This window comes from Moschus berezovskii, chromosome 5 (assembly GCF_049115385.1).
Source record: "Moschus berezovskii isolate FMDL1 chromosome 5, NW_MosBer_1.0, whole genome shotgun sequence".
Classification (NCBI taxonomy): domain Eukaryota; kingdom Metazoa; phylum Chordata; class Mammalia; order Artiodactyla; family Moschidae; genus Moschus; species Moschus berezovskii.
The window spans coordinates 22711047-22855225 of NC_142464.1; the positions used below are offsets into that span (position 1 = coordinate 22711047).

At 39.2% G+C, this 144179-nt stretch overlaps 1 protein-coding gene across 1 annotated transcript; it reads left to right on the forward strand.

Annotated features, from left to right (window-relative positions):
* Positions 1 to 4437: 4437 nt before the first annotated feature.
* On the forward strand, positions 4438 to 106009 carry LOC148777800 (collagen alpha-1(XXV) chain-like). Its single transcript, XM_088836117.1, has 4 exons — positions 4438 to 5397; positions 6443 to 6512; positions 105621 to 105681; positions 105829 to 106009. Exons 1-4 carry the CDS (start codon positions 5101 to 5103, stop codon positions 106007 to 106009), a joined length of 609 nt encoding a protein of 202 aa, XP_088692243.1. The 5' UTR covers positions 4438 to 5100.
* The last annotated feature ends 38170 nt before the right edge of the window (positions 106010 to 144179 follow it).

Here is a 144179-nt window from a genome sequence, read left to right on the forward strand (position 1 = left end):
ATGAAATGATGGGATCAGATCCCATGATCTTTGTTTTCTGAATGTTGAGCTTCAAGCCAACTTTTTCACTCTCCTCTTTCATCAAGAGGCTTTTTAGTTCCTCTTCCCTTTCTGCCATGAGGGTGGTGTCATCTGCCTATCTGAGGTTATTGATATTTCTCCCGGCAATCTTGATTCCAGCTTGTGCTTCTTCCAGCCCAGCGTTCCTTATGATGTACTCTGCATATAAGTTAAATAAGCAGGGTGACAATATACAACCTTGACGTACTCCTTTTCCTATTTGGAACCAGTCTGTTGTTCTATGTCCAATTCTAACTGTTGCTTCCTGACCTGCATACAGGTTTCTCAAGAGGCAGGTCAGGTGGTCTGGTATTCCCATCTCTTTCAGAATGTTCCACAGTTTATTGTGATCCACACAGTCAAAGGCTTTGGCATAGTCAATAAAGCAGAAATAAATGTTTTCCTGGAGGTCTCTTGCTTTTTTGATGACCCAGCAAACGCTGGCAATTTGATCTCTGGTGCCTCTGCCTTTCCTAAAACCAGCTTGAACATCTGGAAGTTCACAGTTCACATATTGCTGAAGCCTGGCTTGGAGAATTTTGAGAATGACTTTACTAGCATGTGAGATGAGTGTAATTGTGCGGTAGTTTGAACATTCTTTGGCATTGCCTTTCTTTGGGACTGGAATGAAAACTAATCTTTTCCAGTCCTGTGGCCACTGCTGAGTTTTCCAAATTTGCTGGCATTTTGAGTGCAGCACTTTCACAGCATCATCTTCTAGGATTTGAAATAGCTCAACTGGAATTCCATCACCTCTATTAGCTTTGTTCATAGTGATGATTCATAAGGCCCACTTGACTTCACATTCCAGGATCTGGCTCTAGGTGAATGATCACACCATCATGATTTCTGGGTCATGAAGATCTTTTTTGTACAGTTCTTCTGTGTATTCTTGCCACCTCTTCTTAATATCTTCTGCTTCTGTTAGGTTCATACCACTTCTGTCCTTTATTGAGCCCATCTTGCATGAAATGTTCCCTTGGAATCTCTAATTTTCTTGAAGAGATCTCTAGTCTTTCCCATTCTATTGTTTCCCTCTGTTTCTTTTCATTGATCATTGAGGAAGGCTTTCTTATCTCACCTTGCTATTTGGAACTCTGCATTCAGATGCGTATATCTTTCCTTTTCTCCTTTGCCTTTCACTTCTCTTCTTTTCAGAGCTATTTGTAAGGCCTCTTCAGACAACCATTTTGCCTTTTTGGATTTCTTTATCTTGGGGATGGTCTTGATCACTGCTTCCTGTGCAGTGTCAGGAACCTCCGTACGTAGTTCTTCACGTTCTTTGTCTATCTGATCTAATCCTTTGAATCTATTTGTCACTTCCACTGTATAATCGCAAGGGATTTGATTTAGTTCATACCTGAATGGTCTGGTTTTCCCTACTTTCTTCAATTTAAGTCTGAATTTGGCAATAAGGAATTCATGATCTGAGTCACATTCAGCTCCTGGTCTTGTTTTTGCTGACTGTATAGAGTTCTCCATCTTTGGCTGCAAAGAATATAATCAATCTGATTTCAGTATTGACCATCTGGTGATGTTCATGTGTAGAGTCTTCTCTTGTGTTGTTGGAAGAGGGTGTTTGCTATGACCAGTGCATTCTCTTGGCAAAACTCTATTAGCCATTGCTCTGCTTCATTCTGTACTCCAAGGCCAAATTTGGCTGTTACTTCAGGTGTTTCTTGACTTGCTACTTTTGCATCCCAGTCCCCTATAATGAAAAGGACATATTTTGGGGTGTTAGTTCTAGAAGGTCTTGTAGGTCTTCATAGAACCATTAATCTTCAGCTTCTTCAGCATTACTGGTTGGGGCATAGACTTCGATTACTGTGATATTGAATGGTTTGCTTTGGAAATAAAACAGAGATCATTCTGTCATTTTTGAGACTGCATTCAAGTACTACATTTCAGACTCTTTTGTTGACTATGATGGCTACTCCATTTTTTCTAAGGGATTCCTGCCCACAGTAGTAGATATAATGGTCATCTGAGTTAAATTCACCCATTCCAGTCCATTTTAGTTCACGGATTCCTAGAATATCGACGTTCACTCTTGACATCTCCTGTTTGACCACTTCCTATTTGCCTTGATTCATGGACCTAACATTTAGGTTCCTATGCAATATTGCTCTTTACAGCATCAGACCTTGCTTTCATCACCAGTCACATCCACAACTGGGTGCTGTTTTTGCTCGGATCTGTCTCTTCATTCTTTCTGGAGTTATTTCTCCTCTGATCTACAGTAGCATATTGGGCACCTACCGACCTGGCGAGTTCATCTTTCAGTGTCTTATCTTTTTCCCTTTTCATACTGTTCATGAAGGTTCTAAGGCAAGAATACAGAAGCACGTTTAATCACAGCAAAATGTGACTTGAAAATTGTTTCCTTATACCTAAAATGGAGCAAGTAATTTCTTCCTTGCATCACGGGATTATGTGTTTTAAATGAAAAAGTGTTTTTGAAAATATTTTGCAGTGTTACTCCAGCGGTCTCAAATTTTAGTGTGCCTCAAAATCATTAGGAATCCGTGTTGAAATACAGATTGCAGTGTTTCTGATTATTAGTAATAGTAGTAGGTTTTCAGTCAGTAGATGCTGGGTGCATAAGTCACTTCAGGTGTGTTCGACTCTTTGCGACCCCATGGACTGTAGCCCACGAAGCTCCTCCTGTCCATGGGATTCTCCAAGCAAGAATACTGGAGTGGGTTGCCATTTTCTCCTCCAGGGGATCTTCCCCATCCAGGGATGGAACCCTCATCTCTTAGATCTCCTGCATTGCAGGCAGGTTCCTTACCACTAGCACCTCTAGATGGTGGGTGAAGGCCTAGAACCTGAATTTTGCATAAGATCTCAGAAGATGCTGATGTTTCAAGTCTGGAGCCCCTCTATGAGAACTACTGTGTAATCCGTTGTATAATGCAAATGTAAGGAATTAGGCTTTTGATTTTATAGCAGAATTCACTGTTTTCCTCTGATTTGGGTTTTATACCCTAATTTTTTCAAAGTTGTGTCCTCCATCAGCAAGGTTGTTGAAATATCTCTACCCTGCTTCACACCTAGTAATGCTGTTGTTCAGTCATTCAGTCCCGTCCAACTCTTTGCCATCCCATGGGCTGGAACCCACCAGGCTCCTCTGTCCATGGGATTTCCCAGGCAAGAATATTGGAGTGTGTTGCCATTTCCTTTTCCAAGGGATCTTCCCCACCCAGGGATGGAAACTTCGACTCCTGCATTGGCAGGCAGATTCTCTAGCCACCTGGGAAGCCATTGTACCTAGCAATACCTGTTTACATTTATGAAATATCAGTTTACTATTTTGTTGATTGTTTACATGAGGGAGCAACAACTTGCCTGTTAAGCTTGATTAAGAAGGATATGAAAAACACTATATTATATTTCTCGTGGGGAGGAGATAAGAGGAACTCTGGAGTAAGAGGTAGAATTGTTTTTTTCTTTGAAGTCGATTAGATATAGAATGCTACTTTTACCTACTTTCAAAAAGCCCCCTGGAGAACTTGTAATTTGATCCAGAGGGCTCAGCAGGAGGAGAGACAGGTAAAAGGAAAAGTTGACCTCATCCTTCAGTCCTTTCAGAAATTCTGAGAAATGTGCGTACCTCAACACCCCCTTCTTCAGTCCCACAAAACAAGCAATCAGGAAAATGCATTAGCACCCTAGTACAGATTAGGAACACGGGGCGGAGAGGAGACTCAAGCGCATCAGACAGAAGGAAATTGGCGGGGGTGGCGGGGAGAAAACCTCCCTAGTCGGAGACAGCAGTGCGGCCGTGGGAAGAGAGGGAAGTGGGGAAATGTACTTCAGGCGTCAGCCAGACACTCGGCCTCCAGGCATGTGGGAAGGTGAGGGAGGAGGGAAGAAGGCTCTGCACCAAGACGGGTCGCCGCAGCTCCCACCACTGCTTGCGAGTGAAGACATAGAGCGTAGGGCTTTCTGCTTCCCTCTCTTCCCTCCTGGAGGCCATTTCTCCACATTTAACCGGGATAAAGCGAGGGCACCGCGCCGAGTCAGAGCAAGCCAGGATCGCCATCCCCCAACTGCCGACCCCGCTTCGGCCCCCGGCCCAGGCGGGGCGGAAGGGCCTTCGGGGACGCTGAAGTTACTCGGAGAAAGAGGGCGGGCTCGCCAAGCTGCTCTCCAATCGCCTCGGCGGCTCCAGTTATTTGCATCTCTTATGCTAATGAGAGACCCCCGGCTCCGCTCCCGCCCGGGCGGCCGGCCCCGCCCACGGGCTGGGCGAAGGTGAATACATTATGCTAACGAGGCGGGCTCGGGCCGGCCTTGGGAAGGGGGCGCACTGCCGCCGCGGCCGCGCGCTGGAGGCCGCTCGCCGGGAGAGGGTCGGGGGAGGGACGCCGCCCGTCGGAGCGCGCGCGCTCACACGCGAGCATCCCGAGGGGTATTTAAGGCTCGCACACGCCGGGCTGCGGAGGCACTTCGGGCGGCCGCGACTCGGCCGCGCGACTCGCGTTTTCTGGGTATTTCTTTCTCCTCTCTGCTCTTCCCCACTTGGCCACCCTTTTTGCACTGCGCTCTCGCAGCCTTTTTGCCTGGAACTGAATCTAGGTGAGAAACGGAGATAAAACACCGAATAGGTAGAAATAAGGCAAACTAACAGAGGCGCAACAGGTCCGGTGCTCTGTGCAAGGGTCAGCGGCGGCCCCTCGCAGCCCTCCGCCGCTGTCCCCCGGACCCCGCGCGGCCGCTCCCTTCAGAGGAGGTCCCGGTCCTCGGAGGGGCCAGGAGGGACACCGGGGGTGGGTTTCATTCTGGATTTTACCTTATCGCCACCGGTCCGCGGACTGAGGGTGCTTTTCCCTCGCAGCTGGGAGGGGAGAAGAAAGCGGAGGATGGTCCAGGTCTGCGGTTCTCGGCGCTGATCCATCCTTGCGCTCCGGCTCCGACTCCGCCAACTAGTTGTGCAGCTATCGGGACGGAACTTTGCAGGAATCATCCTTTTTCTTTAAAGATTATTGGAAGTGCTAGAGGGTGGGAGGCGAAGCCGAGACAGCCGACCCCGCCACAATGCTGGTGAAGAAGCAAGCAGTGAAAGGAGGGGGGCGGGAGCCGGGCTCAGAGGACCGGAGCCCAGCCGGGCAGCGTTGTGCCCGCACCGTGTCCCCGTGCGCGGCCCTGGCGACCCTCCTGTCGGTGGTGGCCGTGATGTCTTGTCTGTACCTGGGGGTGAAAACCAACGACCTCCAGGCGAGGATCGCTGCCCTCGAGTCTGCCAAAGGAGACCCTTCCATCCGTCTGCTGCCTGATTGTGTGGATCAGCTCAAAGCAATGGTGCAAGAGAAAGTGGAGCGACTTCTGGCTCAGGTGTGAAAGGCTGGGGTATTTTGTACGTGGATAACATCTTACAGTCGCGATTCTGTGTACATGACCAACCTCTACCTTACTGTGTGCAGATGTGGCATGGCTTGTGTACACATATGTGTTAGGCCACCATCCCTGCTTACTGTAGCGTGTATTTGTATATGCACATCCTCTCATACCACCCTCTCTGTATCATCTTCCCTTAGTCTTCTTAATGTTTGCATGCTAAACATATATGGAAGTCTAAAAGGGGGGAAAGGTGGCTAGATTGGCACCTAGGCTGGCATTTTAGCTCTTTTTAGTTTCTGAAGCTGTGTGTGGATCTTTCCCAATGTTGTGGAGAATATTCCTTGCAGAGAGAACATCTGTTAGATCCTTCATACAGTATAAGAAGGTTAGGGTCATTTGTGTTATTAACAGCGATACGGTTGGAAATCACTCTTAAAAGTGAAATAACTACATGCGATTTTATTACTTCACACATTGAATGTTTTCATGTTAAATGTTTAAAAAGAAAAAAATAGTCTCCTTATTTATTTTTTGTAAAGGATGCAGTGCCACGGGTGTTTGTGAATGCAGAGCCATTGGAGTTGAGAGTTGAGTGCTTTAGACTACAGTTAGGGGATTTTCTGGGACTTGCTCTTCCAACAGAGAGGTTGTTTGGCAGTAGTGGCAGCACCGCATGATAAGTAGTTGGCATTTATGTGTAAAATATTGGTTGTTATAAAACTCTTAGCTTACCTAAAACTGCAGCATGTTAATACTGATTCTGTACAATGACTGCATATGCCTGAGCTGAGAGGGAGGGTGATGGTAGTTGAAGAATGAAGGACGATGTTATACAAGTCCCACAGTCTTAATACCATCTCAATGGTCGTTTTCTTTTTTTTAGGGCTTGGGTACTGTTACCTTTTGACTGGAGTCCAAGTACATATGTAAACGTTAGTTATGCAGGCTGGTAAATCAGGCATGTAGCCAGAAAGTCCCTAAAGAATCCATTTCTCTACAATGCTACTGATGATTGTTAATACCTCTTCTTTTCCTCCAGAAGTCCTATGAACATATGGCTAAAATAAGAATCGCGAGAGAAGCACCTTCAGAATGCAATTGCCCGGCAGGTAAAATGGAACTTATTTCACAAGGTTTCCTCCATAGTAGAGCATTTTAAGACAAAGGTCCTATGTCTGTCAAGTCTACCTGTAATAATAGTAAAGAATGCAGACCCAACTTACTTTAATAAAATCAACATGTCTGGGTAAAAGAATGGCAGATAAAGCCACAAATATTATTTTAAGCAACATACCAAGGTCTGCTAAGGGAAAGCAAAGAAGATAGAGCTCTTCATCAAAGAAAATACCTGTAAGATGATGTCCAAAGACAAAGTTCTTAGTTTCACAGATTGAAAATTATTCTTTGGTTTTACTTGCTTTTGTTGTCTATAGTGAGAAGGATTGCAGGACACATTAAACCTGAACTCCTTAGTGGCTGATACTGCATTAGTACAGATTTCTGGTTGTTCCCTTTGATGGACGATTATGTTAGCAAACCACCTTCACTTCTTTGCCTGCTTTTATTTTCTATAAGAAAGGTTCTCTGTCCTATTCTATAGCAATGAGGACTGAAAAGAAATTAGTTTTTTATATTGAGCTTCTCATTACAAACTACTGTGTTCTCAATGATTCTCAGAAAAGGCTGTTACATTTTTACCATTTTTCTGAGTGGCTTTAAGGAACTATATTAATGACCTCTTTCTATATTAGTAGAAGGATGGAGAAGAAAGACATCAGTGAATCAAAATCTCTGGGTAATCATTAAATCTTCCTTCACAGACCTCTGAGGCCTGGTGGTCAGTCTTCTGTAGACCTACAATTTAGAAGCCTTTGGAATATGTCCATTGGAAAGTATCTAGTGGCTTCAGCTGAAAGAAGTCATGAAAAACTCCCATAAGTCTTGAGATTTTTGTTTCAGATAACTGTTGTTAATGTATTTCTGAGCAAATCACTTTCTTTTATCATCATGTATAGGAAAGTGAGTCTCTTACATTTTCTTTCCTGTTCAGGAATGTGATACTTAGTTACTTACACTGAATGCAAAGACTAGTTCCTCTATTTTTTCCACATTCTGAGGTTTTTTCCTCATGATAATTTGTTTTGACACAGCTAAACCAGGTACCATGTTTAGAAATTTCAAATGTCAACTCCTGATTGTATGTCATAAAATTTTCACTGTTTATATTTTGCTATATTATCGACCATAATGGAGCTGTATTTTTTGAAAATGAAGCCCTTTCAATTGAGAAGGCATATAAATTAGGTAATAGGAAAACAAAGAATTAATGTTTACATTGTATGTTTCATTCTTAGTTGTTTAAAGTTGGGAGAGATCTCAGAAGTCAGAAATTCAAGGAAGGCACTTTTCTAGTGCAGGAATTAGCCCACAACAACCTCATCAGCCTGTAGGGATTATTTAAATTCCCAAGACAGTTGGTACAGGACTTCACTGATCATACCACTCAGAATGCAGCATTTTCTGTATAGAATATTCTCTCTAGCTGTGTGAAAAATGCTTAGTATTTAATTAATGAGATTCTTAGTGAACTTGGTAAAAAGTACAAAAGTGGTAACCACAGCCCCGAGTTCTGTTTTTTTAGGTATTTTAACTGCTTCATGATGTTTGATGTGAGTTGGTTGTTGAGGTCTAATTTGCAATCTGAAAGAAAGTCATTACATTTAGAATTTACCTGAGATTATCTTGGATGATCATTTGGAACCGTTTTTCTTCTAAACATAATTTAACAGCAAACGGCCATTTCAGCATAATAACAATTAAGTAAGTGATTGGAAGGACTGACGCTAAAGCTGAAACTCCAATACTTTGGCCACCTCATGTGATGAGTTGACTCATTGGAAAAGACTCTGATGCTGAGAGGGATTGGGGGCGGGAAGAAAAGGGGATGACAGAGAATGAGATGGCTGGATGGCACCACCGACTCTATGGACATGAGTTTGAGTGAACTCCGGGAGTTGGTGATGGACAGGAAGGCCTGGCATGCTGTGATTCATGGGGTCGCGGAGAGTCGGACACGACTGAGCGACTGAACTGAACTGAACTGAAGTGATTTCCTTGGCATTTCTGTTGGCTCTTGGGATGGCTGCTTTACTTTCTTGCCACCACTAGAGCTCCACATTACACCAGTTTTCACCAGGTTACTTCAGAGGTAAACTTTTGAAGGTGCATATTCCAATACACAGAATTAGACAGGTTTCTTGCTGACAAATCACTGTAATAGAAAACACTGTCTTCTGCTTGTGGAAGAATTAGACATCATCAAAATAAAGGCAACATGTTGAAAATAGTATCCTGGGGGAAAACCAGCTATTTTGAGTTATGGTCAGCAAGGTATTGTTTTAGGGACTGGGCAGGCCAAGAGGATTAGAAAGGAGATACAGCACTTCCCACCTGGTTTGGCTTTCCCCTTTGTTTGCAGTGACTAAGAGTTGTCACCCAGACATCTGTTTGCAGGGCAGAGTGAGACAAGTCTGTGACCTCAGCTCAGTTCCTGTGGAGAGATGCCCACCCCTTGAAGTTGACACTCTTGTTGACAGTCTCCATCACGGAGCCAAGGACTGATCGCAAAGGGCTGCTGTGTTATTTGTGTTCACTTTTTGATAGAATTCAATACCAGTGAGGTTTATCTAGGCAGGCTACAAACGATCATAGAATTGAAAGCTTTTTTTTTTTCCTTTAAATTGGAGTATAATCGCTTTACAACGTGTGTTCGTTTCTACTGTGTAACAACGTGAACCAGCTATATGTATACACATATCCCCTCCTTCTTGAGCCTTTTCCCACCAGCTCTCTCATCCCACCCCTTAGGTCATCACAGAGCACCAGGCTGAGCCCCCTGTGCTAGACAGCGCTTCCTACCAGCTATCTGTTTTGTACCTGGTAGTGTCTATATGTCAGTGCTGCTCTCACTGTTCACCCCCCTTCTCCTCCCAGACTCCCCCCATTCCCCGCCCTGTGTCCCTTCTCTATGTCTGCATGTCTACTGAAAGCTTTTTTTTTTTTTTTTAACAGAAGAAGGAAATTTTGTGGGAGAGTTTATTTGATAATAAACTGTTGTCAAATAGTTTTTCATTGTAGGGAAAGCATTCTTGCATTTAATCTTCACAACAACCCTAAGAGTTAAATATTAGTAATCTCATTTTACAGGTGGAGAAACTGGACTCAGAGAAGGTGACTAACTTAACATGGTAAAGGCAAGGTCAGGATTCATGCCCACATCTGACTGAGTCAAATGCAGAGTCTAATGGGGAATTGAGGATGCGTACAGGTTTTGGATTGGAATTTGGATTGGAATTCTGGATTGGAATCCTAAGTCTGCTACTAAATAACTGTATTACCTTGATCAGACTAATGAACCTCCCTGTGTTCCAGTTTCCATCTGTAAAAAAAGTGACTAATATTACTTTCCTCGTAAGTTGATAGTTTGCCTAAGTTCTGGCATATTAGTGGTTATTCATTAGATGATGTCAGTTACTATTCTTTTTAATATGTTGTGTGTGACTTGACTCTGATCTGGTCTGTGGGGACACGTGATATAGGTGGGAAAACTGAGACCTGAAGATGTATAAGGTACTCAAAACCCCATGGCGAGTTAATGACAGGTTTTGGATGAGAACACTGTGCTTAATTAAGGCCATTTATGCAGGTAATCAAATGAGTCAGTGTCTCTTGGTGCTTCATCAGTGAAGATGTTACAGATACTATATTAGTCTACTAAATAATTTTTACCTAAATTCTAGGAAAAGCTTTTGACCTTGTAGGTAAATCATGATTGTAGTGGATAGAACCATGGCTTAAAAGAATATGGGAATAAAGAATGTCTTTGCAGTTTTGATACCAGATGTTTACAAAAAGAAGTACTTTAACTAATTTTCATGCTTATTTTTTAACATCTTTATTGAAGTATATTTTATAGTATTTAAGAATATGATTTAAAAACAATTTATGGAGCTGGGAAGCCATCACCACAACCCAGTTTTAGATCACTTCATCATTCCCCAAAATTCACATTTACTATTTTCAGGTGCTCAGGGGAAGGTCTATTTTTTGAATATTTGCTTTAAAGAAACCTCAAAATAAAAAGTTAAAACCCATACAAGTTAGAGTTCTGTTTAGCAGAATATTTGATTTAGCAGTAGCAGAGCCATGGAAATTCAGCTGACTTCTGTGGCTTGGCCTCTGTAAAGCTTGACCCTCATAGGAGAGAATAAATCGGCTCTTTCCTATGGCGGTAGAATTCCATCTGGGGTTCTGTTCTTAGAGTCCTACGTGAAGTATGTACAGATCAGGCATACTTATGGGAAGGCGTCTATGTTCCAACTTGTAAAGAGCACTGGGAACCAGGCAGATAAACAAATGGTGTTCAGATAACAGAGGTTTCTGTGCCTTCCTCATCAGTTGTGTTGCTGCCCAGTCTTAGAGAAAGGAACCTCTGTGGCGAAACGGGCGGACGGTGAACGGGCAATAAAGAATCCAGAGTTCTAATTGTGATGACTGAGAGTGAGCTTTCTTCCATGACAGCATTTCTGGAGGAGCAATCAGGATCTACCAGTAGGATTGCTTTAATGATAGACCCTGGTATATTCAGATAGAGAGCCTATCCTGATCAAGGGGTTGCTTATTTGTCACTGGGGTCATGGACTGTAGATCTGTAAATTAGTTCAACAAAAAATCCTGAAGCTATTATGTCTGACAAGTGAGAGAACTTTGAGGGAGTCCCAAAGAGTTGTTCAGTTGCTCAGTCATGTCCGACTCTTTGTGACCCCATGGACTACAGCACACCAGGCTTCCCTGTCCTTCACCATCTTCCAGAGCCTGCTCAGACTCATGTCCATTGAGTCAGTGATGCCATCCAATCATCTCATCCTCTATCATCCCCTTCTCCTCCTGCGTTATATCTTTCCCAGCATCAGAGTCTTTTCCAGAGTCAGCTCTTTGCATCAGGTGGCCAAAGTATTGGACCTTCAGCTTCAGCATCAATCATTCCAATGAATATTCAGGGCTGATTTCCTTTAGGATTGAGTATATATAGGTTATTCTTAAATCTTATTTTTGAATAAGATATATTGATTTTCTTACAACAAAATTTTGATAAAAATATAGTGGAAAAAAAAGAACCCAGCGTTCTAACCCTGGTTTTGCCATTAATGTGTTATACAATCTCAGGGAAATCACTTTCAAGAATGACTTTTACAGACTCTATTTTCATATCTCCCAGATAACAGTGTTGGACTAGAATGATTTCGAAGGGCATTTGTCAGTTCGCCAGGTATGAAGAGCCTGTTGTGTGCTGAATATCTTGACACAGGGAAAAGGCTGATGAACAAGGCAGACTTGATATCTGCCCTCATGGCACTTACATTTCAATGAGGATGACAGACATTTTTAAAATGACTTGAATTCACCAGCCTGACAAGTACAACCCAGAAAAAGTACAATGTGCTTTGGAGCACATGACCAAAATTTCATCCATACTGTTAATACTATGGATTTTCTTTCCTTTTCGTGCGGAAAGAGACTTTCATAGTAGGAGAAACTCATGAGAAAATCTGGCTTCTGATTACAAGTAAGAACTTTAGCAATGGATAAAAATACACCTGGCTTTTGTCTTTCCAAGAATTTATGGCCAGATGAAGGTACACTGATAGCTGGTTTACACTGATATCCAACTGAAACAAAAAGTGCCTTTAGTATATAAAAGGCTGCGGTGGATAGCACGGTGATCTGTTTTTCTACGTTTCTTCGGAAAACAGTGAGACTTGGGCTGAATAATAGTTGAAACTTCCTACCTGGTGGTACTGAAAAGTTTCACTGCATCTGGCTCCTCTGCATCCACAGGTTTTGATGAAGTAGTGTAGCGCATCTAGTCATCTACTCAGAGTCTAGCCAGAAATAAAAAAGGTTTATCCCATGATTTCTGAGGTCCTTCCACACCCTTCAAGTCCATGAAAATGGTTGGATACAAAGTCATATTAAATGTCAGTAAGTAGAAATACCTCTGATTCAGAAATATGAATGCTACAACCTCTGGTGACTCCTTTTGTGGCAACTTTTCGATTTGGGGTGGAAAATGTTAACTGTAACTTTAAGGTTGTGCATCTTTTCCCATCATTTGAAAAGACCTTTAAATTACCTTGCTAACATAAATCTACTTTATCATATAAAACTGTATTTCCTACTAACATGGTTTTTCACTTATGCTGTACATTTTTCTTTACCGGCTACAAAAATGAATGGAAAGAGTGAATCAAGTAAGGACATAATAATATATAGATTTTCAATTATGTTAGGCAAAGAATAGTCAGAAGCAGTTTGCAGAAAGAAAGCAAATTAAAATGCCATAAATGTTATTTAAATGAGACTAGCAGGCATTCCCCTCCTCTACTCAGGCCAAACAATACAATGTGACATCTGAGTGCCTCCAAGCCTCCATGTTAAATGGTTTCAGTCCTAATGAGTACAGCAGTTTGCGTGTAACACTTTTAGTTGGTCCAGCAGTGACAGCTGACAAGATGCCCTGTCACCTGAAGAATGGAGGACACATTGCCTCTTGGAGCAGGTTCTCTTCTTTTTCAGTGTCTCTTCTGTTTCTCTTGTCTAAAAGTCATTAAGAAGCAAACCCTTCAAATACTCTTTTCTCTTTCTTACTTTAGTAATTCTGTTTTTTCCCCCACAAGCTGGGAGTTATTTAAGAGAAGGGTGTACATTCTGTGCAGGGGTTTGTTGTTTCCAGCTCAGCTGAAGAATGTATAGGTATAAGTATCCTCTCAGGACCTCAATAACCTCTGTGCTTCTGATGGTTTGTAAAAACTACCTGGCATGTTTGAATGTCAAGATTAGGTTTAGGGATGGAGAAGGAGGGCATTCTTTCATTGACAAGATTAGGTGAATGGAGGGCTAGTGGGGAACACGCCAGAGTCAGGACCCTTTTACAGTTCAAGGGGACACTGTTTTCTGCAGGGGGCGCCTCACTAGACACTCATCAAAATGACATCAATCTATGTTATCTTGAGTGGATACCATCTAAAACCTATTATGAAAAAGTGTTTTTAGTTCCTCCTTCCATTTTATAATGGAGTAGGAAATGGCAACCCACTCTAGTATTCTTGCCTGGAAAATTCCATGGACAGAGGAGCCTGGCAGGCTACAATCTGTAGGGTCACAGAGTTGGACATGATGGAGCAACTGAGGATGAACCACGTTATAAAGGCTACTTGGTGGTTTGTTGGGAGCTGAGAATATGAAAACCATGTTATGAGTCAGTCTGGGCTGACGCAGTAGCCCAGCTAAACCCAGAATCATTCCCATCCTCCCTGGTTTGCCAATACAGGTCAAGTTCCATGCCGTGATTTAATGCACCATGATATTTAACACTTTTTTTTAAAGAATTTGTATTAAAAATGATTGCAGCGCACCCAAATACGGTTTAGATATGCATAGTTACTGTTTCATTTGGATTGTGTTCAGCAACCTTGCAATTTAAAAATGTTTTATGGTCAAATTTTAAAAAGGAGGAGATGCTTTAAGTGGGAGTAATTGGAAATTCACTTTTGACTTAAAATTGAGCACTTTTCACTGGTATCATATATTTCTTCATAGGAATATTCTGTGTTGTTTAAGTAACAGGATTCCTTGAAGAAATGCCACCAGATGGCAGGCACCTTCCCTTTGTGACCACTAGGAGGAGAAACTGAGCTGAACCAGTGGGACTATTCTGTCACCTGCTTCTCACTTAAATTCCTAGTAGACTTCTACCTCTCAAAGTGTTTGCTATGGAAAAGTTTAATGGATTCAATATAATTATTAATAATGATGAAATTTAAATCTATCACTTTGCTTGTTGTTTTGCTATTTATCCCATTAGATCTTTGTTTCATTTCCCCATTTTTCTGCCAATAACCCATGGATTTTTTAATAAATGCTTTGTCTAATTAAAAAAAAAAGTTTAATGGAAGGAAAAAGTAATCTCTTCCATCTGTATTTGAAGACTAGGCTATCTTATCAGCTTTAAGATATTTAAAATAACCTAATAAATTGCACTTTTGTATTAGTCAAAAATTTAGTTATTTAGTAGATAAATTCACATATATGAACTTGAGGCTGGTATTCCAATAACTAGAATAAATGAACTAAATGTATTTGAGCTTATCAGTTGAAGATTTTGTGCTTCTGTTTTGTACTTTCTCAGAATCAAGAGTTGTTTGGAACTGCTATCATGCTTTTGACACAATTTCATTTGGAGGCTCCATTTCAACTTCAGTCATCACATAATACGTTAGTTGGAATGTGTTCTTAATTTTTGTCATATTGTGCCTCTTAGTCTGGTTGGTTCGTCTGATTTGCCAGAAATGCCAAAAACTATGTGTTCATTTGGATAATCATAATTTTGATTTTGGGCTTTTTTCCCACGTGACTGAGTGGTAAAGAATCTGCCTGCCAATGCAGGAGTTGAGGGTTCGATTCCTGGGTCAGGAGGATCCCTGGGGAAGGAAATGTTACCCCACTCCAGTATTCTTGCCTAGGAATTCTAACAGATAAAGGAGTCTGGTGGGCTATATAGTCCATGGAGTTGCAGAAGAGTTGGACAGTACTTAGTGTCTAAACAACAAGAACAATTTTGATTTTAAGAGCTCTAGGCTTCTGGATTATGTACACAAAGTTTTTATTTTCTATTTTAAATGTAATCAGCACATATTTAAATATAGTTTTCACATTTAGTCTAAGTGGATGAATTATAGCCAGCCCTAGCTTGTGCATTATGGTAATATAGTCAGAATATGTCTAACTAGAAATACTTCCACTCCAGTATTCTTGCCTGGAGAATCCCAGGGACAGAGGAGCCTGGAGGGCTGCTGTCTATGGGGTCACACAGAGTCGGACACGACTGAAGTGACTTACAGCAGCAACAGCAGAAATAGGTCTGGTTGTGGCAAAGGTAAAATTATTTTTCTTTTCTCAAATATTTCAGATGTAAGGAGAGTGAAAAGAGAGAGAAAAAAACCACCTATATCCTGTAATCTCTTGGAACCTTATCTCTTTACCATCATGTAGCAAGCTTGGTACTTTAGAGTTCCTGTTATAAATCTGGACAATGGTTAAGAGAGTAAGAGCGATTCTTTCTGTCTCCAACATCCTCCTTTACTCTTGCAGCAGCTAATGGGAGAGAAAAATCTTGTAGGATTCTCTCCATCCAGTCAATTACAGAGCCAGAATGGTGGTATTATTTTTGATCCTTTATATACTAAAGTCAAATGTGCCTGAACTTTGACACAGTTCTTTCTCAACATTCCTGTATCTTTAGGTCAGTTCTGACAGCTATTAAAGGTAAGTTGTTTGTATTACCTTTCTAGGAATTGTGAAACTCCAATTTGTGTCTTCGGTTCAGTTTAGTTGCTCAGTCGTGTCCGACTCTTTGCGACCCCATGGACTGCAGCACGCCAGGCCTCCCTGCCCATCACCAACTCCCTGAGTCCATCCAAACTCATGTCCATTGAGTCAGTGATGCCATCCAATCATCTCATCCTCTGTCATCCCCTTCTCCGCCTGCCCTCAATCTTGCCCAGCAGCAGGGTCTTTTCAAATGAGCCAGCTCTTCACATCAGATGGCCAAAGTATTGGAGTTTCAGCTTCCACATCAGTCCTTCCATTGGACACCAAGACTGATTTGTGTTTTAAGGGCTACAAAATCCAGCTGGCATTTTAAAAATGTGCATGACACGATTATAAGATAACACATTTCCATAAACCATGGAAAAAACCAACCTTTTGACCTGAAAGTCATACTAGAATTGCTGGCAAATTCTAGGGCTTTGCCAGTGAACTTTGGAATACTAAAAATCATCTTTCTACTGAAAAAATTAGGGCTCAATGTCAGAGCAGACAAAGTTTGAATGGACACAAGCATCTTAAATAGATGCTTTTCTGAGGATGGTTATCAACCTCGTTGGGTGTCAAATGAGTTAAGTGTGTCAAGGGCCATGTGTCTCTCATGGGCAGATCCTGATGCTAATTACTATGTGATTTCACAGAATAATTGCAGTCGACTTCCTGAGGGAGTGGGTTGGGAGTCCATTTCTACCAATCTCATTTATAAGCTCCACGGCTGGGGTTCTGGTTTGTATCTGTGTATCTCTAGGGCTTATTGTCGAGTTCTCTATAGAAAGTTAGCTATAAAAGTTCATAATGATCATAATGAAGATCTGTCAACTTGATTTGGTTGAGAACTTTTTTTGTGGTTTATCTCTACATACACTAATTATCCTTATTCCTATGCCTTTTAAACATTTTCTCTGAGGATTTTCGGGGCCAAAGCATATTAAAGCTAATACAAATCTTAGAGGTCAAGTGGTTCAGGGGTTTTCCAGCATTTCTCAAAGAGCCTGAAGCTTTAGAAAAAAATGAAATCTTATGAGGAAATCCAGTATATAAAATTGTATATAATGTTAGCCACACACACAGTGATTAACTTTGGAGGTCAGAGGAGACAGCGGCCAAAACCTTATATGATCTTTTTTTCCATTGCTCACGTCACTCCCCATAGTGGCCCCTGAGGAACTCCAGAGAATCTTAGAAATCCTTTGGATACTGTTAATAGATTACTCAAAGTCCAAGCCCCAGTGTGATACCAGCTACTGTGTCTAGAGATACTATGTGTTTGTCAATACATAAACCCTCTCCAAAATTCTGTAACTAGAAACATTACAAGGATGGATGAAAACAAAATTGTGTATTAAAATGAATGGAATCCAGAAAGGACTAGTAATATAATATTGCCCTTTAATAGTTTTAGTAGTCTAGCAAAGGAGATGTAATAATAGAATTAGCGCTGGAAAGGTGTAAAAGTGCATTGTGTAACTGAGCATGGGACTATGTGTCAGGAAATCATCTCATCCCTTTTCTTAAAGTCACTTATTTTTTAAGCTTCCAAGTCACAGTATTGTTGTTTTTCTATGACAGTTTTGTGTGTGTGTCTTCATATTTCTTCCATGTATTTTTACTTATTCTGTAATTTTGGATATGTCTATGAAGCTTCCTCACCAAGTTATAGCAATCCATTGCCTCTTTTATATATGTATTTAAAGCAATTGATTTTCTAAACTAATAGTGAATACTTGGTTTGCAAAATAGTATACAAAAGATAACTATCCCCAAATTATATTATTTATAGAAAATTTATATTGTGGAAAAGTTGTTATTAAAGATACTTGTAAGATCTTTGAGACTGTCTTTTTGATCTGATTCTTATTGTGTTAAACTGATGATGTTTACGTATTAAAATTTAAATTGACAGGGTAATGTGAATATGTGAATTGCACATCTGTGTTTAAATACTAATAGGAATTAAAAACATTTTAGCCAATGCTGCAGGGATATATGTAATACCTTTTAGAAAGAAAGTGTAAATCTGGGTACAAACATTCTGTAGCAAATACTGCAAAAATAAGTTTGAAAGACTAAACTCTTCCTCCCATTGAAATGAACACCCAGTGTCATCCGCAGTGCTGTTTACTGTGTTGAGTAGCTGGTCATGGACAGTAGTTTGGTCAAGTGCAGCACCTTGATTGTCTTATTGGGCAGATAACAGAATGACAACTGTACATGTTGCTGAACTTTGGTGAGCAATTTATTTTCTCCTTAATACACTATGGGCTTTCAGGAAGTCTGGAAGAGAAAAATAACTTTTCTTTTTTAAATGAGTAGTTACTTTGCCTTTTGAGAGAAGACAGAGCAGCAAAGATAGCCTGACCTAGTACTAATGGCTGGAAAGACCATTTATACCAGCCAAAGCTACTGTGAGCTATAAAAGAGAAGTCTAACCAAGCAAACTGTATTCCCTGAATTTACTGTCAAAACGGTAAAGATACACTGACAACTTCCCAGGAGTTTAAGCAGTGAGCCTGACAGCCTGACTTAGAATTACTATACATGTTATGCATCTGGAAGTTTTTAATGAAAGAACTCTAGCATGGAGAACGGAGAAGGCAATGGCAAGCCACTCCAGTACTCTTGCCTGGAAAATCCCATAGATGGAGGAGCCTGGTAGGCTGTAGTCCGTGGGGTCGCTAAGGGTCGGACACGACTGAGCGACTTCACTTTCACTTTTCACTTTCACACATTGGAGAAGGAAATGGCAACCCACTCCAGTGTTCTTGCCTGGAGAATCCCAGGGAAGGGGGAGCCTGGTGGGCTTCCATCTATGGGGTCACACAGGGTCGGACACGACTGAAGTGACTTAGCAGCAGCAGCATGGAAAAATTACACACGTAAAGGAACTTGGGCCTTTATGTTCTTGTATAGTTTCCTTCTGTGCATAGTTATTTAATGTCCTAGATTTCCACTATTTCTGAGGATACATTCCTGAATATTGCTTTGGTTCTGCAGTCAAGTTCTGTATAAGGAATGCTATGTGTTGATAGTAAAATTTGTTATTAATGCCAGTTTTAGAATGTTAAAAAGTTAATTTTAAAAAAACTTAATTAAAAAAAAATCTATTTATTTATGGCTGTGCTGGGTCTTTCTTGCTGTATTGGCTTTTCTCTAGTTTTGGTGAGTGGGGGTTACTCTCTTCTTGTGGTGAATGGGCTTCTCATTGCAGTGGCTTCTTTTGTTGTGGAGCAAAGGCTCAATAGTTGTGGCAGACAGGTTCAGTTGCCCCATGGCATGTGGGAATCTTCACAGATTAGGGATCAAATTCGTGTCTCTGAATTAGCAGGCAGATTCTTTACCACTAAGCCACCAGGGAAGCCCCCAAAAGTTAAGGCAGAAAGTATCCTTGAGTTGAGACGTCTGAGGTATACTTTCTGTTTTTTTCATGTGTGAGCCCATGACACGTTAGGCTCAGAATATATTTAATTCTCTTAAGCCTTCATCTGTTTGAGTGGAAAACCTTTGCTTCCAGCCTCAGTCTTCAAGAAGAAATCCAAGACTAGAGGAATTTTGTAATCGATCACATTTATCTCCTAGATATTCTTATCATGCATCATTTTTCTCTTCCTTTTCAATTTTTTGAAGTCTCCATTTTTGTTTAACTGTAGTCCTACACCAGTAGCATTTGGAATGTCCACACTGCTTTTGTAGTTATAGGATGTGGTGAGATTAGTAATGTTCATTGAACTCCCAAACCCAAGAATGAACACAGCAAACACACCCAGAGACGGATGTGATTCCCTATCAGGCTGTCCATGAACAAGCACTGCCCTAAAGCGAGCTGTTGTTGCCAAACAGAATGGGCAAGGTTGTCTTTGGGGTGTGGCCATGTATCTGTGAAACTGCAAAAATGGAGGGTCTCCTATGCTCTCAAATAAAAGCTCCCAGTCCAGTCAAACCTCTCTCCTCTCCATCCTCTCTTCTTCTCTGGCATGAATATAACTCTATTTTGCCTCTATTCTATGGATGACACTTTACCTGGCTTATAGTCTGCCTCTAAATTGACCATTCAGAGGCTTTGTCATCCTTAGGTCCCCAAACCTCTAGGCTTTTCCTGGGCAATATTATATTTGTGATTAAATCCAGCAACATAACTGAGAAAACATCAATGGTAAATGTCAATTTCAGAAAGTAACTGCTTCCTCCAAATTACTGTTAAAAGACGATTTTCCAAAAAAGGTAAAATCAATGAACATGTGTTAAAGATTTTACTTGCATCAATAAAGAAGTAACTGGTAAGATGTGATAACCAATTCAAAGGAGAATTTAAAGACAGATACATTTATAGATCTAGAATATTGAAACTAATATATAAATGAAGGGAAAACTGGACTTTTCCTCAGTAAGGGAGGTAAATCAGTTGCATGCAGAATTTGCATGTCTATAGACAACAGTTAATTTTTTTAATGCGCTAAGTTTTTAAATTGGGGTCTAGTTGTTTCACAGTGTGGTGTTAGCTCCTGCTGTACAGCTAAGTGAATCAGTTATATTAATACATAAATTCCCCTCTTTTTTGAATTTCCTTTCCATTTGGCACAGAGCATTAAGTAGAATCCCCTGAGCTGTACAATAGGTTCTCATTAAGTATTTGTTTTATACATAGCGTATATGTCAATCCTCATCTCCCACCTCACCCACCCCTCCGTCCCTTCCTTAGTGTCCATGTATTTGTTCTCTAGGTCTGTGCCTCTGTACATCTGTACCATTTTTCTAGATTCCATAAACATGCTTTAATAGATGAGATCTATTTTCTTTCTGAATTTACTTCACTCTGTATGACAGCCTCTAGGTCCACCCATATGTCTAATTATGTGACTTTGTTATTAGTTATCTACAACTTACAGCATATTACAATAGCTTCCAAAGAATCGGGTAAGTGGGTAAGTGCTCTAGATTATGCATAGTTTTCTGTTGGAGCATATGTTTTCCCCTGCATTACATGAGAGCAACTTCACAGGAAAAAATTCTTTCAGGTAAAAAAAAAGTATTTTTTTTTATACTTCAGTGTAGTAATGGTTGTTTCTTTTCTGTCTTTATCCTTGTTCTTATCTCATGAGTTGTGTGGTACTCAGTTTTCTTATTGTTGCTAAAATTATGTAAAGGACAGTTCCTTTCAGTTTGACTTTAAATGCTTCATTTACTAGACCCATGGTGGCAGTGTTGATTGCTATGCCTCTATTACTAGTATCATGGACATAAGTGGCCTTTAAAATGGTAACGCTGAAAATTTATTTAAGGGAGAAACTACTTCGGAAGACTCAGCTTCCTGTATTTGGGTATCAGTGGGTAGTTCTTCTAATGTAAAAGGAGAAATTGCTGACCTTGCTCTTGTGTTTTGGGATACGATGCCCAGGCAGTTATTTCTACACAGACCACATTTGCTTGGTGTGAGCATGTGGCTGGCTCTGGGGTTCTGTGCTGCTATTTTGGACGTTCTGGCTTTGACTTCAGTTATCTTATTTACTAGTTTGGCTTTTCACTGGGCACTCCAACCAATTCCCTTCATATTCATTCATGTGTTTCCACTTCAGATAGTTGTCTTTAGTCCATACTGGGCTTCCTTGGTGGCTCAGATGGTAAAGAATCTGCCTGCAATGCGAGAGACCTGGGTTCGATCTCTGGGTTGGGAAGATCCCCTGGAGTAAGAAATGGCAGCGCACTCCAGTATTCTTGCCTGGGAAATTCCATGGACAGAGGAGCCTGGTGGACAACAGTCCATGGGGTCGCCAAGAGTCAGATATGACTGAGTGACTAACACTTTCACTTTCTAAGGTTTATTTCCTGTTCTTGGCCAGTTACCTCTCCTGTTGTCTCTGTTTTGTTTGATCTTCCTCCGCTTCTCTGGATACCTATGGACAATGTTCACTTAGCAGCATCTCAAAGAGCTCAGCCCTCAGCTGCGCAGGGGTATAGATACTCTACTCTGCTCCAGCTGCAGTTGCTTCCAGCTTTTGACTAAGCCCACTGAACTTTTGGCAGAAGAATGACTGAAGCTGTATAATGGGCCTCCCATATATTCTTGGAAGAAAGTGTGTTAGAATAGGGGCTGAGTGGGTGGGGACACATTGAACTACATGGTGATTGGCCAGCTTTTTTGGTAGGGAAATATTTACCTTCTTCAGAGGCAGTTTATGTTCTGGGAGTCTCCTATTATTGGATATGTTGTTGAAAGTGTTGAAAGTGGCTTAGTCGTGTCCGACTCTTTGTGACCCCATGGACTGTAGCCTACCAGGCTCCTCGGTCCATGAAATTTTCCAGGCAAGAGTACTAGGAGAGAGTTAATTATAAATATTAAATATTTTATATATTAGTATGTAAAATTTCTATTTTGTAGGTAGTAACTGACCTCTGGTATTACCTAACTCCAACCAACTCTGACAAAGACTAAGGGATCATGTGTACAGTAGTCTTTAAATGTATTTTTATTCAATTAATAAAATATATATTGCCATTTACTATGAATGACACCCTGTGCCATATGCCTTACTATTTAAAGAAATAAGTAGGCTGCTAAACTCTTACAAAGGAACAGTGGTGTCGAAACTGCAGACTGGACTACAAGGGAAGTAAAAGCTAGAAAAATATAGCCTGTAGCCAACTGTATCTAATTTTAATGAGTTTAAAACTGCAATGTTAATTGGTATTTGAACTCATAATTCCAGTTCATTTACTTTTCATGAATTCAAAAATAGCAACATGTTATTAAAGAAGTTACTTGGATTTTTTAAAAAAATTTTTCTAGAAAATGGAAAAGTTCTCTAATGAATGTTGTGATACTTTGGAGAAATGTTGGCTACATGCCAATCAGATGATTTTTCTCAGGATAAATTATCTCTGTGAGTTAGTTGTTAGGTCACGTGTAACGTTTTTAACCCCTTTGCAGGCTACTTTCTATTGGCAGTTATTTTTACGGAGACTTGCAGGCTTTCTTAAAAGTCAGTTCAGATTCTATGGCCATAGTGAGGACAGAATCTCTGGGACTTGGCTAGACTCTCTTGGCTTTTAAAGAACAGAGTCCATTCAGGTGGCCTTAAGTAAACAGGAGTGCAGGGATTCTGAGCTTTGTCACTGCTGACACTGTGGGCTGGATAATTCTTTGCTGTGGGGGTGGTCCTGTGCGCTGTAGAATGTTTAGCAGCATCCCTGGGCTCTCCTCACTAGATGCTAGTTGCACTCCGTTTCTAGAATACAAAAAATGTTTCGGCACTGCCAAATGTTCCCTGGGGACGAAAGCACTGCCAGTGATTGCAGGATGTGATTGTGTGCTCAGTCGTGTCCGATTCTGTGCAACTCCATGGACTGTAGCCCGCCAGGCTCCTCTGTTCTCCAGGCAAGACTACTGGAATGGGTTGGTTTTTCCTCCTCCAGGGGATCTTCCTGACCCAGGGATCAAACCCGTAGCTCCTGCGACTCATGCACTGCAGGTGGATTCTTTGCCACTGAACCATCTTGATACCCAGCGAGTAAGGAAGACAGGAATATCAGCTCCACGGCAGGCTTCTCTAGAAGAATAGGAGATGGAAGGTGGTCAGAACAGTCAGGACGTATTAACAGTATCATCCCCTCATCTGGAGGCGGCCAGTGCAGCACCCTCTGAGCTTTAAGCATTCTATCTCTGCTTCTACTGCTTTTGTGAAGGTCGCTCTCTTCTCTCCCCTTTGTGGTAAAAAAGAGAGAGTATTGCCCCAGGTTGACCTCCTTCTTTGTGTTTGATTATAGCATTCTTCTTATTATTAAAATCATAATACATATGACAACAAACAAACATTTGTATGGCACACAATGTCTCCCCCTAGAGGAGTCTGCTGTTACTAGTTTGTTGTGTATCTTCCCAATACAAACTGATTTACATCATTCTTTTTCAAGGCTATAGAGTAATCTGTTGTATAAACATACCACAATGTATACAATAAGAAGACAGATCACCTTAAAAAGTTTAGATATTGCTTCCTAGTTCTCTTCCTGTTTCCTGAAGGAAGATTGCTTTGATTTGTACTTTTATTCTACACGCCCTGAAGCTGTACATGTAGCAGCTTAATAAATACTCATTGATGAAAGGTATTCAGTTCAGTTCAGTCACTCAGTCGTGTCCGACTCTTTGCGACCCCATGAACCGCATTACACCAGGGCTCCTTGTCCATCACCAACTCCTGGAGTTGACCCAAACTCATGTCCATTGAGTCGGTGATGCCATCCAACCATCTCATCCTCTTCTCCTCCTGCCTTCAATCTTTCCCAGCATCAGGGTCTTTTCCAATGAATCAGCTGTTGCATCAGGTAGCTGGAGTATTGAAGTTTCAGCTTCAACATCAGTCCTTCCAATGAACACCCAGGACTGATTTCCTTTAGGATAGACTGGTTGGATCTCCTTGCAGTCCAAGGGACTCTCAAGAGTCTTCTCCAACACCACAGTTCAGAAGCATCAATTCTTCTGTGCTCAGCTTTCTTTACAGTCCAACTCTCACATCCATACATGACTACTGGAAAAACCACAGCCTTGACTAGATGGACCTTTGTTGGCAAAGTAATGTCTCTGCTTTTTAATATGCTGTCTAGGTTGGTCATAACTTTCCTTCCAAGGAGCAAGCATCTTTCAATTTCATGGCTGCAGTCACCATTTGCAGTGACTTTGGAGCCCAAAAAAATAAAGTCTGACACTGTTTCCACTGTTTCCCCATCTATCTGCCATGAAGTGATGGGACCGGATGCCATGATCTTAATTTTCTGAATGTTGAGCTTTAAGCCAACTTTTTCACTCTCCTCTTTCACTTTCATCAAGAGGCTCTTTAGTTCTTCTTCACTTTCTGCCATAAGGGTGGTGTCATCTGCATATCTGAGATTCTTGATATTTCTCCCGGCAATCTTGATTCCAGCTTGTGCTTCCTTCAGCTTAGCATTTCTCATGATGTACTCTGCATATAAGTTAAATAAGCAGGGTGACAATATACAGCCTTGACGTACTCCTTTTCCTATTTGGAACCAGTCGTCTATTGTTCCATGTCCAGTTCTAACTGTTGCTTCCTGACCTGCCTATAGGTTTCTCAAGAGGCAGGTCAGGTGGTCTGGTATTCCCATCTCTTTCAGAATGTTCCGCAGTTTATTGTGATCCACACAGTCAAAGGCTTTGGCATAGTCAATAAAACAGAAATATATGTTTTTTCTGGAACTCTCTTGCTTTTTCAATGATCCAGCAGCAATTGTCAGCAATATGATCTCTGGTTCCTCTGCCTTTTCTAAAACCAGCTTGAACATGTGGAAGTTCACGGTTCACATATTGTTGAAGCCTGGCTTGGAGAAATTTGAACATTACTAGCATGTGAGATGAGTGCAATTGTGTGATAGTTTGAGCATTCTTTGTCATTGCCTTTCTTTGGGATTGGAATGAAAACTGACCTTTTCCAGTCCTGTGGCCACTTCTGAGTTTTCCAGCGATATGCTGATGATAAATATTTAACAACCGCTCTAAAAAAAAAGCCCTAATTTATAGCATTTGTAGATTTCCAAGGTGTGAATATCCCACCAGAGTCAGTTGAAAGCTAACAAAGTGACATTAGGAAGCGATAAGTTTGGGTGTTGACTGCTTTTGTTTTTCATGTAATTTATCTCACTGTAAGGTTATATAGTTTAAATTTTAATAATGACTGTTTTAATGATAGACTTCCTACATCCTGAAAAGTGAAAACTGGATTTCCTAAGTCAGCATCCAGGACCCATTGGCACTGGTATCCCTGATTCCATATAGAATGTATTATGTGGGTCTTGATAATGTCTCCAAATGGTAATACTGTCTTTGATAGTATTTTAGAATCTCAGTGTTGTGAAGATCTTTAAAGGCTATCCAGACTTGACATTGTACCTGATAACTTGAATTCCCTCAGTGACATTTTGACTACATGATCATAACTCATTATTATTTCTTGAATAGACTGTTCAATCTTTGGACTGGTTTATTACAAAGCTTCTTTTGTTTGTTAGGTTAAAATTCATCTTTTGGGCATTCACCATTTGATTCTGTATACCATCCCACCCTGCATCATAAAAAATAATTCAAATATCTCTGTCTTGTGACAACTCTTCAAATATGTGAAACCATCTCTTCTAATTTCTTATTGAGAGTTTTCTTCTAAAATGCCATTGACTTCTTCAGACATTTCAGGGTGTCTGCTTCTTTCTTAAAATGTTGCACGTTGATTTGAATAAAGCCTCAGATGCCTGGTAGTCATCTATGAGGAGGAAAGAGAAGAAAACTTCCCTAGTTTTATATACTCTACTGCAGAATGCAGCCTAATATGACAGTAATTTTCTTTCTGGTTCCATAATTCTATTAAGTGACACTGAGTTTAATATTGATGAAAACCACTAAGTATTTTTCATATATGCTTCTGTTAAGGCCTGTCTTTCTCACTCTTGATTTTGCAGTTTTGGTTTTTTGGGGGAGTGGGGAGGCAAATCAAGACTTTATATTGTATTCACTAGATTTTCATCTATTTTTGTAGACCCAAATCCCAGCCTTTCAGGACTTGTTTGGATTGTGATTCTTTCAATACATTTCCAGCTTTTCTTGGCTTCATATGATCTGGAAATTTGATGAACTGACCAGCATGGTTTTCTTCTGATTCTGTGATGAAATGCCCAAGCTTAAGAGAGCTCAGGAGAGAACCAAATGGCTTTCTAGTAGTGTTTCCCTTTTGCTTACCATTCATCTATTTATGAGCACCTTAGGAATTGTCTTTATAACAATGATCCATGTCTTGTCTTTTGTTTATCTCAATGTGTCCAGCTGTGTTCCCCAGAACACATTTCTTCTTCATGTTAGCAAACAAGTTTCAAGACAAGTTAGAGATGCCCTGAGTTAAACAAATGCAAGCACATTTATTTACTGTAGGATATGTGTATTGTGACTATCCAAAATGGGGAATATAATGTATAATGTTTTAAACATTTATGGTCATGGAACCCTTTTCTGTTTAGATAAAATTATATGTCTAAGAGCTCCCTGTTCATGGGCGGATAAATGCTTTCGTTAAACTAGGGTGTTCTGTCCTCAGATTGGAGTGTAAGAGCCACCTAACAGCATTCAGATAACTTAAAACATTTTCTTTCTAAGTTTAGCCCTGGTGGCTCAGGTGGAGAACCCGCCTGCAATGTGGGAGACCCGGGTTCAGTCCCTGGGTTGGGAAGATGCCCTGGAGGAGGGCATGGCAACCCACTCCAGGATTCTTGCCTGGAGAATCCCCATGGACAAAGGAGCCTGGTGGGCTACAGTCCATGGGGTTGCAAAGAGTTGGACACGACTGAGCGACTTACTGCTCTGCTCCATAGTATTTATGGGTTACAGGTGTACAGTATAGTGAGTCATAGTTTTTTAAATTATAGTCCATTTGTGGTTGTTATAAAATATTGCCTGTATTCTCCATATTCTATAATATATTCTTGTAGCTTATTTTACATCTAGTAATTTGTATCTCTTATTCCCTTACCCTTATGTTGCTCCCTTTCCCCATTAACATTTTTTCTCTTTTTATGTCTTTTGATTATTTTTCAGTTATAAAAAATAACTTCACAGTGAATAATCTTATATGTTTATGCCTTTGTGTGGATTGCCTATATTACCTATAAGTAGAATCGGTAATTCAAATATTATGAATGTTTGTACATCCCATAATGCATACAAATTACATAGAAAGTGAATGAAAGTGTTGTTCTCTTGGCACCCTCTCTGGCATGGTAGGGAACTCTTGAAGTGGGGTAGTAATACAATAGTAAAAGGAATTAGGAAATGGTATTTTAAAATATTTTAAAATTCTTCTTGATTCTATAGTTAGGTGAAATCTCCTCATAATTCCTTCCAAAGTCTGTTAATTTTTTCACCCTTTAGCTCTAGTTTTGTTTTTGTGCTATAAATGGGAAAATATTGTAGTTTTGTAAGTACAAAAGAGTGAGTGTATTCTAAGTCACTTCAGTTGTCTCTGACTGAGCAATCCTGTGGACTGTAGCCTGCCAGGCTCCTCTGTCCATCGGATTCTCCAGGCATGAATACTGGAGTGGGTTGCCATCAGTTCCTGTAGGGGATCTTCCCCACCCAGGAATCGAACCCATGTGTCTTATGTCTCCTGCATTGGCAGGCTAGTTCTTCACCACTGAGCCACCAGGGAAGCCAGTATTCTTATCATAATAATCATTTCTGAAGCACTTGACTGTTCTTGAAGTTTTGTCCTGAGGCTTTGCAGAAACTTTGATTTCTATTGCTTTTATTCACTGGAAAGATGGATTTAAAATGCAGCCAGAAACCTATCAACATTCTACTGTGTTTTTGGAATATTTGAAGAATTGCTTAGTATGAACTTTATTCTTCATCTAAAAAGAGGATTTCATGGAGAGGTGAACTAGTTTCAAAAATATACTTGAAGCAAAAACAACTTAACAGTGTGACTCATCAGTTTCCCATTAGGTTGGTTTTCTGTTGCCTGCAGGATGGCATATTGACATGTTCTGGAAACTCAGTGAGAATACATGATTCAGTTCAGTTCAGTCGCTCAGTCGTGTCCGACTCTTTGAGACCCCATGAATCACAGCAGCACGCCAGGCCTCCCTGTCTGTCACCAACTCCCAGAGTTCACTCAAACCCATGTCCATTGAGTCGGTGATGCCATCCAGCCATCTCATTCTCTGTCATCCCCTTCTCCTCCTGTCCCCAATCCCTCCCAGCATCAGAGTCTTTTCCAGTGAGTCAACTCGTCGCATGAGGTGGCCAAAGTATTGGAGTTTCAGCTTTAGCATCAGTCCTTCCAATTGCATTTGACTGTAACTTAGACAGAACGGCCCCTGTTCTAGAGGTTTTCAGGGAAGGGAAGTGTTTTCAAGAAAGAAAGTTACTAGAGTGACTAGTCTTAAAAAAAAAACAAAAAAAACCCTTCTGTTACTTTCTTTACTTTAGTTGTTTTTGTTTAGTCCCTAAATTGTTTCCAACTCTTTTGCGATCCCATGGACTATAGCCCTCCAGGCTCCTCTATCCATGGGATTTTCCATGCAAGAATACTGGAGTGGGTTGCCATTTCCTTCTTCAGGGGATCTTCCCATCCCTGGGATCTAGCCCACGTCTCCTGAGTCTCCAGCACTGGCAGGCGGATTCTTTACCACCAAGCCACCAGGGAAGCCCCTTTACTTCAGTGTCACTCCTTATTAACTAGCTGGGCATAATCTGTTAAACCAGTATTTTGGGGAAACACTGACTAATAATCATTAAGAACTTGGAAGTGGCCTTTTCCATTGAATGCTATTGTACTTCTTGCATATAAAAATATGCTTTGAGTAGATTATTAGTTGTGACCATTAAGGGACCAAGTTGTCCCTTTAGGTCACAGTCAGCTCATATCCATGCACCTTCCAGAATGGACGCTCAGGCCAATTAAACATTCTAAAGGTGACTTGAGTGCTAGTCCTTCCTTGCAAAGTTAGAATTTCTACTGTTTTATTAAAAAGCAATCTAAAATGTCAAAATAATTGTTCTTCCCATACCTCCAATTTTTAAAATACTGCATTTATTTTGACCCTAGGTTTTCTTTCCTGTTTTTGGAAAAGAGAAAAATTCTAAAAATATAGCAAGCTGATGTCAGGGATTTGTTCAAGACAGCAATTTTCAGGTAGTGACATAAAGTCAGTTCATAGCAACCTCATAATCTATAGTTTCTGGGTTGCATTATTAATCACAAAAGAAAAATTAAGAAATGTCTTGAAAAGTTGTAGGTTTTTTCAGTAGGTCTTTCTACTAGTGTTTGGTGTAAGAGGTCTTCTGACTCTGATTATTGAGATTTTTAGTAGAGCCAACACAGAACAGATGAAATAAATAACCAACACTACCCTTGACATCAACATGAGCTTCAATCATGGTCTACCGTTTTTTTTTGATCATAGAGTACATTTTTTTATAAGTAAGATCCATGCCACAGAAGTTAGTCATGCAGATTTTTTTCCTCTGAACATCCTCAGTAATTATCTTGGATTTTCTAAATGCAATTATCATCCTGCAGATCAGCAAGGCTTATTTCAAAAACATGACCCTTGAGGCCATCAGGTCAGTTTTGGTTTCTTGAGTTCTTGTGACTAGTGTTTTCTACAGTTCTCATAGCTCATGCTTTCATGTCCTACCAATCTTTTTTAGAAAAACAGATCAACCATTTTCTTCTTGGCTCCCTTTTTTCTGCCTTCCATAAGGCTTTTGTTCTTGCCAACCGCCAAGGTGCTGCTTGTAGAGCCAAAGGGTGTGTTTCCTTTAAAATTGATAAGATTCAGGTTAAGCGTTTTTGGCAAGAATATTTTATAGGCAATACTGTTTCATCCTTTGTTGCTTTAACAGCTAAATAGAATTCCACTGGATGGATGGAAACAAGACTGTCAATGGGTAAACATTTGGGTTGTTTTTCATCTTAAAATATCTTTTCAACATAGAGTAATGCACTTTGGTAAAGAGAAGAGAATACTTAAAATTTGCTCATAATTTTCATCTTCTTCGTTCAGTCCTGTTGAAGTGTTTAATATTTGTATGTTTTCTTTGGTTCTAAAGCAGACCCAGAGAGTGAGCATTCACTTGTGTGAAAGACAAAAGTTTAAAGTCAATGCAAATGCTTGAATCTCAGTGTGATTATTCTGGCTGTTAAAAGGATCATCACCAAAGAGGGAAGTGTTTTTGCATAGGCTCTGTTCTGAAGGCTTCTGTGAGAATATACTTGCTCTGAAGCAGGGGGGTATAGATCAGTTTGTGGAAGAGCTCTATGAAAAGTAGCTTCCTCATAAGATGATGTAGACTCTTCGCTAGCTGCTAGACCCTGCATCTTTCAGTGCCGCATCAATCCCAATTAGATTGGGAGTTCTTTATTAGACCTGACTATTCATGACGCGACGCGAGAGACGCCGGCCCCGGCGGCGCAGACGCGACGCGAGAGACGCCGGCCCCGGCGGCGCAGACGCGACGCGAGAGACGCCGGCCCCGGCGGCGCAGACGCGACGCGAGAGACGCCGGCCCCGGCGGCGCAGACGCGACGCGAGAGACGCCGGCCCCGGCGGCGCAGACGCGACGCGAGAGACGCCGGCCCCGGCGGCGCAGACGCGACGCGAGAGACGCCGGCCCCGGCGGCGCAGACGCGACGCGAGAGACGCCGGCCCCGGCGGCGCAGACGCGACGCGAGAGACGCCGGCCCCGGCGGCGCAGACGCGACGCGAGAGACGCCGGCCCCGGCGGCGCAGACGCGACGCGAGAGACGCCGGCCCCGGGCGCAACGAGCCACGCAAAGAGGTGCGGCCGTGAGGAGCTACCCCACGCCTGAGGCCAGGGCCGGCGGCCGAGAGGAGCTACCCCACGTCCAACAGGCGGTGGCTGTGCGGGCGCAGGAGGGCCGAGAGGAGCTACTCCGCGCTCAAGGTCAGGAGGGGGGGCCTTGAGGAGATACCCCTCGTCCAAGGTAAGGTACAGCAGCTGCACTTTGCTGGAGCGGCTGTGAAGAGATTTTCCACGACCAAGGTAAGAGAAACCGAAATAAGACGGTAGGTATTGCTAGGGGGCACCAGAGGGCGGACAGACTGATATCATAATCACAGGAAACTAGCTGATCTAATCACATGGACCACAGCCGAATGTGGTCCCCTGGAGAAGGGAATGGCAAACCACTTCAGTATACTTGCCTTGAGAACCCCGTGAACAGTAACAAAGGGCAAAATGATAGGATACTGAATGAGGAATTCCCCAGGTCGGTAGGTGCCCAGTATGCTACTGGAGCTCAGTGGAGAAATAACTATAGAAGGAATAAAGGGATGGAGCAAAAGCAAAACCAATACCCAGTTGTGGATGTGACCAATGATAGAAACAAGGTCCGGTGCTGTAAAGAGCAATATTGCATAGGAACCTGGAATGTTAGGTCCATGAATCAAGGCAAATTGGAAGTGGTCAAACAGGAGATGGCAAGAGTGAATGTCGACATTCTAGGAATCAGTGAACTAAAATGGACTGGAATGGGTGAATTTAACTCGGATGACCATTATATCTACTACTGTGGGCAGGAATCCCTTAGAAGAAATGGAGTAGCCATCATGGTAAACAAAAGAGTCCGAAATGCAGTACTTGGATGCAATCTTAAAAATGACAGGATGATTTCTGTTCGTTTCCAAGGCAAGCCATTCAATATTACAGTAATCCAGGCCTATGCCCCAACCAGTAATGCTGAAGAAGCCGAAGTTAATCGGTTCTATGAAGACCTACAAGACCTTTTAGAACTAACACCCAAAAAAGATGTCCTTTTCATTATAGGGGACTGGAATGCAAAAGTAGGAAGTCAAGAAACACCTGGAGTAACTGGCAAATTTGGCCTTGGAGCACGGAATGAAGCAGGGCAAAGGCTAATAGAGTTTTGTCAAGAGAATGCACTGGTCATAGCAAACACCCTCTTCCAACAACACAAGAGAAGACTCTACACATGGACATCACCAGATGGTCAACACCGAAATCAGATTGATTATATTCTTTGCAACCAAAGATGGAGAAGCTGTATACAGTTAGCGAAAACAAGACCAGGAGCTGACTGTGGCTCAGATCATGAACTCCTTATTGCGAAGTTCAGACTTAAATTGAAGAAAGTAGGGAAAACCACTAGACCATTCAGATATGACCTCAATCAAATCCCTTATGATTATGCAGTGGAAGTGAGAAATAGATTTAAGGGACTAGATCTGATTGATAGAGTGCCTGATGAACTCTGGACGGAGGTTCATGACATTGTACAGGAGACAGGGACCAAGACCATCCCCATGGAAAAGAAATGCAAAAGAGCGAAATGGCTGTCTGAGGAGGCCTTACAAATAGCTGTAAAAAGAAGAGAGGCGAAAAGCAAAGGAGAAAAGGAAAGATATAAGCATCTGAATGCAGAGTTCCAAAGAATAGCAAGGAGAGATAAGAAAGCCTTCCTCAGTGATCAATGCAAAGAAATAGAGGAAAACAACAGAATAGGAAAAACAAGAGACCTCTTCAAAAAAATTAGAGATTCCAAGGGAACATTTCATGCAAAGATGGGCTCGATAAAGGACAGAAATGGTATGGACCTAACAGAAGCAGAAGATATTAAGAAGAGGTGGCAGGAATACACAGAAGAACTGTACAAAAAAGATCTTCACGACCAAGATAGTCACGATAATGTGATCACTGACCTAGAGCCAGACATCTTGGAATGTGAAGTCAAGTGGGCCTTGGAAAGCATCACTACGAACAAAGCTAGTGGTGGTGATGGAATTCCAGTTGAGCTATTTCAAGTCTTGAAAGATGATGCTGTGAAAGTGCTGCACTCAATATGCCAGCAGATTTGGAAAACTCAGCGGTGGCCACAGGACTGGAAGAGGTCAGTCTTCATTCCAATCCCAAAGAAAGGCAATGCCAAAGAATGCTCAAACTACCGCACAATTGCACTCATCTCACACGCTAGTAAAGTCATGCTCAAAATTCTCCAAGCCAGGCTTTAGCAGTATGTAAACCGTGAACTCCCAGATGTTCAAGCAGGTTTTAGAAAAGGCAGAGGCACCAGAGATCAAATTGCCAACATCCGCTGGATCATGGAGAAAGCAAGAGAGTTTCAGAAAAACATCTATTTCTGCTTCATTGACTATGCCAAAGCCTTTGACTGTGTGGATCACAATAAACTGTGGAACATTCTGAAAGAGATGGGAATCCCAGACCACCTGACCTGCCTCTTGAGAAACCTGTATGCAGGTCAGGAAGCAACAGTTAGAACCGGTCATGGAACAACAGACTGGTTCCAAATAGGAAAAGGAGTGCGTCAAGGTTGTATATTGTCACCTTGCTTATTTAACTTATATGCAGAGTACATCATGAGGAACGCTGGGCTGGAAGAAGCACAAGCTGGAATCAAGATTGCTGGGAGAAATATCAATAACCTCAGATATGCAGATGACACTACCCTTATGGCAGAAAGTGAAGAGGAACTCAAAAGCCTCTTGATGAAAGTGAAAGAGGAGAGTGAAAAGGTTGGCTTGAAGCTCAACATTCAGAAAACAAAGATCATGGCATCTGGTCCCATCACTTCATGGGAAATAGATGGAAAAACAGTGGAAACAGTGTCAGACTTTGTTTTTTTGGGCTCCAAAATCACTGCAGATGCTGATTGCAGCCATGAAATTAAAAGACGCTTGCTCCTTGGAAGGAAAGTTATGACCAACCTTGATAGTATATTAAAAAGCAGAGACATTACTTTGCCGACCAAGGTCCGTCTAGTCAAGGCAATGGTTTTTCCCGTGGTCATGTATGGATGTGAGAGTTGGACTGTGAAGAAAGCTGATCGCCGAAGAATCGATGCTTTTGAACTGTGGTGTTGGAGAAGACTCTTGAGAGTCCCTTATACTGCAAGGAGATCCAACCAGTCCATTCTAAAGGAGATCAATCCTGGATGATCATTGGAGGGACTGATGCTAAAGCTGAAACTCCAATACTTTGGCCACCTCATGCGACGAGTTGACTCACTGGAAAAGACTCTGATGCTGGGAAAGGTTGGGGGCGGGAGGAGAAGGGGACGATGGAGAATGAGATGGCTGGATGGCATCACCGACTCTGTGGACATGAGTTTGAGTGTACTCCGGGAGTTGGTGATGGACAGGGAGGCCTGGCGTGCTGTGATTCATGGGGTCGCGGAGAGTCGGACACGACTGAGCGACTGAACTGAACTGAACTGATTCATGTTTGAATGAACCCTTAATTGTAGGATTTTCATAAGTGATCTGTTCTTTAGAAAACATGTTTTTTAAAATATCTTTTATATTAGATTATTTGCTTTTTATACACATTTTTAAACTTTTCAAGAACTCATAGTTTGCTTTTAATTATGAGTCAGGTATGCTGCTGCTAAGTCACTTCAGTCATGTATGACTCTGCGACCCCATAGACCCCAGGCTCCTCCATCCCTGGGATTCTCCAGGCAAGAACACTGGAGTGGGTTGCCATTTCCTTCTCCAGTGCATGAAAGTGAAAAGTGAAAGTGAGGTCCCTCAGTGGTGTCCGACCCTCAGCGACCCCATCCATGGGACCCTCAGCTCCTCTATCCATGGGATTTTCCAGGCAAGAGTACTGGAGTGGGGTGCCATTGCCTTTTCCAATGAGACAGGTATACATACATATATATATATATTTTTTTTTTTAAATAAAAAAATTACCTTCTTAATGGCTAAACAATAAATCAATTACATTCCTTGGTCCTTGACTATGAAAATCTCATAACTACAGCTTAGAAAGATTTTAAACTTAAACATTAAACCAGTTGTAACAAATTTGAGGATTAGTTTACTTTCTTAAAAAAAATCATTTGTTGAGTGTTCTTCAAGGGAGGTGAACACCTTGTCCAAGTCACCAAATTCTTCATGAACAGAATTGAAACTGAAAGGTAGTCCTTGGGGAAAATATTCTTATTTTAACTACCTCATTAAGAGAAGCCTGTTTCTCATAATTAGCCAGACCTAAGGACTCAGTGTCAGACTTTATTTTTTTGGGCTCCAAAATCACTGCAGATGCTGATTGCAGCCATGAAATTAAAAGACGCTTACTCCTTGGAAGGAAAGTTATGATCAACCTAGATAGTATATTAAAAAGCAGAGACATTACTTTGCCAACAAAGGTCTGTCTAGTCAAGGCTATGGTTTTTCCCGTGGTCATGTATGGATGTGAGAGTTGGACTGTGAAGAAAGCTGATCGCCGAAGAATTGATGCTTTTGAACTGTGATGCTGGAGAAGACTGTTGAGAGTCCCTTGGACTGCAAGGAGATCCAACCAGTCCATTCTAGAGGAGATCAATCCTGGGTGTTCATTGGAAGGACTGATGCTAAAGCTGAAACTGCAATACTTTGGCCACCTCATGCGACGAGTTGACTCACTGGAAAAGACTCTGATGCTGGGAAAGGTTGAGGGTGAGAGGAGAAGGGGACGACAGAGAATGAGATGGCTGGATGGCGTCACCGACCCTATGGACATGAGTTTGAGTGAACTCCGGGAGTTGGTGATGGACAGGGAGGCCTGGCGTGCTGTGATTCATGGGGTTGCAGAGAGTCGGACACGACTGAGCGACTGAACTGAACTGAACTGAACTGAAGGACTCATTGTAGCATATTGTAAATATTCATAAGAAATGCATTTCTTATATGTATGATAGTATATTTAGTTCTTTAGAATTCTGTAAGAACTGATAAATGGCCATTCAGTTCTATAAAATAACTTTCATAAAAAGAACATACAAAATATTTCCCAATAAACTATAATACTAAATTTAAAAAAAATTGTTTAAGGCAGCCATCCTTTTTCTTTGATGAAGTTGCCAAATATTTATTTCAGTATACCATTTTAACATATATGAAATATGAACGCTAGACAGAAGATATAATCATTGTACATTTATAAAGTTCCATAGTTACATGCTGTCTGACTAGTAGACTATAATGGGTTTGAAACTGAATAGATCAAGTTCTATTATTGTGTTTGCAGAGAGGTGGCCTGGATTGATGTGCTGATTCAACTCAAGTTCATTAAAATAACAGGACATATTGAGTTGAGAAAATATTCACATGCAAGTGAATATGGGGCAACATAATGATAATTGGGCCAGAAAAACTCTTAATATTGAACTGCAGAAGTAGAATCAGATACATGGAAATGATCTAAGTTCTATGAAAGACTTTCAAGGTATTGATATTTACTACTAAGTGAAATTTCTCTATGAACTATGTGTTAATATTTTCAGTAAAGACTATTATTTGTTATTGAAGTGTAGGAAGCCAGATTTTCTTGGGATATTGTTCTGTTATTTATTACAGATTTATTGTTCTGTTATTTATTACTAATTTGGAAAAATCCAAATTAGTTGCTACATACTTTGAGAAGAAATTCTCTTTCAAAACTGGAGAAATCAGTAAGATTTTCCTTCCTCCCTCTCTTGCCCCACTCCTGCCTCTTGTCTTTCAGTCAGGCTAATTACTCGAAGCAACTGCTGATCATTTGAGGCTTTTTAAAAAAGTTTTAAATTAGTACAAACATGTGAATGATGATGGACTTTACACAGGGGTTTCCTGTCTGGTTGGTAAAATATTTGTCATGGAGAAAACAGAGGTGCTAATCCCGTTGGAGTTTTCAGTCATCCCTTTCAGAAGCACGGGTGGAAGGAGAAGGTGAGGAGGAGCATATAAGGCTGCATTTGTAACTTGTGCCTGGGACAAGTAGGTAGCAGTTCTCCCGTGTGATGCACAGACTGAAACATGCATGTAGTATTTTGCTTAGTTTTGAAGGAAGTACTGACAAATGAGAGCAGTTCTAGAGGGATGAAAGGCATTGAGGATGAAAAACATAAAAAAAAATTTTTTTTAACATCTGAAATTTATCTTAAAGGAATAACAGCAGAAGAGAATAGGAGCACTTAGCTTGAAAAAGACAAGAGCGAGAGACTGTGGTAGTGATGTTAAGGAAGCAGGGTGGCTATTGTCAGATGTGTGGTGGACCATGTCTGCTTAGAACTGCAGGGCAGAACTTGGATCTGGGAAGAAGTTAACAGGGAGTAAATCTTGGTGCTTACCCCACTCCCAACAACATGGTTGTTTAAAAATGGCTTCTTTTCTAACACAACATTGTAAATCAACTACATTTCCATTTTTAAAAAAGTAGCTTCCTTTTGCTGTGGTGGGCTGTCCATCATGAGGAGATTTCAAGAATGACAGTGCAAATAGTTATTAATTGCCTACTATGTGTGAAGCACTGTCTTCAGTTCAGTTTATCTGTCTCTTAGGTATATGCAATAATATGACATAATCTTTATCCTTGAAAAGTGAAAGTGAAATTTGCTCAGTTGTGTCTGACTCTTTGGGACCCCAGGGACTATAAAGTCCATGGATTTCTCCAGGCCAGAATATTGGAGTGGGTAGCTTTTCTCTTCTTCAGGGGATCTTCCCAACCCAGGGATCGAACCCAAGTCTCCTGCCTTGCAGGTGGATTCTTTACCAGCTGAGCCACCAGGGAAGCCCAAGAATACTGGAGTGGGCAGCCTATCCCTTCTCCACTGGATCTTCCTGACCCAGGAATTGAACCAGGGTCTCCTGCTCTGCAGGAGGATTCTTTACCAGTTGAGCTACCAGGGAAGCCCCTTTATCCTTGAAAGCTTATCATCTAATAAAAAGAGACACACGTAACAGGCATAGTTAAATGTTATCAGTTCTGTGACAGCAGTGTATGCAGAGAAGAGTGAGCCAGAGAAGACTAGAGAGGAGATTGTCTTTGAGTTTAACACTGGACAGTGTATAGATGTTTGCCCAGAGGAGGGAGGCTGAGAGGAAGAGAACCCTCACATGGCTTCCTGTCAGAGGTTTCGTAGGAAGGCGTTTACCGCTTTGGCAGCAGGGTGGTGTGTAGACAAACCCCAGGGCCTGTTATAATTCTATAGCTCTGCCAATGATTGCCTTCTAAAATAAAACTTTACAGAGAGAAACCTAACATTGCAGTCTGTTCTTCATTTTGCCTGAGGTTGAATGAAATTGTCATTTCTGGTACTATTTCTTATATAAATAGATAGAATTATTACAACTCTTTGGGAAAATGCCTGTTGGCAGTAAAGAGCACTTGTTTCCAAGGGAAGACGGAGTCCCTTTCCAAAATCCTTTTTTCTTCTCCCTCCGGCGCCTCTGCATGTTCTGTAGTTGACTACATCCGCTGTTTTCTATTCTGTGTGGCAGGGTGTTACAAAGAGGGTCCCTCATATCTCTATCTTGCTTTGTGTCCAGACACACTGATCTTTTTGTTAGGTCGTGGTTGGTCACCTCAGCCTAAACCCCATGAAACCTCTGGGGAAAAGTGGTCAGTGATGAACTTTTGTGACAGACAGACATCAGTTCAAAGCCTGTGCAGTGTTAGGGTTGACGGAAGCTGTAATGGTCCATGAGAAGAGGCTCATAGGGGGTCCTTTTTCAGGGCAAAAGGACAGATGGTTTTCTCTGCTTGAGATCCTACACAATGCACAATAGCTCCAGTACTTGCTCCTAACTGAGTTACATGCCCGCCTTCTTCATGATGGGAACGGACACTTTTTATAGACCCAGCAGGGGGACATTTACTCGTTGCTACTGTTCTTTTCAGCTGTTTTGTTGGTAGGCTAAGCTTGCCCTTTTGTAGAATGACAAAAAGGGATTTAGTAAAACACTGGCTTCATAAAGAGGATCATTGTGTATACATGTACCTTCCATGTAAAAACTAACATTTTAAACACAGTCAAAGGAAAGTTCAACAATCAATAACTCTGGGTCTCAATTATTTGTGGTAAAATATAATCAATGGTTTTTATTGTGTTAATGCATGCTGAAAATTTTCATAGAGAAAGTTAATCATATGTGTATTATATAAGATACACAGTATATTGTTTCTAGACAGTTTTAAGTATCATAACCATATGTTGTGTACCAAGCTACTTAAATATCTATTATACAGGTTTTTAATTGCTGAATTTAGTCATAATTTTTCAGTTATACATAGAATATGGTTTTTCCATTTATACTTTCAAGCATCTTAAATACTTAATTCAGCTTTACAAAGAAAGAGATAGCTTTGTATATTTCTTTGAATTCTTAGACTATTTGTTTTAATAGAAATTAATTGGAAAGATAATTTCTAGCATTTTCATGTGATTTCTCTGTCCCTTAGGACTTGGCATATTTCGTACATATTCAACAATATTAATATAAAATATTAGATGAAAGAATTTTATATAAATTCACTAAATGAAAGATAATGTGCTTTCCATAGTTGTCAATTTGTGGAAATGACTTCTCCCTCTGTAAACCAGTCTAAAGCTAAAAAGAATAATATCGGTTTAATTTATTAGAATCTTATTAAATTGTGTATTTTTCTTTTCATCTCTTTCTGTTATATCCAAAATTGGAAATTTGAGATGAAAATAATCTTTACATAGAAAATTAGGGTGTTTTTTAGTTAAAGAATCAGAAAAGCAGATTTTGAATTGAGTTTTGATTGTCAACTTTTTTCCAAATTGAAAAAATAAGACATCTGATTGACAGGAAAATAAAATATACTTTGACAAATTGGAGATTGTGTAATATAAAGGCAGAGAAGCGTCACATGATATACGACTGATTTCTAGGGGGAGTGGTACTGATTGTATGTGCTGTCTGGGGGAAAGAGGATTTGCGTCTGTGTGTCAGGTACTCCTGTGTTTGGCCAAGTAAAGAAGAAATGCCCTTTAAAAGTTCTTTGTTTTTATACTCATTTGATCTCTAGAGCAACCTGGGCAGCAGGTATGACAGGCATTATCATCACAATTTGCGCAGAAGACCGAGGCCCAGAGGTGACACCGCACTTGCCCAAGCTGGGGGTGTCAGCCTTTTCTGTTTCTGATTACTAGGGTGGGTCTTCTGCTCATGCACAGAGTAATAATTTCCTTAAAATAGGATTGCTGACACACTGAGAAAGGTGGCCGCTAGTACCTTTGATGATATTAGAAACCACTGGGTCAGACATAATTGCTTTCAATCAACTAATTACATCTATTTGGAGGTAATAATCATATGAAAACACATTATTTTGAGAACTTGGTGTATAATTATCTTCTGGTGAGCAGGAAATGCAAAAGTTACATTCATTTTCTGTATATTAATGATTATTTAGCAGCCCAATTTGCTGATGTAGTTCAGTGCCAATTTGGTTCTTCCACAGGACTATATAAGATTCTATGTGGTACTTGGCAAATTTGAGGTAAATTTGAGATTTCAATTATTAGCATTTAGTTTAATAAAAATCTGGGGATATATTTCTTACACAATCAACTCATGTTTAGTTTTTTAAAAATCTCATTACTTTTTGTTGGAAGACTTCTTAGTCTTCCAACTTGGTGACTTAGTGACTTCCAAATTACTGACTTAGTAATTCAGACAATTACAATCATCTTTGTTCTTGTATTAACTGAGACTCTGGTGAGATTGGAGTATTTTGGTGAGCTGGGTGGGGTTACAAAGGAAGTAATCCGATGTGTGGCATCTAATGTCTCTCGATCTTCTCTGCCTGGAACTTAGTTCAGATATTACCCAATCCTTTACATCTTCTCTACCTCTGGTGGTTCTTCACAAGGCCGTATGACGACATTTCTAAAATGCAAATCTGATGTCATGCTGATATCTCCGTTCACTCACCATGCTTTTAAAAAATAATTTTACTTTGTTTATTTTTGGTTGTGCTAGGCCTTCATTGCTGCTCAGATATCTTCTCTAGTTTCAGTGAGTGGGAAGGCCACTCTCTGTTTTCGGAGCACAGGCTCTAGGGTGCATGGACTTTAGTGGTTGCCACTCGCAGGCTCTAGAGCGCAGACTCAGTGGTTGTGGTGCATAGTCTTAGTTGCTCCAAGACCTCGGGATCTTCTCAGGTCAGGGGTTGAACCCGTGTCTCCAGCACTGGCAGGTGGACGCTTCACCACTGAGCCACCAGGAGAGCCCTCCCCACTGCTTTTAGGATGAAGCCCACTTGACACAGTGCTTATAGTCTTCATTCCCTCAGATACGCTGGTTTCTACTTTGTGTCTTTGCTTATTTTTGCCTCTATTCATCTCTGCCTGCTTATGCTTCAGAACCGCTCAAATGTCAGTCCAGATGACATGCCTCTCCCCAAGTCTTACAGGCGTAGTTAGAAGCTCTATTGAGGATGTCAATAGATTGCTGTCATAGTAATACTTCTTCACATCTCAGTTATTTATTTGGGGGCCTGTCTAGCCTACACCAGAGAAGGCACTGGCACCCCAGTCCGGTACTCTTGCCTGGGAAATCCCATGGATGGAGGAGCCTGGTAGGCTGCAGTCCATGGGGTCGCTAAGAGTCGGACACGACTGAGCGACTTCACTTTCACTTTTCACTTTCACGCATTGGAGAAGAAAATGGCAACCCACTCCAGTGTTCTTGCCTGGAGAATCCCAGGGATGTGGGGAGCCTGGTGGGCTGCCATCTATGGGGTCGCACAGAGTCGGATACGACTGAAGCAACCTAGCAGCAGCAGCAGCAGCTAGCCTACACAGTGCCTCCCTCATAGTGTATACTCAGTGAGCATTTGATGGAGAGTCTCTGTTTTCAAAGAGCTTTATGAGGAGCTGGGTAACACAAATATCAATGAACTCAGGTTACAAAAAAGATTTTTTGGCTAATCATAGATAATGCTCTCATGATTACCTTAGTTTCTATATCCTTTAAATTATGGAGTTGGATTAAATGATTTCCAGAATATATACTTGCTTAAAATTTGGCCGTGTAAGGAGAGTGACAATGTGATATAGTCTAATAATGGTATGTAGGAAATGGTATTCCATTTGCACACTGTTGCACTCATTAAAGGAAAACTTCAGCCCCCTCAGTGATTTCATTGTGATACAATTAGAAAGAGGCTTCTTGATTCTTAACCCAGCTTTACAAAAATTTACAAAAATGCCCTGCATGCTTAGTGAAGACTTCCAGAGAAAAAGTCTTTACAATGAAAACATTGATGGAATTTTAAAAGGATTTAGTTTCCACCTGCCCCCCACCTCCACCCCACCCCCGCCTACCGCGCCCCTGTTGATTCTTTGAAAAAGTTTAGCATGAACACTATAAAAGTTATATGCCTTCTCCCCAGGTTCTAAGTTCCATCTTAAAATTTGAAGTAAAAAGGAACTCATCAGTATGAAAAATAACTATGGTGTCCAGGGTTGAAGTTTTTTTACATAAAGAATTCCCTGGAAAGGTGCTGGTCAAATTTCTATTTTGCACAGTTCATAGCGTGTCACTGGTATTCAATAATATTTAATATAATGAATTACAGAGTCTTTGAAGATTTAGGCCTCTAAAGACCAAATCCAAGATGGTAGATGGGATTTTCACATGACTGTGAAGACAAGGTAGAAGCTGACATAGTTGGCCTCCTGGGGGTGTTTCATCACACAAATGAAGGAGCTATATTCACTTAATTTATTTTAGCGAAAGAAAGACTGTTCTCTTTAATAGCCGCTTATTTAAGGCCAAAGGGTAAAGAAGGCCAGAGCAAGTGATGTCAATTTGTTAGGTTCTATTTTATAGAATGTAGTGCGCTATAAAATTTGGCATTTTCTCTCTCAGCTTTCTTTAACAGCCAACATTATTTTATTTGCCTTCATTAAATTTACATTTTAGCTTCTGCTTTTCTATGTTATTAGGAATTTTGCATTTAAGTGTTTTTGAGTAAAAATAATAAATGGAAAAGAAAATGGCACTATATTCTAAATTAATGCAGACAAGAAAGTTGACTATTTTTCACTGAGGCAGCAGTGGTGTAGCCAGTGAGTGGAGCTTAGACTTTGGAAACAGAATTGGCTCTGATGCTCAAACTTACCAACTGTTTGACTTTGGGCACATGACTGAAATCCATCCAGCCTCAGTTTTCTCATTCATAAAATAGAAATGTTAACATCCTTAAGAATTAGGAACAATGTATAGTAGGCATCTAGCATCATATTGTTACATAGGAAGGTATTAAACAAATGAAATATAATAATTTTGGTGGCTAAGTCGTAGATGCCTCTTGTCTTTAAATTCTAGTTTGTATTGAAAGAATTACATTCCATAAAATTTTCAGTGCCTAACACATAGCCTGACACATGGCAGAGTCTTGGTAAATATTTACCAAATAAATGAACTAGTGTAATTTTGTGCAAGAAGGGCTCACGTATACCGTTGGTGTGTATTATAAATACTAAACAGGGAAAACTGAGAAAAAGGTCAAGAGTGGAGAGTGTGTGTGTGTGCTCAGTCATGTTCAACTCTTTGGATACTCCATGGACTGTATCCTGTGGAATTTTCCAGGCAGAATACTGGAGCTGGTTGCTATTTCCTACACCAGGGGATCTTTCCAACCCAGGGATTGAACCTGTATCTCCTGCATTGGCATGTGGATTCTTACCACTGCATCAGCTGGAAGAGTTGGAGAAGTAGCTCTAAATGCCTGAGCTGTCATGAAGCTGGGTTGGAATGCATCCTCTAGGGGAAGGTTCCAGGAGAGGGTCCTACCCCTTAATTCTGTACAGATTTATGTGGATGGTGAAGGGGCAACATGGTGAGTCACCATGAAGGAGGGAACCAAGAGGAGGTGGTCTCCTTAACAAGGGTGCCCTCAGATCTCAGAGACTGGTACCTTCTGTTAAGCCAACTCACGCTCTGAGGCCAGCCTTGTGCTGAGGCCTGGATGTGTGGATTTGCCCTCCTGAACAGTGGAAGTAGTCCCATTTAGCAAATACCTTTTCTGGTTCATACATACTAGGTTATCATGACTGACTTTTAATCTTTTTCTGTTTCATAAACATAAACAGTATTAAATTTGTGCATGTCTTGGCTCCACTTATTTCAGAATAGTTTGTTATTTTTGAAGGAGTTACACAGGTTCATTATACAAGCATAGATAAAAGAAGTATTTTTTCCTAGAAAACTGCTCTTTTCTCCAGAAGAAATCATAGTAGCCTATTTCTTGCATAATCTTTCCAGAAGTAGTTTATGCATGCAACTATTCCCTCATGGCTCAGGCGGTAAAGAATCTGCCTTCAATGCAGGAGACCCAGGTTCGATAACTGGGTCAGGAAGATCCCCTGGAGAAGGGAATGGCTACCCACTCCAGCATTCTTGCCTGGAGAATTCCACGGACAGAGGAGCCTTCTAGGCTACCGTCCATGGGGTCTCAAAGAGTCAGATACGACTGAGTGACTATCACTGTTACTCTTTTGTTTCATGTATGTTCCATATGCTTAATTAGGACAGTAGTCACCACTTATGACCTCACAACAACAGTAGTTTGCAACATAAAGTATATACAAACATTGTGATTAAATGTGCATAAGTACCTACCCTAATTGTTACAGTTCCTTGAAAAGAAAAAACAATGGGAAAAAAAATTCAAATAACTGCAGATAGACATCCTTTGGTCACTCCAATCTCTTCATGCATATGCTGTTACCTGCGGTGAAAATAATTGAGCTTTGTTAAAATAGTGTTGTATTTGTAATACACTGCAGATATTCACACCTTTTAAAAAATGTTTAAAGGTGAGTTTCAATCAGTGTGATGATTTACTTATAGTCCAGGTTTTATGGTAACTTAAATTCATCATTTTAAAGTTTTAGAAAGTTTTCTTTCTCCTAGATAGTCTCTCTTACAATGCACAATTTTTCCATGCTAACAAAATAATCTTGATGAATGGGTGTCATGAATAAGATAAGACAATATGAGCTAAATCCAAACCTCAGATAAAGTCTAATTTGATTAAAGGTCTTTTGGGTAGTTTTGTACTGTGTTATTCATAAAGGACATATACAAAGCTGTACTGACTAAATTAAAAAAATATGAAGTGTGAAATTTTTTTGTTTGACTATTATGCTGAAAACTGACAATGGAATTTTGTTTAACTTGATCAGGGACATTGAACATTTTTTTAAAATTGGGTTATTTTCTAGTTTCTTTGATTTTTTTTTCATTTTTAGATCCTTATAAATACAGTTGAATAGTAAAGAACATTTAGCGTTTTGAATGTGAAAAGAATTTTTGCGTATTATAGATTTGGAAAACCTTTCTTCAAATAATGGGTAAATATGGGATTTAACCTGATGTATTAAGCCCTCTTATTTTGGCAGTTATAGGAATGAGAGCTTGGGCTTGTATTTGCTATCAGTAGGGCTAGATAAATGGAGGTTTCTGATAGTGTATTTGGAAAGGTGACTAAAATGACAGTTTTTACAAACTCATCAAAAACTCTGTAGATGTTTCCCACTGATTTTAAGAGCTGTAGCTCAGCATTTGGGTTCATTAGCTTTTCCATCATGTGATTTAGGATGATCTCAGATTCAAGTGATGTAGTTTAATCTAATTAAGACATAATGCAGAATAAACTTGAAGTATGATAGTGAAGGTTCTCAAAGAACTCCCAAAAGGCTGACACAATGAAAGTCATGGGTTTGGTTTATAACCAAAATTGCTACTTGTTTTTCCCTTGAACAGACATGTAATTCAACTGTACAGAAAAAGATTTGTGTCTCCATTTTTATGTCACTTTTCCTGTGGCTGAGAATAATCTTTACTCTGTCTTCTACAGTGAATACTCATTTATTTATTTGTCTTTTTTTTTCCTCAAAGAATACCTCTTTTGGGGAGGGGGGCACACTGCTGGGCCCACGGCAATGAAAGCACCAAGTTCTAACCACTGGACTGCAAGGGAATTCCCAAGAATATCTTTTTAGGTGGTATTTACTAGTAAATGGGTGTAAAACTTATGGACTGAGGAGGTCATGCTGACTGCTCAGGAGGCACCGATTTAGTTTTGAAGGTTCACCCTAGATTATTAATATATTCTTCCCTGGCTTTCTTATCTTGACAAATCTAGTGCCAAAAACAAAAGCAATCTATAAAGTATATTTTGAAGTGAATGAGGAGTTTATAGGATAATGGATGTTATGCTTAAAGCATAAGCTTGGTTATTAGCATTCTTTCTTTGATATATCCCACTTTTATGGATGTTTCTGAAGGTCATTTATCTTGAATCTTTATTTCTAAAGAATAACAGTAGCTTGTCACATCCTTAGCTCCTCTTCCATAGCCTTCCAGAAAATAATAAAAGTATTAGCTGATAAGCTTTATACCAGGTATCAGTTCAGTTCAGTTCAGTTGCTCAGTCGTGTCTGACTCTTTTCGACCCCATGAACTGCAGCATACCAGGCCTCCCTGTCCATCACCAACTCCAGGAGTTAACCCAAACCCATGTCCATTGAGTTGGTGATGCCATCCAGTCATCTCATCCTCTGTCGTCCCCTTCTCCTCTTGCCCTCAATCTTTCCCAGCATCAGTGTCTTTTCAAATAGGTCAGCTCTTCGCATCAGGTGGCCAAAGTATTGGAGTTTCAGCTACAGCATCAGTACTTCCAATGAACACCCAGGACTGATCTCCTTTAGGATGGACTGGTTGAATCTCCTTGCAGTCCAAGGGACTCTCAAGAGTCTTCTCCAACACCATAGTTCAAAAGCATCAATTCTTTGGTGCTCAGCTTTCTTTATAGTCCAACTCTCACATCCATACATGACCACTGGAAAAACCATAGCCTTGACTAGACAGACCTTTGTTGCAAAGTAATGTCTCTGCTTTTTAATATGCTATCTAGGTTGGTCATAACTTTCCTTCCAAGGAGCAAGCATCTTTTAATTTCATGGCTGCATTCACCATCTGCAGTGATTTTGGAGCCCAGAAAAATAAAGTCAGCCACTGTTTCCACTGTTTATGCATCTATCTGCCATGAAGTGATAGGATTGGATGCCATGATCTTAGTTTTCTGAATGCTGAGCTTCAAGCCAACTTTTTCATTCTTCTCACTCACTTTCATCAAGAGGCTTTTTAGTTCCTCTTCACTTTCTGCCATAAGGGTGGTGTCATCTGCATATCGGAGGTTATTGATATTTCTCCTGGCAATCTTGATTCCCTCTTGTACTTCCTCCAGCCTAGCATTTCTCATGATGTACTCTGCACATAAGCTAAATAAGCAGGGTGACAATATACAGCCTTGATGTACTCCTTTTCCTATTTGGAACCAGTCTGTTGTTCCATGTCCAGTTCTAACTGTTGCTTCCTGACCTGCATACAGGTTTCTCAAGAGGCAGGTCAGGTGGTTTGGTATTCCCATCTCTTTTGGAATTTTCCACAGTTTATTGTGATCCACACAGTCAAAGGCTTTGGAGTAGTCGGTAAAACAGAAATAGATGATTTTCTAGAACTCTCTTGCTTTTTTGATGATCCAGCAGATGTTGACAATTTGATCTCTGGTTCCTCTGCCTTTTCTAAAACCTGCTTGAACATCTGGAAGTTCACGGTTCATGTATTGCTGAAGCCTGGCTTGGAGAATTTTAAGCATGACTTTACTAGTGTGTGAGATGAGTGTAATTGTGCGGTAGTTTAAGCATTCTTTGGCATTGCCTTTCCTTGGGGTTGGAATGAAAACTGACCTTTTTCAGTCCTGTGGCCACTGCCAAGTTTTCCAAATTTGCTGGCATATTGAGTGCAGCACTTTCACAGCATCATCTTTCAGGATTTGAAACAGTTCAACTGGAATTCCATCACCTCCACTAGCTTTGTTCATAGTGATGCATCCTAAGGCCCACCTGACTTCACATTCCTGGATGTCTGGCTCTATGTGAGTGATCACACCATCGTGATTATCTGGGTCATGAAGGTCTTTTTTGTACGGTTCTTCTGTGTATTCTTGCCACCTCTTCTTAATATCTTCTGCTTCTGTTAGGTCCCTACCATTTCTGTCCTTTATTGAGCCCATCTTTGCATGAAATGTTCCCTTGATATCTCTAACTTTCTTGAAGAGATCTCTAGTCTTTCCTATTCTGTTGTTTTCCTCTATTTCTTTGCATTGATCACTGTGGAAAGCTTTCTTATCTCTCCTTGCTATTCTTTGAAACTCTGCATTCAGATGGGTATATCTTTCCTTTTCTCCTTTGCTTTTCGCTTCCTTTCTTTTCACAGCTATTTGTAAGGCCTCCTCAGACAGCCATTTGCTTTTTTGCATTTCTTTTCTTGGGGATGGTCTTGATTCCAGTCTCCTGTACAAAGTCACAAACCTCCATCCAGAGTTCATCAGGCACTCTACCTATCAGATCTAGTCCCTTAAATCTATTTCTCACTTCCACTGTATAATCATAAGGGATTTGATTTAGGTCATAAGTGAATGGTCTAGTGGTTTTCTCCACTTTCTTCAATTTAAGTCTGAATTTGTCAATGAGTTCATAATCCAAGCCACAGTCAGCAACTGGTCTTGTTTTTGCTGACTGTATAGAGATCTCCATCTTTGGCTGCAAAGAATATAATCAATCTGATTTTGGTGTCGACCATCTGGTGATGTCCATGTGTAGAGACTTCTCTTGTGTTGTTGGAAGAGAGTGTTTGTTATCACCAGTGTGTTCTCTTGGGAAAACTCTATTAGCCTTTGCCCTGCTTCATTCTGTACTCCAAGACGAAATTTGGTTGTTACTCCAGGTGTTTCTTGACTTCCTACTTTTGCATTCCAGTCCCTTTAATGAAAAGGACATCTTTTTTGGGTGTTAGTTCTAGAACGTCTTGTAGGTCTTCATAGAACTGTTCAACTTCAGCTTCTTCAGCGTTACTGGTCAGGGCATAGACTTAGGTTACTGTGATATTGAATGGTTTGCCTTGGAAACGAATAGAGATCATTCTGTCATTTTTGAGATTGCATCCAAGTACTGCCTTTTGGCAGTACCTTGGGCTTCCCTGGTGGCTCAGAGGTTAAAGTGTCTGCCTGAAATGTGGGAGACCTGGGTTCGATCCCTGGGTCAGGAAGATCCCCCGGAGAAGGAAATGGCAACCCACTCCAGTGTTCTTGCCTGGAGAATCCCATGGATGGAGGGGCTGTTGGACCATAGTCCACGGGGTCGCAAAGAGTTGGACACAACTGAGCAACTTCACTTTCACTGCCTTTCGGACTCTTTCGCTGACTCTGATGGCTACTCCATTTCCTCTAAGGGATTCCTGCCCACACTAGTAGATATAATGGTCATCTAAGTTAAATTCACCCATTCCAGTCCATCTTAGTCCACTGATTCCTAGAATGTCTACGTTCACTCTTGCCATCTCCTTTTGACCACTTCCAATTTGTCTTGATTCATGGAGCTAACATTCCAGGTTCTTATGCAATATCGCTCTTTACAGCATCAAACCCTGCTTCTATCACCAGTCCCATTCACAACTGGGTGTTGTTTTTGCTTTGGCTCCATCCCTTCAAGCATTAAGTATTTTTCACATAATATCTCAGTTAATCCTTACAATAACCTATTAGCCCAATTTTATAGATGGGATAAATGAGCCCCCAGGAGGCTAAATAACTTCCACATATCAGGTACTTTTAAAAATGGAGGTTCAGTTCAGTTCAGTCACTCAGTCGTATCCGACTCTGCGACTCCATGGCCTGCAGCACGCCAGCCTTTCCTGTCCATCACCAACTCCCTGAGCTTAGTTCTGTCTTATTCTGGAGTCCAGGCTTATACCTCTTAACTATTATCCCTATTGGGATCTCCCCCAGTGGCTCATCAGTAAAGAATCTACCTTCAGTGCAGGAGCCACAGGAGACATGGGTTCAATCCCTGTAATGGGAAGATCCTATGAAGGAGGGCATGGCAACCCACTCCAGTATTCTTGCCTGGAGAATCCCATGGACAGAGGAGCCTGGCAGGCTACAGTCCATAGGGTCGCAGAGTTGGACATGACTGAAGCGACTCTTCAGGCAAGCATGTATACCTATTACTATAAGAGACTATTAAAAAAAGAAAACTTTAGCAAAGCAAATATTTGGAGGTACTGTTAGTAGCAGGAAGGATGCATAGGGAATAGAAAAGCACCTGGGAGAAGAGACTGTTGAAGAGCATTATGTTAATACATTGTTGTTGTTTATTTGATCAGTTATGTCCAACTCTTTGGGACCCTGTGGGTGGTAGCACACCAGGCCTCCCTGTCCCTCACCATCTCCTGGAGTTTGCTCAAACTCATGTCCATTGAGTCGGTGATTGCATCCAACCATGTCATCCTCTGTCATCCCCTTCTCCTCCTGCTTTCAATCTTTCCCAGCATCAGGGACTTTTCCAGTGTGTTGTCTCTTTGCATCAGGTGGCCAAACTTTTGGAGTTTCAGCATCAGTCCTTCCAGTGAATATTCAGGGTTGATTTCCTTTAGGATGGACTGGTTGGATCTCCTTGCAGACCAAGGGACTCTCAAGAGTCTTTTCCAGCATGAGTCTCCGTCTTATGTTAATGTGAAAGGAATGCAGAAAAAGGGCTGTATTCACTGATATGGCTCTTGTGTAGTTTCGTCGTTTGAAAAGAAGTATACCAGTAAAATTTGACATATCATGTAATGCTTTAATTTTTTAGGTTGATTTTCTGAGTACTTATCTTCTTAATGTTGCCTGTTTTTAATAGCCATTTAGTATGTAGATTATCAGAAAAAGCAGATCAGTTATTCTGAAAGTAAGATTTCAAGAAATCTGGTGGTATATAGCATAGGGCCACAACAATGGCTGTTTTGGAGAATAACCCTGGCATTCATTCATATTCTGCTGTTATGTCTTTAATTCCTTGTGTAGTTCAAATGATTTATAGTATATATGTTATTACATAAAAATATACATGTTAAAATAGGTATCTATTGCCTTAATTATATCATCTTAATGAAAACATATTAAACTATCACTGTTAATTGATCAAAAATACTAAAGAGAAAGCATAGTTTATTTAGAGAAAGTGGTGCTGTTTAAACTGCTCCTTCGACTTTCAGCTAGTGTTTTTTGCAGATGTGATCTTTAGTCCAAAGGTTAAGCCCATGCTGAATACTTTGCAGTGTCTCTGTTCTCAAATTTTAATAGATAGGTTAATAGATTTGAATAAGAGAGTTGAACTGACATAGCTCATGATTTGCCCTGAAAACCTGAGGATTTTCTAATTAAATACTGGATGATCAGTCAGTGCTGCTCAGCTTACTAAATCATGAATTTTTCCATCTTAGTGACATGGTTAAAATTGGAAATGTCAAAAATGCCTGAGCAAGAGTGTGATTCATGGACCTGAGCCTGGACTTGTTTTCAATTTTCTTTATTAAAAAAAGACATTATAAGTAGATTAACTAGAAATTATAGTGTACCTGTTAACCTGTCTTTTAGAAAGACTGTGTTTCTAAGTTGGAAAACATTTACTTCCTTCAACAAAAGTGGTGTTGGTCTCTTTAAAATATAATACAATTAATTAATTTCTCAACATCAGAGGCGAAAACCATGCGTTGTTGGATTTCATTTGAAATCTCCTTAGAGGGACTTGATCAGCCTGATCTCTAGTTGGGCAGCTCAAAACTCAAAGCAGATTGAACTGAATTTATTATTCCCTAATAAATAATAAATAAATAAAAATCAAATTTGCTCCTCCCTTTGCACCTTTCTCGGTGAATGGTGCTCATTGTCCAAACCAACCACTTGAGAACTATTCTTGACTTTGTAATTTTTCACTCACTGGGTCATGTCTGCCCTCCCAAATGTCTCAGATCTGTCTGTTCTTCTCTGCTCCTTCTGGTGCTACTCTCGTCCTGCCCACCCATATCTTTCCTTGGGTGATGGTAACAGCATACTGCCTGATTTCCCCTACTTCATTATTGCTTTCTTCCAGTCTGTTTTCCACACTGTAGCCAGAGTGATCTTTCTAAAGTGGAGTCTGGTGATTCTTGAAGCAACTCCAAGTATCTGAACAGGGTGGCCCTTTAGTGGCGCCTCCATCAGCCTTCCACCCTCATCGCTCACCCTCTGGCTGTCCTTGAGCCATATCGCACTGTCTTCTGTTCTCCCGTGTTGTGTGCTCCTTTTCAACCCCTGGACCTTCACCCATGACGTCATAGGAGACTCTTCGCCCTCCTCAGCTTTCAGTTCCTGCTTAATCCTTCTTCTCTTCCTGGAGCTTAAGTTCTCTTGCTTATGTTCTTTGGTCTGGATTCCATAGAATGCAGTCCTTAAAAATTTTTTCCGCACTTGTAATCCTTTTTTTTTTTATAATATCTTGTTAGATGATTTGACTCTAAAGTACATGTAGGAAGGGACTTCCCCCCCTCCAGCGTTGTGTGCCCAAAGTTCAAGAGTTTCTCATAGCCCATGGAGGACACTTAGCAAATATTTATTTAATGTATGAATGATTCCAGTATGCCTTTTTTTGGGGGTGGAGGGAAGAGTATAGTAGCTCTTGGGCTTCCCTGATAGCTCAGTTGGTAAAAAATCCACCTGCAATGCAGGAGACCCAGGTTTGATTCCTGGGTCAGGAAGATCCCCTGAAGAAAGGATAGGCTATACTCCAGTATTCTTGGACTTCCCTGGTGGCTTAGACAGTAAAGACTCCGCCTGCAAGGTGGGAGACTGGGGTTTGATCCCTGAGTCAGGAAGATCCTCCAGGAGGAGGGCATGGCAACCCACTCCAGTATTCTTGCCTGGAGAATCCCCATGGACAGAGGAGCTTGGTGGGCTTTGGTCCATGGGGTCACAAAGAGTCAGACAGGACTGAGCGACTAAACACAGCACAGTGCATGCTCTTACATTACTATACAAAGTACATTCTCAAGGTAGCACAAAAGAAGAACATTTAGAAAATGTAAGTGGGAGAACATGCATGGCTCAGTGACAGAAAATGAGGCAGGAATATAGTATAAAATTCCAGAGGCAGAGAGGACTTTGTTTTAACCAGTGTTCAGATTATCAATCTATCCATCAAACTCATAACAATTTCCACTGAAACAGAGTCCGTAGTTTTTCACAGTGAGTTGATTGTAGGAACCCCAAAACCTCAAATTAGACATGTCTTTCTAATATCTAAATGAACTTCTTCTGCTGTAATATAAACTCAGTTCTTATCTTAGGTGAATTTAAGAACTTTATACACCTACTTATGTTACTACCAAGTTTTTCTGTTTTCCTCCAACACATGAGGTTTCTTTTTTCCTCTTTCTTTCATATTGTATCTTATGTTCTAATCTTTTCATTATTCTTATTGCTAGTACTTTAAAAATTTATTTATTTTTTAATTGGAGGACAGTTGCTTTACAGAATTGTGTTGGTTTCTGCCAAACATCAACATGAATCAGCCGTAGGTATGCATATGTCCCCTCCTTCTTGACCCTCCCTCCTGCTTATTGCCAGTGTTTGAGCCTGAGTATGCCATCCTTTATGTCATAAACCAGTGTCATCAAAACTGGTTAGTAATGAATACAGTGAAAGGATTATTACTCTTGAGGCTGATTGTTGTGTTCTTTTGAAATATGTGTCCAGCAAATCTCTGCATGATATATTGTAAAGGACTTCATAATTTGTGACTAAAAAAAGTATTGCCCTTAATCTGAAAGATTTTCGTAGACAAATTGCCCAAAAATCATTCCTTCTAATAAAATGCTGCTGTGCATAAAGAACTTAAAAATAAATATATCTTTCTCAGCATTTTTTCCAGATTGAGCTTAATTATGACCCTTTTGTCAAATAAATGCTGAAAGCAGGAATATGAACTTTGCAAGTTGGATGACACTTTTAAAAAAACTTTTTCTAATGAACTAAGAAGAATAGCTCTTTCTGGCCCACAGTGGTTTAGATGTATAGAATGATGCTATATTATGTGCTATAATTTTTTTCAATATATTATGGCTAGGATGGGGGAGTTTTAAAGCTTGCATTACACTGTGCATTTAAGAGTAGAGTAGGTAAATGTATGGGAAAATGGGGAAGCACTCTGAAAATGTACCGGCTGGAAATCCACACCAGGCTGACCTTAAAGACCTTACATGAATCAGAAGTTCCCTGTTATGAGAGAACAAATGGGAAATAATATAGGCCAAGGACATTTAAAATTACTGTATTTTAAAATATAAAATAAAAGGACTGTCTGCTGCTGCTAAGTCGCTTCAGTTGTGTCCGACTCTGTGCGACCCCATAGACGGCAGCCCACCAGGCTCCACCATCCCTGGGATATTACATCAATGATGATTTGCTATAAGAGCATCTTGGTAGATACTTCAAAGATGGTCAAGTGGGCAAAGTCACCTGTTAGAGGGGAACACAGTTAATTTCTTTATACATAAAAGCTGATTTCCATTCAAGGAATATTTACTTAGCATTTGTAATATATCTGGCACTAAATTGTATACTGTGAGGAGTGCTGTTTTAAAAATTTCTTTTCTTGTGATGAGAACTTTTAAGATCTATTCTCTTAGCAACTTTCAAATATACAGTATAGTACTGTTAACTCTTCGCAGGTAGCTCAGTGGTAAAGAATCTACCTGCAATGCAGGAGACGCAGGTTTGATCCCTGGGTAGGAAGATCCCCCAGAGGAGGAAATGGCAACCCACTCCAGTATTCTTGCCTGGGGAATCCCATGGACAGAGGAGCCTGGCAGAGTACAGTCCATGGGGTTGCAAAGAGTAGGACATGACTGAGCTCGTATGCATGCCCAATGGTTAAATCACATATGATCCTCAGATCCTGTATACCTTAATGAACACTGCTCATTTTCCCCTTTCCCACCTCCTGAATGAAGCACTTCTGACAGATCCTCGCTGCGTGATTTCTTTCTCAGACTCTACTGTGGTATTAATATATTGACCTTTGATGTAGCCTCAAATAGTTTGTCTTCTTGCATTGTTTATTTCATGTCGTTGTATCTCAGTTATGAACTAAATTAAACAGTCTTGGGAGGAACCGCATGTCTTGAACAATGGTATAATAATGTATAATACTATACATGAAATAATATTGGCTTTGAGGCGTGTTCTTTTTGACTTTAAGAAGTTAAACATATGTTGAAATACTATACTTTGGAATGAGGCTGCTAAACATTTTTATGGTTTCTATTACCTCCCAGTTTTCATAGGAAATCTCTCTTGATTGCTTTATTTTTAAAATGATAATAATTATAACAATAGTTTGTATCATTATTTATAAATTTACAGATTACATTTAGATATGGAAATGAATTTGGTTAGCACTTTCTGCTTGAACTAAATTTTGAAAATCTTTTTCTTGCAGTGTTGATTTCCTCTCCACCTCATGTATGAAGGTATATGGTACCCTCACTATATAGGCTTGCTGGGGAAAATGTAGAGTGTCAGAACTCATTGAAAAGATAGTTCTACCAAACAAAGGCAGTGGATATTAATGTCTTAACGTGTTTCTTTAAAAAAAAAAAGTTAAATATGTTTTTACATAGTTGAGATTAAATGCTATAGATATTTCATTCTGTTTTTCACATAATGTTATTCAGTAAACATTTTCCATGTTATTAAAAATCTTTATAAGCATCATTCTTAATACTTATAAGGTAAAGATATTCCGTGACTTCTGTAACACTTCTACCTGCTTCATATACATTTTTTCTTATAATCAGACATAAGAAAATAGTATAGCTTCTATACTTTTTTAAGACTTTTTGATGGAGGTAAGATATGTTCAAGGGGCTTCCTTGATGGCTCAGTGGTAAAAAAAAAAAATCCACTTGCAGGAGACATGGGTTTGATCCCTGGGTTGGGAAGGTCCCCTGGAAAGGGAAATGGCAACTTGCTCCAGTATTCTTGCCTGGGAAATCCCATGGACAGAGGAGCCTGGTGGTCTATAGTCTATGGGGTCACAAGGAGTTGGACATGACTTACTGACTAAACAATAATAAGATTTGTTCTAATCACCATTGGTTATCTGCATAAGTAGAAATATTTACTTTCTGTTTAAATTTCAAAAATTTTTTCCTTCTCTGTTTTAACTCTTTAAATTGGATTGACTGTTTTCCCTCTTCACTTTGTTGTGTATCTTTCTCCAAATTAAGGAATCAGCTTATCATGAAAATTTCTCTTCTCTTGTTCTCTGTTGCCCCATATTCACTGAATAAAAAGATATTTCCAAGAGTTTACAGTATGATATCCATCAGTCTAAAGAAAACATTTTCAAAATGTTGGTGCTGGCAGTGAAGGAATCTCTGTAAAAGGAACTGGGTTAAACGAAAGAGCATTTTCTCACCTCTTCTCCCTTTGTACCAGATGCAGTTGCACTTGGAATCATACATTTAAATTCTATGTCTCGAGTAAAAGTTTCGGAAAGAGTTCGTCCATCTCTTGTTAATCACACACCAAATCTTTATTTATTTTCAAGATTTTCCTTACAGTGCAAGCAATGTATGAACGCTAAGGCAGCCTCTGGTTGTATCACTTGGGCCTCTTTCTGTTTTTTCTTTTGTTGTTGTTTTGTGACTAGCATGACTTTAATGGGGTTACACGGAGAAGGATGCCAGAGATAGCTGTAAGAAAGTGGAGTTAGACAGTGGCTTTCTGCCTGTGTACTCAAGAGTTGTTTATATGAATGTAAATACTTGGCAGTATAAATAGAAATATGTCTTATATTTGAATTAATGACTTTGGTAATCCTACTGCAGACCTTTGGGGATTGTTCAAAACCATTTGAAAGGCCTTCTTTTGTAGGTAACCACTGACCACCACCCAGCTGTCTGCAGGGATCTATCTCCTCTTTATAAGGTCTTATACTAGGGAAAGCAGAAGTGACTGAGAAGTATAAGTCCCAATCGCCACCCTCAAATACCTTAGCTGGGGAAATAGAACATAAGGAGTTCATATATTTAAAAGTGACTTACAAACTTTCAAGTAATATGAAAATATAGTATGCTATAATTTAAAATTTTAGTAACAATGAATCAGTGTGTCATAAAAAATTAAGATAAAAATGCAAATAGAATTCAAAATTGGTAGATCATAACTTTTGACCAGAAAGCTCAGAGAAGATGTCTTGAAAAGGGTCTTAATTGGACCGGATTTTAATGATTATATTTAAGAATTTGATAATTTGAGGATCCTTCAGATAGAGAAAATGGCAAGAACACATGCTTGGAGGTACATTTTATCTGATCATTTCTTCACAGCATTGTAGCTTATTGCTTAAAGCATAACTCCAGAGCCAGACTATGCATGTTCAAATTTTGGTGTCTCCATTGCTGTTATTGTCATTACTGTTAATAATATTTATGTTGTGGTGCTGTATAATATTTGACTGTAAAGGTAATAAAAGCAATAATTTAAAATGATAATAATGATTGTTAATGTTTATTGAATACTTATTGAGCAGTACAGCCACTGTTTCAAGTGTTTTACATGTATTACATTCATTTTATTCTCAAAATAATTATCAGGCAAGTATTTTTTATTCCTATTTCATCGATGATAAACAGGCACAGACAGACTTGCACTAAGTCCAACGGCTAGTGTAATGGTCACAGAGCTCATACGGTTGACTACGGTTATATTGGGGAATAGTTTATATATTCATTTATTTTTTCAACTCTTAAAATTTAAAATTTTTTTCCAATTTTATTGAGATGTAATTGACATACGAATTTAAGATGTACAGTGTAATGGGGAGCAGTTAAATTTAAAATGCATATGGGTAATGGAAAAGACTATCAGGATGTATCTTGTGTGGTTAGTAGAAAACCATTCTGGTTTCTGTTGCTGCTGCTGCTGCTGCTAAGTCACTTCAGTTGTGTCCGACTCTGTGTGACCCCACAGACGGAAGCCCACCAGGCTCCCCTGTCCCTGGGATTCTCCAGGCAAGAACACTGGAGTGGGTTGCCATTTCTTTCTCCAATGTGTGAAAGTGAAGTCGCTCAGTTGTTTCCAACCCTTAGCGAACCCACGGACTGCAGCCTACCAGGCTCCTCCATCCATGGGATTTTCCAGGCCAGAGTACTGGAGTGGCTTGCCATTGCCTTCTCCGTCTGGTTTCTGTACCAAAGAGTAATACAGTCAGACAGTCTTTTAGGGAGACTAAGCTCAAAATTGTAAATGACACAGACTAGAAGGCTGGACACCAAGCTGCTGCGGTTTTCAGCTGTGAAACTATAAGGGCCTGAGATTGGTAGGGAGCAGGAAGAATGGGAAGGAAGTGCCAGCAAGGAGGATTCAACTGGGCTTTGTTACTACTTGGTAAGGGAGCCTGAGGCGTTAGTGATGACTTGCAGCTGTTTGACTTAGGCTAATGGTGATCTCATTAGGAGGTAGTCTGTCCTCATGTTTAACCAACTTCCGAATGCTTAACATTTCAACTAACCTTCTTTTGAAATTCTTTTTCCTTCGTTCTACTGGTGACTATTGTTAAATCTTGGTTCTCCTCTTACTTAATTCCTCCTTCAGAGTTTTATCCTGTAGTGCAAAGTCTTCAAAGCCTCAATCTGAAACATTTCCCTTTCACGTGCCCACTCATGATAGAGTGTATATGCATGCTGTCCAGTTACCTTTAATCCAGAGGCAGTGTAGCCTCATGGAGGGAGGAAGCGCTGGGCCCGAGTCCCAACTACACATTATTAGCTGTGGAATAACAATGCCTTTGATTTTAATTCACTCATTTATAAATGGGAAGGATACCTGCCCATGCAGTTATTATGAGTACTAAATGAGTCCAGGGAAAAAGCTCGAAACACACTAGTTCCTTACCAAATTTTATTTGCTCCTTAAAGGAAATTTTTTTTTCAAAATTTTTTTGGCTCTGGGCATGTTCCCCAACCAGGGATGGAAACCGCACTCCATACATTGGAAGTGCAGTCTTAACCACTGGACCACCAGAGATGTCCCCTTCTATTTGCTCCTTTTGTTCCTCTTACTCCTATTCAAATATTTTCCTTCAGTCCAAGTTTCCCTGATGGAGGCTCTCCCTACCTTTGGAGGAATAGTTGTGATTTTCTTTTGCTTGCCAGATGTTAAGCTATACATTATCATCATTCATGGATTAATAGCACAGTGATTGTCTTTCTGTTTTAAACATGGAATGAGTTAATTCTCTCAAAATAAAAGATATGAACTACAAAGAGATGGAATTATAAACTGGTTTTATGTGAAATTACATTTGAGACTGGGGGTGAAAATTTATCTTCAGATCGGATTAAGTGCAGTCTGAAAACAAGCTGTGGGAACATGATATATGAAATATAAAAATTTCTACAGCTCTTATGTATCTAGAAATTTTATTTGTACAGATGTTACGAATGATACAATGATTGATCTTTTATATAGCAGTTAGAATGGGAATTTCATTTGATTGAAAATGTTGTTGTGAAGAGTATGGATCTCAGTAAGATGCTGATTCACATAGATTAATAGGAAGCACTATCTTTGCAGATGGGTGAGACAATAATATTTGCTAGGAAATGGTAACCCACTCCAGTATTCTTGCCTGGAGAATCCCATGGACGGAGAAGCCTGGTAGGCTACAGTCCACGGGGTCGCATAGAGTCGGACACGACTGAGCGACGGAACGGAACGGAACTGGGAAACTAGTCAATGAGTTTAACTTACGTGAGTGCTCAGTCACTTCAGTCTTCAGTTGTTTCCATCTCTTTGCGACCCCATGGACTGTAGCCCACCAGGCTTCTCTGTCCCTGGGATTCTCCAGGCAAGAGTACTGGAGTGGGTTTCCATGCCATCTTCCAGGGGATTTTTCAACTCAGGGATTGAACCTGCGTCTCCTGCATCTTCTTCATAGCAGGCGAATTCTTTGCTGTTGAGCCACTGGGGAAGCCCTGAGATCAAATTAGGTAAGTTCTTATTAAGGATTTGAAAATGACCCACAAGCGACTCTTCTCTGAATCAGTTAACTTTTTGAACTCCAATTGTCCGTCTAGTCAAAGCTACGGTTTTTCCACTGGTCATGTATGGATGTGAGAGTTGGACGATAAAGAGAGCAGAGCACCAAAGAATTGATGCTTTTGAACTGTGGTGTTGGAGAAGATTGTTGAGAGTCCCTTGGACTGCAAGGAGATCGAACCAATCCATCCTAAAGGAAATCGGTCCTGAATATTCATTGGAAGGACTGATGCTGAAGCTGAAACTCCAATACTTTGGCCCCCTGATGTGAAGAAGTGACTCTTTGGAAGACCCTGATGCTGGGAAAGATTGAAGGTGGGAGGAGAAGGGGATTACAGAGGATGAGATGGTTGGATGGCATCACCGACTCAATGGTCATGAGTTTAAGTAAACTCCGGGAGTTGGTGATGGACAGGGAGGCCTGGCGTGCTGCAGTCCATGGGATCACAAAGAGTCAGGCACGACTGAGAGACTGAACTGAACTGATCTCAAGGGTAAAATATTAAAAATAGTCTCAGAACATAGAGTGTGAAGAGGTTTTAGGTATGATCTAGTATACACCCATTATTTTAGAGAGGAAGAAACTGAGGTTTAGAGATTGATTGGAACTTGGCTAAGATGTCCAGTAATGACAGTGGTAAGTGGTAAGTTAGAGGTCAAACTTAGGTCTCTTAATTTCCAGTATGCTTGCCACTCTGCCACAAAAGCCCCATAAGCATTAACATTATTTCAACCAAACACTGGTCTAGAAATGAGGCTTCTGAGAAATTGGAAAAAAATTTGGGGAGTATTTATAGACTTCTGAGATCACAAAAATTCAGCTATCCTCAAATATTCACTTTGGTACCTTGTGTACTGACATCCACTGGAGGACCTGAACTCCAGTTTGAGAGGATGACTCAAAAGCTGCATATGGTCAAGATAGTTGGAGTTGTACACATTCACCCAAGGTGAAATTAATTTGTTAATAACTGTTACACATTTTCTGAATGAGAAAAGAACTCTTACAGTTTAGCTGTTGATCAAATTTGATTTTCTTTGGAAAACTATTAGAAATATAGTACCAGAAGGCCACTTTAAAACAATGTGGTAAACTCTTTTGCATTCCTGCTTAAGTTAAATCAATACCAACACACATACATACAGCGACACACACACACAGGACAGTTCAGTTTTGCTGCTCAGTCATGTCCGACTCTTTGCAACCCCATGGACTGCAGCATGCCAAGCTTCCCTGTCCATCACCAACTCCCGGAACTTGCTCAAACTTGTGCATCGAGTCAGTGATACCATCCAACCATCTCACACTGTTGTCGCCTTCTCCTCCTGCCTTCAGTCTTTCCCAGCATCAGGGTCTTTTCCAAGGAGTTAGTTCTTTGCCTCAGGTGGCCACAGTATTGGAGTTTCAGCATCAGTCCTTCCAGTGAACACCCAGGATTGATCTCCTTTAGGATGGACTGGTTGGATCTCCTTGCAGTCCAAGGGACTCTCAAGAGTCTTCTCCAGCACCACAGTTCAAAACCATCAGTTCTCCGGTGCTCAGCTTTCTTTATAGTCCAACTCTCACATCCATACATGATAACGGAAAAACCATAGCTTTGACTAGACCGACCTTTGTCAGTAATGTCTCTGCTTTTTAATATGCAGTCCAGGTTGGTCATAGCTTTTCTTCCAAGGAGCAAGCAAGCATCTTTTAATTTCATGGCTGCAGTCACCATCTGCAGTGATTTTGGAGCCCAAGAAAATAAAGTCTCTCACTGTTTCCATCGTTTCCCCATTTATTTGCCATGAAGTGATGGGACCAGATGCCATGATCTTCATTTTCTGAATGTTGAGCTTCAAGCCAACCTTTTCACTCTCCTCTTTCACTTTCATCAAGAGGCTCTTTAGTTCCTCTTCACTTTTTACCATAAGGGTGGTGTCATTGGTGTATCTGAGGTTATTGATCTTTCTCCTGGCAGCCTTGATTCCAGCTTGTGCCTCATCCAGACCGGCATTTTGCATGATGCACTTTGCACGTATGTCATACACATGGGACAGTGACTAACATGTTCCCGTCTCTGTGTAGTTTCTCTGTGTGGCTCTTTCCCAAAAGGCTTCAGATTCATGTGAGAGGAGGTGAGATTAGCATTGATGAGCAGACAGTGTGGGAACTTATTTTGCTCTGTTCTAAAGCCCAGTTATGACTTCTGGACTGTCATTTGAAATCTGTAAAATACCCATTTTAGCTAAGTAAAGATACAAGGGCAGAATGGATATATTCAAAACTCAAAGCAAAAAAAATCTGGTTAGAGTGTGTAACAGATGCAGTATTTGTTGTGAGTTTAATATATTTGAGATTGCCAGAAAGCATCAATAGTTTGAAGTTATCCATTATTTTAATAAGAGGAATTAAATGATGTTGCTGTTTTGATTTTTCATCAGCTTCTCACTTTTGCTTTGTTGGTTTAGGGGAAAACCAGAAAAAAATGTATAAAGGTTTTTAAAAAATGGTATAGAACATATTAATAAAGATTATTAGAATGAATGAGCAAGCAGTAGTTTTCATTTGGGAGGGAGTGTAGTTGAGGGGAGAGAAGGGGAAGCACACAGGCATTCTCTGGATGGCCTTCCCAACCACAAATATTCACCCTGCTTCCCGTTCAGAGACACAGTGCCTTGGGCAGAACCATGGCTCTGGAACAACGAATTACAGTAAATTTGGAAATCACCCAAACCACAAGGCCTGTGAGCTTTGCACCAAATTTTCAACTTCAATAGAGTCTGGGTTTTTTAGCAATATGGCACTTTTTTGGTTTGATGATTTAAGTTTTATTTTTAAATTAAATTGTAGTATATGATGAAGTTACTCTTGAAATGTATGAATTCAGATATTACAAGGATACTATTTATGAGCAAAATAATTTCTCATTATGGCTAAGCTCAGAATTCTTGAAAAGTATCAAAAGTTGTATTTTTTTTTTTTTGCTTTTTTTTGCTCCAAGTAACAGAATGCTCCCATTAAGTAAAAATTTTCACTGAGAAGAGGTATTTTTCCCACTCAAACAGGATACATTTTTTTTCTATTAGTTCAACTGCCAGATTTCACCTTGTAGAAAAAAGATAGCATTTTCTTTGCCCAATGACACCAAGGCATCCCTAATGTATGAGATTTTTGTAGGATTTATATTTGCGTTAGCTTTTTGAAACTAAGAGAATTCTGCATAAATACTTAGCACAGTGCTTGGTGCATGGTAAAGCTCAAGAAATGTTATTTTTCTTTTTTTTTTCTTTCTTCTCTAAAGACATCCAGAATTTATTTCAGTGAACTTATCTATTGATTTGGAAGCCCTGTGAAAAATTGGAAAAATCTCACTGCTGAGCAGTGTGTCTCATTTTCAAGCATGTTGATCAAAATGTAAACAGGCAAGCTTATTAAAGGAATTTCTTTAAATTCAGCTCAATGTAATAAAAATTTATTTACCAACTACCACGCACAGTTCAGTTCAGTTCAGTTGCTCAGTCGTGTCCGACTCTTCGCGACCCCATGAATCACAGCACGCCAGGCCTCCCTGTCCATCACCAACTCCCAGAGTTCACTCAAACTCATGTCCACAGAGTTGGTGGTGCCATCCAGCCATCTCATTCTGTCGTCCCCTTCTCCTCCCACCCCCAACTGCCACACACAAGGCACTTATGTAGACATTTTAGGAGATAGAAAGATGAGTACAACATCATTTCAGTATAGCTTATACTTGGTGAAAATGAGGGAGACATATATTCAACATAAGGTAACATTATATGTGTGTGTGTGTGTGTATACATCCACACACATTCACATGTATAATATAAACATGTACACATAACATGTTGTAGAATCCAGGTCTCTAAAACTTCTGACCCGTTATTCTTTCCATTATACCATATACAGCTTCTCAGGAAAGAAGTGAAGTGAAAGTCACTCAGTCATGTCCGGCTGTATGTGACCCCATGGACTATTCAGTTCATGAAATTCTCTAGGCTGGAATACTGAAGTGAGTAGCCTTTTGCTTCTCCAGGGTATCTTCCCAACCCAGGGATCGAACCCAGGTCTCTAGCATTGCAGATGAATTCTCAAGAAAGAAAGTGGGTTTTAATTCCCACCTCCCATTTACTTAGTTGGTATAACCCATAAGTGTTTCAGTATATTTCCAAAATTTTAAGCTTTCTCTCACTAATTAGGGCATTGAAGGAAATGTGCCTGAATTAGCAAACTATATGAATTACAGGTTATTTCTAAGTAAGCATAAATTTAAAATATCTCAAGTACACACAGTAACCCAATTACTAACTAATGTTGTGTGCATAGAGGGCAGTAGAAACTTTATTGGGCATGCTTTAATGAGCCTAAAAAACTCAAGTGTAATTAATGTTCTAAAGTACTTAAAAACAGTTCACCTAGGAAGTTTAAGTAGGTCACGCATATTTACTTTGGTAATTTTTTCTTAACATTTTAAATTTATTTTTAATGGGAGAATAATTGCTTTACAGGTAATTTTTTAAAATACTTTCTTTAGTAGGTGCACAGGTTAAGTTTAATCTTGAAAATGTGATAGACTCAGTAATCATTGGCATTGAAACTATGGTTATTACTGTGTTGCATGTGTATACACACACACACACACACACGCATACATGCATAAAATCTTTGTTTATTCCTCTAGAGATTGTTTTTGACTACAGAGAATAAGACAATGTTTTTCCCCCCAGATATATAATAATTTGTTTTGGACCGGGGTGGACAGAAGGTAGCTCATTAATTCACTTTGCAGGGAGCTACCTTGTGCCCTGAGGAATAAGAAGATGATGAGAATGTTAAGATGATATGACTCTTGGCTTCAAGTTACTTGTAGTCTATTGTGTGTTAATTGCTCAGTCATTTCCAACTCTTTGGGACCCTGTGGACTGTATCCTGCCAGGCTCCTCTGTCCGTGGGAATTTCCAGGCAAGAATACTGGAGTGGGTTACCATTCCCTTCTCCAGGGGATCTTCCCAACCGGGGGTTCAAACCCAGGTCTCCCATATTACAGACAGATTCTTTACCATCTAAGCCACTAGGAAAAAGCCAGTAGTCTATTAAGAGGTGATATGAAGAAATAATTACAATGGGGGATAATATCATGTCCCATCGAAAAGATCCAAACAAAATGCTGTAAGAATTTAGAGAAAAGAGCTATTACTTCGGCCTGGGAGACTCGAGAAAACCTTTCTAGAGGAGCTGGCATTTGAGCTGGGCTCTTAAAGGCAAGACTGGATTTGAACATATGGAAGGTATTTCTGAACACTGTCTACTATGTGTATGAATTAGCTTGTTGTTTAGTCACTAAGTCATGTCTGACTCTTTTGTGACCTCGTGAACTGTAGCCCACAAGGCTCCTCTGTCGATGTGATTTTCCAGGCAAGAGTACTGGAGTGAGTTACCGTTTCCTTCTCCAGGAGACCTTCCCCACCCAGGGACTGAACCCACGTCTTCTGCATCTCCTGCATTGGCAGGCGGACTTTTTTTTTTTTTTTTTTTTTACTGCTGAGCCACCAGGGAAGCCTATGAATTAGTTAATGTGGTTAAAATATCTAGTTCTTACTACCATTTCCAGCATCCAGTGGGCATTCCGCAATTGTTGCTGAATAAGTGCATAAACCAGAAGGTTAATTGCATGCTACTAGCTGTCTTCCTTATAAGAATGCTGTCAGCAAAGTAATTGGAAAATTTCTGCCCAGGTGCTGACTTAAGCAATGCCTCTGCACTTATCAAGGGCTTTAACTGCTTAGTTGCCCTACATTCATCTTCATTAACCATCAGGATTTATCCCTGAAAAATGGTGCAGCTGCTTGGTGGCTATTTCCCATACCCCTCAGTAATCAGCTGTCCACCAGAGGGCTGGGTTGATGTTTCAGACAAACATATGAAACTTTAGAGCCTACTCTGTTTCTTAAAAATTTTACATTGAGGTAACATTGGTTTGTAACATAACTTTTGTTTGTACAGCATTGTATTTTAACTTCTGTACACACTGCTGCTGCTAAGTCAACTTCAGTCGTGTCCGACTCTGTGTGACCCCATAGACGGCAGCCCACCAGGCTCCCCCGTCCCTGGGATTCTCCAGGCAAGAACACTGGAGTGGGTTGCCATTTCCTTCTCTAATGCATGAAAGTGAAAAGTGCAAGTGAAGTCGCTCAGTCCTGTCCGACTCTTAGTGACCCATGGACTGCAGCCCACCAGGCTCCTCTGTCCATGGGATTCTCCAGGCAAGAGTACTGGAGTGGGGCGCCACTGCCTTCTCCCTCTGTACACACTACGGTGTGTTAACTACCAAAAGCTTAGCTTTCATGTGTCACCATACGGTTGATCCCCTTTACCCACTTCGCCCTCTCTCGTCCCTTCTGGCAATCGCTACTCTGTTCTCTGTATGTGTGTGTTTATTTGGTTTATTCATTTATTTAGGTTTTCTTTTTGTTCTGTTTCTTTTTGATTACAGTGATTATAATATTTTTACTCCACTGTTTATTTATGTGGATTTTTTCACGTAAGCTTCTTAAAGGTAAAACTCATGTGGTTTCATCTTTGATTCCCTCACAAACCCCAGAACAGAGACCTCTTCCTCAATGACTTAACAAGTTTGTAAAATGAATACATATATTAATGAAGGTGCTTAATGAGGGAGTTGGGGGGAATGAATAGGAGAAAGAGGATAGATTCATATGTGGAGAAAAATGAGCACAGTGGAGTCAACTCTACAAAAGAATTAAATTGGAGTGCAATTTAACCCTAAAATATTTATAAAATTTTAAGATTTGTTGAGTGTTTATTCAGATATATTTTGATTTCACTATAAAGATATACCAATTATAATAAATATGTTAAAGTTCATACAGTATGATCTCAAATCACTTCTGAAAAAATGAATGCCTTGAGTTATGATGGGGAACTCAGGTGTGCGTGAGTGCCAAATTGCTTCAGTTGTGTCCGACTCTTTGCTATCCTATGGTCTGTAGCCCACCAGGCTCCTTTGTCCATGGGATTCTCCAGGCATGAATACTAGAGTGGGTTGCCATTTCCTTCTCCAGGGATCTTTCTGACCCAGGGATCAAACCCGTGTCTTGTGCATGTCCTGTGTTGCAGGTGGATACTTTACCATTGAGCCACTGGGGAAGATGGGGAACTCAATTGTCACCAATTAGAACACTGTGTACTTTTCTTACATTGTTTTAATATCCAGTGATCAAAATGTCACTGGTGGAACTGATAGTGACTTTGTCTCTAAAGCTTTACTGTAACGCCTTGCTTGCTGTTGGAACTGGAAGCTCCCTGGCTCTCCTGTAATGCTGACTGTAAAGGCTTATCATGTGCGTGTGCTTCAGTTCAGTTCAGTTCAGTCACTCAGTTGTGTCCGACTCTTTGTGACCCCATGGACTGCAGCCCGCCAGGCCTCCCTGTCCATCGCCCACTCCCGGAGTTCACTCAAACTCATGTCCATTGAGTTGGTGACGCCATCCAGTCATGTCATCCTCTGCTGTCACCTTCTCCTCCTGCCTTAGTTTTATAATAAAATATGTGATTTTACATGCAATATCATAAGGAAAATCTGAACATTGATCAGTATAATTGCCCAGTGTATAATGTTGCTTCTGAGCAGACTTATGGAATTTGAAATATCCCTCTGAGATAATGTCTATCTTCCTACTTAAAAAGTGATTTCCTGACACTTTGGATGCTTTTATTGTTGTTAGTGTTCTCATTTTGTGTATTACTTATGCTTTTTTAGGATACTATTTTTTATTACTTAATAAAACACAATAGAGGATCATCTATAAAAAAAAACAAAAAGCCCCCAAAACCAGTAACTAAGGCCTAGTCTCTGCATTCCCCCCATCCTTCTTGGATATAGTTCTTTGCATAAGGCTTCCTTATATTTTTCTTTAAGATCTAATCCTTATTTTGTGCTGCACTTTTGTTAATTATCATCTACTGTGTTTTTGCCCGATGCTCTGCCTTTGTAATCACCACTGTGCTCTAGTCCCTCAGTCAGGGTTAATCTAGTCCGTGTTCAATATCTGCACAGACTGGATGAATGGATCCACCTCTTGAATTCAAATCAAACCTGCTATTTGCTGATGGTATTTCTTTTTGTCTTGAGTTTTTTCTGCCTTTTCTTTGCCCATCACTATGCTTTCTACATATGGTAGAACATCTCTGTTATTTCAGAAATGTTATTTCACTTCTCTGGAGTGACACTTCAATAGAAGGTTTGACCTTCAAAATCTGCTTTCTCTCCACACCTTCATACTAGTTAATTATGTCCTGCATACCAGTCCCAGCCCAGAGTGCCAAGTACCTGGAGACCTTTCAGGATTCTGTCTTTGCTTATAAGAAACAGGATAATGTTGGTCTAGGAGACAGGTGTCCTTCCTTCCTAGTTTGCCTAGTACAATTCTTGTTTTTGCCTGCTATTCTGGTTTAATTATTAATAGAACCCCCTTCACTCTCAAAAGTAAGATATGTAATATGGTCACCGAAACTCCTCCTAAGATATGACAGTAGCCAAACTTTAAAATTTTGTTTTTTGTGTTTCAATTTTAGTGCCATATTGAGGAACTTTGAGGTTTAGTTTTTAAAATCAGATCACATAAACTGTCTAGTTTTTGAAATGATTTTGAGTTTACAGCTATTTTAAAACAGATTATAAAATATAAAGATATAAAATTGACAGATCAAGACACAAAAATTTTTCTCAAGGTCCACACATTTCTGGATAATATATTATTATAGGCTTAAGAATTCCTAGGAAGCCAATTTTAAAAGATTTGTTTTCATTTCCCCTTATCAAATATTCTGGAAAGCAACCCACTGTCCAATACACTTAATTTTGAGTGCCTATAATTGTATATGTTTAGTTATGTAAGCTCTTTTGGGGACCATATAGCAAGTAATGCAGTTATTAAATCACTCAAGTGAGGAATTATAACAATTCTAAAAATATAGCATCTCAAGATATCTTTTAAAAAATAGTGTTAGCATGCCTTTCATGTGCAGTGTAGCAGAAAGTGACTATGCCCTGGTAATTATTCTCAGGGCTGCCGTCTGTGAATTAAAGCTTAAATGCCTTGAATTGCAGATGCTTTAATTCCTTTTTATTCACTTTGTAAAGTCCCCTAAAATTATTGCAAATTACTTCAACAGAAAGAAAACAGTGGGAGCTTGTGAGTACATTTAAGTGACAAATATATTTATTGGAAGGCCTACAAGGTGACACAGCACTTTTTCTGATAATTCTGTGAACTTTACAGATATTACTATCCTGCTTTTCCTAATATTTCAGTGGATACTAAGATCTGGAAAAAAGAATAACCCATACTATAGACACTATGCTTTTCCATTGCACATAAGTAATTTACCTTGACTTAGGGAGTTCAGTGGCTATGTTTGGGCTATTTTTATGATGAAACAAATTTGCTTCTGTTTCTTTTCTTCTTATAGCCTTCTGCCTATTTCAGGATAGGCAAAGAGGGTAGTGTTTTAACATGATTATAAAGTTAAGAAAGGAGGTCTTCTGTAGTCTGGGGCTTTGGACAAGTTCTAAGAACCCTTTATGTAGAAAAGAAGTTTTATCTTCCAGACCTCTTTTGGCTTTGACTTTTAACTTCACCACCTCCAGTAATTTTTTACATGATTCATGTGTATTAAAATAGACATAAGAGAATCTGACTCAAAATCACAGGTTTATAGATACAGAAGGGACACGAGAGAATTTATCCTCCTAACTTTCCATTAGCACCACAACTCCCAACTCCAGAGAGGGTCATCTGTGTCAGACATGAAGACTTTTAGAGATGATAGTCCATTCCATTATTAAACAACCCTGCTCTCTGAGTGATCTCTTAGATCTCACCTAAGTCCTTCATATTGGAATTTAAGGTTATTTCCTTTGGTTCTGTCCTCATTGTCGATAGAGAACAGCTGGTCACTGGGATAACTGATCAAATACCTTAAGAATGTTATTAAATCATCCATCAGTCTTCCCTTCAGCAGGCGCAGTAATCTCAGTTCCTTTAATCTTTCCCCATAGATATTACTTTCCAACCCTTTAATCATCTTTGTGGCTCTTCTCCACTTTAGTAGAGTTAAATTTGGACCTTACAAATTGGGTACAGGTTTTAAAAAACCATTCCTTTTAGAATAAAGAGCAACTATCTGGTCCTTGAAGCTTTTGGCAGCGTTCCAGCTGCACCCAGAGGCCCCTTTCATCCCAGAGACAGAGTTGGTTCCTAAACCTTTCCCTTCCAAGTTTACAACACAATTTTTTCCATGTGTGTTGATGGCATGAAGACTCATGGGATCAAAAAGAGATGAAGCCCTAATATTAAGGTGACACTCCATTTACTCCTATTTTCTTCCCCCTCATACATTGCAAAATTTTACTTAGTTTATGAACATAACTATTAGTTGAAGTGATATTTTAAGTAGGCTAGTTAATATTGAAAAATTAAAGTTTTTAAAGATATCAAAAACAACTTGGAGGAAGCTTCTTTTAGTTTAATGAAAGAAACACAAATAGGTTTGCTAAGTTAACAATGAATAATCATTTGTGTAAAGAATTTTTCAAACTGTGGAATAAAAGAGTGAAGAAAGTTTTCATGAAGTAAAAATGCCAGTTACTTACACTTGTTATTATAAAAGTGTGAGTGGCAAAATGCAAATAATGTCAATATCAAGGCAACTTTTACATAGAATGTGAGTTTTAAGTAACAAAGAAGAATAATTCAAATATATCACTTCTGGTCTACTGGGTTTATACCACAAACCCTGTCCAGCTCAAGCTCCATCTTATGAACACTGGCTAGTCTCCCAGACCATAAAGCTACCATTCTTAATTTGACCTCAACCCCACCCCTCCACCTCTTGACAAACTTTGACAGATTGTGTGTTGGTGTGTGTGTTTATTACAGGGAGTGAAATGGAGTGCATATGGGTTAAGAACATTCATTATTCCAAGATTAGGATTTGCCTTTAAAAAATGAGGCTGAAGACTTTCAAGCAGAATAGACTATTACAAAAATTGGTGGTGGAAAATGACTCGTTACACAAATGATATAAAGGTGAGGAAATGAGGCTGTGAAACACAGCGGCTATTGGAGTTTTTGCAGGAAAAGCTGGGATGACAAGCATACAAGCGTGTGCAAAGCAAGCAGTATTCTGCTTTATAAAGGCTCAGGACACTGATGTCACAATTAGAGAATGTGGGCTCTGTGAAAAGTGAAGCCCATCAGCCATGAATATTCCAGACCCAGGGCTCTTGTTCTTTGTATTCGGCAACACTTACATGCTTGACACAACTTAAGAACACAGGTGGAAAAAAGTCAAGACTTGATATGGCGTCTTTATGTCAATTTTTTAAAAGTGCAATAGAAGTGTATTATATGTGTAATAAAAAAGACTTATGAACACATCAGGAATCTGTACAAGTGAATTAAAGTCATGGAGGCAGTTTTCTGGGGGTAAGACCGGGGTTACTAGGTTCCACTAACTCTGCTTCAACAACAAATTCTAAATGTTTCCTGTGCTATAAATTAGAAACTACTTGTTTTTAATTAAGACCATCTGTAAACTCAGAAGGACTTGAGGACTAAAGGAGTGCCAAGACTAAAACTGGTAGTGTTTATTTCTCAGGCCAAATGTTTTCTGCTAGGTAAACATTTCATAGATGTGTGATATCTCATGACCTGTTTCCTCTAAAGATCTCCCATTAAGTAGCTAACAGGTGATTTAATGACAGTGTGTTCAGAAACCATCTAGAAAATAAGGCCACCCTCTTTGGTGTGTATATATATATATATATATGACTTAATACAATTTTTAACAATAGATCTTGATGATTAAAACAAGGTGTCTGTTATTTTAGGGACTGGACAAAGAAGGTGAAAATAAAGAAATATGGCACTCTAGAAAATATAAACCTTATAGATGATATTTAAGAAAGAAAGAAGGCATTCAAGTGGGAAGATAAAGAATGCTGGCAAAGCTAAAAAGGAGTAGCTTCAATGGAGAACAAGAATGATTTGGCTCTAATGGATATTACAGGTTTCTAGAATGTGAAGATTGAAAGACACCTTAGAGATTGTCTAGTTTAATCCTTTAAATTTATAGATTAATAACAAACAATCAGACAGACACCCTGAGGTGCAGAAAATTCTTCCTTTCTTTTGTCTTTGTATTCAACTGAAACACTGGTGGGATGAATACTAAGGAAGTGAACAGTTATTCAACAAATAAATGTGGGAGGCATTGTGTAGTGTTCTGGAAGAATTAATCTTCATTCAAAGTAACACATAATAAGTTGATGTTAGGAAAAGCAATTAAGTGCTTTCATGGAATTAAAAAGATTTGTAATTTTTTTAGTTGTAAAAGATTTATAATTTTCAGAAAAGATTTATAATTATAATTATAAAAGATTATAATTTATAAGATGTACAAGTGATCACAATTGAGTAGCAGTGGTTGAACTTAATGGACTGCTAAACTCCGAGGCAGGCAAGTGTATTATCTTATTTAACTCTTACATTGACCTTATAAGGTCCTAATATTATTATCCTTCCTATTTTACAGCTCAGTAAATTGAACCATAGATTAAACTGCTAGCTCAAGTGAGAGTCTCGGGGTTTGAACTCAAGTCTGTCTTTCTGCAGAGTCTGTTCATAACTGACGCTACTGTGCCTTTGACGATACAAGGCAGTACACTAGTAAGTGTACTGCAGGAAAAATGTATATGGGCTTCTACATGGAACTGAAGATTATTGGAGAAAACTGCTTGGACCAAGGTGGAGGGTAGAAATAGGTCTCTGGGAGATGGTGGTCTTTGTAATGGCCTTTGAAGGATGGTAGATTTTAGTTGGATATTGTTGAGAAGTACGATCCTGAAAGTTTAAGGATGTCATATCTTCTTTTAGCAATAATGGAATGGATTCCAGAATAGTTGGTTCAAAGTTGCCGTTAAACCATTCCTTTACCAGTGTGCATTCTGTGCATTAATAAGAGTGGAAATTCTCCAGTCTTGGCTTTAAAATAATCCTTAGGGTAACACTCCCTTGTTTACTCATATAATTTTTATTTCTCTTTTTACTGCCTCAGTTGAAGGTTTATACCCTTGTAAACTTTGCATCTGAAGAGTTCCATCTGGTTGAAACCCAATTTCTCCCCAAATATGTTGAATTCTGAAAGAGAATTTTTCAAAATGCCTCAGGCATGAGATATGTTATTCATCTCCACTGACAGATGAATTGCTCTTGCTTTTCATTTTTCTGGTTGTGCCATTTATTTGAGCAGTCATGTCTCAGCATTTATTTTTTTGTAATGTGTAGATCACATTGGAGATGTTTCTATATTTCCTTTCTGGTTATCCACAAAAGAGAACAGAGTCCTGCTACTTGAATGCTGGGATAATATCTCGCATTGTAATAAAATAGGGCCTGTTGTCAATTACATCTCTTGTGCCTAACTGATTCAGATCATCACTTAGCTTTTTAGCATGTTCAACTGACCAACTGGTAGCGTAGGTGCTAGTCAAAGTATTTCTTTATAAACTTTCATATTACATGTTTCTAACACTTTGAAGCCATTCCTTCATTTTCAGTGGTCATTATACATAGTTTATAGCAATGTTTCTAGAAAATTTTCCTTCAATATTTTAGAAAAATTCTTTGAGGAGCGAAAAAGAGCTCACTGTTGTCTTATTATCTTCTATATAAATTCCTATTGAGGAACAAAGGTAATAAAAAGACTAATATATGTCTAGCTTTTAACATGGTCTATAAATCGATATTTAGAAAATATAAATCATTAGAGAGAAATATTAAATCAAAAATGTTCTCAAAACAAGATAATCTTAAAGTATAAAATAATAAATAAAGATGTATTTCTAGAAAATAGTTATTCAGAGGAGACTCAGAGTCAAAATACCTTTCTTGGATTAGGATAACTTTTTCAATATAAACAATATTTAACAATCAACTACATTTTGTGCCAGGCTTATGGACTGACCATTATTTATTCATTTCCTAAAGTATTGAACAGGGGAAGTGGCCATTTATGGTTGTACCCATAAATTTTATGAGAGCTTTTAAGAATGAACTGGAGGGACAACCCTGAGGGATGGGATGGGGAGGGAAGAGGGAGGGGGTTTCAGGATGCAGAACACATGTACACCCATGGCTGATTCATGTCAGTGTATGGCAAAAACCACTACAATATTGTAAAGTAATTAGCCTCCAATTAAAATAAATAAATTAATTTAAAAGAAAAAAGAATGAACTGGAGAAGTTAAACGTGTTTGGGGAATAGCTTTGGGTTTCCTCCAATTCAGGACTAATATTCTCTGCTGGGTTCTATTGCTTCTGATGCCTGGCAAATAAGAAAATTCAAAATGGCTGTTATGTATATAAATTTATCTTAGTTTCTTAAGTGTATCTTGTTTTATTCAACAGATGTAGTCTTGAAAAAATTTTGTACAACAAACTTTTATAAGTTAGATTTTTAAATACATACTGGAACTTATTTAAATGATATTACAAGAGTGAAGAAATGTTTGGCAAAATTTCTCCAAGGTTTTATATTCCAAATTTTTGTAACTTTGTGTTTTTTTGAGCTGTTATTATTTTACAATAGGCTATAAAGTTTTATCTTCAAGCAATTTTATGAAGACTACAAATGAAATAACTACTAAGTATAATCAGTATACAAGAAATCAGTGTTAGATATTTAAGCACACAGGAAAGGTTATACCTAGAGCTAACTGCCGAATTTGTGCCAACTAGCAGTTTATATTGGAGAAGGAAATGGCAACCCACTCCAGTATTCTTGCCTGGAGAATTCCAGGGACGGGGGAGCCTGGTGGGCTGTTGTCTATGGGGTCGCACAGAGTTGGACATGACTGAAGCGACTTAGCAGCAGCAGCAGTTTATATACTTAGACATAACTTTGCCATAAATAAGTAATAAATATCCCTGATATAGAGGAAATTTCACCTGAACTCTACTGTAAAATCTAGACTACACAAGAAGGTGACAAAAGACCTAATTGCACAGTATATGGCGTAGATTGAGCTTCACCTATTCCTTGTTGTTTGTTTCATGGTTTTACTGAATGAGCTTGGTGACGTCTGTGCTCTTTGTCAGGTGCTGCCACTGAAATCTCTCCTCAGTTAGCTTAATTGTTAGCTGATGACTGAGTAGAGATTTCTTTAAATGCTTCAAATCAATACAGTAAGTCTCTATTTTGGGACAAGTTTTTCTCATGATCTAAGATGGCTGCCGGCAGCAACTGGTACAGCACATTCCTTGGGGTGGGAGGCTGGGGAGAGGGAACTAGCTTCTTTGAGCAAACCAAATTGACACAGACTAACTCTTCCGTGAAACTAATGTTAATTGCTGACAGAGTGAAGGACATGTTCATAGTTGGCTCAATTTAAACATCTGGAGTTGGAATGAGTGTTAGAGAGCCAACCACATGGCTAGCAGAGTTAACTTCTGGAGAATAACCTTCAATAATGGAAAGGCACAGTCTTGAAAGATAAAACCAGCTCAAAAATGGAAGACTAGAGACAATGATTGAGAATTCTTGCCCAAGGCTTGGCCTTTTGTTCTTGCCTTCATCTTTATTTAGGCCACGATGCAGTTTGTTGTGGGAAGAATATTTACTTTAGTCACACTAAGATTAATTTTCAAATTTGTCTGTATAAGCTTCTACTCACTTTTAAATTTTTCTATAATGCAGTAAGGTTTGAATGAGGTTGCTTCAAGAAACAGTGTGGGGCAACATAATGAACACTGAGAAAAAGTTTGTAAGGAGTAGGTAGGTAGGAAATCAGAAAATATTTGAAACTGAGAAATATTCTACTGAATTTCTATTATTCAAGCTGGGATCACTATTATGTTTGGAAGCAATAACTATGATCTTTAGAGCATGAAATTATTCAGTAGCTGAAGAATGGCAACAGGATTGTACCTATTAAGTGGTATTAAGTATGGTACATTATGTTCTTTGGCCCCTAGAAGCTTATAATTACCCTCTGCAGAACACTGCAGCATGAGTAATGGAGCTTCGTGTTCTATAGAGTAATGTCAGATGGCCCATTTGTTATCTTTGTGAGGTGGATCAGTGTTATTATAGTCATTACCTGTCTCCTACATGATGAATACATTGAATCTCAAAAATATGAATCACATTACTAAAGATCATGCACATAGCTTATATTATGAATGTTTCAATTATTTCTTCCAATGTTTGTTCAATGCTCATTCAATGAGCTTCCTTTGACAAATGGCCTTAAATATTATTTCTTCCAATAGTCAGGAAAAGAAAAATATCTACATACTATCTTTTAATATTCTCTGTTTCCTGATGTTCATGAGGTGAGATAGTTTTGTACTAGTTGAACTAGAATGAATCTGGCAGCCAGGGTACTATAGAAGGAAATCCAGTGTAATTAACACGGAGGAACAAAGAAAGAACAAGAGAAAGAGAATTTGGTTTAGCAGCCTCAAAATAAAATTATAGGTAATATATTTATTATACTTAATTATGAGAGTGATTATATTTTCATTAGGCAGCACATTCCTCTGTCTTGCTAAGTGAATTGGAATGCTGTATACAGCTGATTAGCATTAAAGAATTGTGACTTCCTTAAAAAAATAAAACCAGCCCCAAGTCCTTCAATTTGTAATATGTAGGGTAAAGCCGTATTTGACAGAAAGGAAGAAGGCAAAATTCATTAAGTATCCAAAGATAGTTGTTGCTAATGTTTGGTCTAATTCCAACATTTTGGACTTCCTCTTTTCCACTGCAGATAGCAATTATCACTTTTTAATGTGGCTTTGAAATTTTAGAACAGAATCTTTGTGAAGTGCATCAAACATTCTTGAACTGTTTTGGGAACATTCTTTTCATGGAGCCATGGAACCAGCTGCTCTTCTGCCTTAGTCAGTTAGTGTTTTGTCATTGATGTTTTTAAGAATGCGTGTATAATAAAACAGAATCTGAGACATTGATCCTGCTACAGCTATTTTAAGGAGGCAATTATAGCAAAATGAGACACTGATTTATAATGTATTGTTCTCTGGTCTAGACCAGATTACGTGATTTGTCACAGAGGTTACCTGTGTATATCACTTAGGGGAAAAAAAAGCTATGGAAGTAACTGCAGAACAATTGAATGGACTTTTTTCATGTTAAAGAACAATGCAGCCTTACATTAGGGAATTATTATGGACTAAGGCCTTCCCTGGTGGCTCAGAGGTTAAAGCGTCTGCCTCCAATGCTGGAGACCCGGGTTCGATCCCTGGGTCGGGAAGATACCCTGGAGACGGAAATGGTAACCCACTCCAGTATTCTTGTCTGGGGAATCCCACGGACGGAGAAGCCTGGTAGGCTACAGTCCACGGGGTCGCAAAGACTCGGACACGACTGAGCGACGGAGCGGAACGGAAGGTTCTCGATGTCTTTCTTGATAGCTTCACAAAAGCATTAAAACAATGACACAACTATTAGGATAATTCAGTCCGAAAGTGTTTTTGTTGAGACAAATTCATTCTATATGTATAAAAAGTGAGTCAGAATTTCAGCCAAAATTACAGGAGTGTTGCTTAGCACCAACATTTTCTGATCCAATATCTAAAGTCAGCTTGCAGTTTTATTGACTGAGATAGTAATATTTAACTGTTTCATTTTTTTCTCTGTGCCATGTTAGAAAATCAATCAATGTGATGAATTCTGAGTATTTTGTGTCAGAGACTGGTAAAGAAAAATTGTCAGCTATGGATTCTGATATGTTCTCTTGCTCATGGTATGGCTTATTATCAAAGTTCTGATGCTTGTACTTATGAGTTGAAGGTACATTTCTCTCTTTTTATCACTTACTCTACAAATTGATTGTGTATAGAACTGGGTGACTTCTGAAATCAATAGCAATCATATTTGGATTTTTACTAACATCTGGTTAACCCAAGATATTGAAGTGATGACTTCAGAATTCTTTGAAATTAATTATCCTATGCCAAAGAACTATCATGTATTGAGTAATTATATAAGTTCTATATGAGATGCTATTTATGCTTTAGCCTGTGTAGTTTTCACAACACAACCATTAGTGTAAGGATCTAATTTCCTTATTTTGCACTTGAGGAAACAATCTCAGTAAGTTTCTTGCTTGCCTAATTACACACAGTAACTGGGAGAGTTGAAGCTTAAGCCAGGTCTGTGAGTTGCAAGGCATGCTTTTTCTTCTGTCCTGTTGCCAGTCAGCCATAGAGAAACATCTATTTCAGTAAACATGAATAAACCTGCTTAGAAAATGCCATTTAGTTTCAACCATCAGGATAGAATTCATAGTATAAAAAAATTAAGCAAGCCAAGTCACAGTGCCCATCCAAATAGACTTCTTTTATCACATCCCTGACCACACTCCTCATGTCATATAAAAAGAGCCACTGTCTCCTTGCAGTTGTCTTTCCTGGATTTCCCTGTGAAAGTTTGCCCTCTTTGATATATAATATCACGCATCACAAACAAGAATGTGATGCAGCTTGAGATTGGCTTAAGCGGAACTTGTAGTTACTAAAGTCTTATGTGTAAAATGAGGACGTTGAATGAAATAACAGCTCTATCTTGGAACTTCTAAACTGTAGATAAGCTCTATCTTGGAACTTCTAAACTGTAGAATTCCAAGATGTATAGATTAGTTTGTCACGTAACATGGGTCTTGACTGTAAGTATTCAGTAGTTTTTGAAGACTGAAATGCAATCCATAAGTCATAGCAGTAGTTACATTGAGTAACCTTCACTGACCATGAATAATTTTATTGTTTAACTTCTAATTTGTATCAGCACTTTTGAGTTTGTATTTTTGGTAGTAGAAACCTATTTCTGTTTATATGTCACTTAACCTCCATTTGTTTTCTGTTCCACCAATTTAAGTAATGTGTTTGAATGTACTTTTTCCATCTTTTAAATTTTGTTAAATTGAGTGCTTTTGAAATAGAACTTTTGAATTGGCCAAAGTGCTCCCCCTTTTGATAGATGAAACAGTATGTCTGTGGTTATTAACATATCCATGGTAAATTTTCTGGCAACTTCTGGGTCCTTAAACAATGTTAAACACATATCTGTAATTAAGACTATTTCAGAAACTTTTAATTAAATGTCACAGCTGTTGATTGTCCTGAGGCAGGAAAGATAAGTCATTGAAAATGTTACAAATAACATCACTAAGGTGCAATAATATATTTCATTACAATATTATATTACTTAAAAAGGATTTTAGGAAAATTGTTGTGTGTATCAAACCTAAGATAAAGACTTTCACTTTGGTAGTGAAAGGACAGTAGATCCTTATTATTCATAGATTCCGTATTTACAATTTACCTCCTTGCAAAAATTTGTTTGTAACCCTCAAGTCAGTTCCTGCAGCACTTTTGCAGTTATTCATGGACACTCATAGAGTGGTGAAAAATCTGAGTTGCCTAAAGCTCACATGTCCAACTGAAGTCAACAAGGTGATGATTGTCCTTCTTGGTTCAACTATTGAACAGCAAATATGTTTTTTTTTTGCAGTCTATTTAGTGCCATATTTTGGGGGTACTTTTGTGTTTTTTGTTGGTTGTTTCACCGTTTCATACGGCCTCAGGTATAGTGCTAAGTGCTATCTGGTGTTTCTAAGCACAGGAAGGCCACGATGTAGACAGATTATGTGTTAGACAAGCATTGTTTAATCTTGAGTGCTGGTGCTGTTGCCCACGTGTTCAGCATTAATGAATCAATATCTACTAAAGAGATATTTTTAAATGGAAACACTCACAAAATAGGTTATATATAGAGCAGTTGACAAAAATGGTGTGAATCAAAGGCTCACAGGAACCTAACTTCCTATTTCCATTAAGAACAGTGGTTCAGAATTTGCTAATTTAACATGTGTGGTGACTCTATAAAACTTCACTACTGTAAATAAAAAGAAGAGACTACAGTTAGAGTCACAACAAAATAGCTCCAACATTGTTAGGAAGATTTTTCAAATTTTGTTATGTTGAAATTAATTTTTCTTAGGGAAGTGGGAGCAACCCCACAACATAAAGCTATTTTGTGCTTTTGCCAGATGCTTCTGCTGGGATTTCTCTTAAGGTATTAGCATTACTCTTGTACATTTTGTTCATTCTTGCTTTCAAATTTTACTGCTTATTTAGACATATACTGTAATATCATTTAATTGTACAAAAATGACAGTTATGCAGTTGGGCTTTTAAAAGAAATTTTGTTTAAAGAATAATGCAAGTAACCACAAGATAAGCTATTCATAAACAGAGAGACAGAAAAAGTCTCCCTTACAGTTCACTCAATTACTGAACTATTAGGAATTGCAATGCGGCAAACTTTAGTGGACCCTGCTCATTAAGGGGGAGAAGGCAATGGCGACCCACTCCAGTACTCTTGCCTGGAGAATCCCAGGGATGGGGGAGCCTGGTGGGCTGCCATCTCTGGGGTCGCACAGAGTTGGACACGACTGAAGCGACTTAGCAGCAGCAGCAGCGCATTAAGGGATGATGTTCCCATGTACACCCATGGCTGATTCATGTCAATCTAGGGTAGAAACCACTACAATATTGTAAAGTAATTAGCCTCCAATTAAAATAAATAAATTAAGTAAAAAAATTTTTTTTAAAAAGGGATGATGTTCCTACTGTAGTTGGTCTCTGGTTAAGAAGGGATCTTTAGAACGCTGTAGCAGGTTTTCACATTGTAGGAAAAGCCTTGGTAGAATTCACTCTGATGGCCCAAGAAAGGAGAGAAGTCTTTAGATGTTTCCCTTTGGATTGATAGGAGATAAGGCTTGATTACTATTTAACATATTAGTATGTTATGTAGCAATTGAATGGTGCTTTGCTGCAGATGGTGACTGCAACCATGAAATTAAAAGATGTTTACTACTTGGGAGAAAAGTTATAACCAACCTAGACAGCATATTGAAAAGCAGAGACGTTAGTTTGCCAACAAAGATCTGTCTAGTCAGGGCTATGGTTTTTCCAGTAGTCATGTATGGATGTGAGAAGTGGACTATAAAGAAAGCTGAGCGCTGAAGAATTGATGCTTTTCAACCGTGGTGTTAGAGAAGACTCTTGAGAGTCCTTTGGACTGAAAGGAGATCCAACCAGTCTATCCTAAAGGAAATCAGTCCTGAATATTCATTGGAAGGACTGATGTTGAAGCTGAAACTCCAATACTTTGGCCACCTGATGCAAAGAACTGACTCATTTGAAAAGACCCTGATGGTGGGAAAGATTGAAGGCGGGAGGAGAAGGGGACAACAGAGGATGAGATGGTTGGATGGCATCACCGACTCAATAGACATGAGTTTGAATAAACTCCAGGAGTTGGTGATGGAGAGGGAGGCCTGGGGTGCTGCGGTCTATGGGGTTGCAAAGAGTTGGACACAACTGAGCAACTGGATTGAGCTGAATTTGGGTAGGAGATGTGGCTTGATTAATATTGAGTATATTAGTATGGTTATTTAGGGATTGACTGGTGCTTGGCATAAATCTCTGCTGTTTTTCTGTGGACAATTTTTCTGAAAACGGTTCTGTTAAATTAATTAAAACAAGGTGTCTGATGCCATGGGCAGCCTATGAAAGCAAACCAAAATCTAAGCCCATAAATGCCTCAAGGTTATGAAATCAAAACCTAAGAACAGCCCATCACAAACAGCCCACTAGGCTTTAAGCTGAAGCCAGTCAATAACCTCCTTGCTTTACTTCTGCCTTTTCTCTGTAAATCTCTCCTGAGCTCCAGTTGGTGGAATGTTCCTGACCACTTCCAGTGTTGCTCAATTTGAATCTGGTTTTGTTCAAATAAACTCTGAAAAATTTTAATGTGCCTCAGTTTATCTTTTAACGGTTCTTTGTGGGTTATTTTAGAAGTAGTTGTCAGTTCAATTCAGTTCAGTTCATTCGCTCAGTCATGTCCGACTCTCCGCGACCCCATGAATCACAGCACGCCAGGCCTCCCTGTCCATCACCAACTCCCGGAGTTCACTCAAACCCATATCCACAGAGTCAGTGATGCCATCCAGCCATCTCATTCTCTGTCGTCCCCTTCTCCCGCCCCCAACCTTTCCTAGCATCAGAGTCTTTTCCAGTGAGTCAACTCGTCGCATGAGGTGGCCAAAGTATTGGAGTTTCAGCTTTAGCATTAGTCCTTCCAATGAACACCCAGGACTGATCTCCTTTAGAATGGACTGGTTGGAAGTAGTTGTCAGACACTGATAAATGATCATATAATTGGAAAGTATTACCTTCTTGAGATCTGACTGCTGTGTGCTTCAAAGTGTGATTCCATGGTCACCTGCCCCGTGATTAGCTGGGGGATTATGAAGTTTGCAAATTCCCTAGGGACCCACTCCAGATTGATTAAATCAGATTTTCTGGGAGTGTTGCTCATGTACCTGTATTTTTTAACAAACATGTTGGGTACAGTAATCTTCTACTGAGTTGGTGGAAAACCAGAGTATTATATATTATTTAGCCAAGTGATTTACATTCTTTGCCAAAAATAGATTTGGTTTTTTAAAAAATCTCCAAGGAGTACAGATATAGCCCAAATTAAGTAAACCTAATATGTGAAAATAGAGATAAACTCTAAGGTTATATGATATTTAAAGCTGTATACTTCATACTTCTAAACTTAGAAGTATGAAGTCTTATTACTTTCAGTGCAGTCACTCAAGGGACCTCCATGGATAGGTCTTCCATATATCCTTTCATACATGTTTTCCCAATGTGGGCAATTCCAGTGACTTTTTTTTTTGGTAGTTCAGATTTTTTCAGAACCTGATTGATAACTTCCCAAAGCAGTCTGATCACTTTTTTTCACCTTCTCCTTTCTTTTTAAATACAAATGACATTATCTATCAAGTTCATCAGGTTATCATAAGTCCGGGCTCAGAATAACTGTGACTATTTCTAAAAGTCATGTCCACTTTTAAAAGAAAATGCTGAGGATATTAAAAATACCAAAACAGGAGTTCAGAATCTGCTTAGAACAATGAAACAAATATCAAGATAACATCTTAAGGTGCTTACTTGAAAGAGGACGATGTAAGTTCTGAGATGTATATTTCAAAATTAGTAGATATAGGTATATTTCCTATTAATATTGATAGTTATATACTCATATATCCTTATTGATATAAACATATTCAACACTAGATGTAAGCTAGTTTATATGCTATGCTTGGCTGTAAAAGGCATTATTTAGTAATAAATGTAGTGGACATTATTATTTAATACCTTTACTGAGCTGGATGGCATCACCGACTCGATGGACATGAGTTTGAGTGAACTCCGGGAGTTGGTGATGGACAGGGAGGCCTGGCGTGTTGTGATTCATGGGGTCGCAAAGAGTCGGACACGACTGAGCGACTGAACTGAACTGAACTGAGCCTACTGGATACATTTTGTTGAGCAATAGCCTGATTCAATTCAGTTCAGATCAGTTCAGTTCAGTCGTGTCCCACACTTTGCGACCCCATGGACTGACGCATGCCAGGCTTCCCTGTCCATCACTAACTTCTGGAGTTTACTCAAGCTCATGTCCATTGAGTCAGTGATGGCATCCAACCATCTCATCCTCTGTTGTCCCCTTCTCCCGCCTTCGATCTTTCTCAGCATCAGAATCTTTTCCAGTGAGTCAGTTCTTTGCATCAGGAGGCCACAGTATCGGAGTTTCAGCTTCAACATCAGTCCTTCCAATGAATATTCAGGACTGTTCTTCTTTAATATTGACTGGTTGGATCTCCTTGCAGGCCAAGGGACTCTCAAGAGTGTTCTCCAACTCCACAGTTCAAAAGCATCAATTCTTCGGTGCTCAGCTTTGTTTATAGTCCAACTCTCACATCCATACATGACTACTGGAAAAACCAAAGCTGTGACTAGATGGACCTTTGTTGGCAAAGTAATGTCTCTGCTTTTTAATATGCTGTCTAGGTTGGTCATGGCTTTTCTTCCAAGGAGTAAGCATCTTTTAATTTCATGGCTGCAATCACCATCTGAAATGATTTTGGAGCCAAAAACATAAAGTCTGTCACTGTTTCTATTGTTTCCCCATCTATTTGCCATGAAATGATGGGACCAGATGCCATGATCTTAGTTTTCTGGATGTTGAGTTTTAAGCCAACTTTTTCACTCTCCTCTTTCACTTTCATCGAGGCTCTTTCGTTCTTCTTTGATTTCTGCCATAAGGGTGGTGTCATCTGCATATCTGAGGTTATTGATATTTCTCCTGGCAGTCTTGATTCCAGCTTGTGCTTCATCCAGCCCAGCGTTTCTCATGATGTATATATATATAAGTTAAATGTATATATATTTATACATTTATATATATTTAACTTATATATAAAAACTTATATATAAGTTAAATAAGCAGGGTGACGATATCCAATTATACAGTGGAAGTGACTAATAGATTCAAGGGATTAGATCTGATAGACAGTGTGCCTGAAGAACGGTGGATAGAGGTTTGTGACATTGTATAGGAGGCAGTGACGAAGACCATCCCCAAGAAAAATAAATGCAAAAAGGCAAAAATGGTTGTCTGAGGAGGCCTTACAAATACCTGTGAAAAGAAGAGAAGTGAAAGGAAAGGAGAAAAGGAAAGATATACCCATTTGAATGCAGAGTTCCAAAGAACAGCAAGGAGAGATAAGAAAGCCTTCCTCAGTGATCAATGCAAAAAAAATAGAGTAAAGCAATAGAATGGGAAAGACTAGAGATCTCTTCAAGAAAATTAGAGATACCAAGGGAACATTTCATGCAAAGATGGGTACAATAACGGACAGAAATGTTATGGACCTAACAGAAGCAGAGGATATTAAGAAGAGGTGGCAAGAATACATAGAAGAACTATACTAAAGAAAAAAGAGCTTAATAATCCATACAACCACGATGCTGTGATCACTTACCTAGAGCCAGATATCCTGGAATGTGAAGTCAAGTGGGCCTTAGGAAGCATCACTACGAACAAAGCTAGTGGAGGTGATGGAATTAAAGTTGAGCTATTTCAAATCCTAAAAGATGATACTGAGAAAGTGCTGCACTCAATATGCCAGCAAATTTGGAAAACTCAGCAGTGGCCACAGGACTGGAAAAGGTCAGTTTTCATTCCAATCCCAAAGAAAGGCAATGCCAAAGGATGTCCAAACTACTGCACAATTGCACTCATCTCACACGCTAGCAAAGTCATGCTCAAAATTCTCCAAGCCAGGCTTCAGCAGTATGTGAACCATGAACTTCCAGATGTTCAAGCTGGATTTAGAAAAAGCAGAGGCACCAGAGATCAAATTTGCCAACATCTGTTGGATCATTGAAAAAGCTAGAGAGTTCCAGAAAAACAGCTATTTCTGCTTCATTGACTATGCCAAAGCCTTTGACTGTGTGGATCACAACAAACTGTGGAAAATTCTTAATAGACTGATTAATAAGATTTCACTAATAAATACAGTATATAAGATGCAGTTTCCTGAGTTCCATGAAGTTTTGAGTCTACTAAGCAGCTTATAATGTTTTAGGAAGAGAATCATCTTTACTCAGATTAAGATACAGCTTGATTTCCCCATTAATTAAGATCAAGGTGGGGATGGAAGAGATGAGCCCCACTCCCTTTCTTTCAGAACCTCTGCTGACTTTGTTTTGGTACTTCTCGCTATTAGAAACTCTCACCAACTGATTCCCCCTAGGCCTAAACTTTGGGGACTCAGGGTTTTAAAATCAGTATTTAGGACACAGAATCATCATAGTGCAGTTTTGCTGGTGAACTTGTAATAATAATGTCCAATGTTTTCATGGAAAAATGTACCCCAGATTTCTATGGGAAAATTTAAGAATAAGATTGAGACCTACTTGGTTGCAATAGATATATTAAGATAGTAATGTTTATTTTTTGATAAGGTCTGCTATGGTGGCCTGATTAGCAGGCTGATACAGATTAGAAAAGTGCAAATATCTATAAAAACATAAATTTACATTTTATTTTAAATTATTTCTTTATTTCTATAGATGACATAAAATTAAAAATTATAGCATGAGGAGATTTAGCCTGGAAATAAAGAAGCACTTCCTGATCATGTATGGACTTAGAGCCTATTTAGGAAAGAATACTGAAATTTCATTCTTAGAATCAATCCTTAGTCTATTTTAGTTGGTTTATGTGTAATATCAACTGAAGGCAAGAGTTGTGGTACTGTTTAGTCCTTGGAATACATCGTACTTGCACCTACGTGCTCATATACATGCAACCATTCATTTTTTAATTAGTTTTTTAGTGCTAATCATTTTTTATGTAATTAATGAAACTAATCACATTTCTTTCTATATATATAGAAGCAGAGTTATTGAAACAATAAAGTGGATTTGTAGAGAATCTGTTTAGGGAATTATTTAGAACACTGGAAAACAAAAACCAAAAGGCAACAGTACAGCTTTTCCGTTCAGCAATGTAGATTTACTTCATCCTGAGCCCAGGACCGACAGCTTCCTTTGGGAACATGTCTGGTTTATAGCTGCAAAGACAATATGACCTTTTAAAACTCTCTTGGGTCACTGAGGAAATAGTTGACTAGGTGTGTGAAGTAAGGCTTCTACATTCTACATTTAGCATTAATCTAAAGAGAGATGAAATTTATAAGTTAACATATTAAGATGTTTGTGTAGTAATTATTAAGTTGATTATTAAATAGCTTAATATTAATTTTTTGAGAAATAAACCCTAATAAGTACTTAGTAAAGCCTAGAGCTTATAAAGTTGAATTTTTAGTTTACCAAATTTCTCTGAATATCAACTTTTAAAAAAATATAATTGTTTCAAATGTTGAGAAGTATTAGAATTGAGGTTGAAGAATAAAGAGTTTTTTGGAACACTGTGCTTGAATGAAAATACATTGTAATAAGTATAATTTCAAAAATATGATTTATGTCTACTTTGATTTAAAAATTTTATTAGTTTCTTAATGCTTTTATATTTGTATGCTGAGTTTGCACTCATTATCCTCCTGCCACCTCTTTCAGGGGTTATAACAGAGCAACATTGGCCCATGACCATGCCCTTATGAGGGTTTTATTGGCAATGAAGATCTTTAAAATTTATATCACTGAAGAAGACTGACATAAAAGGAATATTAAGATATAGTTATTGAATGATAAAGCCTTTACATTTCAGATGTGATCATGAGTTCATGCATGTAGTAGGTTGGTCGTGAAAGGAAGGCCAAGACATCCACGTGTGTAGTAAGTAACCTTGGTGTGGAGCCCCTTACACAGAAGGTATGCATTGAGTCTCCTGACTGTTAACAATTGCAGTGACCTCAATCTGATATTCAAAAGCACTATTGCTTAAAATAATACAAGTTTTTTAAAAGAGTTATTTTGTATTTATATCTCAACTGCCTTTTAAACCCAATTTCTTGTTATAACAGATATGAATATGTGTTTTGGGGTGTTAGAAATGAAGCGTTTACACAATGTGTTTTAAGGACAGCAGAAACCTGCTGGGTTCAGATATATTTCTGCAAATTCTTGAAAGCATTACCTGGGATTTCATCCATTACTATTTCAAAGAAATTTAGTAGTTTTCTGTGATCCGTATGAGTTGAGGCTTCAGAACTCATCAGAGAAATTCATATAAATTTTCATTCTGCTTTGATTTAATGGAAATTAAGCAAACTTGAGAAAATTTGAAACAGCCTCAGTTTTCAGTGACTGATTTATTCACACAAAGAGTAATATGGGTTTTTCCCCCCTACAGGGTTTTATCAGTAATTCACTCCAAATTATTTAGCCCTTGATATGGATAAGACACTATGCTAGGTTGGGAAACTCTTGTTTCCTAGGAATTTTAGATCTAAAGACCTACCCTCATATTCAGTTTGTGCATTGTTAAGTCTTAGTTCTATATGTCAGCTATAAAATTTTCTGGAAAAATATTTATATATACTAGTAAGATAGTTGTTGATTTTATATTTTTTCAGAGAAATTATAAATGTAGAAACCTCATAAATAATGTGATTTTGAAAAGTGAAATAACAATATTATTGGAAATAAATCATATTATGTTTGGTTACTAAAAGGAAAGAAAATTATTTCCATGTTCTTAAAGAAATTTGAATTTAGTTCCCCAAATTTAGATTTTAATAATGTACTTTTGAGTTTTTTCTATTATTTTAATCTGTGATGTTATTCCTGTTAGGTTTGATTTGATCTTAATAGCAAAACACATTTCTATATACTATGAAAAAATTCTACTCATTATAAACAGTGCTATGGATATGATAGTAAAAATATTATTACCATATTTAAAACATGCAGTGTATTCAATTTTCAGATCTTCATTAAAAAATAACATTAAAGTTCTCTCTATTTCATTGGGATAACCACAGGGTGCTTGAAAAACTTTTTGGATAGTCTTTGTGTCCAGTTTGAGTTGCTTTAGTTCATGAACATCTGTGATGTAGGCTTACTTCTGAGTATCTCATCATTTGAGATAAAACACAAGTACCTAAAGTGAACTACATGTCTGCTTAATCTCAAGGAACCTTTAGGTTCAGAAATATGGGTTCACTGAAAAGCAAGATCAGTTAATATTTAAAATAAAATATAATGAACCAATAGAAGAACTACAGTTCAAGTCACTGATATCATACTAAATGTATTCTAGGAAATAGACATCTTCTCATAGTATGATTTTGATGAATTTTTCTCTTTTAGAATATACAAAGACTCAATTGACTGAGGACTCCTTTATTAGATTAGAAGTAAGGCTATAAACGACATATGGCACCTTCTAGCCTGCTTTCTAATTTGAAGACAAATAATACATACATATTTTCCATTGCATTAATGAGCACAGATACAAATAAACATGACTTGTTTTTCAAGGGATTAAAATAGTATAGAAACAATAAACATACAGCCATTTTTATTTTAATATGACTTTTCAAAACAGGATGTCAAAAGAAGCTGATTTATTGGAGGATAGATTGATATTTTGTAACTTTATAATGTCATGTGGTAAGTGATCTCAAGATAGAAGTGAAAATTACAGCTATAGCTTAGACATCAAGGAAGTGTTAGCCTCTTTCTTCAGGCTAAGCTACACTAAAGTAAACTCTACAAGGTCATGAGAGGCTGTTTATACTAAGATGTACAATGATTCTCTCAAGCTTATTGAGAATGATCGACAGAAATTGGTGAAAATAAAAGCCTGGCATAGGGGAGGTAAAAAGTAATTAAAGCCTTATACCTAGGTTTATGTTTCCTTCTAGGGGGGTTGGCACAGAGTGATGGTGCAGGAGCTTAGGGGTTGTGGGAAGGAGAGTAGGGAGAAGAGGCCAGTAACATGGAATGGAGATTGAGGTTAAAATCTGGTAATTAAAAGACTTCAATTATTTGTTTTCAGCCTTTCTTGTACCTCAAAAACCCCAAAACATAAAACCTCAATCTTTCGGTGACCATTTATAGTAACTGCCTTGAAATGCACACTTCTGACAAGTGGGAAACTGGATAATACATTAGGTTAGAAATAAAAGAACCCAGAAATCTAGTCATGTGTAAATCAAAGTTCTTTGTGGCCCCAACTTTATTACCTAAAATTGTAGATTATCTGTACAATACCTTCTAGTTCTATCTTATTGTGATTTGGTAATTCTATAAATAAACTGGACTAGCTTACTTACTTTTCTACTTGAACGATTCCAACTAGACACCTTGCCAGGAAAAGTTTATATTGATTCACTTATACAAATTTAAATTTGTTTATCCCTGACTAATTTCTTCAATTTATAACTGGCTAGTCAAATTCGACCAATAGCTGGGTTGACACAGTTGAGATCCATTAGATTACAGAAGTCTAGTGAGGCATCAAGAGCCTTGTGGAGGTATTCTAGCTATGAACCTATTAGGTAGAGGATGTTATGAAGAAGGAAAATGATCATTTTGGTCTCATTTTTAAAACTTTTTCTTTTTTTTTTTCTGATGATCACTTTGATCTTAAATCTATTTTAGATTTAAATTGTAGAGATCAGTATAATCTCATTAGCTCCCATGAAAATGGTACTCATTTGGTAATTTTTGCTAGATGAATTCAGGGTGTACTTAATCAGAATATGTATTTAAAGGGTAATTTTTTTAAAGTGAAGAAGATGAAAATTAGTGGGAGATATATCTGTTAGGTTTGGGTCTTCCCTGATGGCTCAGATGGTAAAGAATCTACCTCTAATGTGGGGACCCTGGTTTGATCCCTGGGTCAGGAAGATCCCCTGGAGAAGGGAATGGCAACCCATTCCAGTATTCTTTACTACAGAATTCCATGGACAGAGGAGCCTAGCACACTGCAGTCCATGGTAGCAGAGAGTTGGACAGGACTTAGTGACTAACACTTTCATTTTCACACTTCATATTAGTTTCAAACCAATGAAAGTTCAAAAGCATTTCAATGGGTAAGAATATGTATCCAACATTTTCCTTAAGTTAGGAGACTTACATGGTTTTTGGCCTAAGAGCTGAGAAAATACAGATTGCATAATTTGAACAAGGACATGGCAGAATGACAAATTGTATCAAAATTTGAAACGGGTGGAAGCAAAATCTACACAGAGACCGGATTGTCTTGAGTTTGGATAACATTGAGATTATCCAACATTTGGATAACATGAAGCCCCTTAGTTGCCATAAAGTGTAAGTTTAGTTCAAAAGCCAAAACAAAAAACAAATAGGAGCGATTGATTCTACAGAACTTTAGTATTTAGCAACACTTTCCACTGTAGTACAATAATAAATCATGTTTCCTAGTCTACAAAGTATTGTGGAGCCTCCAAATTGCATCTTGTCAAACAGAGCAACCCATATTATAGGATTTATCCTAAAGGTGAATGTTATTTTCATCACTATTGGCAACTGAGAAATGATTTTACTGTACAGCTCTTACTTGATATGTGATACTACTGTCAATCATCTGTATGAGTAAGTCAACTTTGGGATAAACACATACCTCCAAAAAGAAGACATGAGTATAGAATAGTACATAAAGGCTAGTCTGTGGAGCCAGATCACCTGGGCTGTGGGAGTGTACAGATTACATGTGACTTTCACGTGACTCAGGTTCTGGCTGGTCAGGTCCTACCTATAACTGAATTGACATCTTTGAGACCCATTGCGTTGTACATTTCAAAGCTTCAGGATTAATATTAGGATATTAATTGTATCTGTTAAGGCTGTTTTCGAGGTTTAGTCATCTAGTCCACAAAAACGGTCAAGTGTGTCTAAGTGCTAAATATTAGTTATTATATTATTATATTTGTTTTATGTTTCAATGAAATATGGCATTAATGATCAGATAGCCAAAGAAACAAATGGAATTAGCCTTAAAATATGGCCAAACAAAGAAAATCTAAATCTCATTTCAAAGAAATGTAAAGAGGACTGATTGTTACAATTATTTTATGTACAAGCCATACCAGATGTTATTTTTTTTTTCTTCAATTTTCAATCATGGTTGAAAGTATAGAAAGAAAGCCTCGTTACAAGCACGAGAGAGAACGCCACATCAATGGTGATTATATTGCTTGGAAGAAAACAGTTCTTTTAGTAGTGAGCATCTTTTTGTGTACTTACTGGCTATTTGTATAATGTCTTTGGAGAAATGTCTATTCCAATTATCTGCTCATTTTTAAATTGTGTTTTTGGTAAAATTTATCTTTTATTATTGAGGTTTAGAAGTTCTTTATTCTGGATATGTCCCTTATCAAATGCATGATTTACAAATATTTTCTCCCATTCTCTGGATTGTCTTTTCAGTTTTTAATGATGTTCTTGAAATCACAGGTGTTTTATTTTGATGTCTAATTAATCTATTTTTTCTTTTGATATCAAAATTTTTTTTAAATGCCTAATCTAAGGTCATGAAGATTTGCTTTTTTTTCCCCTAGAGTTTTTATAGTTATTAGCTATTCCATTTAAGTCTATGAGTCATTTTGAATTAATTTTTGTGTCTGATGAGAGGTAAAGGTTAAACTTCATGATTTTGTTCATGGACATCCAGTTGTCCCAGCACCATTTATTGAAAAGGTGGTCTTTTCTCTATTAAATGGTCTTGGCTCCTGTGTCAAAAATCAGTTGACTATAAGTCCCATATCCTTTTTAAATTCTAGACTTTATCTAATTTGTTCCAGTTAAACAGAAAACTGAGTATGATTTTTCTTAAAGATATTTTATAATAAGGTCTCCTTTCCTTTCATCCAACTGATAAATCATTTCCATTGGCAGTTTCTTTGTTATTAGTACACCAAATTTTTTATGTCTCAGCTGAAACTAATTTTCTTTTATTTCTGTAAGTCAAATGACCTTTGTCTTCCTTGCAATGTTTTACTGAATTAACTTTCTACTTAGATGTTCCTTATACTCAGAGGAAAAATATTAATTTGAATGGAAGTTGCCTGTGTCAAAAGAAAGAATTTGAATTATACATCCATTATATTTCTAGTTCTTTAATTCATTTGTTGATATGTGTGTGTGTGTGTGTTTGAGTCGCTCAGTTGTGTCTGACTCTTTGCAACCCCATGGACTGTAGCCCACCAGGCTCCTCTGCCCATGGAATTCTCCAGGCAAGAATACTGGAGTGGGTTGCCATTTCCTCCTCCTGGGGATCTTCCCAACTCAGGGATCAAACCTGGGTCTCCTGCATTACAGGTAGATTTTTTACCATCTGAACCACTAGGAAGCCTCTAACGGGTATCTTTAGCAGTCAAAAAGATAATATTGTATAACTAAAGGTTCATATGAAATAACTCTAACATTAACAAAATTAGAGAGAGTGGGAGATGTTTCATAGCTCTCAGAAGAAGTTTCCTTAAAAATCTAGTATAATTTCCAAAACAGAAGTAAAACTTACATAAAGAAATCCTTCATTGCCCTTTCTGTAAACCCCAGTACACTCAAATTGCAAATTTATGATTACTTCCCAGAATTTCCTTTTTATGAAGCATTGTCTTGTCTGGGTCCTGCATATGCTACAAAATAAGCCACATCTATTTGATTAACTCAGTTGCAAAATGTAGATATCGCCTTTGCAGTCTCACAGTCTCTCCCCTTTTCCCATGTGTCTCTTTTGGCTTACAAAGACTATAATGTCAATTATGGACTCTGACTTAACCCCCAACACTCTCATGCAATGACATGCTAGTGCTATTGGCAAAATCCATCAGGTGTTCAGATTTTGTGTGGACTTGGAAAAAGTGAAATTGAAATGTTAAGGTAAATTAACTATTTTCCCCTTAGAAACTTTAATGAAAAATATAATAAAGTTTGTGCCCTCTTTGGTAGCAATATCTTGATACTGTTTGATTATTTGGGATTTTATCCAGCTGATTAAAAGTCATTTCTGCAGACTTCCTTAATCCATTTGAAGAAGCTGATGATAAAAGTAAATTCAAGAACCTCATCAGCTCGGGCTAAATGAACCCCAAACCTAGTTCTCTACTCTCTCATTTAGTCTTTTTTTTTCCTTTAAAATTATTTATTTGGCCGCTCCAGGTCTTGGTTGTAGCATGCAGGATCTTTAGTTGAGGCATGTGGGATCTCGTTCCCTGACCAATGATTGACCCCGAGCCCCTTGCATTGCGAGCATAGAGTCTTAGCCACTGGACCACCAGGGAAGACCTTTTCATTCAGTCTGGATTTTCATCTGCATAATGGGTCTGGTAGTGGCTAAGGGACTGGCTTGCACCAAGTGTCCATTTCATGTTTGTACCATACTACATACAGTAGTGATATTCCTGAAGACTGAAAATTAAGTGTTTACAAATAGAATAATTTAAAATACACAAGTTGAGTTTACCAATCAGATTACCATTGTAAAATGATAATATAAAAAGATTTTATAAAGCTAACCACCTCCTGATTTACCTGTTTAAAGTTATATTTTAGCTTTTTAAAAGACTGAAAGTAGAGACCAAATATTTTTACCAGCTAAGTAATTTGGAAAATGATCTTTGAATTTATTAGGCTGGGAAAAACATTTTAGTGATTTAATTGAAAAGAAGTTTAATGAAATACAAAGTATCTCCAAGTTCGTGGTCTCCTCTTTGAAACATTCATAATAGCAAATGTAGCGAAATTACCAAAATAATAAAAGTAGCAATAATTAGATAGCTGCAGTCTGAAAAGTTACACTTTGTCATCTGAAGTAAAATGTTGACTCATTGAGAAGCTGAACTTTGACTTTAGACTTTTTCTTAAGGTCTTGGAAACCCTACGGAAAGCATTTGTTAGGCAAACACAGTAAAAATTAGATTTTTTATATTTGTTTTTAGTTGAGTGATGATAGCTTTGCAATATTGGTTTGATTTCTGTCATACGTCAACATGAATTAACCATAGGTATACATATGTCCCATCCTTCTTGAGTCTCTCTCCTACCTCCCTTCCTTAAAAATTAGATATTTTAAACTAAGAGATTAACTTAGAAAATCAAGAAAAAAATAACTAATTTTTTAAAAGAATAATTTACCTGTTGCTCTCAGAATTTACCTTTTAAATAAAACTCCTAGTACAGATCTTCTTAGTTGCTTTGGATCAGTATAAAGGCTGGTGCCTTAGCTAGGCAAAGTTTGTCTTTAGTATCTTCTACTTCTCTTTAGTATGTATGGCTGTATTAGTTTCTTAATAAAGCACCACAAACTGTGGACCTAAAACAACAGAAACCTATTTTCTCGCAATTCTTTAGGCTAGAAATCAGAAACCAAGATGCTGGTAGGATCATGCTCCCCCTGAAGCTTCTTGGGAAGGATCCTTCCTTGCCTTTTTCAACTTTGAGCCCCAGGTGTTCTTTGGTGTGTGGCAGCATCACCCAGGCTTCGCCTCTGTCTCTACATGGATGTCACCCCTCTGTCTGTATCAATGTCTCTTCTCTCCTTTTCATAAGGACAGTAGTCATATTGGATTAGGGCTCATTCTAATCTAGCATGACTTCATCTTCACTTGGTTGACAAATACCCCATTCCCAAGTAAGATTGCATTCCCAGGTATAAGTGATTAGGAGTTGAACATCTCTTTTGGAAGGACACAATTCAACCTATATATTATCTTGATTTCTTAAGCATGTCTATGAAAGTCCATTCAGTTTATTTTATCTTTGAATCTTGTCTGTTTCATTGATCCATCCATCCATCCAACAAACAAAACTAAACCTGCTGTGTGAGTCTGTACTTACATTCTATTAGAAGTTGACAGAAATCAAGCCATTAAAAATATAAAAACAGTTTTTCTTAATAACTTACAAAGATAAGTGGCTCAGATGGTAAAGAATCTACCTGCAATGCAGGAGATCCAAGTCCAATCCCTGGGTCAGGAAGATCCCCTGGAGAAGGAATGGCAACCCACTCCAGTATTTTTGCCTGGAGAATTCCATGGGCAGAGGAGCCTGGTGGGCTATAGTCCATTGAGGTTGCAAAGAGTCGGACACAACCGATTGCTAACACTTTCACTTTACGAAGATAAATTAGGCATGAAAGAATATCAAGAAATGTGGGGATGATAGTCATGGCGTGTTCATGGCAGCTACATTTCAGACAGAATAATCAGTGCCACCTATCTGCTCTCCTAAACGAATACATCTGAACTTGTTGTTGGTGATCAGCAGCCAATGTGCTGACTCATTCATTAATGTAGTAAAAACATCCTCCTAGAAATAATTCCTTAAGTTAGACAAGTGGTCGAATATAGATAATACAAACTTGATTTTTATAAGGTAGGAAAAATGGCTTTGAGGAATATCTCTTGCTGTATTCATTCAGCAAACCAGTGTTATGTGTATTCTGTGTGCAAAATTGTAAGCAAAAAAAGGCAGCTTCTGCCCTCCTGGAACTGTATGTTAAAGGGCTGCCCCTCAAATCCTGATACAATGTGGAAATCATTCTCAGATAACAAAAGAACCAGCAACTGATTGGTATGGAGGAAGAGTCAATTTGAATCTGACTTTAGTAATGTGTTTCCTGCTGATCTCGAAGCAAAAGAATGGAATGTAATTCATTAGTTGTTGAAATGACATCTCTTAAATATTCATAGCTTATTGATTAAAGGCCATGTATCAATATTTTAGGGAGTAATAAAATTTTTAGTATGAGTGCTGATGGCTGACCTCAGATAAACTAAGTTGTTTTCCTTGGTTTAAAGTTTGGGGTTATTTTTACAGAAATATTATAGTGGAAAATATTGTTATGAGCTGCATAGCCCAGCTGTGAAATATGAAAGCTGGTAGAGACCAAATTTTATTTGACAGTTTGTTTATTGACTTTTAGAATATAAAACCAAAAGAAACCATGTACTTTCATTTAAGAAAACTAATCTTCATTTCGTAGAGGACAAATCAAAGTTTGCTGAGTAGCTCACAAAAAAAAAAAAATGACCCAAGTTGTTACCCAGATTTCCTGTAGACTGTGTATATCTGCCAGCTATTGTTTTACTAAGATGAATGAATCTCTGCCAGAGGATTTAAAAGCTCTTTTAGAACTATAAAATTCCTTAGTGTACAGAAATAAAATTTGCTGAGCTAAATGTTCATCAAAAGGTAATGCATCAATCTAAAGGAAAAGTCTCCAGACACACAGGCAGATTGTACATGTAGATTTTCTTGTATATCATGTTAAAACAAAAATTATGGAATGCATCTGTTACTGGCCTGAAAACCAGATTAAACCAAAATGGAACCTGCCAAGATCTTCCTCACTGGTGTTATGCCAGTCATGCTAAGATACAAGGGCACCCATGGCATTCAGTGAGTACTTAGTAAGCGTCCTGTCTGGCATCTTTGTCTGAATTACATTGCTGGTTCTGATGCTCTCTAGCTTTACTGAAGCCAAGGTAGATGTGTCCTTGCCTCCCTTTTGTGGTGTGTTTTATCTTAAGTTGATACTTTTTTTATTCTCTCCACTTGGCCCTCCTCCCATATGTAACTTGTTTTACAGATTTTTATTATATCCAAGCTGAGACTGTTGTTAGGAAATAAAATATGTACATTTTAATAACTGTGAAAATACTGCTTATTGGTAATTCTAACAAAGTCGATAATCTAGGACTTTTCTTGACCTTAGTGGTTTTATACACAAACAATGTATATGGATTTCTGGGCCACTTCCAGTTTCCTGTAGACTAAGTATATGTATTATTAACTCTAAGTCAGTGAATCATGCTATCTATATTTCGTCTAGAATTTTTGGGTTTAGTACAATGGAATTTCATTTTAATTCTATTGTATGAAACAGTGTAAATTGATATTATGAAATTGTTAATGTATTTTGTTGTTGTTGTTTTTGCTTGAGATTAGGTTGGTTAGGAGAAGGCACTGGCACCCCACTCCAGTACTCTTGCCTGGAAAATCCCATGGACTGAAGGAGCCTAGTAGCATGGGGTCGCTAAAGTTGGACACGACTGAGCGACTTCACTTTCACTTTTCACTTTCATGCACTGGAGAAGGAAATGGCAACCCACTCCAGTGTTCTTGCCTGGAGAATCCCAGGGACGGGGGAGCCTGCTGGGCTGCCGTCTATGGGGTCGCACAGAGTCGAGCACGACTGAAGCGACTTAGCAGCAGCAGCAGCAGCAGGTTGGTTAAAGTGCACCATTTGTGAGGCTAAAGAAAAAAATGTATTCCCTCTGAACCTGAAGATTTATTCTCTTTCCTGATCACACATTGTCCCTTTAATCACAGATCAGCAGTCTCACCGTATGTGTGTCGTTGACTCCACAGAGAATTCAAGCACAATGGTGGGATGGTTTGAGGCTAATGTGTCATCACTTTGAGACACCAGCTTCTCGTGTGTGACAGTATGTTTCCTTCCATGCGTGAAGGATGTTGGGTAGAGCACACAATCCTGTCTGTGTTGCGTTATAGCAGAGTTCTGTTGCATTTATTGTTTAGTTGCTAAGTTGTGTCCAACTCTTTGTGACCTATGGACTGTAGCCCACCGGGCCCTCTGTCCGTGGGATTTCCCAGGCAAGAATGCTAGAGTGGGTTGCCAGCTGTGGTGTTACTTGTCATAAAATAAGACGGTGAGTTCTCATGTTAGATGAAACTCATTCTTTTTAATTTATTGAGAAACAAAGGCATTTAATAAGCAAGCTTACATTTGGGACAGCTAAGGTTAGGACACTGTTCTGGTCATCTGTTTTTGTGGAATAAACCACCTCCAAAATAGCAAGTCATTTAATTTGCTGACAATTATGCAGTTAGTACTGAGTTTGTCTTTGTTTGACATGGAATCAACAAGGTAGTTCAAAATAGGGTTTCAGAACCTGTTTCAAAGATGGCTCATCATATGGCTCACAAATTGGTACTGACTGCTGGCTGGAGTTTACCTGGGGCTGTTCCAGGGTTCTCAGGTCCTTTCCATGTGGGCCTCCCTATTGGGATGTTTGGGCTTCCTCAATGGCATGGCAGCTGGATTCAAAGAGCAGTATTCCAAAAGACGGGAAATAGAGGATGCCAGCTGGAGAAGGAAATGGCAACCCACTCCAGTGTTCTTGCCTGGAGAATCCCAGGGATGGGGGAGCCTGGTGGGCTTCCGTCTATGGAGTCACACAGAGTCAGACACGACTGGAGTGACTTAGCAGCAGCAGCAGCAGCATATCATGACATGGGTCTAGAAACTGGCTCACCATCTTTTGTGCTAAATTCTGTTGGTCACAGAACCCACTCAGATTTATGGGGAGGGAACATAGACCTCACCCCTTGGTGGAAGGAGTGTCAAGTAATCTATCATCATATTCCTTATTGTGAGTAGGGAGGATTATCACTGTTTCTGGGAAAATATAGGCACTCGGCTACTTCTGTAATCTTAGGTTAGAATCTGTCAGTCACATCCCAAAACAATGGAATCAGGTCAACAGATATCATAATATGACAATTAGCATTCCAGAAATCCACTCTACCATTTTTCTGTATTTTTCTCTTTCGAGGTATGTACCAACACATGAATCTCCTATAGTAAACTTTAAGTCATCATCATTTCTAGGCAGAAATAATCTATCTTTTGTCAGTGGTCTCAAGATATTTTCTATTATGCATCTCTATAATTACTTGTAAAAAAGTTTCTTCTATTTTCTTCTATATATGGTGAAGAATGTTATATTTTATTATTCCTGCAGAAGAGGACAGATGGTTCCTTGCCTCCATCTCTGTTAATGAAAAATTTTGAGTATGTATCAGACTACTAATATTTTATTTCCTTTACAAAAAAAATAGAAGTTAAAAAAGTAAAAAAAAATTAAGAACTTATAATGCATTATCCTCATGTGCTTGGGTTTGTGCACCTCATTGTAGGGAACTCTAGAGTACTGTTTTTTTCTCTTTCTTTGGCTTTCCACCTTATTCTCTATTCATTTTTGGCACACAGTCTGAAAATAGTTCCTTCTCTCTTGATATGAGTGTTTCATTCTTCATCTTAAGAAAGGGGATCTAATTCCCCTCCTCTTTAATCTGGGCTGGGTTTGATGTTTTCTTGACCAGTGGGATGTGGCAGAAGTTAGGTTGTAGGCGGTCTGAAGTTCTGTGAAGGCATGCAGCCTCCCCCTAGGCCTTTTAGAATGTTGTCTCTTGGAATGTTCCCTTTTAGAACTTAGCCTCCTGTTGTGAGAAGGCCGAGCCATGTAGACAGTCTGTGCGTGAGTGCTGCTGTTGCCACTCCAGCTGAAAGCCAGGTGAGTGTGCCATCATGGATGTCCGACCCACTCGCCTTCAGATGACTCTAGTCCCAGCCATCATCTGTAACCATGTTGGAGAACCACCCAGTCAAGCATCCAGAATGATGAGAGAAAAGAGCAAATTGTTCTTTTAAGTCACTAAGTTTATAGGTAGTTTGTTGTGCAGCAGTAGATAACCAGAACACATTCTTCCTTATTCTATTGATTGGTCTTCCAATTATTAATGCCCTCCTACGAGTCATAACTCTGGAGAAGGAAATGGCAACCCACTGCAGTATTCTTGCCTGGAGAATTCCACGGACAGAGAAGCCCGGTGGGCTACAGTATGTGGGGTTGCAAAGAGTCAGACACAACTGAGCGACTAACACACACACACACACACACACACACACACACACACGAGTCATGACTAGAGAATCTCATTAAGCACATTAAAATGTGTGTTTTTATAGACAAGGAAACTGAGGCTCAGAGAGGTTAGTTAATCTCTTCAAGGGGAAATTGTCAGGAAGAGAGGGTCTGGAATTGAAAATGCAGGTCTGGACATGAGAACCCAAATTCTTTCTACTGCAGCATTCTTCATGTCGGACTGCGTGTCACTGTGAAATAGTATTAATGTCATTCAACATGGTTATCTGGTTTGCTAAACAGCCCATAGCAGGGCTTCCCAGGTGGTGCTAATGGTAAAGAATCTGCCTGCCAATGCAGGAGATTCAAGAGACGTGGGTTCGATCCCTGCATTGGGAAGATCCCAACCAACTCCACTGAAGTGAAGTAGGAAATGGCACTCCACTCTAGTATTCTTGCCTCGAAAATTCCTTGGGCAGAGGAGCCTGGCGGGCTGCGGTCCATGGAGCTGCAAAGACTTGAACACGACTGAAGCAATTGAGCACAAACAGACCATGGCAGGTAGAAGCTCTTGTTGGATCCTTGGATTCCTCAGGGCTTGGAAGGAGGTAACAAAAACAAAAACAAAACCAGCCAGATTAGAAATGTAATCGTCAGTGTGAGGTACCCCTAGCAATGGAGGTATCTCTGAAAAACCCTATAGTCATCCTACAAAAGAAAAAGCTTTAAAAATCTTCCCGGTTAATAGAATAGGATGCCAATTTACAGCAGCCACAGTTAAATAAGAATGTTTTTTGTTGCCCATACCTCTTCTGTCTCCAAAATTATGATCGTCCATTCCCCACCCAGTTCTGAAAGGGTCAGAATAAGGAGCTGGTGAGCAGGATAGGAGGCGAGCTAGATGAGAAGTCCACTCAGCTGCCTCCCAGGTCACAGGTAAGCTTTGTCTGTGTTCGTCGTTCAGTCATATCTGACTCTTTACGACCTATTGACTGTAGCTCTCCAGGCTCCTCTGTCCATGGAATTCTCCAGGCAAGAATACTGGAGTGGGTTGCCATTCCCTTCTCCAGGGGATTTTTCCTGACCCAGGAATCGAACCTGGGTTTCCTGCATTGCAGGCAGATGCTTTACCATCTGAGCCACCAGCAAAGCCCAGCTTTGGCTAGGGGTAGGTGAAATTGCTGGACTGGGGAGTGATAATGGCAGTCTTAACAACATGAGACTGGCTTTATAGATTATCAGATTGAGATATTTTCCAATTTAAGGAAAATACAGGCATTTTTATTATCTAGGAGTTATCAAAAATGTCATGATTGTCTGAGTTTCCAGCCATGGCAAGGGAAGAAATTGACCCACTGTGTAAATTCTGAAGACAGTGGGAAACTAAATTAGGTCATGTTGCGATTTTATCTGTTGCGTTAGGCTGCTATGTCACCTATGTTATCTTGCAGCTAGATTGCACTGTGCAGTGTTTCATAGGGTGAGCAGAAACCTAAAAGAATGAATCGGTTAGAAGAGCTCTAACCGATTATGAGCTCTTTTGGAATAGAAGTGAATTTAAAATTTTTAAGCAAAGAAAGATCTCTTTGTGGAGAGAACAGAGGCACTCAGAGATTCTATACCTTTTTTATTAAAACTGAAAATTTCAGTAAAAATATTATAATTATTCAGTATAAAATGGAGTTTTCTAAAAACCATATTATGTGACTTGCATTTTGTTTTGATGATGATGCTATTAGAGGCCTTTCAACTTTTCAGGTGATTGTTTTGAGGCTTCTCTCCTTTATCTTACTCCCTCCCTTTTCCCTTGCTGAAATTGGTTCATCACCAAACTATAACAAAATTAATATATAACAAAGCACAAATATTATATTTTGATAGTCATTCTTGAAAGCAAGTGTTTCTGTTGAAGGTTTAGTCTTAATAAACAGTAGCAACATCATATAATCTTTTTAGTTAGATAATTATATAGAAATGCTCATAGTTTATATTGCAAAGATGATTATTGTGTTTTACTAACCAAACCTTGTTGAAAAAAGGAAAGGAAATTTATTAATGTCATTACTGATGACCTTTTCTGTTGTATTTTATGGATTTGTAAATGAATTATTTTCCCCGAAGACATTAAAATTTATTGCTGCATGCTCATTCACTTCAGTCATGTTTGATTCTTTGCGACCCTATGGACTATAGCCCACCAGGCTCCTCTGTCCTTGGGATTTCCCAGGCAACAGTACTGGAGTGGGTTGCCGTGCCCTCCTCCAGGGAATCTTCCTGATCCAGGGATAGAACCTGAGTCTCTTATGTCTTCTTCATTGGCAGTCTGGTTCTTTACCACTGTCACCACCTGGGAAGCCCAAAATTTTAAAATCTCAACCAAATAAATAAGTGTATTTTACTCAATAAAAGTAAAGTGAAAGTGAAGTCGCTCAGTCGCGTCCAACTCTTTGTGACCCCGTGTACTATGGTCCATCAGGCTCCTCTGTCCATGGGATTCTCCAGGCAAGAATACTGGAGTGGGTTGCCATTTCCTTCTCCAGGGGATCTTCCTGACCCAGGGATTGAGCCCAGGTCTCCCGCATTGCAGACAGGTGCTTTAACCTCTGAGCCACCAGGGAAGCCCCAATAAAAGTAAAGGCAGCATTAAATGTAAAATAAAACAGAAAAGATTAACTGATAAGCTCTTTCTTTCCAGATATGAAAATCTACTGCTACATATCTGGAAAGAAAGAGCTTATCAGTTAGTCTTCTCTGATTTTTCCTACATTTTAATGCTGCCTTTATTTTTATTGAGTAAAATACTCTTATTGATTAGGATGAGATTTTATCTATGAAGGAGTTCATTGGGTCATCTAGTCAAATCAGGATCTCTCGTTTAATCTCCTATCAGCTGTTTGGTATAAGCAAAATACTCTTTACTATTCAGTATTATTATGTGCTTAACTTCACCTGCTTTTGGAAACAGAAATAGATACTAGCTTATTCCCAGTATGTGTGGAGCAAGTTACACCCATTGTTTTTTGGCCATCCTTTATTGCATAGAACTCTCACTGAGGCTGTTAAATTTACTTGAAATTTTAAGAAGTCATCTTGCTTTCACCACAGATATCTGGAGAAAAGATTTGTAAAAAAAAAATGCCATATTTAACATTTTTGATCATAAAAATGGAAGACATATTCACTGAATATGATCAATAATATAATAATAAAGTAACTTTCATTCAGTTAAAATTATACACTATTTATTTTCTTAGGACAGTGGTAAGAACAGGAAGTAGGAAACTGTTAAGAAATAGTCTGGTTTACGTCTGTGTGCTTAAATGAGAAGCCAGAGGATGGAGAAGGAAATGATCATGCTCAGGGCACCTTGTGTTCCGTGTGAGATGGTGCATCATACCCACATAGTATTCAGGAAATGCGGTACATTGAAGGAAAGCATGTGGACTCATGATGTATTTGTGCCTGCTGCTCTCCAAAATGGAAGCAAAAATATTTGAGTTAACGTTTTCTTCCCTAATATGAGTCTTTGTCGAGTCGTTAATAAAATAAATAGTCTTTGCAGAACAGTAAGGTAAGGTAAGGTAAAGTCGCTCAGTCATGTCCGACTCTTTGTGACCCCACGGACTGTAGCCTACCAGGCTCTTCCATCCATGGGATTTTCCAGGCAAGAATACTGGAGTAGGTAGGTTGGATTAAAACAACAACAACAACAACAAACTAAAATCACTGTGCTGATACCTTCTGAGAAAAATTCTTGTTTTTAAACCACCTGAATGAGATCTAAAAATGTCAGTTTTTCTTATTGACTAACTTTTTTTTTTTTTTTTTCTTGGAAAAAAACTTTAGCCTGCAGGGATCTGCAAGGTCTGCTGGGCCAAGTGAGGTAGAGGCTGCAGCTGTCTTTAGGGTGTGGAGCAGTGTCTGCTGCAAAGAGAGAGGCCTTGGTAGATGTTTGTTGAATGAATGCAGGTAGTCCACAAGAACATAGTGTGCTGAGTGATTATTATTTTTGGTTTACTGGGTTGCCTGTGTTCAGAAGCATAAATATCAGCCTAAAAGCTCCAGTCAAAGCAGTTTTTCCTAGGCTGATGCATGGTACATGGAAGGGTTCGCTTCAGAGTTGCTATTCAGTGCTTATATTTGAGCTCTTCCAGTCATATTATTGCATGTTAAACTCTAATTGGCTGAGGATATACAGGAAGGGTACATATGTGTGTCTCTATAATTCTCTTTTAAGCCACAAGGCACCTAGTTTATGATCCCTGGGAAAAGAGGTGATTACAATGTGTCTGCTTTAGAAAGACTAGGAAAGGCCTTTCAGTGATTGTGGAAGAAGCTTTGGAATGTCTTAGCAACAGGTGTCGTGATGTCATGTTGGAAAACTTTAAAAAATATATATTTATTTATTTTTGGCTTTGTCGGGTCTTAGTTGCAGCCCATTGCATCAGGCAGGATCTTTTCAGTAGCACGTGGACTCTCTAGTTGTAGTGTTCAGGCTTAGTTGCCCCACTGCATGTGGGATCTTAGTTCCCTGACGAGGGATTGAACCCACATCTCTTGCATTGCAAGGTGGATTCTTAACTCCTGGACCATTAGGGAAGTCCCAGGAAAGCTATTCTTTAATGGAATGTGCCTACTACTGTTCCTGGAAGCTCTGTGTAGGTTAGATTGCTCTGCAAAACATAACTCTACACGTCTATTTGGATGAATCGTCAAATATTCCCTTTTGTTTCTAAGCTTTTTTTTAACATCCTGAAGACTTTCTTCAATGAACAATAATGAATATGGTTAGTAATCAGTGTGCATGCATGTGTGTTTAGTTGCTCAGACATGTCTGACTCTGTGCAACCCCATGGACTGTAACCTGCCAGGCTCCTCTGTCCAGGGGGTTCTCCAGGCAAGAATTCTGGAGTGGGTTGCCATACCCTCCTCCAGGGGATCTTCCCAACCCAGGGATCAAACCCATGTCTCCTGTGGCTCCTGCATTGGCAGGAGTGGGTTCTTTACCAGTAACGCCACTGTGTGTGCTAAATTGCTTCAGTCGTGTCCGACTCTCTGCGACCCTACAGTAATCACTAACTTGATGTAAATAAAGTTAGGAACATTTCTTACATTATGGGGCAATGTTTAGTGCTTATTTCAAAACAATAGATAGCCTGTTTTTGTTTTTCTGTTTTCTTCTGCATTATTCAAACAAACTGCTGTTTTCTCACCAACATTTGCCTAAGGAAAAACTATGCACTAACTAGAAAAGTAATGTTGTGAGAAATTTCCGTGAGAAATTTCCATGAAAAATGCCATTCGGCACCTAAGCTGTATCCTACGTGTTTTGTCAGTGACGGAAGCCTCAGGGACAAGCCATCACCAGCGAGAACAGAACTGCGCTGAGGACCTCGAGTGATCCTCCGCGATTCACTCAGACTCCGCTATTCCCTTACATACATCACCATAACCAGACTCCAGGAAGACTGCCAAGATGTCCGGGTTTCCCTGTCCAGCCCCCCAGAGCTAATTGATGATCTGACCCGGGATGCCTTGACTCAGCCCTATAGCACATACACAGTGCGGTCCCGAGGCAGCCGGCATCCTCACCGCCGACTTCTGTGTTTGGCAACTTCCTAAAGCAGCATGGGGCACGCAGAAACGCCGGGCCCTTCACCGAAAAGCCAAGTCCGTTGGTGAACCCTCGCCTGCGGGTAGACGGGATGTTAACCAGGGTCTCTAATGTGTTGGATTTCAGGTTAAGTGGTGTAATTTATGGGTTGTATTGGTAAGATTCCCGCTTTTTTTGTTTGCAATCGTAAATTTTATTTCTAAGTTCTGTGCAGAAATTAGGTACTGAAAGCAGATTTTTGTACACAACTGAGGAATTTCAGCGGAAAGAACCCCGTTTGGTGGAGTCTGAGGCCCAGTTCACTGATTGGATGGGTCCTTGGGGGCCACTGATGTATTACACCAGACGGTAGACATGAGGGAGTTGTCAGACTGCCACTGGGGCTTTCCTTCCCCCCATCCCCTCCCTGGCTCTTGCCAAGTCTGCTTTGCATTTGAAGTTGATTGAAATGGGTCTCACTGTTAACCTGTCAACTGAAACCCCTGTGATTTAGAAGGCTTTTTGTTCATTTCATTGGTGCAAGAAATTAAAGTGAGAAATCTGGATCCTTTTAGAGCAGTGGAGATGACCAAACAGAACAGCATCTGGACTTACCCCCAATTAATGGAAAAGTGTTGTCAGGTGCAGAAATGAAAATTTTTTTTTAGAAAGGTAGTTCTTTGGTGCCAAAAGTTTGTTGTGGGTAATGACCTCTCTGGAGCTATTCAGAAAGTCCCTGGAAAACATTATGAAGAATTATACCATCTTGGATTTAGGTGCATTTTTTCTTCCTAAGAGCACAAAATGCTTTCATATATGGGTTATCTCATTTATCTTCATAACATCAGCATGAAATAGTCTGTGACAGGTATAATTATCCACTCTTATGGAGAGAGAAATGGGGTGTCCAGAGAAACCAGAGAGTCACAGAATGTTTATGTTTTGTAGTGTTTTTCTTTCCAAATAGATGAAAATACTCTTTATTATGTGAGGAAGCTATTTATTATGGGCACATTGTGTCCAGTAGAAAGGTGTTAACCATTTTGTGCCATATGATAACTTTAGGGGAAAGCCATAAGTTGCTGTCTATTAAATCACTTTGTATATTGTCTATTTTTGGTGAATTGAACAGTGAAAACAAACTTGTCTGGAAAATGGGTTAAAATAATCTTTTTCTTGGTCCTTAGAAATTGGAAATGTAACTTGTCCAGCAGTAACGAAACAGAACCAGATGTTGTTTTCCAGAGTAGAAAGCAGCCTGACATGAACACCTTGGTCACAGAGTCTGGGGGTTGAGCCAGATTTAAAGCATTGTTACTGTATTACATCAGAGATGCTGTGAAGAAAAAAATGATGTAAAATTATGGGAAGTGAATTGGACTCTTTCTGGAAAAAAAGGTGTTTGGTAAATTAAGTATGTTGTCAAGAATCCCTGAAGTATACTCGAGGAAAGTGTTAGGGGGAATTTTATTAGATAGGATACAAGGTTTTCTAAGGCAACAGAGAATCTGAAAATATATCGACAACCAGGATAGAAGTTTTCATCCTTTTTTATAAGTCTGGGTAAGTGGCCAGGGTAGTCTGGCAGCTTGACAGTATTAGGAACCTAGGATCCTTCTGTCTTTTATATTCAGTGTTTCATCTCATGGTCTGAGATGATCCTTATTTTCTTTACCATGTCAATATTCCAGTCGTTGGGGGGGAGGGGTTGAAGGTTGAGGAAGAGACAGTGTACCAATCAGAGTCCTATATATCAGTGTTTATCCACTTGGCTTCCCTGGTGGCTCAAATGGTAAGGAATCTGCCCATAATGTGGGAGACCCTGGTTTGATGCCTGGGTTGGGAAAATCCCCTGGAGAAGGGAATGGCTACTCACTCTAGTATTCTTGCCAGGAGAACTTCATGGACAGAGGAGCCAGGTGGACTACAGTTTACGGGGTCATAAAGAGTTGGACACAACTGAGTGACTTTGCGAGACAGATCACTATCCATTGGTCAAAACTGAGTCCTGTGGACACATTTAGCTTCAGAAGAGCCTGGAACATAAAGTCTTTAGCTAGGTAGCCATATGCTCAGCTAAAATGTGAAGGGCTGATACTAAGTCAAGAAGGGGAGAAAGTATATGTAAGAAAACCCAGCAGTCTCCAGCACAGAAATATATGGAGCAAAATTTTAATCTATTTTGAGATGTATCAATTCTATGGTTGTTTTAGAGTTAAGTGCTATCCAGTGTGCTTTCTGGGGCTTCCCTGGTGGCTTAGTGGTAAAGAACTGCCTGCATTGCAGGAGATGCAACAGGAGCTACAGGTTCAATCCCTGGGTGGATCCCTTGGAGCAGGAAATGGCAACCCACTCCAGTATTCTTGCCTGGAGAATCCCATGGACAGAGGAGCCTGGCGGGCTACAGTCCATGGGGTTGCAAGAGCTGGACATGACTTAGCAACTAAATAACAAAATAAAAATGTGCTTTCTAGACAACATTGCTGATGAATATATGAATATGTCTATCATCTGATAGATTTCATTAACTCAATTGAGACTTGTGACATAGCTAAATCATTAAGATAATGAATTGTGTATTCTTTATTTTAAAAGGGTGAATATAAATTTGATTACTTTTGCCATGTTCCATAGTACTTTGCATTAGAGTAATCATCAGTTCAGTTCAGTTCAGTTCAGTCGCTCGGTCGTGTCTGACTCTCCGCGACCCCATGAATCACAGCACGCCAGGCCTCCCTGTCCATCACCAACTCCCGGAGTTCACTCAAACTCATGTCCACAGAGTCGGTGATGCCATCCAGCCATCTCATTCTCCGTCGTCCCCTTCTCCTACCGCCCCCAACCTTTCCCAGCATCAGAGTCTTTTCCAGTGAGTCAACTCGTCGCATGAGGTGGCCAAAGTATTGCAGTTTCAGCTTTAGCATCAGTCCCTCCAGTGAACATCCACGATTGATCTCCTCTAGAGTGGACTGGTTGGATCTCCTTGCAGTATAAGGGACTCTCAAGAGTCTTCTCCAACACCACAGTTCAAAAGCATCGATTCTTCGGCGACCTTGCTTATTTAACTTATATGCAGAGTACATCATGAGGAATGCTGGGCTGGAAGAAGCACAAGCTGGAATCAAGATTGCTGGGAGAAATATCAATAACCTCAGATATGCAGATGACACTACCCTTATGGCAGAAAGTGAAGAGGAACTCAAAAGCCTCTTGATGAAAGTGAAAGAGGAGAGTGAAAAGGTTGGCTTGAAGCTCAACATTCAGAAAACAAAGATCATGGCATCTGGTCCCATCAATTCATGGGAAATAGATGGAAAAACAGTGGAAACAGTGTCAGACTTTCTTTTTTTGGGCTCCAAAATAACTGCGGATGCTGATTGCAGCCATGAAATTAAAAGACGCTTGCTCTTTGGAAGGAAACTTATGACCAACCTAGATAGCATATTAAAAAGCAGAGACATTACTTTGCCAACCAAGGTCCGTCTAGTCAAGGCAGTGGTTTTTCCCGTGGTCATGTATGGATGTGAGAGTAATCATAGTTTGGTAAAAAATTCCTTAACACTCCTCCCTACTCTCAACACACACATTAAGATTGTAAAGTTGGAAGAAATACCAATAATTTACTTATCAACTCTATATTACAAAATCAAATTTGTCAGTCATGGTAGAATTAGAAATACTATTTAGCTACAAGAAAGGGTAATTTGACCAGATTACTAAAGATTAGTTTTTAGGGGTGAAGGTATATATTTTTCTTCTTTGGTCTCATAAGTATTGCAACAACTTTTAAAAATGTTTTTTTTTTGAAAGATTTAGAGAATATTTTTACTTACTGGCTTGAACTTATGAAAATATCATCTGTTTGATATCAAAGAAGTAGCTGTCTTGTGTCTATAAGCAGCCTATCTTTCTATAAACAAAAGTTCTCTTTGGTTTCAGTTTCTTTAAATTTCATAATTGTTCATATAACCTTGCTCAGTTGCTTCAGTTGTGTCTGACTCTTTGCGACCCTAAGGACTATAGCCTGCCAGGCTCCTCTTGTCCATGGTAAGAATACTGGAGTAGGTTGCTATTTCCTTCTCCAAGGGATCTTTCCAACCCAGAGATCGAACCCTTCTCTCCCGTGTCTCCTGCCTTGCAGGCAGATTCTTTACCACTGAGCCTGCAGGGAAGCCTCATATGACCTTAGTGCAATATTTATATTATTTTCTAAATACTCTATTGGTTGAGATAGTTGTTTTTTTAATTGCTTTTACTGTTTTTGGCTTTTCTGGTCTTAATAGAAGTGTATGAGGCCAGTTTTCCAAATTATTCCTAAGATGTGAAGGAAAAGAGCTTTCTGGTTGTGATATGTCTCTCATTCTTTGGTACAGAATTTTTCAGAATTATTATGTTAGCTTATAATGCAAATATTAACCTTTGCTGAAGTCCAGTTGGGAATGATCCACCCATTTTGGGATCCTTTGGGGTTGAATACTCTTCTTTAAATTTTTAAAGTGCACTAATATAGGCAGATAGTTTAAGAAATCTAAATGCTGATGATAAAAAACTTTTCTCTGCCCCACACTCTTTCTACCCTTAATTTCTATTCCACAGAAGCAAACACTTGAAACTATATAGCTGTTGTTTCTGTTATTTTTTTCTCTATTTCTAAATAAAATGCTTGTGGGACTAAAGTCTTTTTAAAATAAAAGCATGCATTTTCAAAATCGATATCTAGCTTTTAAAGATGATTTTATTGTACTCTGCCTGCAACTACATATGCCCTCAGTATACACAGGTATCCTCCCTTTGAAGAGCTGTTTTATTATTTGTGCTTCAATTATGGTTCAGTGATTATTGTATTATGATTATATAGAAATTTATCAGAGATGAGCCATGGAGTGTTTTATGATTATATTTTGTTTTGGAATTAAACATTGCTTGGTTTTTGTTTACTTCTTTATCTTTCTGTGTTCATCTCACCATTCACTTCACCTTAAAACATTGCCAAAGAGATTAAATTCATCTCACTATGATAAAAAAAATAAACAAAAAAACCCAAGAAAACAAAAAACAAGCAAAAACCTCAGATGACCTATAGGGCTCTTTTTGTTTGTTTTCTTGGTGACATTCTTCTTAGAGTTTCCAGTCTTCCTTCTAGACTGGTGTTCTCTAGGCCTGAGAAGCATTGTCCAGCATCATCCTATGAATTTCTTTCGCTTCCTCTTCCTCTTCCCTTGATTCCATATTCTCTTTCTTGGGTGAATCTCTGTGTTGAGTGTACTACATCAGCCATTAATTCCTGAGAAAAGGTACATGGGAAGTAAATTTTTCAGGCCTTTTATTTCTAAAGATGTCTGCATCTTGTACTTAACTAGTAAAGAATTCTAAGTTGGAAATCATTTTAGCTCAAAGAATTGAAAGCATGGCTCCATTTGTCTTCTAGTTACCATTATTGTATAGAGAACTCTAGTGCCTTACTGATTCGCTGTCCTTCATATGTGCCCTGTTTTTCTCTGTAATTTGTGAAGCTCTTGTTTATCTACAATAGTCTGAAATTTTAGTGCGATACACTTTTGTGTGAATTTTTTCAGTCAGTAAGATGAGTACTCATGGAAAGCACTTTTGAATCTATCATTTTCTTTGTTCTAGGATTTTAGGAGACAGTATTATTTCTTTGACTATTTCTATCCCTCTATTGCCGCTATTCATCTGATTCATTCTCTCTCGTCTCCCTCTATCTGTCCCAGTCTCCACATCCACATATAATCTATAAAAATGTAGATATATAAGAAATATATGTTTCGATATATACCTGTATATCTGTCTGCACACATATAAAGATACAGATACAGATGGGTGGACAGATAGGTAGGTAGGCAGGTAGTGTGTTTCGCAAATGTTTTCTCCCAGTCTGTGACTTTGTCTCTTCATTCTTTTAGCAATGTCTTTTGAAGATCAAAAGTTTTAAATTTTAATGAAGTCCAATTTATCAGTTTTTTTCTTTCATGTATTGTGGTTTTGGTATTGCATCTGAAAGGTCATTGCCAGATCTAAAGTCACATAGTTTTCTCAGATGTTATCTTCTAGGAGTTTTGTAGTTTCACCTTTCACATTTAGGTCTGCAATCCATCTTGAGTTGATTTTTGTGAACGGGGCCTGTGTTTGGACTCTGCTTTTGTATGTGAGTGTCCAGTGGCACTAGCACCATTTGTTGAGAAAAGTATCTTTGCTCCACGTTGTCTTGCCTTTGCTCCTCTTTCAAGGATCGGTGGCCTGTATTTGTGTGAGTCTGTTTCTAGGATGTCTATTCTGTTTCATTTACCTGTTTGTATATGTACATTGCCGATACCACACTGTCTTGATTACTGTAGCTTTATAGTAAGTCTTGAAGTGGTAGTGCCAGTCGACCCACTTTGCTCTTCTTCAACATTATGTTGGCTATTCTGAGTCTGTTGCCTTTCCATTTAAATTTTAAAACCAGTCTGTCAGTATCTACAAAAGGATTTGCTGGAATCTCGATTGGTATTGCATTGAGTCTGTGGATCAAATTAGGAAGAACTGACATTCTAGCAATATTGAGTCTTCTTATCCATGATTGTGGTATAGTTCTTCATTAATTTTGTTCTTTGATATCTTTCATTGGAGTTTTATAGTTTTTCTCACATGGGTCTTTACATATTTTATTGATTTATGCCTATTTTATTTTTTGTTTTGGTAAATTAAATGGTATTTGTTTTAAATTTCAAATTCCAATTGTTTATTGTTGGTACATGGGAAAGCAATTGTGTCTGTTTATTAACTTTGTATCCTGCAGTCTTGCTATAACTGCTTATTAGTTCCAGGAGGTTTCTTTTTCTTTTTCCAGTTCTTTGGGATTTTCTACATTAACAACTTGCCATCTATGGAAAAAATAGTCTTATTTATTTCTTCTCAATCTTTATACTTTTAATATCCTTTTCTTGTCTTGTTGCATTAGCTGGAACTTTCCGTATGATGTTTAATGGGAGTAGTAAGAGTAGGCATCTTTGTGTTGACTCGTATGAGAGACAAAGCTTCTACTTTCTCAGCATTAGGTATGATGTAACTTTGTTTTTGGTAGATATTCTTTGTCAAGTTGAGGAAGTTCTCCTCTTCTGTTAGTTTTCTGGGAGATTTTATAATGAATGGGCATTGGATTTTGCCAGGATTTTTTTCTGCATCTGTTGATATGATCATAGGTATTTTCCTCCTTTAACCTGTTGATATGGTGGATTACATTAATTGATTTTTGAATATTGAACCAGTCTTGCACAGCTGGAATAAATCTTACTTGCTTGTGGCATATAGTTATTTTTAAACATAATAGGAGTCAGTTTCTCTATAATGTTTATTTACTGTGTTCTTTATGATAAATTACTGAACCAAGTAATCACCAACAGAAAATGTAGCCTTTTTTTCATACTAGTCTTGTGATAAATTTTTCTTAATATAGATAGGATTTAGAAACTGATTGTGATTGGTGAATAAGAGGACATGACTGAAGATCACTCTAAACAGCTGAGATTTCTTGAGAAGGAAAAGACAATGGAAAAGAAAAGAGGAGAAATAGATATTCAAAAATAAAGTATTTCAAAAGATATTAAAAGAATATTTATTTTTGTGGTTCATGGCTGGAAAGAGGTATATATCTAAGTAACTGAATAAGCAGAAAATAAGTTGAAGATAGAATTTTGGAAATTGTCTATGTATTAGTGACAGTTGAAGCTGTATAAGTGTATGATATTGTTAAGTGGGGGAATGGAAAAAAGATGAAAGATTTGAAATGGACACTCAAGAATACTTAGATAGATAGAAGAGAATCGACAAAAGAGATAGAGAAGAAGTATCTCAAAGGAGAACCAAAATGTTATAATGTCACAGAAGTAAAAGGAGGAATTGCAAGGACCAAGGATCAACAATGAATAGAAAAATTGGAAAAATGGGAGCCAAACAAAGAACCATGTATTTGACCATTATAAGTTCATGACAAAACTTTTCCCCTTAAAGTATAAGGAGTGGACGTTAGAATGCATAAGGTGAGACAGGAACTGGAGGCAGTGATTGTAGACTATGCTTTCAGAAATGTTGACAGTGAAGAGAGAAGTTAATTCAAAGGCATAGCAAGGTTGAAGGAGGTATCTCATCAGCAATAAGGTTTTAGCATGTCTGATTGCTGTGTCAAAGGAGACACTGGAGAGAGAGAGTGAAGATTCAAGATGGAAAGGGAATATTGGACAGAATGAGGTTGCCATTTAATATATTGCTGCCTCAAAATAAGCCAAGATTTAGGTGATCGGTTACTGAATGATTTAGATGTCTTTTAGAAAGCTTTAATATATAAAGGTGTATATCAGTTAGTTTAGGTGAGGCTGTTCTTCAATAATCCACAATCCCCAAGTCTCAGCGGCTTAAAAGAACTGAGGTGCATTTCCTGCTGACACTCCGTGTATATCATGTAACAGGTCAGCTGGGGATTTTGCTGCAGTTCACTCTTACTCTCGGATCCAGAGTAATAGAACGGCTCTTTTTCTGAGGATTGCTAGTCACTGTGGTACAGGAAAAAAGAGACATGATAAGTTAAACACTGACTTCTTAAGCTTTCAGTTGTAAGCGACTTTTGGTCACTTGCACTCACAGTTCATTCCCCAAATCAAGTCACATGGCTGTGCTGTCTCCCCAGGGAGGGGCAGTACAATCTTAATTTAATACTTGCCAGGAAGGAGAGCAGAGTATTTGCAAACTGTCCTAATGAGCACCATAAGGAATATATTTACCTGGAGTACTACATTGAGTTACAGTTATCAAAAATCTGACATTTATGATCATTTCTATAAATAGTTGAACAGTACACTTTTCTTTAGGAAAATAATCCTATACTACAACTTTGCTCCTAAGGGGAAAATATGATTGGAATTAGAGCTCATTTACAGTTACAATGTCATTTTCAGAACTCTGTCTCAGAAATATACAATATGATGATAGAAACATAAAAGGAATACATTGGATTTTACCAGTTATCACTTTTAAATGTGAAATAAGGAACTTTGGTAAAAAAAATTAACATTTTTTCTTGGAACTTGTTGACTATAGACCCTTTTCATTCTTTAAAATCCTAGATAATTCCTTTAAATAGTGTCAAGTTCTATAAAGGAGGAAAATAGAAGATGAAACAAAGATCTGATGCAATTCTCAGGCTAATAGTTTAGTTCCCTCTAACTGTACAGTTGCAGTTTAAAACATTCCCTATTATCCCAACAGGAAACATTTCCTTTGTACAAGTGATGGTGCTTGTTTGGTTCAGCATAGATTCAGTTCCCAGTTGCAACTTAGAAATGCTATACAGGGAAGTGTTTAGTGTTCAAACAAGAATTATACTTCATTATCCTAGTTTCAAGTTTCTGCATCATCTCATGAATCTTACAGCTTCTTCACAAATGTACTTACTAGAAGTCTTCAGAGAAGCATTCTAGACATTTGTAGCATTAATAAGGATTTACATTGTAAACGATTTTAAGTATGGGCATGGCAGGTGTGGTGATTTTATGGATTTTAGAACATTTTCTCATCACAGTGAAACAGACCTATCTTCAATATTTTGCTGTCTGTTAAAAAGGCTCCAGGGCCAGCATAGAACATAATCAGGGTGCTTTTACTGTTGGGTGACATCCATTTCCTCGATGTACAGTCTTGCAAGAGTTTCTCTGTAGGATGTGATTGTTGAGTGAGTTTTACCTGGCTATCAGTGAATTTAAGAGAGTAAAAGGAGACTCTACAGTATTAATAAAGTTTCTTCGGAACATAAAAGGAGTGAAATCAGATATCCAGAAGACTGCCAGAGAGATAAAATGCAGTATGCTTTAGCCATTGTTTTTCTCCTGATTAAGTGCATAGTGTTAAAACTTCATATAAGTTTGGTGTGTGTGTTTAGGTGCAGAGGTAGAATCTGATGTGGTTAAAAAAGGTAGACTTTACTGTTTAGGGAGCTGAAAAGAGAGTGTTAGTTATTTCCAAAAAGGGCCTTTTGACCAGGGTTGTGTTGGTTTAAAGAATCTACAAAAGAGGTAAGCGTTGGCTAGATACCACACTCATTTTTTAAACAACTGGAGTAAGACAAAACGGAAGAGGTTCAAAGTAAAAGCAGACAGTGTAAAAGTACAAGGGAAAATTAATTCTAAGACATATACAATCCAAGAAAAAAAAGTATTTTTGTTATCAAGGATCAGGGCTTGTTTAAAACAGATTTTTAAAAGTAATTGTACTTATTTATTTATTTTTGGCTGCGCTGGGTCTTCATTTCTGCTCGGGCTTTTCTCTAGTGGTGGTGAGTGGGGACTACTCTCTACTTGCAGTGCCTGGGCGTCTCATCACAGTGGCTTCTCTTGTTGCAGAGCATGGGCTCTAGAAATGTGGGCTTCAGTAGCGGTGGCTGCCGGGCCCTAGAGCACAGGCTCAGTAGCTGTGGTCCACAGGATTAGCTGCTCCACGGTGTGTGGGAATCTTCCCTGATCAGGGAACAAGCCCATTATCCTGCACTGGGCGGTGGGTTCTTTACTGTTGAGCCCCCAGGGAAGCCCTGAAATAGATTTTTATTAATGAAAAAACATATTGCTCGGGTATAACCACTGGGAACATATAGTTTCATGTGCATCATGAATAATTTTAGCTTATACTAGAGTAGCCTTCCACTGATTTGCTGCTGTTGTTGTTTAGTGGCTAAGTCATGTCCGACTCTTTGCAATCCGGTGAACTGCAGCACGCCAGGCTCCTCTGTCCTCCACTATCTCCTGGAATTTGTTCAAATTCATGTGCACTTCCACTGATACATGTTAATTATTTAATTCAATGAAATATAAAATATTTTGACAGGATAAGTAAGTTATTCATCTGCTGAACCAGTCATCTTAAATCTGTAATAATACTCAGCATATTGTCAGGTATAAAGTCTTGGAACTCTAGCTGATTTCAAGGATTTTGAATTAAGCTGTTGGCCTAGAATTTTTTTTTTCTAAGATGTTGGCCTGGAATTGAAGCTTAGAAACAGCCTGAATAATATTATTTTCATGAAAATAAGATATAGGCTTTTGAATTTAGGTGTTTCCCATGAGTACTTCCGAGATGGTGCAGTTTGTAAAGAATCTGCCTGCCAATGCAGGGAACGTGGATTTGATCTCTGGGTCGGGAAGATGTCCTGGAGTAGGAAATGGCAGCCCACTCCAATATTCTTGCCTGGGAAATCCCACGGACAGAGGAACCTGGCAGACTGCAGTCCATGTGTTGCAAAGAGTTGGACACAACTGAGCATGCATGAGTACTTACAGATTTTAATGTGAAATTTAAAAATATTGTCCAACTTTATTTAATATTTGAGCATATAGTTTGACTAAATATATGTGTTTGTGGGATTTACATAGATTAATAGATTTTTTACATAGGTTAATAGATTTTAAATGGACCATAAGTAATAAGTAATAGCCATATTATTTATCTAAAAGTTTGTGGTTTAACATTGCATGATAACTAGGTTAAAGACGAATCTTTGTAAAATAACTCTGGCACCTATCAGTATTTACACAGTGATAATCAAAATGTCTCAGTGTTTGATTGATTTTCTGTGCCATGCAGGAGTGCCATAGCTTTCTTGGTAAATTCACTACCACTACAGAGGTAGTGGTTTCGAGGTATAAGATTTATAAGATGAAGTACAGTTATCTATTTTTAGTTCCTTGCGCACAGAAGAATGCTTGGTAATAGCTGCACTTTATCTGTGAGCTGCACTAAATTTTTATAAATTATAGGCTCTGTATTTCTGAGGACAAATTTAAAAAAACACCTTCTTCTGAAAGATTTAAAGTGGAGAGTACTGTTGTACTCATTGTATAGAATCCTGGTAGAGATGCAAGTGAGGATGCATGATTTGTGTCTAGGATTACAACTATATTAGGGCAAACACATTTAACATATACCTATGTATTTATACCGGAGAAGTCAATGGCAAGCCACTCCAGTACTATTGTCTGGAAAATCCCATGGATGGAGGAGCCTGGTAGGCTGCAGTCCATGGGGTCGCTAGGGGTCGGACACGACTGAGCGACTTCATTTTCAATTTTCACTTTCACACATTGGAGAAGGAAATGGCAACCCACTCCAGTGTTCTTGCCTGGAGAATCCCAGGGACAGGGGAGCCTGGTGGGCATCCGTCTATGGGGTCACATAGAGTCGGACATGACTGAAGTGACTTAGCAGCAGCATGTATGTATACACACACATACACATATGTTATAGTATATATTATATATATACGTATATGTTAACACATATTCCTAACTAAGATCAACTTCTTTCTTTTATTGTTTAGGTAACTGAATTTAAATAAGTAATCAGATTGTGTCCATGTCATTAAATGTTGCTTTGGGTTTAAAGAGGAAAGAAGGCTGTCTGATTAAGTTTCCTTTCAGCACTGCAGTAGTGCTTTGCCAGAGGTCTCATCTCCCTGTAATGGAGGTATATTATCTTCTCTCGAGCGAGTCCCAGCAACCTGTGTGCAATGCACAGAGACCATCTTTGTATTAGACACGGAGCATGAGTCCAAACCAATTACCCCAGGAAAGACACCACATTTACTCCTCGGTGGATTGCTTCCTTCACTGCTGCTGCTCTTTCAGAGACAGGACAGAGGGTAAAAAAGAGCTCTCTGTAAATACGAAATTTAAAAGAATAGCTGGAAATCTCTATGTTGGGAGCCAAGTATGCTATACCACATTGACTTCCTTTTTAGAATACCAGAAAATGAAAAACATATGGGGTGACTTGTTGAGTTGATTTTTGTTCTGTACTCTATTCTTGTTATGGATTCATTTTCAGAATCAAACATTCTGAATGCTTCTTGGTAGATGCATGTGGGTTTGAAAACATCACAGCATGTGGGACCCAGTGAAACAAGAATTTCATTTGTTTTCCTTGGCTTCTGTATGTCATGATCTGTTCAATATGACAGACTAGGAAATGGTAAATTTTAGCAAGGTCTTAGGGCTGAGTCGTGAACTTCACTTTGGTTAGGATAAGAAGTCTGGTAATGAGGAGTGAACTGATATTCTAGTTGGTTGTTTCATTTATGCAACTTATATTATTGGATTTTCGTTCTCACTGTTGAGATTGGAGCAGCTCATTATGTGTCCAGGTGCGTCCTAGTTTATGTTTTCTCTGTTTGTTTAGTACCCATTCTATTCTTTCAGATGAACAGAGTTAGGATCTATTCAGATAAATATATACAAAGTTGTCCCAGCCACTTATTGTTACAATAGTGCCATGTAACAAGCAGCCGCACTATCTCAATGACATAAAACAAAAAGCATTTATTAAGTTCTTATGTTTGTGGAGGTCAGCAAGTCTAGACTGGGCTCATCTAGGGCAGCTGGCTGGGGCTGCTCTGCTCCACATGTCTTTCTTTCTCCTCTTGGGACCGAGGGCTACACCTGCCATGTTTTTCTTGCAGCAGCAGTAGAAGTATAAGAGGGCAAGCTCAATCATACATGTGCAGATCAGTGTACTAAAGGGGAGGTGTCATATTATATCCATTAGTGTTCTATTGATCAAAGCTTGGTACATGTATAAATCCAAAGTCAAGGAGCAGAGAAATATTTTCATCCTCTTTACTGGAGGAATTAAAAAGTACCTGGTTATAGGGAGTGGTAAAGAACTGAAGCCATTAACACAGCTTCAGTTCAGTTCAGTTCAGACGCTCAGTTGTGTCCGACTCTTTGTGACCCCATGAATCACAGCACGCCAGCCTCCCTGTCCATCACCAACTCCTGGAGTTTACTCAAACTCATGTCCATCGAGTCGGTGATGCCATCCAGCCATCTCATTCTCTGTTGTCCCTGTCTCCTCCCGCCCCCAATCACTCTCAGCATCAGACTCTTTTCCAATGAGTCAACTCATTGCATGAGGTGGCCAAAGTATTGGAGTTTCAGCTTTAGCATCAGTCCTTCCATGAACACCCAGGATTGATCTCCTTTAGAATGGACTGGTTGGATCTCCTTGCAGTCCAAGGGACTCTCAAGAGTCTTCTCCAGCACCACAGTTCAAAAGCATCAATTCTTCGGCGATCAGCTCTCTTCACAGTCCAACTCTCACATCCATACATGACCACTGGAAAAACCATAGCCTTGACTAGACGGACCTTGATTGGCAAAGTAATGTCTCTGCTTTTTAATATGCTATCTAGGTTGGTCATAACTTTCCTTCCAAGGAGTAAGCGTCTTTTAGTTTTATGGCTGCAATCAGCATCCTCAGTGATTTTGGAGCCCAAAAAAATAAAGTCTGACACGGTTTCCACTGTTTCCCCATCTATTTCCCATGAATTGATGGGACCAGATGCCATGATCTTTGTTTTCTGAATGTTGAGCTTCAAGCCAACCTTTTCACTCTCCTCTTTCACTTTCATCAAGAGGCTTTTGAGTTCCTCTTCACTTTCTGCCATAAGGGTAGTGTCATCTGCATATCTGAGGTTATTGATATTTCTCCTGGCAATCTTGATTCCAGCTTGTGCTTCTTCCAGCCCAGCGTTCCTCATGATGTACTCTGCATATAAGTTAAATAAGCAATGTGACAATATACAACCTTGACGTACACCTTTTCCTATTTGGAACCAGTCTGTTGTTCCATGTCCAGTTCTAACTGTTGCTTCCTGACCTGCATATAGGTTTTTCAAGAGGCAGGTCAGGTGGTCTGGGATTCCCATCTCTTTCAGAATGTTCCACAGTTTATTGTGATCCACACAGTCAAAGGCTTTGGCATAGTCAATGAAGCAGAAATAGATGTTTTTCTGGAACTCTCTTGCTTTTTCAATGATCCAGCAGCAATTGTCAGCAATTTGATCTCTGGTTCCTCTGCCTTTTCTAAAACCTGCTTGAACATCTGGAATTTCACGGTTCACATATTGCTGAAGCCTCGCTTGGAGAATTTTGAGCATGACTTTACTAGTGTGTGAGATGAGTGCAATTGTGTGGTAGTTTGAGCATTCTTTGGCATTGCCTTTCTTTGGGATTGGAATGAAGACTGGCCTCTTCCAGTCCTGTGGCCACTGCTGAGTTTTCCAAAAATGCTGGCATATTGAGCGCAGCACTTTCACAGCATCATCTTTCAGGATTTGAAATAGCTCAACTGGAATTCCATCACCTTCACTAGCTTTGTTTGTAGTGATCCTCTCTAAGGCCCACTTGACTTCACATTCCAAGATGTCTGGCTGTAGGTCAGTGATCATGTTATCGTGACTATCTTGGTGGTGAAGATCTTTTTTGTACAGTTCTTCTGTGTATTCTTGCCACCTCTTCTTAATATCTTCTGCTTCTGTTAGGTCCATACCATTTCTGTCCTTTATCGAGCCCATCTTTGCATGAAATGTTCCCTTGGAATCTCTAATTTTCTTGAGAACATCTCTTGTTTTTCCTATTCTGTTGTTTTCCTCTATTTCTTTGCATTGATCACTGAGGAAGGCTTTCTTATCTCTCCTTGCTATTCTTTGGAACTCTGCATTCAGATGCTTATATCTTTCCTTTTCTCCTTTGCTTTTCGCTTCTCTTCTTTTCACAGCTATTTGTAAGGCCTCCTCAGACAGCCATTTTGCTTTTTTGCATTTCTTTTCCATGGGGATGGTCTTGGTCCCTGTCTCCTGTACAATGTCATGAACCTCCGTCCAGAGTTCATCAGGCATTCTATCTATCAGATCCAGTCCCTTAAATCTATTTCTCACTTCCACTGTATAATCATAAGGGATTTGATTTAGGTCATACCTGAATGGTCTAGTGGTTTTCCCTACTTTCTTCAATTTAAGTCTGAATTTGGCAATAAGGAGTTCATGATCTGAGCCACAGTCAGCTCCTGGTCTTGTTTTTGCTAACTGTATAGAGCTTCTCCATCTTTGGCTGCAAAGAATATAATCAATCTGATTTTGGTGTTGACCATCTGGTGATGTCCATGTGTAGAGTCTTCTCTTGTGTTGTTGGAAGAGGGTGTTTGCTATGACCAGTGCGTTCTCTTGGCAAAACTCTATTAGCCTTTGCCCTGCTTCATTCCGTGCTCCAAGGCCAAATTTGCCTGTTACTCCAGGTGTTTCTTGACTTCCTACTTTTGCATTCCAGTACCCTATAATGAAAGGACATCTTTTTTGGGTGTTAGTTCTAAAAGGTCTTGTAGGTCTTCGTAGAACCGTTCAACTTCGGCTTCTTCAGCATTACGTAATGGTTGGAGCATAGGCCTGGATTACTGTAGTATTGAATGGTTTGCCTTGGAAACGAACAGAAATCATTCTTTCATTTTTAAGATTGCATCCAAGTATTGCATTTCAGACTCTTTTGTTGACCATGATGGCTACTCCATGTCTTCTAAGGGATTCCTGCCCACAGTAGTAGATATAATGGTCATTTGAGTTAAATTCACCCATTCCAGTCCATTTTTTTCACTGATTCCTAGAATGTCAACGTTCACTCTTGCTATCTCCTGTTTGACCACTTCCAATTTGCCTTGATTCATGGACCTAACATTCCAGGTTCCTATGCAATATTGCTCTTTACAGCATCGGACCTTGCTTCTATCACCAGTCACATCCACAACTGGGTATTGGTTTTGCTTTTGCTCCATCCCTTCATTCCTTCTAGAGTTATTTCTCCACTGATCTCCAGTAGCATACTGGGCACCTACCGACCTGGGGAATTCCTCATTCAGTATCCTATCATTTTGCCTTTTGATACTGTTCATGGGGTTCTCAAGGCAAGTATACTGAAGGGGTTTGCCATTCCCTTCTCCAGTGGACCACATTCTGTCAGACCTCTCCACCATGACCTGCCCGTCTTGGGTGGCCCCACACGGGCATGGCTTAGTTTCACTGAGTTAGACAGGGCTGTGTTCCATGTGATCAGATCAACCAGTTTTCTGTGATTATGATTTCAGTGTGTCAGCCCTCTGATGCCCCCTCGCAATACCTACCGTCTTATTTGGGTTTCTCTTACCTTGGTCGTGGAATATCTCTTCACAGCTGCTCCAGCGAAGCGCAGCCTCTGTGCCTTACCTTGGATGTGGGGTAGCTCCTCTCGGCCATGCTTCTGCGCTTGGTCGGTTGCGCCACCAGAGCCGGCGTCTCTTGCGTCTGCTTACCATAAGGGTTATTGCTTTTACTCATACTCTTGATAAGAACAGAACATTCAAATAGAATGAATTGAAGAAATCAAAGGAAGAAGTTTACAAAGTAGTAATCCTGGTCTATTAAATTGCTTGACTAAATATGCTGCTGCTGCTGCTAAGTCACTTCAGTCGTGTCCAACTCTGTGTGACCCCATAGACGGCAGCCCACCAGGCTCCCCCGTCCCTGGGATTCTCCAGGCAAGAACACTGGAATGGGTTCCCATTTCCTTCTCCAATGTGTGAAAGTGAAAAGTGAAAGTGAAGTCGCTCAGTCATGTCCGACCCCCAGCGACCCCACGGACTGCAGCCCACCAGGTTCCTCCATCCATGGGATTTTCCAGGCAAGAGTATTGGAGTGGCTTGCCATTGCCTTCTCTGTGACTAAATATATAATTGCCTAATTATATGCTTTTCTCCTGCCTCTATATGCTCTGTGGAGTAATGATGAGAAAAAAGAGAAAAAGTCACTCATTCATGTCTGACTCTGCAACCCCATGGACTATACAGACCATGGAATTCTCCAGGCCAGAATACTGGAGTGAGTAGCCTTTCCCTTATCCAGGAGTTCTTCCCAACCCAGGGATCGAACCCAGGTCTCCCACATTGCAGGTGGATTCTTTACCAGCTGAGTCACAAGGGAAGCCCAAGAATATTGGAGTAGGTAGCCTGTCCCTCCTCCAGCAGATCTTCCCGACCCAGGAATTGAACCAGAGTCCCCTGCATTGCAGGTGGATTCTTTACCAACTGAGCTATCAGGGAAGCCTGGAGTAATGACGTCTTCTTTATTTGTTATATTATGCCCAGGATCTAGAATAGTTGTTGGCATGAAAGCAAAGCATACATTATTTCAATGAATTAATGAACTTTAAAGTTAGGCTTCTCCCAGAATCAGTTAGGATAACAGACTCATTGATTTTTTAAGTGAGATATAATTGGCATATACCATTTTATTAGTTTTAGGCATACAAGGTAATTATATAGATAGATAACAAATAAATTTAGTTAACATCCATTACCACACATTGTTGCAATTGTTTTTCTTGTGAAGAAGGCTAATAAGATCTGCTGTCTTCAGATCAGATCAGATCAGATCAGTCGCTCAGTCGTGTCTGACTCTCTGCGACCCCATGAATCACAGCACGCCAGGCCTCCCTGTCCATCACCAACTCCCGGAGTTCACTCAAACTCATGTCCACAGAGTCGGTGATGCCATCCAGCCATCTCATTCTCCGTCGTCCCCTTCTCCTCCTGCCCCCAACCTTTCCCAGCATCAGAGTCTTTTCCAGTGAGTCAACTCGTCGCATGAGGTGGCCAAAGTATTGCAGTTTCAGCTTTAGCATCAGTCCTTCCAAAGAACACCCAGTATTGATCTCCCTTAGAATGGACTGGTTGGATCTCCTTGCAGTATAAGGGACTCTCAAGAGTCTTCTCTAACACCACAGTTCAAAGCATCGATTCTTCGGCGATCAGCCTTCTTCACAGTCCAACTCTCACATCCATACATGACCACGGGAAAAACCATTGCCTTGACTAGACGGACCTTGGTTGGTAAAGTAATGTCTCTGCTTTTTAATATATTATCAAGGTTGGTCATAACTTTCCTTCCAAGGAGCAAGCGTCTTTTAATTTCATGGCTGCAATCAGCATCTTCAGTGATTTTGGAGCCCAAAAAAATAAAGTCTGACACTGTTTCCACTGTTTTTCCATCTATTTCCCATGAAGTGATGGGACCAGATGCCATGATCGTGGAACATTCTGAAAGAGATAGGAATCCCAGACCACCTGACCTGCCTCTTGAGAAACCTGTATGCAGGTCAGGAAGCAACAGTTAGAACTGGACATGGAACAACAGACTGGTTCCAAATAGGAAAATGTGTACGTCAAGGTTGTATATTGTCACCTTGCTTATTTAACTTATATGCAGAGTACATCATGAGGAACGCTGGGCTGGAAGAAGCACAAGCTGGAATCAAGATTGCCAGGAGAAATATCAATAACCTCAGATATGCAGATGACACTACCCTTATGGCAGAAAGTGAAGAGGAACTCAAAAGCCTCTTGATGAAAGTGAAAGAGGAGAGTGAAAAGGTTGGCTTGAAGCTCAACATTCAGAAAACAAAGATCATGGCATCTGCTGTCTTAGTAACTTTCAAATGCACAGTACAGTTTTGTTAACTATACTCACCATGCTCTACGTTATATCCCCAGGAATTATTTACAATGGAGTGTTTGTACTTTTTGATGGTGTTCACCCATTTCATCTGCATTCCGCTTCTGGGAACTAACAGTCTTCTCTTTGGATTTATGTTTATTTGTTTGTTTTTAAAGATTCACTATATAAGTAAAATCATAGAATATTTTTCTTTCTCTGATGACTTACTTCATTTAGCAAAAGATGCTTTCAAGAAGCATCCATGTGGTCTCAAATGGCAGAATTTCCTTTTTATGGCTAAATAATACTCCATTGTACTGAATATACACCCCGCGTTTTCTTTATTCGACTGGTGGATACCTAGGTTGTTTCCATGTCTTGGCTATTGTGAATAATGCTTCAGTGGATATGAAGGTGCAGATATCTTTTAAAAAGTATTTACTTATTTATCATATCTTTTTGAGCTAACAAGCTTATTCTGTCCTCCTGGAATGTTTGAGATCTTGTCATTGAGTCTGATAATTAACTGGGTATAGTTGAAATACTTTGTTAGTGCTTAAAAGAAATTTCTTGTTTGACAAAAAATGGTCTAATGTTTAAGGAAAGAGAAAGGTATTAGTTGTTATTTTCATCAATTAATATCTTGATTCCTCTCTCCCTTTTCAATGGTTTCTTCCTCTTGATGTATAAAAGAATCAAGTTGATTATATCCTAAAACTTTGGTCTGACATCTTAAAGCTACTGTCCCATCTCTCTTCTTTCCACTGTCAAATTTCTTGAAGGCATTACGTATACTTCATGGGCTGTTTCCAGTTCCTTAGCTTCCACCTCCTCTTTTACCTATTCCAGCCATATTCCAGACTGACCCCACTTCCGTCACTGCTTACTGAGGATCGAGTTCCTAATCCAGAGCTCTTTTTCTTTTTTTTTTTTTAAATTTATGTTTTATTTAAGGACTCTTTGCAGCATATACTATGCTTCTAAAATGGCCTGTATAAAGAGCTCATTAACAAAATATCCAGTGATCACTTCTAGAGAATTCAGGATGGAATTTCAGTTTCACTCTGTGAACCCAAATGTTAAGCTAATAAGGGACTGTTTACTTCAGGAGGGCTTGCAACACAGATGACACAGACTTTTTCTTAAGTGCGTCATCCTTTGCTTCTCTGTAGTGGCTGCCACAAATTAACTATTCCTGGGGCCTTTTTTCATTTTGCATTTAAAGTATTAACCATTTGTGTTCTCAACACTATGGAGGCTTCCCGGAATAAACAGATGCATAGAACACAGTGCTTGGCATACAGAGATTTGCATGAACAGCTAGTTTATTGAAGAGTCACAACTTTATAGGAGTCCCACCATGAAACTTTAAAAATGTTTCCAGTCACTGCCTTTAATTTTCAGTTGAATTCTCTTTTCCCATTTCTTAATGATATCTTAAACGATATAATTTTCTGGTCATTTTCATTGATTGCAAATTCAGTCCAGGTCAGAACTTTGATCTCAAACTTGACTTCAGTCTTCTGTCCTCTCCTCTGCCTGTGGCTGACTTAAGCCGCTGCTCTCAGGATTTGCAGAGGGTGGGGGCTATCCCTCCGCTTTTCGCCTCTCGTCCCTCATCTTCATTTTTGGGTGGTGGTGGGTCTGAGCCTCACCAGCACCAGCCTTCCCTCTCCTGGGGGCCTGCATGGCTCTCGTCCTCACTTTGTTGGTGTTGCTCTTTCCGTGACCAGCACTGACTGATGTCTGATGGCCTGAAATACTTGGTCATCCACCACATGGCTACGTCTGCCTTTCCAGGATTGGGTGCTACAGTTCCTCAACATACCCTCTGTTCTAGTCAAGCGAAATTACTGCTGCATCCCAGGCAGATTCTGTGTCTCCCTGGGCTGTCCCTCTTTCTTTCTAATCCAACCTTAAGAATCAGCTTAAATGGTCACTTAACTTACATAGCGCTCACTGGCACTCTTTTTGGAATTAATTTCTCTCTCAGCACTATTCCTGTTGCACTTCATGTTTTTTTTCCTTAGAAAAGTTGCCATTTCTCCTTTGATTGTAGTGATTTATAGGATGCTTCTCTTTGGTACCAGTGTGTAAATTCCTTTAGCACAGAGACTGAATCTTGTGTTTGCTCCAGTGCTTTCTTACAGTTGGTGGAATAGAAACTCACTCTGAGAGGGCTCTCAGATGCTGAGTGTGCTATCTTATTCAGAGATTCAGCAATTTGGGGCATAATGTTTTAAAAGTCAGAATATTGCTGCATGTGTAAGTGCTTTTCATAGTTCTTATTGCTATCAACACTCAATAAATGATTTAAACTGTAATATCCATTTTTTGGGGGGTGGTAGATATTGGATCTGTTAACCCAAAATGTAGTGGATACTCTTAAGGCAGAATGTATTCCTTGTGGAGTGCAGGGGAGACCTCAAAGCCAAAGGTGATTGGTCCCAGGGAGTGGCTTTCAGAAACGTGGCTAAATGCAAGTAGCCTACTAAGCCCTCGATCTTTCTGAGCAGCTGCTGAGCTTTCTGTGTTTTGTGTGTCCCTTTCTTGTGGGTGACAAGTACCAAATCTCTAAGGCACGCAAGGGTATGAAAATGAGAGTTTGGGGTTCATGGCCTCAGCTGTTTGAATTTGTCACCCTGCTCAAATAGCACAAATTCTCTTCTCCCTTTAGCAGTCTTTCTTGGCTTCCTACAAGAATGTGATATTTTCCCCGACCTGATGGGCAAATGCATAAGTTGCTCCATCATTGAATTTACTATGAAACCAACTGTTTTCCTAGTGTGTGGAATCAATGTAAACAAAACCAAGAAGCATGGTTTGTGGCTTATTTAAAATACTGCTTTCTGCATATTATTCCTGCAAACTTTCTGCTTTGGGATAACGATCTGGTGTGTATTAGTAACTTTGCGGGAAAATGCTGAAGCAATTTGCCATCTTCTCTTAAAAATAACACTATTCTAGCCCAGAAGGGTGATATGCTTTATGCAACAGATATAAAATAATTTCTGAACTCATAAATTAAGGCTATTCTCCAAGTCTTATTTTGGATCACCATTTTGCTTCCTTATGTGTTGCAGTGCATGAAAGATGCCTCTCAGCAGCTCTAAATGTCAGGTTTGATGTGTGTGCCTGATTTTATTAGTTAGCATTGAAATCTATGGACTAATAAAAAAAGAAAAAAGATATAGATTATGAAGCAGTAATGAAATGACAGTGTTTAGAATATATAGGCTCTACAAAATAACTAATCAATTCCTATTATATCCATCTCTTTCATATTCTCTCCAAGAAGAAATTGAATCAGCTGATCAGATAATTTCAAGATCCATTTTTTAAAAAAATTTCCATTGTACCCACTCATTAAGTTTGTTAATATCACACATGATTTTCCCTAAGACACTGGCCAAGCTACTGTTCTACTTACAACCTCAGTCTCTCACCTGCATCTGCCAGAGTGCATTGTTTATGGTGCAGAATTAGGTGAGCTCCACATTGGAACTGACTACATTACAAGGGTGTGGATATACCTATGTTCTGTGAATATGTATCTTTCTTCCTCCCTTCCTTGCTCCCGTCCTTCCTTCTCTATTTGAATGCTTAGTGAATATTTTCCTTATTCTTATGGTTAAAATATTTGTTAATATGTTTCTTAACATTGGTTTTTCCCCCTTGGATTTTGCTGGAAACATGATGAGTCCGTTCGTTTGAATACCTGGGATTTGTTTCAGTCTAAGAAGTTTTTCTTTGATTTGTCTTTTATTATTGTTTCTGTTCCAATTGATTTAGTGATACCAAAATAATTGGGTGTCTCTCCACTCTTTTGTCTACGAACATGTCATCTTTGCTCTCATTTTTTAAAATTTGTTTTCTTTTGCATTAATAGAGGACATCTGAAGTTTTTCCTTCACATCACTGGTTGTATTTTATGAAGCATAAATTTTGCTCTTTATTGCCTTTCTGCTCAATTTATTTTATCCCTGCCTTGTTAGATTTTTTTTAAACATGAAAATTTGAAATACCACAAATGAAATGAAAGGCAAAAGACAAATATTTGGTGGAGGAAGAAACCCCCACCAGTATTGAGGTTTATAAGCTTAATGAAAAAAGCTCTTTCAACTGAGAAAAATATCCACACCTGTTTTAAAGAATCTGCAGTCCTTCCCTCTTGTGTGTCTCTTTCATTATCACACAAAACGTTTCACTTCTGACACTTCTGGTCATCAAATGTCGGGGGTTTTCCCTCTCACCACCAAGTAACTCTCTGCAACACCAGTTGATTTTCTTGCAACATAATTCTGACCCTATCCACTTGAGGCTGAGGACTCAGTCTCCTGAGACTCCCCCACTTCAGATGCCAATCCCAAGTGCAGGTTGTTTGTTGCCTGTGCTTCAGTGCTTCTGATCAATTGTTACTTCTGAGGTTCCCATGACTCCTTCCTTAGGTTTGATTAATTTGCTGGAGCAGTTCACAAAACTCAGAGAAACACTTACTTATGTTTACCAGTTTATTAAAGGATATGATAAAGGATGGGCTTCCCACGTGGCTCATTGGGTAAAGAATCCGCCCTGCAGTGCAGGAGGTGCAGGAAATGTGGGTTCGATCCCTGGGTCGGGAAGATTCCCTGGAGGAAGGCACAGCAACCCACTCCAGTATTCTTGCCTGGAGAATCCCATGGACAGAGGAGCCTGGCAGGCTACAGTCCATGGGGTGGTTGCAAAGAGTCAGACACGACTGAGCACACACACGTGCAGGATAAAGGATACAGGTGAATGGCCAGTTGAAGAGGTACGTGGGGTGAGGTCTGGAAGAGGTACGTGGGGTGAGGTCTGGAAGAGGTACGTGGGGTGAGGTCTGGAAGAGGTACGTGGGGTGAGGTCTGGAAGAGGTACGTGGGGTGAGGTCTGGGAGGGTCCTGAGCACAGCTTCAGTCCTGGAGTCGGAGTGCATTACCTTTCTGGCATCTGGATTTATCAGCCTAGAATCTTTCTGAACCCCGTGCGATTGGGATTTTTATGGAGGCTTCCTCATTTAGGCGTGAGCAATCATTAACTCCATTTTCACTCCTCCTTTCTCAAGAGAACAGGGGGAAAGGCTGAAAATTCCTAACTCCTAATCATGTCTTGTTCTTTGTGGTGACAAGCTCCCATCCTGGAACCCACCCGGAGTCGCCTCCTTGGAACAAAACACACTCCTGTTAATCAGGAAGTTGAAAGTGTTTCAGGAGCCCTGTGTCAGGAGCTGGGGTCAAAGACCAAATATGAGAACAAAAGTTGCTTCTAATACTCTTATCACTTAGGATATCACAGAGACTTTAGGGGTGTGTGCTATGGCCTGGAGGCAGAGACCAATATATATTATATATATATATATTCACACACACACACACATACATTTTTTTCTATATTTTCACAGTTCTCTAAGAGAGAAGCTGCTGCTGCTAAGTCGCTTCAGTTGTGTCCGACTCTGTGCGACCCCATAGACGGCAGCCCACCAGGCTCCCCCATCCCTGGGATTCTCCAGGCAAGAACACTGGAGTGGGTTGCCATTTCCTTCTCCAATGCATGAAAGTGAAAAGTGAAAGTGAAGTCGGTCAGCTGTGTCCGACTCGTAGCGACCCCGTGGACTGCAGCCTACCAGGCTCCTCCTTCCATGGGATTTTCCAGGCAAGAGTACTGGAGTGGGTTGCATGGCCTTCTCCAAAGAGAGAGAAGCTAGCAGAGGCAATTGCAAGCTATTGATGGAAGATGACAAATAGACAAATTCAGGATGAGTGCTAAAACTAATCAGTAAAAATTTTAACCAACATAATACTTTTAAAATATAAACTTTCAAGATTAAAAAGTAGATACAGTGCTGAAGTATATTTGCTTAATGGATAATCACAAATCTTACTAACAGCAGAGCAAACTTTAATAAACTTCTTGAAACCAATTTATTGATATATGTCAAGAAACTTAAAAAGGAAAAAAGAATCCATTGATCCAACAATCTTACTTGTGGAAAGTTACTTTAAAGAAATTATCAAAGGTCTTATGAAATTATAAGTACAAGGGATGCTTGTTATGCTTTAAAATTGTAATTAGTCGCCAATTAAAATAAATTCAAAAAATTAGAAAATAAAAAAGTTAAATATCTGATTCAAGAGAATCATACATGATAGAGTACATACATGGTGTAATATGCAACTTTTAAAAAATCTGGTTTAAAAGAGAATTTATTGATGTGGGAAAAACATTTTAATGTTAATGGAAATAAAGGATAAAGATTGTGTATGATTCTCATTAACTAACCTGTTGTTTTCTGTCTACACACACATGCACGCATGCGCGCGCGCACGCGCACGCACGCACACACACACACACACACACTCTTCATTTATTATTATTACTATTTAGTTCATCCTTTGCTCTTTTAACCACAGCCCATTCTCTTCTGAATTTCTCCTTTTTCATGGAAAGCATGCCATCTTGTGTGCTATGGAAGATTTCCTACCGTAAATATGTTTAGATGTCTCCTTACTTTTTTTTGCATTACCTTTCTCCTTAGGTTATGAATTGGATTTTTCTTTATGCAGTCTTGAGATGAGAGATCAGCCTATGATTGATGATGGCCAGTGAGTTACTGTCGGCCTCATCCTTGGACCTCTTGAGTGCAGTCCTACTCTTAAGTTCTACAGTGCCCTAGAACTTTGATTCATATCTCTTGCCCAATGTTTCCTGTCTGATTGACTTTCATTCAGTACAGCTCAGCTGGGCTGAAATGGTGGTTTCTCTTGTGTTTCTCCCTCACTGCACATTTCTCTGACACTGGGAACAAATGGAATAATGAGAAACTTACATGGAGGGATTGTGTTTAGAGATACGTGTCACCAGTTGTTCCCAGTCTTGATGCCCAATTATTGTTAGCGAGGAGAGAGCAGGATAGGGCAGCGGGCTTGAGAAGCAAGCAGGAAAAAGAGTGGCTGGTCAGTTTTGTTTGTTGTCACCTTCAAGTTTCTGAAACAGAGAAGAGATGGTAGGGGAGGAACACAGGCTCTGTAGGCCCACATTAGAGTTGACACTGTGGTTACTACCTATCGATTGTGATTTCCTGATTTGTCTCATTGGCTTTGTCATTCAGTTCAGTTCAGTTCAGTCGCTCAGTCGTGTCCGACTCTCCGCGACCCCATGAATCACAGCACGCCAGGCCTCCCTGTCATTAGTGGCATATTATTCCAGATTCGTAGGTCTCCCGTTACTTTTGTTTTTTTATAATGTGACTTTTCTCATGTTGAGAGGCTATCTTCATACTTATAAAGTTGGAAACTTTATTATGAAGTTGGAAAAGACTGCTTCAGGGGCTGCTTAATGGAATACAATTTTAAGTAGGAAGAAGGAGAAAAAGATGTTTTTAATCCTTAAACCATTCTTCTCCAGTTAGTGTACTTTACTTGCTCTAGTATGAGAGAGAAGATGGCATATCTCTGTAGCTTGGGCAAGCAGTACAGCTTATTTTAGCAAAATGATCACATTTTTCCATTGCTCTTGGCTTTGCCACATTATATCATTGTAATCAAATGAAGCTGCCAGTCACAGAGAGTAGAAAAAAAACATAATTATATGGAATTATGCAGTAGCTTCATGTTGACGCTATGCCATGATGTAAATGTATGAATTCATAATGCTAACTTCTATAGCTTTTATAATGTGCCAGGTACTGTTTTGAACATTTTGTATTTATTAACTCATTTAATTCTCCCATTAACTCTATGAGGTAAGTATTCTTTTTAAAGTCTTACAGATGAGGAAACTGAGGTATGGAGAAGTCAAGTAACTTGCCCTAAATGTTATAGCTGGTAAGTGTCAGAGGTAGCATTCTAGGGAATTTCATGGTGGTCCAGTGGTTAGGCCTCTGCACTTTCATTGCTGAGGTCATGGGCTTTGCAGTGTGGCTTAAAAAAAAATAGAAGAGCATTCTAAATTTTTTCTCCTAAACTCCCAAATGCAGGGTTTTTAAATTTCATTAGTTATCTAAATATAAGAAACCTGGAGAAGTCTTTGAGACGAAGGATGGAAAAGTTTGTTGACTGTCATCTGTGTATATATCTAACCTATAATACACAGAAACACAAAGAACTTTATATGTATTTTTTTAAATTTATTTATTTGTGTCTGCACGGGGTCTTCATTGTTTTGTAAGTGCTTTCTCTAGTTGCGCTAAGCGGGGTCTCCTCTTCCTTGTGGTGCACAGGCTTCCCATTGTGCGGCTTCCCTTGTGGAACACAGGCTCTTGGAGGCATGGGCTTCAGGAGTTCTGGCATATCGGCTCAGTAGTTGCGGCTTGTGGGCTCTGGAGCTTGGCTTCAGTGGTGTGGCATATGGGCTTAGCTGCTCTGTGGCATATGAAATCTTCCTGGACCAGGGTTTGAACCCATGTCCTCTGCATTGGCAGGTGGATTCCTATCCACTGCACCACCTGGAGAAGAAAATGGCAACCTACTTCAATATGCTGGCCTAGGAAAATCCCTCGGACAGAAGAGCCTGGTGGGCTACAGTCCATGGGGTCGCAAAGAGTCAGACATGACTGAAACAGCTGAGCACACATGCACCACCAGGGCAGTCCATTGTATGTTAATATTAAAAAGGGTGCTATTCCAGTACAATAATCTCTTTCTATTGTTTCTCTTTTCTTCCAAGTATTTTGAAAGTAATTTTTATAACTTTGCCTTTTTTGGTATAAAGAGATAACACCAGTGATTTCCCAGTATCATACCCATAAGAGTTTTCTGCTATAAGAATGAAAAAATTGCATTGGCTGATTCTTTATTTTCTCATACCACTTTCCATAGACCATCAATAGTTTGAATTTGTGAGATGGATAAACACAGTTTTGATTCCAGGTTTTGGCCAAAAAAGAGAGCAAATCATACAGTAATGTTAAATTCATGGCTTGGATCTTTTCAGAAACATTCTCTAATCAAATCAGCTCCTGGGAACAGATTATTTACATCTGGAAGGCACATATTATGTAAATGCTTCTCCTTCCCATGTTTGTTTAGAGGGAACTCAGAATTATCCCCAGGTGGAGAAGTCTACATTTTATTGTCTCCTGGGTGTAGCAACCATGTGTCACATGTCATGCTGTGGAATGAGCTACCCTTCTGGAGAGGACCATTTGAAAGGGCTACCCCAGAAGGGCCTTCAGTGTCTTTGGTGTTTTTTTTGTTTGTTTGTTTGTTTTTTCATTTTCAAGAATTCCTGACTCTACTGGAACATTCTTGGGAAGCTTTAAAAAATGTTTTGGTAGGCAGCATGCAGTAATATAAAAGATGAGGTATGGCATGCATTCACAAACAAAATTAACTTTAAAACCAAAGGTCCTTTTCCCCCCGAATATTTCTGCCATTTATATTTCTCCCAAGTATTTCTTCATTTTTTTACTTTAAAACTCCAAAGATGTAAGAAATATCTGAGAAAAGAGGACAGTGGAAAAGAGGCGTGCAATAGATGAATAGATATTTTTAAAAAGTTTGATTCAGACGTATAAGATGATGGAGTGTTAGAACTGAGGTCTTTCAGTTTACTAAGAAGACTGAATCACAAAGAACTGATTTCTCTAAAATGACCCAGTCAGCTGTTGGGCCATGGGAAAGAGACTTCGGTGTGGTTCACTTTCATTCCACCAGGTCAGTCACTTGAAGGCTGGGAGAATAACCAAAGTTCTGGTGAGAAAGAGACCTCATTGCTGTTCTTCTCTCAGATATCTAGTAGATTATGACAAACAGCAGAAAGACCCTACCTTAGTCTGCTTCAGCTGCCGTAACAAAATACTACAGTCTGGGTGGCTTAAACAACAGATATTGGTTTTCTCACCATTGTAGAGTCTAGAAGTCTCAGATCAAGGTCTGGCGGGGTTGGTTTCTGCTGAGAGCTTTCTTCCTGGCTCAAAGATGGTTACCTTCTTGCTGTATTATCACATGACAACAGAGGGAGAATGAGCTCTCTGGTGTCTTTTTCTTATAAGGACACTGATACTATTAGATTAGGGCCCCACCCTAAAGTCCTCATTTAACCTTAATTAGTTCCTTAGAGGCCCTAGCTCCAAATACAGCCACACTGGGGCTTAGGGGGTTCATATGAACTCTAAGGGTTGCGGTGGGGGGCGGAATGCAAATACTCAATGCACAAGAAAACTGTAGTGTTTCCTAATCATAGCAGGGAATACATGTAGTTCTATCTGAATCATAGGCAAGAGGGAAGAAACTGAGATCTCGTATGAGACACATCTGTATTTGACCCTGTGGCTCTTTTATTTAGTACCTAGATGACCATGGATGAATCATTTAATCTTTCTGAGTCTTGGTTTTCTCTTTTGTAAAATGGTAATGATAATGCTTCATGGCTACTGTAGAATTCACTTAGCACAGTGCTGTTCATAGGGCCAGGTGCTCAATATATGAAAATGATTGCTATTATCAGCTCGTAGATTTAGCACAGAGCAAGGACTCAATTTGCCTTATCCGAGAAAAACTATTGTAAGCAAACATTCCCTAGTCTTTAAACTATTTATGATATGAATAATCTTAGAAGAAGTGAAGTTATAATTATGTGTGTGGTTAGGGAAGAAGCTAAGCTATATATACCTTTAAAAATGGCTTTAAAATTATCTTCTTTGGCCTTAGGATTCTTGACTGTTTATAACACTTTTTCTCTACAAACCTTTGAATTTTTAAATCATTTTATACTAGTGAAGAGTTATCACTGACTCACCTTCTTCTGGGGACCCCAGAGGGCAGAATCTGGACCAAGTGATGGGCTTTTGTGGAAGGAAGATTTAATTTCAACTAAAGAAAGAACTGCAGAACAGTCTGAGCTGTTTGAATAAGGAATGAGTTTTCTCATGAGGTGGTGAGTTCCTTATCTCTGAACAAGGACCACTTGGCAGGAATATTGTGGGGTCTCAAGAAGAGGACAGGAAGCTCCTCTAGGACTTCAGAGACTTCTTCTACTTTAAAATTCTGAGATTACAGAATGTCATTTTCAGGAAGTCTCTCACTTTAGAAAAGGATGTACAAATGGCAGTTACCTCAGTGTCTGGCTTATGATTTAGAAAATAGAACTCTGTTCAGGCGGCCCTGGAACTTGAAGTTCTTTCAGATTGTTCCTTATGTCTTAGGGCTACTGATGATGACTTTGGAGCTAAATATAGCCTAGAAAGTACCATTGTGTATCCAGTCACTCTGAGTCAGTGCAGCAGACTTCCTTCTTACCTTGGTGTCTAACACTTCATTAGGCTCTGGACATGATCCTTTTGTTAGATGCCAGCACAAGCATTTCATTACAGATTCAGGAAATGATGAAGAGATAAATGTTAAAAAGAATGTTTCCAAGGAAGATATTAATGGAGTGTTAATGTATCTCACTCTCTTCCCAGAGTAGAATTCTCTAGAGGGTTCTGGGTTTATGAGAATGAGAGTTAATCCATGCCAATAGAATCTGTAGCTTCATTTAGCAACAAAGTTAATATGAATATTAATGAAAATACGGGGTTTAGTACTTCCTTGTAAGCAAAATTCCTTGAAAACTTCCATCTGGAACAAAGCCATATGCTTGCTCAGTCGTGGAAACCTAGAGCCAGAAAGACTAATATATACTTTGCCTAGCTCTGAAGGCAAGACAATAACAACATTGTATTCTCCAAACTGAAGAATTGTCGACAGCAGCATTTTCATGAAGGGAGCTTCAAAGGAAACTTGTGAAAGAACCTTTAAAGGGGTTTCCCGACCTCAGTCATTTTTTAAAAGCTGCTGTGTGTTTTAAAGGTATTAGTAATTTAGGCTTCATGAATACTTTAAGTTTAAAAATCAATTTAGTCTTTATCATTTTGGCTTGGACACTGTAAATCACAAAGCCATTCTGAATATTCTAGCAGTCTTATTAAAATCCAGCAAGGGAAATGTACATACCAGCCTATGTGTTGTGCCTGCCTTGAAATTTTGTGCTTTTAGGATCAGCATTTATTTCTAAAGACAAAGAATGCCTTAAAGTGCACAGCATTTTTTCACGTTAGAGTTTCAAATGTTTTTGAGATGTTCTTGAGAATCTGAAATGCATCATATGATTGATCAGTGTACAGATGAAAAACTGTGCTTGCTGTATCTCTGAGTTGTCCTTAAAATGACCTTTTATATTTGAAATCACTTGAGGGTAGGAGAAAGAGAAAGAAAAAAGCACAGAAAAGTGGCGTTTGTAAAATGAAAGTTTCTGCATTTTTTCCCACCAGTTACCAAACAAATGTTTGTTCTTTGCTCCTGGGACTTGAGATGTGGTTGATGAATGGAAACCTACCGACTTGGTTTTTGTTCGCCATTTGGTATGAGAACAAACTTCATCATCAGTTTTTCTGCCTCACCCTTGCTTTACATTCTCTTCTCTTTTTCTCCTTTCTAGATTTGTGGCAGGTGGGTATAGGAGCAAAGGACTTGATATTGTACAGTCAGGATGCTGGGGAATGGTGAACAATCTGGTTGTTTTATTTCAATTTATTTTAAGGTATCCTGTAATATGATAATAGGTATGGGAGGGAAAAGGGCCTTCTCTCAGCCACCATATCACTTAGGTTAATGGTCCTATAAGATTTAATATATGATAGTTTTTTTTTTCTATTTGGTTATTTAAATATAGCAGTGTGTACATGTCAATCCCGAACTCCCTATGTCTCCCCATACCAGGTAACTGTAAGTTTGTTCCTTAAGTCTGTGAGTCTGTTTGTGGTTTGTAAATAAGTTCGTTTGTAACATTTTTTAAGATTCCGTATGTAAGCGATATCATAGGATGTTTCTGACTTCCTTCACTCTGTATGACAATCTCTTGGTCCTACCCGTGTTGCTGCAAATGGCATTATTTCATTCTTTTTTAACATGCTAGTTTTAATAGTTGCATGTAATGACAGTAACTAGGCCAACCCTTGCTTTAAATGTTCCTGACACTAGGTAAAAATGTTGCAGTATAATGAACAGTGAAGTGGGGACAAAAAGGATTCTGATAAAGTTAGGCTGGTTCCACTTTTTCTTTTTCTATGTTGTGACCTCTGTTGTTCTCAGAAAAGCAGCTTGAAGCTTGAAGGGCTGACGGGAAGCCTTTTCTATATTATAGTACAAAAAGTTCTCAGGCTGCAAGTTTGCAATTTATCCTAACACCTGCTGTGGTAGGCCCCAGGCTCTGAGTCTGCTTCTAATTCCAGGGGCCTTATGGTGTGTGTGATTTCAGTTCCTTGCTCATACAGTGAGGGAACTTTAAGTCTCTATAGCCTAAGCTTTGTTTAACAGGAACGTTTTTATGAATTGTGTGTAGAGCTATCTAAGTGAATTTTGTCTTCAGCTATTACCTGGGCATCCTCAGTGCTTTAGTACACTCTGTAGACAGTTGGGAAATGCCAATAGCACCTATGAAACAGAAACATTGCCTGAACTTTTACCTTGTTTATCAAATGTTTTACTTTCAAATAGTTATGTTGATTTTTTTTTTAAACTGATGTCTGTCTTATTCAAACATTATTATATATAACTGTTTGGATCAATATAATCATGCCATAGCTCACCCTTTTGGATTCAGTTCAGTTCAGTTTAGTCGCTCAGTCATGTCCGACTCTTAGCGACCCCATGAACCACAGCACGCCAGGCCTCCCTGTCCATCACCAACTCCCGGAGTTCACTCAAACTCATGTCCATCGAGTCGGTGATGCCATCCAGCCACCTCATTCTCTGTCGTCCCCGTCTCCTCCTACCCCCAATCGCTCCCAGCATCAGAGTCTTTTCCAGTGAGTCAACTCGTCGCATGAGGTGGCCAAAGTATTGGAGTTTCAGCTTCAGCATCAGTCCTTCCAATGAACACCCAGGATTGATCTCCTCTAGAATGGACTGGTTGGATCTCCTTGCAGTCCAAGGGACTCTCAAGAGTCTTCTCCAGCACCACAGTTCAAAAGCATCAGTTCTTCGGCGATCAGCTTTCTTCACAGTCCAACTCTCACACCCATACATGACCACAGGAAAAACCATAGCCTTGACTAGATGGACCTTGGTTGGCAAAGTAATGTCTCTGCTTTTTAATATGCTATCTAGGCTGATCATAACTTTCCTTCCAAGGAGTAAGCGTCTTTTAATTTCATGGCTGCAATCAGCATCCTCAGTGATTTTGGAGCCCCAAAAAATAAAGTCTGACACGGTTTCCACTGTTTCACCATCTATTTCCCAAGAAGTGATGGGACCAGATGCCATGATCTTCGTTTTCTGGATGTTGAGCTTCAAGCCAACCTTTTCACTCTCCTCTTTCACTTTCATCAAGAGGCCTTTGAGTTCCTCTTCACTTTCTGCCATAAGGGTGGTGTCATCTGCCTATCTGAGGTTATTGATATTTCTCCCGGCAATCTTGATTCCAGCTTGTGCTTCTTCCAGCCCAGGGTTCCTCATGATGTACTCTGCATATAAGTTAAATAAGCAGGGTGACAATATACAACCTTGACGTACTCCTAATATTGAATGAAACCTACCTTCTGCCCATATCTCCTGCTGTGCTTTATACAAATAATTTAAAATTATAGCAGACTACCTTTAAGGAGTATGCTGCTGCTGCTGCTGCTGCTAAGTCACTTCAGTCGTGTCCGACTCTGTGTGACCCCATAGACAGAAGTCCACCAGGCTCCCCCGTCCCTGGGATTCTCCAGGCAAGAACACTGGAGTGGGTTGCCATTTCCTTCTCCAATGTGTGAAAGTGGAAAGTGAAAAGTGAAAGTTAAGTCGCTCAGTCGTGTCCGACCCTTAGCGACCCCACGGACTGCAGCCTACCAGGCTCCTCCATCCATGGGATTTTCTAGGCAAGAGTACTGGAGTGGCTTGCCATTGTGTATCCTATTTGGACAATTAGCAATTGGTCTCTACTTTCAGAAGATAGTAATACCTTTAATATAGGTAATAATATAATCTTTTCCCATAGAAATTAAATTTCTGTTAATTTGATCTTCTTCATTTGGGTAAGTTTTATGAATTATTAATATTAAATGTATTTAATTTCAAATCAAGTATTCACCATTCGAAGTAGGGAGTTTTCTGGATGGAACTCTGGTCTGTGAAGCCCCTGAAATTGAATGTAAAATCATTCATGTATGTGAACCTTCTGGGGAGAAGGTCCATAATTTTTGTCATTCTCATAGAGAGTCTGTCCCTCATCCACACCCTCAACTACATACAATATTCAAGAATCAGAGGATTAATATAAAGTAGAAGGGACTAGCAAAAACTTGGTGAGCTGGTGAAAAGATTTTAAGGATTTATTTCCAAGACTATTTCCAAGTGCTTCCTGTTGTATAGAACTGTCTTCCATTGGTACAGACCTTCCAAGGACCTTCACTGCATAGATGACATCAACGTTAGGAATTAGGATGTTATATGTTCAATTCTTTTTCCTTCTGAAAACAAAAAACTCTAGAAATGTTATAAGTGTGTATCATAGTATTATTGTAGTAGTGTATTTTACAAATTCTAAAAAAAGTAACCAGTTTTTTCTTTTGAAAATTTAAGTAATTTGCAGTAACTGATTTTATTTTCTAGAATTTCAGCCCTTATGACATTATTTCAAAGGGCTTTTAAATTTCAAAAATACAAATTTGAAGTTGTGCTTTACAAATTTCTTAGTGGAGACCGTCTTAATATACGAGATTTAAAAAATTATTTCTGAATTCTGAAAGTCCTGTAGATAATCATCACCATTGCCATCTGTGCCAGGCACAGTTGTAAGTACTTTTCATGTATTAATTCATATAATTATAATAATCCTATGCAGTAGGTACTACGATTAGCCCTATTATACGATAAGAAAACTGAAACAAAAAGAAGTTAAATAACTTGCCCAACATACTTTCTCCCTGTAATTTAAATGTGTGAAAAAAATGTATGGTTAAATTTCACGACCTGGTTTTTCTTTATATCTGGTAATCAGATCTGGGGTATTAAAAGCCTGAACACATGCATTTGGCTCTTTTACTGGGCTTCAAAATCAAATTTATTTCAGAATTTAGCTTTGAATTTTGAAGCCACCTTTTGCAGTGTTGGCAAAGATCTTATATTTTGGTCATTTGCATATATTTACTAATTAACTTGAGATCTATAATCTATTTGGCAACATTTTAGTCTTCCTAAGTTTCCCATTCTCTAAATAAAATTTGAGAGCTAGATATTAAACATTTGCACCAAAGTGAAGACCTCACTCTAACCAAACATATTCCTGTCTTAATGTATTTATCCTTTTAACAACATATTCTAAGAGCAGAAAGTTCATCTTTTACCAAAACCGTATGGTGCTTACCGCATTGCAGCATCTGTTTGACAAAAGCCTTGGAACACAATAATTAAAGTATGCAAATCTCTTCATAATGGCCTGATTTTACAGTCATTGCTCATAGAAAATCCCAATTGATTTCAGATGTGAAGCATTTTGTTATTAAGTTTTAATTGTTGATTAAATAATAAGAAACATACACAGAACTTTCCAATCCTCTATTTAGAAATAAAGCAGCATTCTGATAAACTTTTCTAGTACATCTCCAAGAGTTCAAATTCTAGAGAAGACTGCATTAACAAAAACACAACATAAAATCTTCAAATTTGGTTTTGCAGATGATCTGAAAAAGTATGTATATATAGGTTTATAACCCAGGAAGTAATCAGTGACAGGTGTTGGTTAAGTGCTTTTGTGACTGATTATCTGAAGTCAAGAGATTTGTGAAACAAATTGAGACTGCATACTCACATGGACACTACCTTTCTCTTCCCTAGCCTGCCAGGTTTCTAACAGGGAGTCTGGTTTCTGAAATTCAGAGAAATTGAAGTGAGGAGCAAATGTTTAGGATCATGAATGCATATCTGGGGTCTCAGATGACTGTGGTGTCACAGGATGGGATGGACATGCATAGCTGGATGGGACAGGCTTTGAAATCCTCAGCCCTTGTGGGAGCTGCCCAAACAGTTGCTGTGTCAGGTGCAGCGGGGGTGGGGGGAGGTGAGGCTGGTCCAGGCAGGTTGCTGGGAAGGCTGTCGGTGACTCAGAAGAGGATATGCGGTGTGTGCCAGTTCAGAGGCATCTCAGAGATGTTGATTTAATAGAGCTGGACGCAGGTGTTGACTGTCACCTTGAAGGTCTTCCTGTCATTAGAGGCAGATGATTTGCTGTGCCTTCAGATTAGGAAGTGAGGATATAATTTCCCGAAGGCTTGTCCTCGGTGACAGGAGAAGCTTGGAAAAACATTTTTGCACAATTGTTTCCCCCTATTTTTAAAAGTGGAAGTCTGATATCGCTCCCATGAGTATATTCCTTGATGTTGCCTGCTTGTGTGATATCCTACTGTCCTATTTAAGGCCTGTTGTTACAGAAAAACTGTAAACTCTTCCATTAGATTTTAAGCTGAAATGTTGGCGAGGTATTATGAAATCTATTTTTCAGATGAAGACACTGAAGCTTAGATTAGTTTGTCACAGGCACACCGTAGCCAGCAAATGCAAGGTGAAGTGTCAGTCTAAACTGACGGGCTTCACATTTAGTGTAAGTGCTCTCTCTACAACACAGTGCTCCATCTAAATGGAAAGTTCTCGTTATTGTCTGTTGTCCTTTAGTTGCTACGTCATGTCTGAATCTTTTGCCACTCCATGGACTGTAGCCAGCCAGGCTCCTCTGTTCATGGGATTTTCCAGGCAAGAGTACTGGAGTAGGTTGCCAGTTCCTTCTCCAGGGGATCTGCCCAAGCCAGGGATTGAACCCATGTCTTCTGCATTGGCAGATTCTTTACACTGAGCCACCAGCGAAGCCCCCTAATTATTGTTATTTTTCCCTTAATTTCATGTTTAGGCTAAACGGCCATGTTTTTTAAAAATACCTTGTGGGTCCATAGTTAACAAACTCTGACCTAACATAGATAAGAACATTTTGGAGTTTCCTTTCCTCAGGAGAAAGGTGCTTGACAATTCCCTCTTTTCAGGATTGTTTCAGATATTTGAATTTGTTATACTGTATTTGAATCACTGGTGTGGGGATGTATAAAAGAGGGAACATCAACCAGAATAGGAAAAAGAAACTTACTCAAGTAGATACCTGAATTAGGGTAATAAATTGAAGTCATTTCCCTAGAAATTGTAAAATCAGTCTATATTAAGCCTACTATATGAGATGAAAATAGATATTTTGCTTGCGTTTAAGTCACTGACCCATTTTAGAGTACTACGTTCAAAACACTACTCAGTTCTTTATGAAGCAGCAGTTTGTGACAGCTTCGGTCAGTGTTACCTATGCTGTCTTCCTCACAAGATTAACATATCTCTACTCTTTTGCATTGTGTATATAGTTAATTTCGATAACGGGCAGTTTGTAGTCACTGATGTTTGCTGTAGAGGCACCCACAGAAGCAGATTTAACTGGGGTCATAATTACACAGTGAGTCGCATTATCTGGCAAATCGGGCTCTACAGTTTTAAATTATTCAAAAATGTTTTTGTTGTGAGCTTTGGCACATCCTCATTAGCATGGAGCTAGTCAGCCAGGCTGAATCAATCATGCAGGGAGAATTCGTGTCCTGCCAGGCTTGTCACCCCCTGTTAACTCACAAGATAAACTTGGCCTGGGACTCATCTTGGCTGGGAAGAGTGTCAGCTGTATTGATAGCAGATGGTGCCCACTCCATTTGACCTAAAAGGTTCAGTTTAAAAATGAAGGAATAGGGTACGGAGATGGGGGAAGTTCTAGGGAGAAACCTGTGGGAATAAAGTTGTGTATTCTCACTTTGGTCCCTGGATCCTCTGTTTTGTTTCTGAGTTTAGATTTTTACTATCAACACACAAGTTCTAGGATGGGTGGGTGGTTTTCTAGGTGGATGTTCAAGTTTTGTTTACACTGTATATCTTTACCTTTAAACTTTTCTTCCTCCATCTCGCTCTACAGGCA

Excerpts from the sequence above, each read along its gene's own strand:
- LOC148777800 (XM_088836117.1), top strand. The coding sequence starts at position 5,101 with ATGCTGGTGAAGAAGCAAGCAGTGAAAGGAGGGGGGCGGGAGCCGGGC. Across the intron at positions 5,398-6,442 it reads TGGAGCGACTTCTGGCTCAG|AAGTCCTATGAACATATGGC; the intron begins GTGTGAAAGGCT and ends CTTTTCCTCCAG. Across the intron at positions 6,513-105,620 it reads AGAATGCAATTGCCCGGCAG|TGACGGAAGCCTCAGGGACA; the intron begins GTAAAATGGAAC and ends GTGTTTTGTCAG.